The following is a 144,179-nucleotide window of genomic DNA, read 5'->3' on the forward strand; positions in this document are numbered from 1 at the left end:
CCTATTGGTTGTACCAAGAGGGTGACTTGGCAGTATGGGTTGAGAGGGCTTTAGTTTCCCAAAAATTTCCATCAGAACCCACTGGACCCACCCCCAAAGGATGCAGTCCAAGTTTGCCATGTGACTACAGCTTTCACTACCTAACAGCCCTTCCAATGAGATTGTCACTCTGAGCTCCCTGGAATGTAGGGATTCCAGAGCCATGGAATAGTCCTGCAACTGGATTTGCCTGGCATCATCAGTGCCTGATTTGACCTACTCTGCTTGCTGGATCCAGCTTTGCTACTTGTTTTCCCTCCCCACTGCTTTAGTCTCAGCCTGGGAGGGTGTCTTCATGGCAGTTTGACAGTGAGAGCTGGTGGAGTTGAGGATCCAAGAGATGGGTACTCACAAGGAACTTTGTGTTCCAGGGGTCCTTAACATGGTACACTGTGGAACTGCCTACAAAGATGGTATATTGATTGATTTTTTTAAAAGTTTTTATTATGTAAACTTTCAAACATATATGAAAATAGAAAGGAAAACATAACGAACCCCCATGTACCCATCACTTGGCTTCAACTGTTATCAACTTATGGCCAATCTTGTTTCTTCTATACCTTACCCACTCCTTGCACCTGCTCCATTATTTTGAAGTAAATCCCAGACACAATAGCATTTCACCTATAAATATTTCATTTTGTATCTCTAAAAGATGAAGTCTCCACTTCTTAAACAAAACTACGATACTGTCAACCACACAAGGAGCTTTGGGAGAATTCCAAATGCCTGGACCCCAGACCAATTAAATCAAAATATCTGGGGGTGGGCCCCAGGCACTGGTAGTTTCACAAAGCTCCCAGGTGATTTAATGTTGTTATACTTGGTTTGGAGGCAGAAACTGAATAGTCGGGGCTAAGGTTCTTATGCAGGATGGTCATAAATAGGGAATGAGTGCAGCAGATGCCTCTTTTAGGGTGAGGTCACGTCTGGTGTTTCTCTGACCCTTCTCATCCTTAGCAAACCATGCCACTTTAGTACTCATCTCTCTGCAGGTAACTCCCAACATCAACATCGCCTACTCCTGACTCACCTTCTGAACTCGTTTCAGACATCTCCCTTGCTGTAGGCCATTTCCTTTAGTATGTCCTGTCATTGCCTAAACCTTAGTATGCTTTATACAGACTTTTCTGTCTGTCTCCCAAACCAGTCCCCTCACTAGATGGTTCCATTCTTGCTATCAGGATGGTTATCTTTTTGATTTTCCTTTGTCACTCATGTACCAACCAGAGCCTAAATCTGTCCATTTTTCACATCCATCCCATTCTTTTTGTTCACACGTTCACCACCTTCCTTTAGTCTTCTGTCCTTTCAGGCCATATTATTGCAATAACTTCCTAATAGTTCCTTCTTCTCTTTTCTCTTCTACTTCGGACCTACACCATATTCTGAAGTCATATGTATCTTCTCAAAACACAGTTGTAGATAAACCCTAAATGAATCTCTATTACTTATAGGGCATTTACAATTTACCAGCATTTCAAATTCCCATATTTCATGATCTCTTACAAGACCCTCCACTTTAGCCATATTGTACACTAGTCTTAAATCTGCCACATACATTGCCATCTCCTCACCTCTCCCCATACCGTTCTCTCTTCTCACCCTGCTCTATCTTGTCCTGTTCTATCCTAACAGATCTCAAGTTTTCCTTCTTTCAGAAATGCCCTCACAACCCACAATAACATCTTTTCTCTTGATTTCCTCTAGCACTTATCATAGTTTTTATTGTTCATTGTCATTTCATATATATGAATATATACACACATAACTATGTATTTTACACAATTTCTGCCCTATAAGAGCAGAGATCTTGTTTTATGTTGCTATGTTTCCATCACATGAGCCCACATCATATTGTGTATATCATAAAATAGGTGATCAATACATATTGGTTGATTGATTTTGAATTTACCCTCTAGAGTATAGCACTATGTCTTCAGAGACTCATCATTGGCAGGGAAAGGGTCTTTTAGACTAATATGTAAGAATATATATCACATGGCACTTCAACAGTAGCCTGATTTTCTTTTCATTGTTCTCAGCTGATGGTGATCATTCCAAATTTGATAATTATTTTGTAATCTACTATAAACACCACAGGGCAGAGTTGAAGACTGATCTCAAATAAGTGAAATACAAAGTGCTTCCTTCTCTCAAATGCAGCAATAGTGGCAGAGGCTAAAATTCCATCTCAGTTCTGCAAGCAGGACCTTAGGCAAGACAGTTGCATGGCTTTGGTGTCTTCCTCTATGAAGCCAAGAAGTTAAGACCAGACCACATGGTCTCAAATATTTTTCCAGCTAGAAAAGAGTTATTAAGAGTTGATGTCACTTTCTGCTCCTTGGTGCACTGTGGTCAATCACAACTTGAGTTTGGATAGAGAATAACAGAGGCACCACTCATGGAGGATTTAAGCAGTAAGTAAGGATTGTGTATGGTCAAAATTGCTCCCCAAAATTCTCTTAGTTAGGATTTTCCTTTGCTTGTACATCAGGTGAAGAACTGAGATTGGCTCACATTTAGGAGGCAGGAAAAATAACTTTAAGCACCTGAAATCCATTCGGAATGAGGAGATATTCACACAGTGAGAAGCTCTCAAGACCTGGGAACAGCTGAGGGAATAGCACATCCAGTTTCCCCATCTGTCCTCCCTTGGGTCCCAGTGCATTGAATGAGATGACAGTTGGAATGGCCTTCAGTATTGAATGTTCTCTCTCTTTCTGGTGTGTGCCTGAATTTCCTCAACTTAAGTGACCATGTGTATAAAATCAGGGGCAGAGCTACCACTCACAGACCAGACCAGGCTTCTGAAAGAATGAGGGGAGGAGCTTAAAAAGCCATAGAGAAAAGACACATTGTCTTAAAAATTCTTTGCTAAGGGAGCATCCACCACCCCCCCTCCTGCTCCTAGGTCTCTTTTGGAAAGCAGCCAGTCCTCTCTCTGATCCCTTCCCAAGGCCAAAGAAATGCCAATTCAGCATTGAGAGTCATCAGGAAGTGATTGAGAAGCTGGCAAAATCCCAGATCTCATATTTAGGGGAGAATAGTGTGAGGGAGGTCTCTTTATTTCTCACAGAGAGTTGTCAAGACATTGTATCCCTCAAATAGCAAACATTGAAAAGGAATGGGCATATGGATTTGGATATAGCTCCTGGACTAATTTAATTTGGTTATCACTGCTTACTTTTTGATATAGGAGACTCATTCCTGAGCATCTCCTCTGAATTTCTTAGACAAGAGAATCCCAACAATTTCCAGCTTCACCACAACTGTTCTCATATTTTGAACTAATATATTTAAGTATGAGAAGAGGGTATAATTGTGAAGAAAAAAATTAAAAGCTTTTCAACTAATTAAGATGTTTCTTTTTTTTTAATAAAAGAGTGAAGATAATTAAGTATGTGCTCAGACTCTCTGTTTTATTTGGGATTTACTGGAGTCCATGAAAGCCCAGATAAAATTGGAAGGTAAAATTACTTATGTTATGGAGCATGTTTAGAAATAGGAATCATGGACAATCTAGGATACTGGGGTGTGCCCTATAGTCAACACTTCCCCCTTGAGGAAACTTCTAGAATCCAAAATTGTATTCTAGAACTTGGCCCACATAGAGTGGTCATTAAGTGAGTATTGGGAAGAGGGTAGTACATATTAGTGCAAATATTACAGATGTGGAGTTTGATGTTTGGTGTACTTCATCATTTCCTTCCTACTTCTGCCATTATTCTATGCATCTATTCCCCTATCCCTCATTCCCTTCTAGTTATTACCTCCTGGCTAACTAATCTCTTCAATGCATTAACCAAGCATTGATTAATATATTTTCTCTCCCATTCAATAATTCAAACTTCAAAAAATTGATTTTCAAATACAGAATTTTTAGGTGTTAAGGGAGATCGTTGGAGACTGGGAACCTCGACCAGCTATTTTATTCCTCACATAAAGGCTACTGTTGGGCACCTCACTCCCCTTGCTATTGCTCATACATAACTGTATCAAAGTGCTTCCTTGCTAGAATAATAAACTTCTTGAGGGCAAGGACAGTGCTCCCCATTATGTTCCCAAGACACAGCCTAAAATGTGCTCACGGAGGGAAATTGAAGAAGGTTTCAGAGTCAAAGAAAAGTGGAGCTAGGAGATCATTTAGAGCTCATCTAAGACTCCTTCATACTATAGGCGAGAAGACTGAAGACTAGAAGGGGAAATGACACATCTTGGCACCCCCATGTGCACTATTCCAGGCACATAGTTCTTATATCATTTCATACCCCTAATCTGCTTTTATAGTTAAAATTTTTATTCTCAGTACAGATCAGGAGACCAAGCCTCATGGAGTATAAATAACTTACCCAATCTCACCCACCTGTCTCTTGGGGAAAATGCTTAGGGTAAGTAACTGTTCAGGCCCAAGATTGCAGAGCTCATTGGAAGCAGAGTGAACACCAGCATTAAGTCTGACATCTCTTGACTCCAATCCAGTTTGGGGACACTGATTAGCTGTAAATGAAATAATGTTTTAGGATTCCATACTTGTCTCCACTGTACTAGAGCATTTCAAACACTGGTCTAAACAGTAACAGCACATCAGTACAATAGTTACCAAAGGAGGCCTATTCCATAGCCCTTCTCTTCTGCTGCCATGAACATGGGCCCACATTTCTGATCACCTGAGGTTTTCTTCTGTTTAGGGGCTTTTTCCATCGACTCATCTTCACTCATTCTTTGGCTTCTTCTGCTGAGTTGGCAACTATTCTGAAAGAATGACTTTGTTGTTGAAAAGCCTTTACAAAATCCTTGACATAATTTAGAATGGTTTCCAAAAGATGATAGTCCTTTTGGTGGTGTTTTTTGTAAGTGTTGCATATAAATCTGGCCTGACTTCTTGAGGGATTGGCAATTTGATCACATTACCATTCAGCGTAGTGTTCACTGTTGGTTACTGTCATTGCGGACAGAATAAAGCCCAAGGCCTTAACAGGATACACTTCTTGCACAGGTCCTCCCCTGCTTCCCTGCCTTTATTCCCCTCTGCTTTTTGCCATTGATCCCTTACTTCGTCCATAAGAATTTTCCCAACTTTCATGCCCTTCCATGACTTATATATACGGCATTACCCCTTCTCTGATGGGTAATTTCCAGCCTGTATTTTATTTTTACTTATTTATTTATTTTTTTAAAGATTTTATTTATTTGACAGAGAGAGACACAGTGAGAGAGGGAACACAAGCAGGGGGAGTGGGAGAGGGAGAAGCGGGCTTCCCGCGGAGCAGGGAGCCCGATGCGGGGCTCGATCCCAGGACCCTGGGATCATGACCTGAGCCGAAGGCAGACACCTAACGACTGAGCCACCCAGGCGCCCCAACCAGTCTGTATTTTAAAACCTAGCTCAAAGTCATCATTTGGTGATGCCTTTCTTAAATCCTGAAGGACAGCACTCATGACCTCTAGACTTTTTATAGAGTACTTTGCACAATCTCTCTGACAAGGGAAGGCAGGAGGGTACCGGGCTTAGGAGTATCTATTTTGCATTTAAATTCTGGCTCTGACTGGGTGTTATACGAAAACAATGGATCGTGGATCACCACATCAAAAACTAATGATGTATTGTATGATGACTAACATAACATAATAAAAAAAAAAGTTAAATCCTGGCTCTGCCTTTTTAAAGTTACGCAAACTTGACAAGTTACTTAACTTCTTAAGCTTCAATTTCATTATTTAAAAAACAGGGATAATAATGGTACTGCCTCATGGAATCATTGTGAGAGTTATATTGATGATACACCAAGACGTTCAGTAGAATGCCCGGCACACACAATAGGTGCTCAGTGAACCACACTTACACTGTGATGTGGCTTTTTTTTTTTTTTTTGAACCTGCTTGTGTCCACGGCTAGACAATGAGTTCTGAGAGGCCAGGAAGTTGAGTCTTATTGTTCTTTGGGTCTTCTCCTCGTACATTACAGGAAGGCTGGCTACATGGGTGAGTGAGCAGTGCAACTGAATAGGACCCCTTGCTCAGAAAGGTCCTCTGCTTGGGGTTTAATGTTCTACAACCACTGTCTTGAAATTCTTAATTATTTTATCTTTGAATTTGTGTTGAGGTTTATATAAAGTAAAGTATGATGGGACAATGGAGTGTGTGTCAGAGGACTTGGAGCCTGGACTCACGTCACCTCCCCACCTCTCTAAGTTTAGTTCTCAACTGCCTGCTCTCTGTCCCTTGGAGTCTTGCCTCACCTAGTCTCCCTTTCCCTGCCTGCCCCAAGCCTGCTGCTGCCTTCCACTGGGGGTGATGACCAACTCACATTGCCGAAGCAAGAGGATGCTCACATTGCATTGTCACTGTGAGTTGCCAGCAGGGACCTGGGTGTGGGAGTGGGGTGGGTTCGAGTTGGGTGTGTGCCCCATAGCATCTCAGTGGGGCAAGGTAGCTACCATCCTTACCCCAGGCTGGCAGCTCCATGATGCACTGGGCTGGTGTCTCAGTAGTGGCCTCTCTATCTAGATCTCACTATGAGTCCATTTATTAGTGCATCATCCAGAGCAAAGGTTGCAATCCTTGGAGGGTGGTACCAGTCTGCTGTGGATTGGGGTGGCTGGGCCATGGGGAGATTGACTTCATAGTCCTGGGTGGAGCCCCACCTTTTTATTTTACATTGGACCCTCAAATTATGTAACCAGTCCTGTGTGTAAATACTTAACAGAAAAATACTTATTGAAGGACCGCAGACCAGCTAGGGTAAGAGTGAAGATGGAAGAAGACAGTGTTTATGAAGACCAGACTCTTCACCAAAAAATCACAAGCCTGGAAAGACAGATGGCAGACTGTCAGACAGCTGGGAGCTGGAAAGGGGGCATGCCATTTCTTAGAATGATATGTGATTTTCCATGTTCGAATACATAGTTAACTCTCTCCTTCTTAATTCAGTTTTACTTACTTTTTCCCTCCACTCAGACCCCGAAGATATCTTCTGTTTTTCTTTTGCCAGGATAAAATAAGGATCTACATTTGGGAGATGGTGAAATAGTGATAAAATCTCATTAGAAGGAGTTCCTTATCGTGAATATAATAACTAGGCTCAGACATGTGAAGAGCTTTCTCTTTAGCAGTCACTGTTCATAATGAAAAAGCAACGGGTGATAAACTCTCAGCAGCTTTCAACACAGTCTTTGCAGAGATCTCCTCACAATGAGAGAAGAGAGGTGCTCTGGCTGTGTCTTCCGCTACTTTACCCTGCTTCCAGCCGCTCCCTCAGTGGTCTTGTCCTCCACCTGCCCCAAACACCCATAAACATCCCGATCCCCAATTACCATGCCAGGAAAGTTCACTTTAGCTGTTGCAATTCCTTCCCCTATGTTACAGGACTTGAAAAAAAAAAGAGGATTGAAGTAAACTTGGCCATATAGTATCAACAAATAGTTTTTTTGAGACCCAATGCACTGCAGACTTCTCTTCATTTGCGAATTCAGTTCTGGAAAGAGAGAGGGGAGGGTGTGTGTGGGGGGTGTGGGGAGTGGGTAGGGAGAGAGACCAGACGTCAATTTGATACCATCTCCAGTGTATACAGACTAAGAATATGATTTATAGCAAAACACTAATTAAAATGAAATCATTGAAAAATATTTGGGAGCCCAGTGGAATTCTTTATAACAGAGTGTGATCTATAGCAGACAATTAGAAGCATACATCAAGTCAGCCAACTTGCATGTTAGGGAAAGGCAGGGGGAAAAAAGGCCAAAATGAGAGAGAAACAGACCTCAGTGGAGGCTGTTTCACAAGATCCAGCCTGAAGTTTCATATCCAACAGCCCTTGAGAGCGCTGAGTAAGACTGCAGTTCCATCTCAAAGATTTTCCAGCTGATAGGTTTAGGTTTTAACCTTCTTCCCCAGGTCTCTGCCAGCCCCAGGGCCACAGACTCTCAGTCAGCCCCCCATCCTCCTAGCTTCCTTTCCCCTCCTCTCTTCCCCCTTCCTCTTCCTTCCCACTTCCTCTTTTAAAACCAGGGACAACGTATGAAATGCTAAATGGGCTGGGTACCTCCAGGCATCACGGCATTTCAGGGGCTGCCTGTTTTTACACTAATTTATCAAACACCAACGATAAAACTGCAATGCTAATCTAAAGTATATATTCTGTCAGTAAAAAAAAAAAAAAAAGAAAGAAAAAGAAAGAAAGAAAAGAGAAGAAAAAAAGGCACCTAGTGAAAATACACAAAACAAACCCAGTCCGTTCAAACTGCTTTGAAAATAAAGTGGGATTTGTTTGCAAGGATTTAAATTGGTAAATGATTTGAATTTCTCCACCCCTAGGTGAATGATTTAGATGGCCTTGACCCCAGTCTGACTGCAGGGATTAATGTGGGATAATGATTGCTGAGGCTATCATTGCAGCCGGCATCATTAATTATCCTTATTGATTGTAGCTTTCAAAGATAAAGCATTATGCTGACTGGAAACTACCCTCTTCCTGCAAGGTCAAGGCTAAAATAGGGAAGCTAAATAATTGCATTAACAAACAAAGAAATAAAAATAACCTCTCAGAGCATTGTGTAATTAAGATCCAATTACAACGTTTGTTCTTGTTTACAAAATGACAGAGTTCTTCTTGTCAAGTCATTTTCCTGAAAATTGCTTCAGTACATGATAATTGCATTATAGCAGGTAACCAGAATGGAGCATTAAAAGGGGGATCAGTTTCCTTGGATAGCTGCCACGGCTCTTGCTGTCTGACTTACCTACAAAGTGTGAGAGCCCCCAGAGAGTTGTCTAAAAATACTAATGATATGTTAAATGAAGAGGGTTAGATGGAGGAAGTAATAATTGGGCTTCAAATCCTATTGCATTTCTTCTGGATAATGTAATGGAGCTTAGAGATATCCCAAGGATGTTATCGCCAACGTCTTTCTTTACCTCCTTTCCCTGGCCACATCATTTTCGTTGCTGTGAAAATCTTGGCTCTAAGGCCCTATTTGGTTGAAAATTTCTCCAGTGAAAAGGATTGGTATTAGAGTTTCCCTGCTATAGATCAGATTTTGGGATCCTAAAAAAAGAGGTTTTTAAGTGTAAAACACAAAGCTACACGTGATTTTCTGTGTGAAAATATTTCAAACAAATGCTTAGCTTTTTCTTTTGCTAAAGGTCTTCTGCTACATGTTCTGATGCTGAACGTATTAAGGCCTGATTAGAAAAGGGGTAGGCTTGAGCCAGTGGGTCCGGTGGGGGAGTTGGGTGTCCACTCTTCAGTGCCCAGGTTTATGACCTGCACCAGGCATTTGGTCTTTGGGGGACTTAGTTCCTTCACCTGAGAAAGTGGGGATCATTACAATCCTACCTTAGCCAGGGTGAATTGAAAACTAAGGACATAACAATTGTATTGTAAATTGTTTCTCTTGGAGTGGGATTCTTAAATAGAAGATACTGTCAGAATAGAATAGAGGGTGATGCTTTATACTTCCCCAATTTTATTGAGAGAGAGAGAGAGAGAAAGAGGGAGAGAGTGAGTCACCATTCATTACCCTCATACAATGGGTTGGGCACAGTGCTGAACATTTTAATTATTTTATTAAATCCTCACAACCACTCTGTGAAAGATTCTATAACTATATTTTATAAACAGATGGGGAAACGGAAGCACAGGGAGGCGAAATCATTTTCCCAGTAACACACAACTGGGAAGTGATGGAGTAAAGATTTGAACTCAGGTGCTGACTACCAAGTCCGTGCTCCTTTGTTTTTGATCCATATAGTTACAGAAGACTGTGTTTCGGGCTTGTAACTCTACTACTTGAATCTAGTCTTCCGTTTTTAGCTTCAGCTACCAGCCTACATTTCTTAATGTAGAAGTGAAAGATGGATATATTCTTGTTGTAAAAGCTCATACAATACATAAGTTCATAGAATAAAATAGGAAAGCCCCTGGTCTTGCAAGCCCCAACTCTTAGATCCCTACATGTAGCAACCGTTAAGTTTGGTATGTTTTTTTTTTTATACCTTTCTTTTTGCATACATGGAGGCATACATATTATTTTTTATTTTACATATAATGGAATTATGAATTTTATTCTGCAACTTGTCTCTTTTCCTTAAGAGTGTATGTAAGAGAGATTTCGAGCAATGTATATAAAGCCATTTATTTTTTTATAATGACTTTGTAGACTTCCAGTATAGGAATATGTCATAATTTATTTAACCTGCCTCTTTGGGCATTTAAGTTGTTTTCAATTGTACCGTTACAGCCAATGCTGCATGAACATCCATGTACATCTATCTTTGCGGACATATGCGAACATTTTTCTAGATCGTATTTCTAGAAGTCAAATTTCTGGGGTAGAGGATATGCACTTTGTAAATTTTGATAGGTAATGAAAAATTCCCCAACAAAAAGACTACCAACCTACACTAGTATAGAATGTACCTGTTTTCTTCCATATTCACAAACACAGGGTGTTATTAGTCTTCTAGTTTTTCTGTCAGTTTTTTGATGAGAAATTATTTATTATGCTTATAAGTTGCATTTTTTTATACAATTATCCTTTCTTTTCTTTTTCTTTTTCTTTTTTTAAAGATTTTATTTATTTATTTGACAGAGACACAGCGAGAGAGGGAACACAAGCAAGGGGGGGAGCGGGAGAGGGAGAAGCAGGCTTCCCGCGGAGCAGGGGGCCCGATGCGGGGCTCGATCCCAGGACCCTGGGATCATGACCTGAGCGAAGGCAGACACTTAACGACTGAGCCACTCAGGTGCCCCTATAAGTTGCATTTTTATAGTGAGGTAAAATAGTTTTTATATGTTAATTTGCCACTTGTTTATGCTTTTGTAAATATCTATACACTGTGATCACTTTTCTATTTGGTTATTTAGTGGACAGTGAGCTTTTTTTGTCATTGAAACATCTAAGCACCCTGTCCTGGCCAATTGATTGCTCTTGTCTAAGGCACCTGAACCTTGAGGAAATAAGGCACAACCACAGGGATGGTTGATTAGTTATCCCTGGCAGCTCTGGTAGCACCCGTGGTCTTTTCCTCACCAGATTGTTTTTGTGGTGGGATCTTGTCCTATTTCCTTCTGTCTAACTTCGCTTTGTTCCTGCTCAATCCCAAACTTTCTACTGACATGCTGATATACCTGACGACCTTCCCAGAAATTCTTTTTGCTTAAGTTAGTCAGAGATGACTTCTATTGTTGGCAACAAAAGGTTCCAAAAGTTAGAGTAATCCAGAAGAGAGTGGATCACACTCAAAAGAACTTCAAGGAGAGGAGAAGGATCTGGAATTGGTTATGTAGCATAAACGGGGCTGAAGACAATGAAAATAATATTGGTATTCAAAGATTCGAATTTGGCAGAAGGTGGTGAAACAATTATTATGTAAAATTATTTAAATTATTGCTTGTGGTGACCCAGAGTCAAGTGTCTATTGAGAATAAACAGTGCTTATTGAGGGGCTCTTGGCCTCTCTGTAAATATCACTATTAAGATCCAGTTGTATATAATGGACAGCTGACTGAACAGCATAATTACCACAATATAGGTAGGATAGTGTTGTGACTACAGTTATGTTTTTTTGTTGTTTTGTCTCAAATTTGTACTTCTTGTATGAAATAGGAAGGACTAAATTTTTAAAAGCATTTGTTTAAATTTTTATTCCAGTATAGTTAACATACAGTGTTATATTAGTTTCAGGTGTATAATATAGTGACTCAACAATTCCATGCATCACCCAGTGCTCATCACAACAGGTGCACTCCTTAATCCCCAACATCTATTTCACCCATCCCCCACCCACCTCCCCTCTGGTAACCAGCAGTTTGTTTTCTACAGTTAAGAGTCTGCTTCTTGGTTTGTTTCTCTCTCTTTTTTTCCTTTGCTTGTTCGTTTTGTTTCTTAAATTCCACATATGAATGAAATCATATGGTATTTGTCTTTTTTGACTTATTTTACTTAGCATTATACTCTCTAGCCCCATCCATGTTGTTGCAAATAGCAAGATTTCATTCTTTTTATGGCCAAATAATATTTCATTTTATATACCACTTCTTCTTTATCCATTCATCTATCAGTGGACACTTGGGGTTTCCATAATTTAGCTATTGTAAATAATGCTGCTATAAACATTGGGGTGCATGTAGCCTTTGAATTAGTGTTTTTGTGTTTTTTGAGCAAAGACCTGGTAATGCGATTACTGTATCATAAGGTAGTTCTACTTATAATTTTTGAGCAACCTCCATACTGTTTCCCATAGTGACTGCACCAGTTTTTCCCACCAACAGTGCAAGAAGCTTCCCTTTTCTCCATGTCCTTGCCAACACTTGTTTCTTGTGTTTTTGATTTTAGCCATTTTGACAGGTGTGAGGTGATATCTCATTGTGGTTTTTGATTTGCATTTCCCTGATGATGAGTGATGTTCAGCACCTTTTCATGTGTCTGTTGGCCATCTGGATGTCTTCTTTGGAGAAATGTCTGTTCATGTCTTCTGGTCATTTTTTAATTGGCTTATTTGTTTTTTTTGGGTGTTGAGTTGTAGAAATTCTTCATATATTTTGGATACTAACCCCTTATTGGACAAGTCATTTCCAAGTATCTTCTCCCATTCAGTAGATTGCCTTTAATTTTGTTGATTATTTCCTTTGCTGTGCAGGTTTTATTCTGATGTAGTCCCATTAGTTTATATTTGCTTTTATTTCCCTTGCCTCAGGAGACATATCTAGCAAAAAATGTCGCTATAGCTGCTGCCAGAGAAACTGCTGCCTGCTCTCTCTTCTAGTATTTTATAGTTTCAGGTCTCACATTTAGGTCTTTAATCCATTTTTAATTTGTTTTTGTTTATGGTGTGAGAAAGTGGGGAATGACTAATTTTTTGACAAAAAATATTGGATTGAAATCAGAGGACTGACTGGAATTAGGCTAAAAGACTCTTTTATCTCTTAAGACCCCAGGACTGTTATAGCTCAACATTAAAGCAAAGTTTAATCCTGTGAGCTGCCCAAATTGCACTATTCATTGAATTTATAGTTTTCTTGGGTCTTTTATGTAAAAATTAAGTAATTGACAAAGAAAAAGTAAAAGAGAACTGGAATAGGGATATACAGTAGGTTTCAGGAAACTTGGACTATGCTGAGCCCCCAACTCCCGCTAGAGCTCCCTTGCTCTCCAGATTAAATGGCCCCTCCTTCATGGTCAGTTGATATTATTATAACATGTTCACCCGAAGAAGGTAATTTGTAAAAGGATGCCAGTATTCATCATACCCTTCTCCATCCATTGTCTCTGTACATATAATTAGGTTACATGCCATAGTGTTGCTTGGGGCCAATCACAAAGTCAAACATAGGAGTAGAGGAACTTAAATACACACACACACACACACACACACATTCACACACACACACACATTCTCACTGCTGTATGGTTTATGGTGAATTGCATTTTCATTGAAAACACACCAGGGAGAGTGTATATGTTTGTAGAGTGAATATATGTTTGATATTAGTAAATAACAGTTTGCCAAAGAGATGTACCAATCTTGAATTCACACCAGGAGTGTATGATAGTTTCATCTGTTTGACATCCTTACTGACACTTAGTATTGTCAGTCCTTTTCATTTCACCCCTTCCAGTGGATATGTAGTGATCTCAATGTGGTTTTAGTTTGAATTTCTCTGATGACTAATGAGATTGAACATTATCTCTTGTGTTTTTTGACCATTTAGATATTCTCTCATGAAATATTTCATGTGAGGTACATGGTCTAAATTTCTTGACCATTTTTTCCAATTGATTATCTGCTTTTAAAATATTGATCTGTAGGAATTATTTACATAATCTGGATATGAGTTCTTTGTGACATGTATGTGCTGCAAATATCTTCTTCCACTTGTGGCTTGCCTTTTTACTCACTTGAGTAAATGTTGCTTATTTTTCAACTTTGTTTATAACATCTTTCCTTATAAAAATACTTAAAATTTTTGGATACTCAAAACTAATATTTTCAGTTTGTAATTATGTATCTAGTATAGAAAAGCCTTTACTTCCTCAAGATATAAAAGCTCTTCTTTCAAACTTTTAATTCTTAAATAGCAATAATTAAATAGTACTTTTGTCTCCATATTCCCTTTTGCACTTTAATGCTCTGTATTTAATCAATAAATTCTTATGTATCCCTGGTTCTGTTTGAAGATTCTAGTCTATTCCATTGAACTATGTTTATTTCTGCATCAGTACAGTACTCTTTGAATTACTATAGCCCCCCCAATATATTTTGATATCTGGTAGGCATGTGCCACCGTATTGTTTTTTTCAAACATTCTTTATATTTTCTCTTTTATATTAATTTAGAATCAGGTTGTCAAGTTCCATACAATATAAATATTGGGATTTTGATTGGGGTTGCATTAAATGTATAGATTAATTTGAGGAAAGAATTATAGTTTTAAAATATTGGGTCATTCTATTTGGAAACTGGTATACTTCTCCAATTAATTAAATATTCTTTATGTCCTTTAATAAAGGTTGTACATTTTCTCCATATTGTACTTTAGTTTTTGGATATTTTATGCCAAAGTACTTTATGGCATACAACTAGTTGCTATTATTAATGGTATCCTGTCTTCCATTTTTACTTTTGAAAGTGTATTTAACCATTGTGTAGGAATTATTTCTATATGTTAATCTTGTGTCTGGCCACCTTAATTACTTTACTAATACTAACAACTTACTGTTGATTTTCTTTGATTTATTATATATTGTTTGAATTTGTTGTAGCGTCAACCAATTTTCATATTTTTTATTATGTGTAATATGTGAATATTTGACTTAATAGATTTGAATTAAGAACAACTATTGCTGTCTGAGCTGCTGGCTTGCCAAAGAGCAGTGCTACATTTGTAGTTGATGTTGAATACAAACTTCGTGAATTTTTGACTGGATGTGGTGCACCTTCACACATCACCACTTATCTGCAGCCCACATTTGGGGACTACCAGTTAAGAAGGGACTCTGGAAGATACACAGCTTGTACCTATTTTGCAATAATACTTTGTTCTGGAAAATTTTTTTTTGCATTATTTATTGCTGTTCTTCTTTTCCTAAATTAGCACAGGTTACTGGGGTTACCTGTATTTTCTATAGATTCCTAAACTCCCACTTATTCAGCTACTGTGTATGAAGCTTGTATTGTGTGTCAGGAACTGAGGATATAGAATTAAATAATACTCTGTCTCTTTCTTCAGGAGCTTATTGTCTACTTAGGAAGTCCCACAAGTAATGAATGATTGTAATTCAGAGTTCCTCAGTGTGAACCATGATTAAACAGCACTATTGTACTGGTGATGGGAAATTAAAATCAGAGCTTGAATTTGAGATATAATGCTGTTGAGAGTCTGAAATATATCCAGAAAATGTTTGATATTCTTCATTGCTTCAGACTTGTGAATATTGGTTGGATCACAGAATTTTAAATTTGAAAAGGTTATTAGAGATAACCTAGTTCATTCTACAGATGAAGAAAGACAGGCCCAGAGAGGCCATGTGCCTTTGCCAAGTCAATAATCTGTATAAATGCTGCAGTGTGAAATTTCAACTCTCCAGATTCTTCATCTAGAGCATCTTTCATTATAACACATATAATTTACTCTTCCTCAAGTGATGTTCAAACCAGTGATACATTTTTTTCTGGATCAGTAATTTTTTTTTTGGTTTCAGTTTATAAAATGTTGGGTTTTCAAGAATTACCTATTATCTATCTATCTCTCTATCTCTCTATCTATCATTTATCTATCTATTTATCATCTATCTATCTTCTAGGCAGAAGGGTGTTATGAGATAAAATTAGAGTGAAAGGTTAATCTTTGTTGAATACAGACTGAACCATATCTGCTGTACACTGCAAATAGTTGTAGTTGATGACATGGGTCTTATAAAGGTTAAAATCTTTGGCTTTGGATTCCACTGGTGCTGGGCTTTCAACTCAGCTATTCCATTTACAAATCCTGTGACTTTGGGCAAGTCATTTATCCTCTCTAAGCCTTGGTCTTTCTTCATTGATAAAATGGGATAATCATACCTACATTACAGGATTATTGTGAAGATTAAGTGAGATAATATGTAAAAAGGGATTAGCACAGAACCTGGAATACAATAAATTCCCTATAATTTATTAGATATAGACCATTGCCATTGGCTTGCACTAGTTCCATTTTTTTTGATATAAATTGCCTATATCTTTAGGTGTTTTTATGTGTCTGCACTTCTCAAATGCAGTGAAGTCACCTGTTAGTATCACCATATCATATTATGGTGTGACTGAAGTAGTACTCTTTTTCATCTGTTTCTTACTTCATCATATTGAAATATGACACTAAAGGTTTACAGTGCTGAGGTAGATATAAGACAATCACTAAAGCATCTAGGCATATTTAAAAGACTTAAGACTAGTAGCTATTTTATTTTAAAGCTGATGCCTAATATTTCTTTGTTATCAATAGTCTAATGTGAGCAATGGATGGTCCCTGCCTTTAAGGAGTTTAAAGGGTAGTTAAGATAAAAGTTATAACCACGTGAAAAGGACAACACATTCTGAACTCTACAGAAGTATGGCAAAATACATTATTATAATAGAAAAAAAAAGGGCAATGAGTATAAAGGAGGGGAGAACTTTTTGACTGGCAAAGCCTGATCTGGGAAAGGCTCTTGGGTGAGGATAGATGAGAGCTGGTTATTGGATAGGGAAGATTTGGGGATAGAATGGAGGGAAGGCAGAGGGTGGGTGGCAAATTGTGTCTAGGGGACCTTAGTTGATCAGTTGGCCTAGAAGACGGAGTTCATGAAAATGTAAGTTAAGACCAGATTTAAAAATTTTTGACTACTGTAAGTATACAACATTAAGGACTTTAAACTTTGTTCTTTTAAAAGTGAGAAGCCAGTGAAGTTTTCAAGTAGGGGAGTTAAATCATCAAGATAGTATTTCACAAAGATTCATCTGTTGGCCAAATATAGCTGGAATCAGGGGAAAAGCTAGAGAGAAACAAATCATTTAGTAGGCACAATTATGAGGTGGCGAAGGTTGAGTGGTGGAAATGAAAAAGATGGGGGAAATGCAAATTGCCAAAAAATTGGTTCCTGACTGGAAATGTGACAAAGTAGTTTCAAGTTCAGTACCAGTTACAGAAATGGTGAAGTCAGCAACAGGGAGTGAATTTTGGTTAAATTTTCTTCAAACTGAGTTTGAAATGGTGGAGAGATAGCCAAATGGGATTGTCTAATAACTAACTCAAGATCGAGGCTAAAAATGTTGATTTGATCATTAGCACCAAGAAGTTAGGGAGACTGTTGGTGATAGGGAGTGACTGGTTAGTGAGTTGAAGCTTTAGAAATTCAGAAGTGGAAAGAAGGAATGATGCAGGAAGAGAGCTAGAAGGAGGAGGCAACTGGGTCAATTGTTTCTTCTCTTTCTCTTTTTCCAAAAGATAGGGAAGCCTTGTAGAAGTTTGAAGTTAGAGATGATGCTGAGGAACAGAAGCTGTGTAAGAGTGAAATATAGAGGGTCTTAACGTGAATTATGAAATCAACAAAAGGAGGAAATGGGCCCCATGATGTGATGACTGTTTACCTCTCAATGTCCTGGGTACTTCCTATCAAGCTTTGCATGGCATTTATAAGATGTCTTTCTCAGGATAACTAAGTTTGGATGAAACAGGAAGAATCTTGTGTATGTTTTCTAACTTTTCCTTGGGTAAGACTATCCAAATCTGACAGAGCAGCAAACTGGTACTGTTCTTTTTGCAAAAACAATACAACCTCAAATTTGAATTCTATGTGGTATTGTGTTTATAGGTAAGATATTTGCTTCTTAGGTTATGCAGGCAAAATAAAGAAAAATACAAGTATTTCCTGACAGAAAATTAGGAAAATGAACTTGTCAACTGCTGAAGTATTGTTAGAGTGCTAAGGTTTGGATTCGCAGTGTTTGATGTCACAATTAATTTATCATTGTCAAAGTCTGACTTCCTGCTTTTGACCCCACACCAAAAAGGCGTAAAAGAGTTTGTGAAGAAAAGCTTCTTGGAAGTTAAATGGCTCATCCAAAACAGCATTTTAATGATTTAAGTAAAAATGAATCAGAAACATGTGGATTTAATTTCCCTTAAAATTCACATGGGTTTGAGACTTAAAGGAAAATAGGACTTGGCACAATGTGTTTAGGATTTGGTTAAACTCAAAACATTTGAAAAACTTTGGAACACTGGATGACTTCGAAATACATCTGGGTTTGCCCATCCATGTGGGCATGGTTACAAAACCCTTATCCTTCGTGGCACTATTCAAACATTCTATCAACATGCTTCAGCTTTCAAAAGGTTTAATTAGGATAAAATCAACAAATTTTATTGCCTACTATGTGCAATCAATAAAGTAAAGAGCCACAATTTTCCCCATTTCACAGTTAGGAAGTCTTTGCTGGCGTGTGGTCAAGAGAAATCCCCACATAGACAAAGTCAGAGTGGGCCATTGGCATGGTCCTTTGGGAATTAGAATTCAATTCCATCAGCCATTCCTATTCATATCCTCTGCTATTGTAGAATTCCATTAATTTCAGGAGCATGAAAAAGAGAAAAGTTATGTTATATGGTACTGAGTTGGTAATCAAGCATTGCTTTGGGTTTTTAAACCACTATTTTAAAAGGTCATTTTGGCATGTGTTGAAAACACATACATGTTTAAAATGTTACATTGGGGACATTAATTAAAATATGTAAAGAAGACCATGAAAATGAGGGAAACCAGTGGTTGGCAAAATAACCTCTCTGCAGTTGCAACCCCAACTAACCCACATGGCAATCCCAATTGTTAGCAACTCAGTGGCGAGGGGGTTGTAATGAAACCCGCAGAGGTTCTGCCTGAAAGGTACTCTTATTATTTATAGCCAATTATATTAATCCCAAAGCTGAGTGACACCTAGGGAGATAATTGAATTTCTTAGATTCCTCTCTTTACACTTACTGCCATGATCAGAAAAACACAATTTTGAATGCTCCTCTCTCTTAGGGTAAGACCATGCTGTCCGTGTAATTGGATAAGTCTCCAGGGAAAACTGGCTTCTCCATGGCATTTTATAAAAAGCTTTATGGAAAGTTGGCCTCAATTTTTTGGGCAACTTTTTCAAGAGAGAAGAAGGATACAAGTTGAAATGATCTCTTCTCATTTTTACCCAAGCAAGTTTATGAACCTTAATCATACAAAAAGCACTGCTTAAGGAAGTTGCCTCATAAGGTCTAGGTTACATGAAAAAATAGTCTTTAGAAAAGGACAACATTAGTAGTTTGACTAAACAGTAAAATGCAACTCAAAGAGAAATCTCTCTCCTCCCCTACCCCTAAAATCCTAAATGATCCTAAATGATTGTAGTTGGTAAACAAAGCTTGGAAGACGCTGTCATATACAATGCCCCAAGTAATTTTGATCAACTTAGATAACCAGTCCACAGGCTATAAAAAGACAAAAATGACATGTTGGCATGTGTGAGATACTAGGAAATATCTGTCTTCGTTCATAGAAAAGCTTACGTAGCCCTTCTAATCTCCTTTCATATTTGTGCTCCTCGATGACCATCTGATATTCTCGGCAAACTTAGGAGGAAATCAACTGTAGATATAATATCCATCACTTTAATTCAGCAAATTTGAGATCCTGAGATCTGAGACTATTGGAGGAAGCAAAGCAGTATGTCTTTCATTAAAGGAGGCAGAGAGGTTAATGGAGACTTCTGCGTTACTCAGAGCCAGGTCTCTTATGATCCCGTAGCTGAAGCTATATTATTCTCATCTGCCCTGCTGGGGAGAGATGAAAATATCCCTCACAAACTTGGGTAAATAAAAGGGTGTTAAGAAGGGAAGATCTTCCCTGGTGTTGCTAAAATCCTCATGGAATCTCTTTGCTTATTTCCCTGTGGTTGCAGCTGTGGAATTGCAGAGGGAGGTACCACTGGTCTTTTCTTCACGGAGGACTAAAGAACTAACTGATGAATACATCACAGGCAATATGCCTACATAACAGTCAAGGGAAACAGTTCATTTCTTCAATTAATTACATAATGAGGCGTGTTGTTCATGGCACTGATTAGGCCCATGAAAAGCTTTTCTTTTTTTTTTTTAGATGTTAGAATAAATAGAGGGTATATATATACATATATTCTTTTGGTATGAGTTAAAGCCTCCTTTCTCCCTCCTCTCTTATTTCCACATAAATTAATTCTACAATTTAATAAAATAACAGGTGGTTCCACTTCAGGCTGAGCAGATGTTAGACTGAATGAATGGAGACCCCTCTTGTGTTCAATATATCCCTGAGCTCTTTCTTTCTTTATCTCTTCACCTCTCCCTTTTCTCCTCACCTCCCCACCCCCAATTTCTGCCAGATTTATGAGCAGCTACAGTATGAGCTGTTTTGTTTGAGCAATATGAATATTGATGACTGACACGTGCTGATTTTAGATGTATTAGTGACATTCATAATCCTGAATATGTAGACATTTTTCACCAGATAATGAGGTACCAGATTGCCATACCAGGAAATTCCCTTCTTTTGGTTCCTATAAGTAGATAATCTCTATTACTTTACAGATGGAACTCGAAATTGGAAGCTTATTCCAGAAGAAGTTAAGGGAAAATATAAAATTAGATTCACAATTCAGAAAATCCCTATGTTGCTCAGAAGTCTCATGTATTACTTTAGTGACATTTTTGACTCCCCTCTTGGTTATTTCTGAGAAATAACCCCCCCCAGTTTAAAAACAAGAGCTTTCTGTGTCTTCTCTCTCATCAAGTCTAACATAAAATTGATTCCATGTTCTTTCTCAGTTTCACAGACTTTATAAACAATGGGACACAAGAAGTCAATCAAGAGAGTTGTTTTTTCCAATGAATCCTCTTACAGTTGTTCACCCAGGAAATGCCCTTCTGACAATATTCAAAATAGTGGCCTTCAGGTGAAAACTATTTTTCATTTTTCATATTAAAATCATATATTTATGCTTCTGACATTATTTCAGATTGTATTTAATAAAAACATTTTCTGATCCTAATTCTGACTTCTTCCTAAAAGTATACCTGGAAGCTTATGGCATGTTCCTGGCTCTCCCAAAGCTTTGATGAAAGTCATTTTCTCCCCTTGGGACCAGCCAGATATGGGGGAGACATTGCTGATGAGAGGAAAAAGTCAGTGCTTGCTTCGGCAGCACATATACTAAAATTGGAAAGGAAAAAGTCACGGTCAGCCATTGATTATCAGGATTGGGATGAGATTGGTATTATCCATCCCATTCTTGATTATTCCCCATTTTTCCTTTCTTTCCTTTCCTTCCTTCCTTTCCTTCCTTCCTTCCTTTCTACTTTCCTTCCTTCCTTCCTTCTCTCTCTCTTTCTGTCTTTTTTTTCTTTCTTTCTTTCAAGGCTTACCCTGCAATAAGAAAGGAAAATATAAAGTAAAACCATAGAGATGTGATTTCTCTTAGTGTTGGGATAGTTTCTTCAGTCATCTTGGATTTTTCTTGGAAAAGCACTTAAGTATATAAATTCCATTTCCATCACTGATTATAAGTAGCATCTCTGGGAAATTACCAACATTATCGACATACACAAATCAGTTTCTTCCACTATAAAATGGAATTGTCAGGATCTGTGGGGATGCAGAGGGTTCTGAGAATATGGGGTTAGTGTGTGAACCAACTGTGGATATAAAGGCACTCAGTTCCTCTACTGTCTCTGGTCTTATTCTGCCTCTTGGATTCCATTGGTACTAGCAGCTTCCTTTATCGTCCACATTCTGATTTCTGTTGTTTCTGACCTTGACTTTACTTATTAAACTTATAATATACCTGATGTTGATTTGACAACATGATTGTAATTTCTTAGATTCCTTACTTGACTTCCTGTTTGCTGCTTCAGTTGCTCCCTAAATCTTGACCTCTTGAGTTCTTGACTTCAGGCTGATAACCCGACTTCAGTTCTGGAAATTATTCCTAACAACCTCAGGATCAAGTTGCTGAGGCCTGCCTCTGGTAGGGGTTGGTGTCCTCTGAATCTCCTTTTCTTAGATAATGTGGAAATAAAATGTTGCTGAGGACACTATCAAGTACCTTTAACATTTTAGACTTTGTGATAGGATTTTTTTTAAAGATTTTATTTATTTACTTGTCAGAGAGAGAGAAAGAGAGAGCATTAGCAAAGGAAGAGGAAGAAGTAGGCTCCACTCAGCAGGGAACCCGATGAGGGACTCAATCCCAGGACCCTGGGATCATGACCTGAGCTGAAGCCAGATGCTTAACCGACTGAGCCACCCAGGTACCCCTGTGATAGGAATTTTATATATCTAAATCTACTGTCATGTGATGTCTCTAACCTAATAAGGCAATATAATGCAATGGTAAGAGTGTTAACTCTGGTGTTTAGACCCTTGGCTTTGAATTCTGGTTCATATTTATTAACTGTGTGACACATTGGACATGTAACTTGTAAATCTGTAAAATGAGGGTAATAATAGTGCCCATTATATAGAGTTTTTGTGATGATTATAAAATTTAAAACAAAGAATGTGCTTATGATAGTTCCTGGCACAGAGAAAAGCTTAATAAAAATGTTAGCTATTATTACTATTTTGGGTCAGTGTACTTTGGAAGTATAAGTACATTAAAATATTCTTTATTTGTTAAAGTGACTTTGTCTAGATTTGTTTTCAATTACGTATTTAATTAAAGAAATTGTGGATTCCATTTTCTTTGGAATAGTTATGTACAATTATTTTGGTTTTTGTTTGCAATGAAAAGTGAAGCCATGGAAATATCTGGATGTTGCTGCTATATTTCTCATAGACTTCTTTGGCCAAACAAAAATTGTTTTTGTTCTAGTTAGAAACAATTAGAAAATAGAAGCAAACCCGAAAGAGCCCATATTACCTAAACCTACAGCAAATTCAATCCTCTGGAAGGATGTAATTAGGCAAGAACCAAGAACCCGTTCAGGGTTTTCACGTATCTTGCTTCTGTTCTACTGTTATTTCTACTTCTAAAGTATCAGAATTTGATCTTGACTAAATATCACCTAAGTTGGTGAGTTAGGAAATCTATAAATGATTCATTTGTCAAGTGTTTATTGAGCACCTCCTCTATCCTAGGCACTGCCCAGCTCTGGGGGTTCAGCCATAAATGAGATAGGTGAAGTTGGCCTCTTCTTGACGGTTACATTCTAAAGAGGGAAAATGGGGCAGTGAAGAATGGAAAAGATGGTGGGGTGGTTAAGCATTCCTTTAGTTAGGGCCATGGAGGAGATGATAAAAAGGAACCAGTCACATGAAGATTTGGGGGCCACAGGGTCCAAGCAGAGAGCACACCACATTCAAGCTAATGCCCTGAAGTGGGAATGAGCATGGTCTATTGGAGGAAACAAAAGATGCCAGTGTGGCTGGAGGGACATGAGAGGTTGGCCATGAGCTTAGGTTTTAATAAAATAGGAAGTCACTGGAAGATTTTAAGCAGAAGAGTCATATTCAATGTTTACTTTCTACCAAGTTCACTTAGCTGTGAGGAGAATGGGTGGAAGCGGGACAGGTGTATGACCAAAATGATCAAAGAGAGGTCTCCATGACAGTGGTCCCGGGAGAGGCACTGGGGGCTGGGACTAGAGCTGGTGCAGGGGAGACACGAGGAGTGGAGACTCAGAATATGTGTTGGAGATAGGACTTGGCAATGGACTGCAGTTTGGGAAATGAGGGAAAAGGACCCAGAAATAATTCCTAAATGTTTGGTTTCATTGGCTGGGTGGGTAATGGTACCATTCTTTAGACGGGGGAAGACTAAGGAGGAACAAGTTTGGGAGTAAAATCAAATGCTTTGTTGTGATCTAGTTATTTTTGGGATGCTGTGGGCCAAATATACCAGTGGGTAAAAACAATACTTTTGCCAAATCTATCTGCAATAGAAGGCAAGTATATAAATTACCAAATAACTTAGGTATAAAAAAACTCCATTTTAAGACATAATATAGACTTGTTCAATAAAACATGCAATTAAAAATCCCTCTGATTCTTTTGTGGGTATAAGGAGATCTTAAAGTCAAAATCAAACTACCATGTTACCACTAGTAGTTCTTTTAAAGATAATGTCTTTTATTTTCTTAAGATTTTATTTATTTATTTGTCAGAGAGAGAGAGAGTGCATAAACAGGAGGAGGGGCAGGCAGAGAGAGAAGCAGACTCCCTGCTGAGCAGGGAGCCCGACGTGGGGCTCGATCCCAGGACCCTGAAATCATGACCAGACACTTAACCAACTGAGCCACCCAGGCATCTCAAGACAGTATGTCTTCTTTTAGAAGTGTGGCCATTGATCCTTTCAGTGTTTTTCCTGCCTACTTTCACATACCTATTGTGCTTTGAGATTTTGTTGTTGTCAGATTTTATTAACAAATTTAATCCTGCATACTTTTATCTTATTTTGAGTTGATGTAGAGTCTTCATGATTAGATAACAAATGGCTACCAGTAGTGTTAGGATGTAGTTGCTAATTGACAGGTGAAAATTGTATAATAGTTCTATCTTTATTAGTCTTCAGGGTGAGTATTATCATTGGGTACCATTATAAGGAATAAACTCAGAAAGATTTGAGCCCAACTCATACGTTATGTATATCTATGAACTAACCTGGCAGTGATCACTTCATCTGTAATTCAGCTGCCTTTGATTTTATTATGTATGTTTTATAAATAGACTCTTGAATACTGTATTATCTTGCATTAACTTTAGACACTAACAACTACTTTTGGTGTATTAAAACATATAGAAACAATGAGCTCCTATCATTTAGACATAATGAAATACTAAACTTTTCTTATTTAGCTAAGGATTAAATTACAAGCTTAATTTACCGATTAAAAAAAATTCCCATCTAGTAGACTGTAATGCACGCAAGGATATGTGCTGTTTATATAAATAGCATGGAAGTTAATTCAGACCATTTCATGGGAATGGTTTATGTATTGTAATCATGAGTCAATACACAGTTCTCTCTAAATTTAAAACAATGTAAATTAGCCAAGCCAATTTAATTCTTGCCAAGAAAGAATATTCCTTAAAGCCATGTTTTTAAGTTTATTAGGTTAAATGCAACTATATTCTGTAACTAATAAGTGAGAGGATTTATTGAATTTTGAAACTCACTGATTGTAAATTATGTTTTTAAAGTTACTTAAACAAGTTAAATATGTTTATAATAATTTCATTTCCTTTATGACATCTAACTAATAAGAAAAAAATAAGGCTAGGAGAGAACCAGAGTTGGTTTAATTTTTTTCATGACCAAAGCCAAGTTTAAATCCTGTCCAAATGCCACTTCTCAATCACAGCTTTAAAGGATTAAAAGAGATTATAGTGGTATTTCTTTACTTTTCTGATACACAAGTTTGTGTCAAAGCTATCTTGAAGCCTGCCATTGAGTTTCACCCTTGAGGTGAGAAAGTAGCCTGCTGAGTGCATACTTATTTCTAGGAAGAAGATACATTTGCTTAATATAAATTGGGTAGGAGTTACAGCTATTGTATCTGAGCTTCTTTATGTGGAAATCATGTGAATACTGGACTATAAGAAGAGAATTTATAGCGGTGTTTTCTCTTTCAGATTCTACTTTGCAGATTTGAGTAGGTTTTTCTGTGCTCAAGAAACTTTTGGATAATAAGTCTGGCTTTCTGCTTGTTTCTTATTTCGGAGAAAAATCTAATTTAGTTACAATGATTTTAAAACTGATCGGACCAAATCATATAATATGCAATAATTTCTTTCTTTACATTTTGGTAACATGTGGGCTCTGAGATGGAAAAATACTTGGTTTAGGATTTTCCTTTCTTGTTTGGTTCAGAGTACAGTCTAATTTGAATATGGTTTCTCTACTACGATCCTTTCTCATTTTTCTTTTTTCTTGGGAGTGTACTGTAAAGAGAATCTTCTTGCCAAGGACAACTGTAGTTTTATTTGTTTCTAAACTCTCTATATCATGTTGCCCATATTTCCTGATTAAAATCTTTGGTTTGATTATCTCCCAATGTACATTTCTATTTACATAATAGGTATTTTGAGTTTGGATTTGGAATATATGGGCATTGTCTTCTAAGCTTGCTTTCCCCATCTCAGTGTGGTCATGGCAGAGCCTTGGCCAGTTTTCTCTGTGCTTTGTGCCTCATTTCCCAACCTGTTCAGGGGGCTCCTGATGCCTCACATGGCTGTGCTGCGGTGGGTTGGGGGGAGCTTCCCTTGCCCTCATGTAAACCACTGATGTCCTCTCTGGGCAGGACCACCATGAGTTCCAGACTCTTGTCTGTAGCTATGGCTGCGGCAGCGTTCATTTGAAGAACAGGGTGTTACTGGAAGTGCTGAGTCAGCCAGCCGCATCTGGTATTTAAAGGAGACTTTAGAGAAGTTAGCTGCTGGGAAACTGTTTCTTCAAGAATTTTTTGAGCTTGCTCTGGTGATAAACCTGCCACCTGATAAGTACTAAGTAGTAACTGTACATTTTCAAGATAATGCCGCAACCAAAAGGTGGTCATTATATGCCACCAAAGGAAATGCATTTGCCTTGGGGTTTTAGATATGATGTTCATCCTTTAGGGGTGTTAGAGGGCATTCCCCAGTTAGCCTGTTCCTACCAGAAAAGTTTCCCGTCTTAGCGTGAGGGGTACTTGGAGTCAATGCCAGACATATATGGCAGATTCTCCTGAATTTGTTAAATAGCTGTTAATTAAACATTTACCATATGCCATTTACCATGCTCGGTATAGGGGATATAATGCAAAATCAGTCACAGCCTCTGCTCACAAGGATTTCCACACAAGAAGGGAAAGAAATGTAAGGAAATAAGTACAATAAAAATGACCAGATATTGGGTTAGAAGAGCGCATGTGGAAGTAACAGTATAATGAAGAGGGCTCAGTCTACTTATATGGAGCAAGAAGGGAACTGGGAAAAATCTGGGGAGGTGTCGGACTTGAGCTGAGCCTTGACAAATGCATAGCGTTGGCACACAGAGGGAGAACATGTGGGAAGGGCTGCACCTGGGCCAGTGGCTCATAGGCTGCTGAGGCCTGGGGTCTTTTTAAGGAGAATCTGGTGGGAGATAAATCTGGAGACAGAGGCGGGAGCAAGATTATAGAGGACATGGTAAGCCACGGTAAAAATTGGTACTTCGTCTAGCGGGTGATAGATTTTAAGCAAGGGAGTCATACTTCATATTTGCATTTTTTTTTTCTTTAAGAGCAAGAAATCTGACAGCAACATGAAGGATCATTAGGAGGGATTTGACTAGATGACACTTAGGAAATCAGTTAGAAGACCAATTCAGCAGCCCAGGAGAGAGACCATGAGAGCTGAGACTTACGCAGATACAGAGTATGAGGAGAAGGGGAGGAAGGAGGTAGGTTGGAGAGATGTCATTGGAATAGAATGGATAGGTCTTTTCTTGGTGACCGACTAACTGCAGGAGGAGATTCCAAGTCCCAGATTTCTGGTCTGGGTGTTTGGGTAGCTAATGGGGCCATTTCCCAAGACAGAGACACAGTGGGGCAGGCTTAGCCATGTTGAAACTACTGGCTAAACTCTTATCAAGGGTATTAAGGAATTCAGTATAGGATTAACAGTGCATTCGGTTTTCTTTAAGAATATCTAACAACTTGATAATTCAAGTCCTCTCAGCATTTCCTTGCCTCTTCCTCTGCCAAGATGTGCCAAGATAGTTGAAAATGGGTGTGTGTTGATCTTGAATTTTTTGGTGGATTTCTTCAGTTCTCCACATACAAATGCATGTGGTACAGCACAAATATTAGCTCTGAAAATATTGCTGTCTGTATTCACAGTGACTTTTTCTAGCAACTTCAGGCAACTGTCAAAGCCCAAGTGAAGTATACAAATATAAGCTGGAGAATTTATGAGGGGATGAGAACGTTTGGGTGAGTCACAGTGCCATTTTTTTAAAGTCTCAGATTTTATAAATAAATATAACAGAATTATAGTTATTTTAAATGTATTATATGTGTATGTGTCTCTTTAAACTTTAAAAAATACATGAAAGGATGTGAATTGTCCCCTAGGATCCCAACAATAGAAAGCAATAGTAATTAAGCAAAAAATAAAAAAAAAACTGACATGGATGTATTAGAGCTAATATAAATCCTGTGCAATTGGCATAAAGGAATTTGTTATTTTCAAAACAGAACTAAATCTCTTTTCCATTATAGATTTAATTTAAGTAACATGATAAATAGTGGTAAATTGAACTTTATTATGTATTCATGAAATGCAGTTTAATACAATTGTTATTTCTGGCATTTGTGGTTTAAAGATATTCCCTTATGGGTAGATGTTATTTTTAATGTGCAAATTCAGAAATAATGACCTCCAGTTCCACTGGTGAATTAAGGCTGATATATACACATGGACAGTAAGGGAAAAATAGTCTCTGAATTCCGGGCTTTATGAAAATTTCTAGTGTAATCTCTGATCCTTTAAAAACTGACATTAAACAAATTATTTTAAGGTTACAATTTTATTGCTAAAGAAAAAAGTAATAAAGTAAACATTTTCCTAAGGTTTTTAAAAGAATGGTATTTGACAAGGACATACCTGAAAGGGGAAAACTCACTTACCAAGAACAGGTTATTGAAAAATCTCTGCACAATTTAAAAAAAAAAACAGATTAAAAATTCACATGACATGATGCCTTCCTGGCATGTCCAGAATATAAAATTGGAAACTCAAAGGGAATGGCTAAACAAATAAACAACATATGCCAAATAATTTCTACGAGACTCTCTTCCAGATCATCGGTAGGAACTTGTTCAAGAGGGAGAAACAAAGAATAGCTCTTTGTCATAACTTTGTATTTAGCTGAATTCTTTTCCATGCCGGGAAGTTTGTCGGATAAGTAAACCAATAGGAAAACCAGTGTAATTAAAAGGCAGGACTTCAGGAGACCCTTAGTTCATAACTAATGGTGTGTGGTGTGACTTCCCATCAACTTTTCCTCATTGGACCAAGAAGGACTTTAGTGCTGAAGCTGTGTTCTAATGACTACTTAAGCTACCTCTTTAAAAAAACCTTTTCAGGGGATGTTGGATGGTTGAGTTTGACTTTCACCTGATCAGTCATTACAATTTATAAAGTTTAGGTCAGGCTTGTGTGTAGACGGAGATCTCTACCAGGAGCGTGTAGCTAGAGATTGGAAGAACAGAGATGGTTTGGGGTTATCTGCTTGTGACAAATGTTTGTGGAATGTGAGGCCTATTTTGGGCACTGGGCCCCGGCTTTTTCAGCATAGCTGTGGTCATCTCTGGAGGCAGGCGGATGTCTGAATGTAATGCTTAAGTCCTGATCCACTCTGAAGATTCTCAAAGTTTTCCTTAGATCACAGTTGTTATATGCGGGTTAGGTGACCTCTGAGATGGTCCAGCTGGTGGGAAGGCTGGTCAAGAGAAGGAAAACTTCAGCTACTGGAATCATCTCAATGTTATTCTCAAAGTTGTCCCTTGAGCAATGATCTCAGATTCATTGACCAGAGTGCTGTTTCTTACGTGGAAGGGATAATTCAGCACACGTTGAACCCACATTCACAATTTGGACACCCCAGAACTCTGGAAAGTGGAAGTCATTTCCATAACTTATTTGTTGGCAAAACCTGACCCCATCTGAACTTATTTGATAGAAAAAGCTGACCTGACGTTATGTAAGACTATGTCTATCCTTTACCTTATTTAGTGCAAATATTCGTGCATTTTGATTACTGGGTGCAGGCTTAGACTCTGCTCAGGGTGTAATATGATATATGATATGCACACCTTATTAACTTCCTAAAATGTGAAAAATTCCAAGTTCTGAAACCCATCTGTATCCAAGGGTTTTAGATAAGGAAAGAAACTGCGGAGCTGTAACCACAAATGAGTCTTAATTTTCCTTTTTCTGCATGCAAATACCTACTAATAATGTCCTTAGGGATAATTTGGGGAAGTTAAGTACTCTTTCTAAAATTTGATTTAAACTATTAATTTGCTTAGCAAAATCATATATTGCACATTGGCAAATTCAGCTCTGTTGTGGTAAAATTATCACAAATTATAAATTAGTTGCCTCTGAATTAATGAGGTTTTATTATAAACACAAAGCAGCATTACTTCCATTGCCTAATTTTCATTAGTACAAAAAAGAGACCAAATAAAGCCAAAGGGGAAAAGAAAAAGAAAAGAATTGCCTCTGCTATCTATGTACCCTGTAAGCATTTGAAACGTGGCTGAATTTTTTTTTTTTTGTAAGGGGCTGAAAAGATGTTTATATTGCCTGCCCGAATTTGATTTAGATTAAGGCTGCCATAAAATCCTTTTAGTTCCAGTGGCCTGTGTATGATTCCTGGATTCCAAATCTCTTATTTTTAATGTACTAAGGCTAGAGTTTTCTCAAGAAAACAAAGAAGAGACGTGATTTTTTTTTTTTTTTTTTTTTTTTAGACGAGAGGACAGGTGGGGCGCCTGGTGTACCAAGGGCATTTTGCGAAAGCACCAAAGCAGATAAAGCTCAACATGTTAAGGGTGGAACAGCAGGGGTGAAGGGGGTGGCGATCAGGGCAGCAGGACGGGGTTGGTGCTGGGGGTCCTGCGCTCAGTGGCACAGGTGGGCCGCAGGGCTGAGGGCTGGGATGCCAGCCCTGAAATCCACTCTGCTTCATTAAAATCAGTCCCACTCCTTTCTGTTTGTTTGCAAAGAGGAACTGTGTGTTCAGTTCCTGCTGAGCAGAAGGAGGCTTCCTGTCTTTTAACCATAAACCCACGCATAAATACTACATAATAATCCTTTTATTAGACAAAAATGGTTTTTTATCTTGAAGCCTATAGGGTTACTTCCAGAGCTGTGGCTCTTTTAAAATCTTGGCCAGCTCACCTTTCTCTTTTTTCTTGCTGTTCTGGACTCTTTTCTCTCTGGTTTCTCTTTCAGGGGGCTGTTGTCGCTGTTCTTTCCAAAGCACACGCGCAGACAGAACCGCAGGCGGGGGTTGCAGCCTCCTGGCGGGAAGGAAGAGAGGAAGGCGTTGATGTAAGACGATTGGCTGCTGCTAGCAAATACGCTGGAGTAGGGGCCCCAGTAACAACGACCTCCCAAACACTGAGGAGCCCCGAAGGATGGCAGGAGACCAGCTCACCCACGGAGATGCTGTTTGGGCTGGAATCACTTCTGTGGCAGAGCTGTCTTCAGTTCCGTGGGAAACGTGCGGGCCCAGAGCCGCGGCGCGCCCGGGGTGTCCGTGTTGGGCCAGGTAGCTGTAATGGAGCCAGTGGAAACGCGCCTGCTTCCAGTCTGCTGTGCTGATGGATACGGTGGAGCCTTCACAAGGCTTTGTCCTATGAAGGATGAGAAAACCCCTGCCAGCAAAGAGGCTGCGTCCCGGTCACGTTCCTTGGTTAGAATCTTCATTATACGAGGTGGAAAGAATATAGGAGGCTGAGCCATCCATTCCAGGAGCTCAGAGGGAGGCTATGACATGAAAACTCACTATACTGCAACCCAAATAATAGCAAGTTCACCAGAAAATGTAAAATATTCTTGGGGGGGGGGGTGGATTAAAGGGAGAGCCAGGTTTAAAGCACAGGGGGCAGGGGGAGGTGTTGGGAGTGTTTGGCCCAGATCCAGGCAGCCTTCAGTTCACTTCCCACACTGCTGTTGGTTATCATTTGGAAAAAAGTAAAGCAGGCTAACTTGGTTATGTCTTATTTACAGAAATTGGCAAATTCCCTGTAGCCTCCAGGATAAAGTCCTGGCAAATAAGGCTTTTTATATGCTGATTTCAACTGAAATCTCTGCTATCTCTCCCCCATCCTCCCTCTCCTTGCCTTTGCCCCTACCATGGTGGTAAGTCACCAGACCTTTGCAGGCCTTGGACATATATCCTGTTTCTTACTCTCATGTTCTCCTCTTGGCAGGTTCCTCCTCATCCTTCAAGGCCTTGGTTCGAATGCTACCTCCGCTATAGAGTTTTTTCTCTCATTCACTCACTCATTCATACAACAGATAGTGACTGGGCAGTGTCAGGCACGGTGCTGGGCTCCAGGGTAGAGGACGATGAAGAACAAATGGTCCAGTTCTTGTCCCTCAGGAGCATCAGTCTTATTAGGTGTCTTGCCAATCAGGGAAGGAGTCCTGGAGGGAATTACTATCAAGATGACAGCTGAAGGCTCAGGAGGCCTCAGCCAAGTAAAAGTTGGCTGGCCTGCACCACAAAAAAACAGTATCACAACAAACTGTTGATTGCCAACTAGGATCCAGACATTCCTCTGTCATGTTGTATTGTAGCGATCTCTTTGCTGTCCCTGGTTTCATTCCCAGTCTGCGTGCTCCTTAGTAGCGAGACCCATGGCTTAACCTCTTCTGTGCCCCCAGAGTCTAATTCACTGTCTGGTACTGAAGACTGTGGCTCAGCTGGGTTAGTAGGAACTGGGGCAGTGCGGCAGGATTGAAGACTACTGCTGTCATATCTTGAGACCAGACAGATCACAGTGGTAGCGACTTCACCTATATTAAATGGCAAGCCCATTTATTTTTGCCATATTCCTTTAGCTTGGGAAGTAATTTTTAAAAAGTTTTCATTGTTTGGAGGTGTGAGAAGCACCTCTTGCGTCCTCATCACTTCATCCCCAAAGCTGGCATTTACTAGCACGCATGATAATCATTGCATGTCCTGAAGGAGTTTTTAGTCCCCTGATGGGCCACCAGGAAGTCTGACAGCAGGGGCTGGTATAAGAATGGTAACCACTGGCCAGATCAGGAAGGGAGCTATGAGACTTACCATGTACAAGCTAGGGATGCCTCAAAATGCTGTGGGTGCCCTGAAGGGACAGGAAAGGAGAGAGGACCGAAGACCAACAGGTGTCCATGTGGCTGGCCATAGCACTGGAGAGTCCTGAATAGATGGTGCCAGCAAAGCATAGTGCTGTGTGCTCTGAGAAGTTGATAAGGAAAGTGTCTTTATCTAGGGATGGACAGTAGGTGTTCGATTAGGTGGTTGTATGGATGTCTGAAAGATCAAGCTACTTCACGTGTCAATAAGATGACCACGATCTCTCTAAGAATCACTTTCTCATAATGTGGATCTGCCTGGATCTCCTTTGGACTCAGCTTGTGTCCTGGGCTCCAGGAAAGCCAGCCCCTTTGAAGCTTTGCAGAGAAGATGGTGTAAATTTCATCTTATTCTGGGAGCCCTTCCTACCATTTAACAAAAGAGTTGGACACACCTTCTCTGAGGGACACTGTCTTTTCATTCATGTTGACGAAGTCATTCCCATTTTTCCTAATGTACTCTCAGGCAGGAATAAGCAAACCTTTTGTTCTTTTAGGGACAAGTGCTGGACCACAGGTAAAAGCTCTACTTCACAACTCTTAAGCCTGTGTGCCCTAAGAACCAATCTTTAGTTCCCTTGGATATAAGGGTACAACAGGCAGGTCAGACTTGGGATTTTGAAATCCAGTTGAAGCTAAGCATGAGCCCCAAAGAATTAAATTTACCAGAACAGCAATCGTAACACACAAATTAAGAGGAATTTTGTAAATGAATGAAGCCATGCAATTCTTGAAAAGCAGAGAGGAGAGGACTGGTTTTCTGTTTTGGTATAGATGCCAAGGGTCCTTTCCAACCTGAAGGTGCTTGTGTGGCTCTGAAATTTGAGAATCATTCAATTTCTCTAACAAGTGAAGGTTAGTGATGTATTCTCTAGTAATGTTTTTATGAGATAATGGTTAATAATTTGCTATTGTTTCTAAGAGAGAAACCAGGACCAGAATTATTATCTGACTAAAGTCTTAATGGATATTCTAATCAGCAAATGTTTTTCAAGCTGCTCTTTGAAGGAATCAGTGGCCAAGGGCTACAGAGGGGCCGCAGAGCTGTGGAAAGTCTGATCCATATTTAGCTGGGGTGAGGAAATATGTGATAAACTTTCTGGAGTTTAATTGTTGAATAAAGAAATGAAGGAATGTAAACAGATCCTAGGTTCAGAGGGTTCCCCTCCACCAAGGATGCAACTTTGTGTTATCAACACAGAGAGGTAGAATTTGGTCACTGGAGAGAAATGCATTTCAGGGATATCAGAGTCCTGATGTGCCATGATAGCATACCTTTCTTATTAATGGGTTAAGATAGTAAATGTGTCTGTGTCTGTGTATGCTTGTCTCCCTTGAGTTTTACAAGAAATCTTAGGTTCCTGGAAACTTCAGGCATATTCTCTCTATTCAATAGAATGGAGAACATTTTCCCTGTCTGTAAATTGAATTACAATTTATTTTTAAGGGGAAAAAAGTATTTTAATGGTGCTTTTGTTGTAGAAAGTTTTGATAGGAATGAAGAGCTAAAGCAATGGTAGGATTAAAAGTTTTACTGGCCCCAAATATCTCCCAAGGTCTCAGCCTAGAATACCTTGATTCTGTCTCATCTGTAGGCATGGCTGGGCTGTCCGATGCACTATGATATGCTTTGTGGGAATCATCTGCTCCATCATGCAGATCGCATTGACAGAAAGACCTCAAAGCACACATATCGCAATGGTTTCCTTTGGTATTTTGTTTTCTTCAGAAATAATGATGTCTGTAGTACAACTTGGGTTTCCATGGAAAAGAAAATATATCACTTGGGATTCAACCTTCGAAACCAGGGGTCAGCAAATTATAGCTGGTGGACTAAATCTGGTTAGCACCTGTTCTTGTGCTGCATTCAAGCTTAGAATGTTTTTTTTACATTTTGAAATGGGTAGCTTTTAAATTGTTGGACAATTTGCTTATGTAATATCCTTAATTTTGCCTTTTGGCCTACAGACGCTAAAATATTTACTATCCGGACCTGTACAGGAGAAGTTGACCAACCCCTGCTCTAAAACCCCTGACTTTCATGGTTGTTATCAGAAACAGGAATTAATAATAATGGCACCCAAAGTAAATCTGTAATGGGCATAAATCCAGTTACTTCTCATTTTCGATCAGAGCTCACAAGGCAGAAGCCACAGCTGTTGTGTTGACTTTGTCCCGAGAAAGGGCAGTGTGTTTAGGCAAAGGAAACCCTTCAAGGTAACCATGTGACACCGGGAAGCCGTGGTGAGAGCTCAGGCTTGGGAAGAAGATATAATTTTGGGGGTGTCCTCCTAGGATAAACTTGATTAAATTTGAAGGGAGAGATAATATCACAACAATATGCTACTTCATATGGTTTTTCATCATTTCTTAGAGCAGCTTCTGGGTTCAGGTTCCTGCCCCCTCTCAGGCTCATAGATTATGGATGAGGTACAGCTGTGACCAATAAAGATCCTTCTTTCAGAGTAAAAACAGGTCCCCTTGGTGTGGCTCAAAGGCCTGGGCAAGACAGACAAGGGGTGGACCCATTCTGGCGTATCTCTCTGGTGGGCCTTCCAAAAATGGGCTTCTTTTTATTTGGTTCTTTCTTTGCCTTTCCTCCCATTCTGTTAGTCCCTAAATCCACCCCCTATCCCCCTCCAGTCCTTAATACTGACACATTCAAAAGCAACATGAAAAAATATAGAACATTATCAATGTTTATACCATGTAAAAAAAATAGTCAGGAAGCACTGAGATACCCATCTAGCAGCAGAATTTATCCTGAATTCTGCATTTTTGAAGTCGATGTACAAATGGAATGCTCTGAGGGTAGCTGCCTGGCATGACTTCAGGCACCATTTGCGTTGTGGGCAATGACGTTGTGTAATGCAGCTGGCTCTTCACCCTGTATGGTTCCAGTTGCTGTAGTTTTGATCATTTGAGAGAGAAAATTAAGAGATTTTTTACTCAATAAATATCGAGCTCCTACTATGAGATGCTACAAGGGATGAGTCAGGTAGTTCCTGACTCCGGGATGTTTCAGGCTGAGAAAGGGAGAAAATATACAGCAGAGTGTATGGAAGCATATGCCTAGTGTTGTACAGAGGCACAAATGAAGTATTTTGGGAGCTAAGAGTCTTAAGGTATTGTTTTTGGCAAGGGAGGCATGGAGATTTCATGAAGAAGGTGGCATTTGAACTAAGCCTTGGGAGGTCGTAGGGTTTCACCAGGTAGGGAAGGGAGTTGGGGGAAGGGCAGGAGGGAAACCATGGTGGGCAGGGGTGGGGAGGGGGAAATGCAGAGTGTTGGGGTGAGTGGCTCAATTTGTTTGAAGTGAGGTTTCCTATCGGAAAAGTGCACACTATTGAGTTGGGGGAACTGCTCGAGGCACTACGTTTGACCTCACCTGCATGGCCTTTAGCTCCAGAGTTACACTTTCTCTCTGACCATCAGGAATAAGGGAAAGGAGGCCTGGATGCTTGTCCCTGACACTTCATTTCAGAATAAAGGGTTGCAATCATTCAGGGAGCTGTCTCAGAAGTGATAGATTTTCCATTCCTATTTGAATACCACTAGTATCTCATTTCTGGATACAAAATGATCATGCTTATCCAACAGTCTTCTTTGCCATATTCCCATCCTAGCAGAAAAAAATACACCCACACCCCATCATCCATCTAGAAATATTCATGTGCTTAGTATTCTTTCAGTGCAGGGCTATCACCTGTCTGATTGCCACTTCGCTTGAGATAGCCCAGAAATTTCTTTTACTTTCAGTAAGCAAAGACCTGATCAATTTAATCTGGCCAACATCAACCTGAAAACCATATGCTGCTTTATAGGAAAAACACATGTGTATGAAACCGCCTGATCCCTCACCTTCTTCATCATCCGCCGTTCTCTTCCTGTAGGTGAGGCAGAGATTTTGCATGCCTCAGAAAGAAGCTGAATATGTTATTCGACCCAGGGAAATTACTGCTCATCCAGAAAAAGGACCTATTTATACTGAACAGGGGAAAAGCAAACACTGAGGCCATTTATTTGCTAACTGCAAACCCCTTGGGCAGAATGAACTTGAAGATTTAAAATTCTGTGTGGACTGCCTTGTCAAGTTTCAACTTCACAAGATCAATTTCTGCATTGATCTCTTATCTCTGGTTCATAGTTTGCTTGAATGTTCTACATCGAAAGCCATAGACCTACTCAGTGCTCCCGAGCAGATTTTGGGGTGTCGTCAAATTGTTATCATGTTGCGTTAGTCCGCTCAAGTTGCCTTAACAAAATACCATCGACTGGGTAGCTTACCTACCAGAGGTTTGTTTCTCATGGTTTGCGCTGCTGGTAAATCCAAGATCAACATGCCAGCCAATCCAGTTCCAGGTGAGATATTTCTTCCTGGCTTGTAGAGAGTGGACTTCTTCCTACTTGTACACATAGCCTTTCCTCTGTGCTGGTGTGTATGGGGAGAGAAAGGTCTCTCCTCGTTTGATAAGGCCACTACTCCCATCATGAGGGCCCCACCCTCATGACCAGATCTAACCTAATTACCTTCAAAGTCTCCAAATCCCATTACTTTGGGAGTTAGGGCTTCCACATGTGAATTTTGATGGGACCCTTAAACGTTCAGTCCCTAACACATGCCATAGAGCCCGTGGCTTCTTAATAGGTGTTGTGGGGAGACTAGAACAGGCACAAGTCCTGGCATGGCTTATTATGTCCTGTCATGGATGGGCACTAGTGTGTCATGAATTGAAAAAAAAAATGAGGAAATCATGTGAAAATACAATATCACAATGGTGTGTTGACATTTGCACACAAAATGATGATGACTAATTGTAAAGCTCATACACACTGAGCACGGATTGTGCCAAGTACCCTGCTAAGCTCTTTCATATAAATCATTTTGATCCTTACAGGAAGATGTGAAGGCAACTTTTATGTCTTCCAACTTACAGAAGAAGGAGCTGAGGCTCTGTGAGGTTATGAAAATCGCCCAAGGTCACATATCTAGGAAGATCTGTTTGACATTAAATCTCATGTTCTTTTTTCTATAACACTTAGCCTAAGAGGGAAAATAACATCCTCTCTGAAATTTACTTGTGAAATTTAATTGGAAGAATTAAAAATGGCTTTTTTTTTAAAATTGGGTGAAAAATGGATAGTTTGAGATCAATAAAACCATGCAGAATTTCCTGCTCATAACAAGGGAAGTAAAAAAGTTAAATGCCAGGGAGGACTGTGGAAGTGGATTAAGAACAGTGGGAAATGTTTGCCAGACTAAAGTAGCATGAGTGTGATCCAGTGGACGAAATGCAGCACTGAGACAGGTCTATCAGATACAGCTGGGCTGGTGGCACACTGCCCAAAGCTGAGGGCTGCCATCGAATGCTGCATTCTACACAAAGGGTACACTCTGGAGTTGAGCTGTCCCCAATCTGTGGGGACATGTAAAGTGGTCCTGGCAGAGTCCTGAACTTTATCTAGTTCTGAACTCTAACACTATCGCAGAATTGAGCTGGGTCACTCATTTCCCTCTCAGTTTTAATGGTTCCATTGTAAAATCATTGCGAGTGATTTCAATTTGATTTCAACTTCTGTTTTTAAACTTGTACTTGACAAGAATTTTTTGAGAGAAAATGGGAAAAAAACATGGTTAGGTATTAGTTTTGTGAGTTTATAACAATAAATAGAAGACTAGATATTGCTTTTGAATCATTTTTTGGATTTTTCCTTTATAATTGTAAAATTATCTTTTATGTCCTATTAACATCTTTTTAAGCATTATCTACCTACAATCACCAAATGATTTTTTTCATGTTTAGTTGTTAGTACCTGATTTTTATTTTAAGTAAGTGAAAGAACTGAAATGATTTCCTACATTATGTAAGGAGTTGTTCTTGAGCTGAGTTAGCAGTAGTAGGGAAGTGGGAGATGTGTACCTTAGTCCTTGTTGTTGTACTTGGAAACACACATTTATTTTTAAAGGAACGAACTAATGATGGGAGAAAAAAAAAAGTATGTTAATAACTAGCATAGAAATGTGATCCAGAAGCAAGATTACTTTTTTTTTCCCTAAAGTGATGAGACTAATTTAAGCCCTTTTCTTCTGGATTATATATTTAGATACTATAAATAAGATGTAGTAATGAGATTTAAAAACAGATCTTAAAATGTCCTTAAAGGTGGAAATAAACTACTCAGGCTATAAATTAAATAATCAATAATGACCATGAGGTAGGTTGCAAGAAATATTCCTTCTGTTTTCATAAATTATTTCTCTATCAGTAGAGAAGCTTTCATGAAAAATAAAAAGGCCCAGAGCAAAATTAATTATATTTATATCTTAGCTTTGAAATTGACTTGATAGTTACTATTTTATTGTTTTTGTCCAGCCCTTTTAAAAGGGGAAGAGATTTAATAATAATATACTTTGTAGCATTATTTATGATCATTAATTAAATCTGGCACATTTGAGGTAGCTTCATTTTATAAAGTTCATTTTCGGAAGACAGGTTTTCATGGTTTTTCTGTAAATATTCCATTATTCTGAATCTTTTGCCTTGGGAATTTTTGTCCTTGAAATTCTGGGTTATTAATTTAATTGATGTAGTCCTTGGGGATCCATTTATCTTATCTTTGTAATCAAATAACTGGGATTTAAGCAGATGCTAAACAGAAATCCAAGAGCGGGGGTCTAGCGCAGGAGGAGAACCCTTTGTCCTTGGTGACCATCCTCACATGCCTTCCTGTCCCCACTAGCTGCTCTGGGGCAAGGCATGACAGCACCCTGTGCTAGAAGTGAGCACCATAAACTCTTAAATTTTGATCCAAGCTTGGTTTCTATGTTTTTTTCTGTGTCCTTTGAAGTGCTAATTAACTGTAACAATCTAAGATGTCAGTGGTAGCTATGTATGGGCAAAGGCAGAAAATGATTTATATTCTGATTCAATTGACATCTTTGTGCCAAAACACAACCCACAAGTTGATGATGTAACTAAACAAAAGTGAAGAACACAATGCCACAGTCTCCTGAGAACTATTGAAGAAGAGACCTCTATGGGGGCTTTTTTCTATTTCCTGACCTTTTCATACTGTGAACCATCAGGACATCTAACCTTGTCAGGTTTTAAAGAGGGCTGTTCAATTAATCTCTACATAAGTAAGCTGCAGTTGAGGGCAGCAAACACTGAAAGTCTAAAGCTGCTGAAATGATGGGTAAACCTTCAGTACACTTTGAACAAATTGAAAAATGCATTTTCTGGAGATTCTTGACAAAAGAAGTATCCAGTGGTAAATTTTGTTTTTCCAAGACAAGCACAGGTAAAGTTCAGCAATTATTAGTGATTTGGAGCCACGTTAGCAGTTGGCTATCCTTCGTGATGGTTGGAGAACACTTAAAAAGACTAGTTCCAGTCTTCACCACAATGTCTTATGTGTCTACAGTCTTCAGAAAAACAATATTTTTCATGAATAGTTATAATTCAGCAGTAATCAGATGCTCAACATATAAAGAGAATGAAATGCAAACACATAAACCTCCACCGCCATTGTTAGCGGCAGTTGAAGCCACACACCGACTTGCCCTATCATCCATGTGCCAACACTGCCCCTTTAGGAGGAACCATTTTCTCAGTCAGTGTATTTTGTCCCATGGGGAAAAACTCAAAAATGATAACCATTTTAGGAATATCTTTGTCAAGGCCAAAGAAAACAAAGGAGCATATTGGGACAATAATGCAAACCATATTTTAAAAAACCAGAAAGTAGATGGCAAATGTGACTGTGGCAAATGCAGCCTGTAACAAAGCCGTGACAGGAGAAGCAGCTGCATCATGATATGGAGCAAGGTGTTCTTCCCCTCAGCTCTGTGGCTTGACCTTGTTCTCTCCTCTTCTCATTACCATTTCTGTACTTATGGGAATCTCTTTGGTGAGGGACCTAAAGCCATGAGAAAACGCAAACATGATCTAATGATAACCAATAAAAGAACCTTGGCTGATTCCATCAAAAGGCAAGAGCTTTGATTCATTATAGAACATTAGGTGGAGAGAGGCCTGAGAGGTTATCCATGCCAACTCCTTAATTTTATAGATGAGGAAACTGAGGTTAATTCGTTAATTAATTAATTCATCCATTCATCTATCCATGCATTTGACAAATAGATATTGCCCTGATCTAGGCTCTGGGGAACAAGAGAGATAATGCCCTTGACCTACTGATTCCCATACTTTAGTCGGGTGACAGGCAATACAACACGTGAATAATTAATCACTGGGTTTAGGCTGTGGTGTGTGCTGGAAGAAAATATGTCAGGATGAGAATGACTGAGGGCTAACTTTAAGTTGGATAGTCAGGGAAGGCTTTCCTGAAGTGGTGGCAGTTGTGCTGAGACCTGACTGATGAGAGGCATCCAGCCATGGAGGATTCCAGCCAGAGGAAGCAGCGGACACAAAGCTGCAAGGCAGGAATGAGCTCAGCAAACTTGAGTGACATAAAAAAGCCCCGGTGGTTGGAGCTAGGTGGAGAAGAAGGAGACGGAGAGGATGCAGTCAGAGAAGTTGGCCAGGACAGGATCACAAAAGCCTTGTTGGCTGTGGTCATGAGTTTTGATGAAGGGAATCTAATCAGCAGAGCAGAGTGTGATGACTTCCCTAAACAGAATCACATGGTGTAGAACATTTATTCAAGGATTATTTATTAAGTGTCTTTTCTATGCACAATGCAGTTCTACATGCTATGTGCTGAGGAGTTAGTGAAAAAAAATCTTGGACACCGCCCCCCCCACCCTTTTAGAAGCTCACAATTTGGCAAGAATATAAAACTCACAAATGAAACAATTGATGTTGCACTTATGGAACAAATCAAAACACAAGACGTGATACGGCCCAATGGGCAGGAGTACTGGGCTGAGAATTAGAAGACTTGACTTAATCTGCTTCTCAGAGTCTTGGCTTTGTCTTCCAGAAAAAAGAGGAATAATAATGCCTGTCTTGCCAATCTGATCAGGGTGTTGTCATAGACCAAAGGAGACAATGTTTGTAAAAATGGTTTGGGAAGACACTTTCAGAACCATCAACTGTCCCATAAATCCAGCAAGATGGCACAGTATAGGTTGCTGGGGTTGGATAAAGGATTAGATTATGGAGACTCTTAAATCCAGGTTAAGGATTTACTTTATTTTGAGGGCAGAAGAGAGCTCCTTAGAGGTTTTAGAAGAAGGAAAAACCATGATGAATAGTAGTTTCTTTCACTCATTCATGAAGGCATGGAATACTGAGTAGGGAGGAAGGAGAAAAGGAAAAGATTATTCTCAAGGTTTTGAATTTTAATGCCTGTGAGAAGGATGGTGCTATTGCTTGAAATCTTGTGGCTGTGAAGGGGCCACTGTTCATGGGGAGATAATGAGCCAGGGTCTGAAAACACTGATAACCAGGAGATGGTGCACCCTTCCTGTGGGGCTATGATGTGGGGACTTGGGGATCCTGGGCAGGAAGCTCAGATTTGACCATCATTTTGCACTGCAGATAGTTAAACCCTGACGTAGACCCTGTGAATGAACAGAAGTCGGCGGAGAAAGCACTGAGAATGAGGATTGAGCTTCAGTTTTTACCCAGAATCAAAACAGAAAAGAAGTAAGCAGAATGACAGGCAAGGAAGCAGGACTAGGAAAGCATGGATTTTTCCCCCCCCCGGGAATGCTCTGCCTGCTTTTCCTTCCTTGTGAACTCAACCTTGATCTCTGGACCCAGCTCACATTCTCCAGGACATTTTCTTTGGTTTGGTTTGTTGGTGAGAGGATCCCAGCAACGTGCCTCTGACACCCAGTGCATCTTCCAATAACATGCCATGCCTGTTTGTAACTACTGAATTCTTTTCTGCCTTCCTTATTGGATTACAAATTTCTTGAAGGCAGGGATGGTGCTAACCCCCATGCCTAGCACAGGCTTGGGGCCACCAATAGGTGTTTGACAAATGATGGCATCCAGAACTTAGAGAGAAGTGGCTCTTAGAAGAAAGGATGGTGGACAGAAATAATCCATAGTGTAGTACAAAATATTAAGCATTGATGGGAACATTTGGTTCAAGGTTTGGAGTCATTAGAGAACTTTAGGGCAGAATCAGTAGAATAGGATTGGAGTGGCCTGACAGAGATGTCACTGTGTGGGGTGGGGAGGGGTTGGAGAAGGGAATGGTGATAATCAATTGGAGGTGGAGGGGTCATTTGCTCCCAAAGTTTGGCAGGGAAATAAAGGAGATACGGAGGAGAGGAGAAGCAGAGTTTCTGTCCATTTTTAAATTCTTGTTTTTGAGATGAGGAAAACCAGGGATCATGGATAAGTCCCCTCAAAATGTAGTTAAATATTATGCCTACATAAGGCCAGACATTCAGACATTTTTTGACATTGTGCTATCCACCTTTACCTGGAAAATCCCCCTCAGGCACAAATTAGAACTGAATGTGGTAGAACCATATTCCCTCATGAGCTATGACTAAATGCTCTGCCAATAGTCAGTCTAAGGATTATTTTAACCTAGATGGTAACTGCAAGTTTTAATTTATTATTTATGAACCTTTACAGCTGTATTTCCACAAGAATGAATTGCTGGTTCATTTATCAGGTGTGAAGGAGGGGATGTTAACAGGTAGGCCTGAAAACTTGGGAGAAGGGATAACCTATTTAAATCATTGCTGGTGAAGGTGTGGAGAGGTTCCTGACAGGACAGTGAGGTAAGGCGGAGGGAAAGCCAAAAGTTGATTGATGTTCCTCCTTTGGGTCAGAAAGTATAAATTTCTCCCACAGAGATTTTGAAGTTGACAGCATTTGCCCCTCCAAAACTTTATTGGCATGTATGTGAAAATAACTTTCCATTTTGTTCCAGTCAAAATCTTCCAATGCCTCAGGTATACCTGTGCTCAGATTTTCAGACTGATAGACTCCTATCTACCTTCCAGGACCTAGTTGTGGGGCCATGTCCTTTCCCTAATTCTCCCAGGAGAGTCAGTTGCTTCCTTCTCTGTATTTCGTCAGTACTCATGTTGTGTGTACTCTGTGGGATCATAATTTATTTTGGACACAATATCTATTCTGCTAGACTGAGCTCTTCTAGGTCAGGGGTCATGTTTTATCCTTAGCATCCAGCACAATCCAGCCAGAGCAGGCTTTTAATAAAGAGTCTGTTAAATGAATGAAAGAAATGGCAGGGACTCAGCCTGATACAAACTTGGATTATTTTTAAACACACAAATAGTTGATCAATTTTGTTTTTAAGACCACCTGTGTTGAAACACAAGAGGCAATTGTGGAGTGAAGATTAAGGGGGGGAGGAGATAAAGAAGGCAAGCAATGATGCTGCTGGGGAGTTTCAGAAGAAGGAGGCACCAGAAGGCTTGTGGAGTGGGGTGATGGAGACAGAAGACTGGCCAGTGTTTGTTGGAACCCTAGATGGTGTGCCAGGGAGGAATTTGCATGGAGCAGGGATGGGGAAGGCTCTTTCCTGAAGCTGAGTCAGGCACATGCCCACAATACTACCTCTGATGTAAGAAAATGAGCTGTGTGGGAAAATAGACAAGAAAAAACTTGTCTCATTCAGAACAAAACTCTGATTTTCAGAAGACCACCAAAAGATGCATAAGAAGCTTCTGAAAAGCAGATATTTCTTGTAGAAACTTCTGGATAGTAGAAGCTGATCAGATATACTTGCATGTGACAACAACCTCATTCAAAAAATGTTTTTCTTTCTTTTGTTTTCCCTGAGCTCTTTGGTTAAAACTATGGTCTCTCTTCTGTCCTATACTGGAGGACTCTGCCCAGAAAATATAATAACCTTCTGTGTTACTGGAATATAATATTTCATTTGTTCTTAAGAGTTTGCCTGCTTCTCAAAAATTCAAAATTATGAAAACCAGCTAAATTGTTTAAAGGTTGGCAATATAATATTTCCTTTATATGAAAATATAATACACTTAAATGTAAATTCAATTAACCCATCGAATTGTTTATTTGAACAACAACGAAACCTAATGATTTTGTGAGCAAATCAAATTACAATTGATATATTTCATGTTTCATAAACTAATGAGTACTTTTACATTCCTAAAGGCTTAAAAAAGTCTTTTAAACCTTAAATATAAGGTTTACATATATTTTCTCTCTCCAGTTCATTAAATTTCACCATTTCTTGAAATTTTCAGGAGATTTGTCATCACTAATGGGTGTGAATTGAGAAAGGCTGACACATAATTTAGGTGTGGGTTAGTGAAAGAAAGCAGTAAGAATTTCCTGGCCTTGCTAAGGTATTTGCATTGGACAATGAGATCAGGAATTTGCGGACCTGTGACCTAGGAAATCTTTCTACAATGGCTTCTCTGAAGACCTAGGTGTATTTCTGTGTTTAGATGATATGTGGTAAGTGACTATCCCAGCTTCTTGTGGCTGTTCAGAGGCTCCAGGGCAGAAAAAGCACTGGACTTGAGTCCTAGCTTTGTCACCTAGACCCTGGATGACACTAAACAGATGATTTAACCTTTTCATGCCTCAATTTTCTCATCTCCAACACGGGGCAGCTAATGCTTGCCCTACTCACTTCACAAGTATGAAGTCATAAATGTTACCAAATGCTATAACTGAAAGTAAACATATCCTTCAAACAAACTCTTCACTTTCTGGGTCAGGAGTCAAGTGACTTTGGACTAAAGAAAGCAAAATGAGACTTCTCAGCACTCATACTGATCAAAGGTGCATGGCTTCTTGCCAAGGAGGGATCTAGGTACAGTATTTCCTGGACTTTGAGTCTCTTTCTCTGTGGAGCATCTTCTGGGTCTAGTGTTTCAGGTAATATGCTTTGGGAAATGTAAGGGAACTCCTAAAAATAATGGAGGACACTTTGAGAGAAACTAATTTCTGAAAAACAGGCTAGTGACTTATTTGATACTCACAAATGGATGAGGACTGGGTTGTCTGCATTATAAGATAAGAATATTTTTAGTATTAAAAAAAGATTTTAAAAAAGAAGCATTTAGCCATATCTGATGACAACCATCTCCTCTGAATTTTGTGGGAACACAATGGAAAGTATCAGAAGAGCCTACTGTACCATTTAGGCTTTTAAACTGCTGAGTAGCATTTTAATGTTTGAAAAATGCCATTTTTATGGTTTAATGCCATACTCATGGTTACTCTTTCCCTCTTTTTATATGATGATGTCTCCTACCTCAGAGGGACATCTCCGCTCCTTGAACAGTTCTTTTACCTGTCACCATGTGGTGACTAAGCTTGTGAATGGTGGTGATCATGTCTATAAACACTGGATGGAGTCCCCACTCAAAACTCACTGCTCCCAAGGGTGCGGAAGAATAATTCAGTCTTCTATAAGAAATCCATTTAAGATAAAGTTGTTGGCAGTTTGTGTCTTTATATCTAAGACATTTGGAAACTAGGACTCTAGAGAAATGTTGAATTTCAAAAATTGACTTTATCTTTCATTGTTTCAGTTAGAAGGTTGGGTGGTGGTAGTTGAAGAATCCACCTTTGGAACAGGGAAGGGGCTCTTTAATTTTATTCTAGAGCCCATTTATTCTAGAGCACCATTTATTCTAGAGCACCGTTTCCTAACTTGTATTTTTAAAGATGTATCCCTTTTTGATTCTCTTGGAAGCCATGCACCTTCTCCATAGAAAAAATGCATAGAATTAGTAGAATCTGGTAACTCATAAAAGCCCTGTTTGTGTTTCCTTTTTGTTGAAAGCTGGAGCCCTTTGCATTTAGAAATGTTCTTTGTGTTTCAAAACTCACCTGACTTGTGTTTTATTTTTCCAAAGAGAACTTTAGAGTTTGGCATTAGGAAAATAGTTTGTGGGAATACTGGGGTCCTTCCCAAGTTACTTCTGTTAACTGTATATTGGGACTAACTACTTCATACATGTTCTGGTTTGGACTGGATGCTTGTTTTTGGGTAAAGATAACTTCTTTCCTTTTCATGAGAAAAGAAAGTTTCCCATTGAAAGAAATACCTCTGAGAAAACTTTGGTTGAGGGTTCATTTGATTTTGTTTATTTTATTTTATTATGTTATGTTAATCACCATACATTACATCCTTAGTTTTTGATGTAGTGTTCCATGATTCATTGTTTGCGTATAACACCCAGTGCTCCATTCAGTACGTGCTCTCTTTAATACCCATCACCAGGCTAACCCATCCCCCCACCCCCCTCCCCTCTAGAACCCTCAGTTTGTTTCTCAGAGTCCATAGTCTCTCATGGTTCGTCTCCCCCACCGATTCCCCCCTTCATTTCTCCCTTCCTACTATCTTCTTCCTTTTTTTTTTTTTTAACATATAATGTATTATTTGTTTCAGAGGTACAGGTCTGTGATAGACATTGGGGAGGGTATGTGCTATGGTGAGCGCTGTGAATTGTGTAAGACTGTTGAATCACAGACCTGTACCTCATTTGATTTTGTATTTGCAGGAATAACCTAATATATTCCAAAAGAGAAGATTTGGATTCATCTGTCAGAACAAGGCTGAAATGCTAAATAGTGACTATGTAGGTTTGAAATCATACCATTCAGTTGTTTCTGAAAAGATATATATTAACCATTCCTTTCAAAGAGTCTGCCAACAAATGGCAGGAGGAGCTATAATTTACAGGACCAGAAAATGTTTTAGAAGTAATCAAAGCATCACAGTCAAGGAGAAGAATTTTTGAGATGTCCTTGAGCCAGCATAAACTTTTCTTTCCTCGGCAAGTTAGGATCTCAAGACCACAGGATCATGTTAAACCTCATAGTTCCTGGCATACACCTGGTGTATGTACATTCTAAAAATGAGATCTACTTATGATGTAAAATGGAAAATTTAAGATAAATGTCCGATGTATGGTAATGGACATGGTTGTTTCAGGTGCCACATGTAACTAAGGAAGCATCAGTATTTTACAATATGTTAATACCTACCCAAACTTGGCAAATTTTAGATATAAGAGCATATCATAGCACAATGTGGGAAAGCAGTGTAAGAACTCGGTGTGCTAGGTATGAACTGAGCAACATTACATTAGTGTTGGAGAGACTGAAGAACCCAAGACACATAAAAATGAACTTGGGAACTTGAAGTTAAGTCTAGTTTCAGATACAGCACGCTATAGACACAGAACTAAGATGCAGACCAAGACATTTCCTAAAGTTTTGCTTAATTCTGGGAAAAGTGAAATGTAGAGGCCATTGAGAATTCTTTTTAGGCTTCTCAGTGAACAAACTCCTTTTCTGTGTGAAGAATTCCCCACCTTATGAATCTTAGTGGGAAGTAGAGAACATGTTCCACTATGGGCATAGAAGATGCCAGATGAAGGCTCTGCCAGCGTCCTCGAGAGCCAGCGGTGGACACATGACCATTGTTTGCTGATTTAGATTCAGTGAGTGGTGACACAGAAGCAGGGACTGCTAGAACTCCATTCTGGTGTGGATGATGGACAGGCTCCTTTCAGTAGGACTCCATTCAATGGAACTAGGATTCCATTCTGGCACGAGTGGGGAGTTTAGCTATATATCCCCTGCATCCTGCACTGGGGATGCCAAAAAGTGTAAGGAGCTGGTGCATGGCCAGGCCTGTGCCCCAAAGCAGCAGGGCTCTCACAAGACAGTCATGAAGTATGTTGGGCCGCTGTTCCTAGTTTGTAACCTCAAGTCTGGTTTTTGACTTTCTAGAGAGTAGCCTTTTGAGAATTCCTTTTCTGCCTAAATTAGTCAGAGTTGTTTCTGTTGTTACTAAGGACTCAGGCAAACACAACTCATATTTGATTATGTCATATTTTAAGTTCCCTGCCGAGAAGCCATAAAGCCAGGCTTTTTCAATGCCCAGTACTTAGCATAATTGTCTATCACACAGAGAAGACATTGGAAAACATTGAAAACTTGATTGTAGTGCTTAAGATAACATATCTCTGACTTATAATTTTGACATTATCTCATGTTTGTGTGCCAACATTTCTATTTTGAAGAATATTAGGCAAGAACAAAAAGTTATACTCACTTCCAAGAAAAAGATACACACTTACCAATCAGCAAAAACCAGGACCAATTAATGGCAAAAAAAAAAAAAAAAAAATTGCCCCAAGGTCTTTCCAAACCAGAGTCTTCAACACTGGATGGCCAGTAGAAACCTCTGAGACAGCTTTAAAAAATCCTCATGGCCAGACCCCAGCCCACATCAGTTAAACTGGAATTCCTGGTGTGGGGGCCTAGGCATCGGTATTTTAAAGTTCTTCACATGATCATGGATCATGATCACAGCTAGGACTGTGATCCACTCTACACAGAACCTTTTCCCTAACCCTAGGCTCTGGATGTGGTGTCAATATCATGTGTACAGAGAGGAACTATCGACTTCTCTGTAACATATATTCCCTGAAATAGCACTGACCCTTTTGACTTCCATATCATATTGCCCTGATATCAGATTCAGTGAAATTGGGCACTATCCCTGATATGTCTCCTTTTACCTTGGCTGCTTTCTAGGTTTCTAGGTATGCTGAATCACTTGCTATGGATGCTTATCTGCATATAATAAAATTCAATTCATTTTTTAAACTATATTCCATGGGGTCATTTTCCATATACATTTGTCTGCCTTACCATTTCAAATTTTTCTCTTTGAGCAGTTTAGATAATTGTGTGTGTTTTTTTAAAGGCACAAGAGAATATATTACTGTGTTTAATTTTAGATATCTATTCATTCTGTGTGCTAATAGGGTAGTCTTTTAAAATGTGTCAATCTATCTTTTACAATGATTGGCTTTAGTTGGTTTTCCACTTCAGAGTTTATGTTTGGATTAAAAATTAAATATGCTTTAATTCTTCTCATTATACCCCTTTGCATACATCCAATTAAATTTTACTAATTAGCTTTCTACCATCATTAATGTTTAAATGTTGTGTGTTTAGGCAAAGTCACTATTAACTTCCAACTATTCATATTGCCAATTATCTACAATCAGATTTAATTTCACTAGGTGTTCTTTATATATATATACACATATATATATATATACACACACATATATATGTGTCTGTGTGTGTATAATTAGATTGGATATTGGGTTGTCTCGACTGTAACTGGAGTGTAACTTGATGTTGAAGCTACATATATAAGATTTATCATTCAATTAGAAATTTTAGAGGGATAAAGATAATGTATCTTAATCTTTGAATGATGAAAAATAAAAATCTCTTTATAGTTACCATTTAACAAAATCAGAAATTTTGACTCAAATGACTCATTTTCTCTATATACATGTACAACACTAGAAGCTCAAGAGAAATTTTATTTTTCACTCATATTTAGAGTTTCACAAAATCTATGTAAAATTTATCTTCTTCTAGATACATAAAACCCAAGGAGTCAAATTCTCTTTCCAACATGGGATACTTTTATGTGGGATGGCTTTTCTCATGCCTGCTTAAATGTTTCAATAAAGCAACAGATTTTACTGATGGTAGGAGCTCTTCAGTAATAATTGAGTGCCAGAAATGAAAATATTTATATTTTTCAGAAAAAAATGAGACGTAAGAGAATGCTCAGTTGGTATTGTGGTGTGTCTTTTTTTCATAGAAAAAGAAAAGCTTTTTAAGTGCAGGTTTAGTTTTAGTCTTAATATACATATGTGTGATAAATGCATCTCGTTCTTTGAGTAATTGATGGGCAGTCAATTCATATTACAATGCCATGTGATCATTGAAGTTGCAACGAGATGATAAGCTTCTTGAGGATTCAGACTATGTCTTCTCTTTTGCATTTCTTCATCTGTAAAATAACCTCTTATGGTCAAGATGATGGCTAACATCTTGCCCATCTTCACAATTTGAGTTCTTGACCTTGCCCTCCAAAACCTAGCACCAAATTGAACTGTCAATAAATACAAACATAGTGATGTGAATGATGTTACTGTATTTCACTGATTCAAAGATGGACTTTTTGTTTCACATTTATCATCTCTGAAATCAGGATGCATCTTATAATCGATGATGTGTCAAAGTTCAATTGGCAGTGGGTTTCTTGTTTGTTTATTGCCCCCTGTTAGTGGCATAGACACTAATGATGCATCTTACAATAAAGGGAGACAGACTGAATGAGATAGGGCATTTATTCCCACCTTCATAAGGAATGAAATAGGGCATTTATTCCCACTTCTGTCCAAAAATTTGAAGCAGCTTTTCAAAATACATAAAATAAGGTAAAATGAATAGATGTAATATGAAAAAATGTAAAAAGCTGAGATAAGGTAGATTGAAAAAATAAAAAAAAAATTTAAAAATCTTGTAAATTTTTAGCTGTGAGCCCCAAATTTAGTTCTGTTTTTTTTTTTTTTTTTTTTTTTTTTTGGTATCCAAAGCAAAATGAGAAATAAGAATGATACTTTCTTCCTAGCACAAGCTTAAAGTAGTGGTCTGTATAATAATCTTTAAAACACAATAAATATGCTCTATGGAATCCAATTTCCTGTATCAAGATTTTTTAGAATTTCAGAAACATTCCTTCCCTCTTTTCCCATGCCCTGGCAACATTTTTCTTCCCTTTATAAATTTCTTATCCTGACTACACTATGTCTCATTTGTCACTTCTTATTAATTTCAGCTTATCAAAAACCCAATATTTAGTGTTTTGGAGTAACAAAGCAGTAATTGGAATCGCATGTGCTAGAAGAGCAAACACGTCCCTGACTTTATGGTCTTTTTCTCAACCTCAAATTGATAAGATTAGGATGATGCTATTTTAGGCCTAGAACTCAAACAAATGGTTAATGTTTAGAAATACCTTGACATGTTGCATTTGTTGTAGAGATTATCACAGCAGTAAGTCTATTTAAAATTTGTGGTTATTTTCGTTTCTTTTCCCCCTCCCATCACAGAGTATATTGATATATGTGCCTAGGTTTTGGTGTTTATCATCACCTTGACAATGTCTATTAACAGGCTGCGGAGAAAAATATCCATCTGGATAAAAGTGACAGTGTCACGGGCTCGATCGTGTGGCTCAGTTTTATGATGGAGCAACTGGATTGTTGTAGTGTCGCTTCGGTGAAGCAATCTTTTACTTGCTTAGTTAAAAAAAGAAATTTTCCGTTTTCCATGTTAACTGTAATGGAATGGTGGGCTAAATTTATTATTTTGCTCATAGGATTTTATTTGCATTGACATATTTTAAACACCACAAGTAATTTTAAATATTTCTATACAACTTTTGTCGCATCTTTATTTAGAACGTTGATTAGATTTGTCTTTATTATAATTAGATTTAACATGTGACATATTTAAATGCACTCATGTTTTTGTAATTATAACTAATTATATTTCATGTGTACTTTAAAACTTCTTGTGAAGTTTTATGGGAATGCATGGGAAGTTGGTGATGCTGAATGGTACTTAATAAAACTCAACACAAGATAATTGCAACATTTAAGTCATTTTCTTCTATTTCCACAAGGCTTTTTCTGTAGTCAGGATACAATCTGACTGTGGACAACTGTTTCATTCATCTTGATAATAAAGAAATTGAAGCTGCTTTCCTATAGAACAGTTAGTTCTTGTAACAGAAGTATGTGTCAGTTGAAGTACATGGGTGACACAAATCCCGCTTCTGCTGAACATAAGGTTATCTCTGAGTTGTTTTAGCTGAACATGAAATGGGATGTCCATGACAATTCAAGGCCAGCGGTCCATGTGATTCTATAATTACTTTTGCCACTTTGCTTTTGTGGAGTCATTCATTATGAGGGTGGGCTTATCTTGTCTTACCTCCATGTCATTAGGAATGTTTTAGTGTATTAGTGATCAAATGCAGGTTTAACAGTTAGTGATTAGAGTGGGCCAGCTGCCAGCAGAATGAGTGGGCTCTGAAACTTGGTGATTGTTTAGTGAACTTCTATTACTAAAACAATAGTATTGGAATGGTGATAAATGAACTTGTTTTCTTATGAGTAAGTTACATGGAAAGGAACGTGTCCATATAAAAAAATAAAGCCAATAGGATGGTTAACAAATTATAAATTGTTGATATTTTCCAAGTTAAAATAAACTGATGATTTAACATTACCCTGACTTCTCATTGTAAAAATTACCGATCTGCCTAGTTTCAGCTTTCAAAGGGGAAGAGAAAGAAAAAGGAGCCTGAACAAAAACTCAGTGCTAAGATATGATGATTTGATGTGAAATAGCCTCCGTTTAGAGCTCAAGTGTTTTGGATCAGTGGTTCATTTGTGTGAGCTTAGTGTTTTATCCAGTTAATGTTCCTTAGTTTCTCATCCCCCATCCCCTATCTCCATCCCTGCCTTCCCCCGCTCCCCACCAGCCCAACACTTATTTCTCAGTCTGGTCTAACTTTCCCTGGTGAAGGTCAAAGTCATGGTGACATGTTGGGGACAAGGTTGAATTTGAATGATATTTTCTGTTACAAAAATAAGGGAAGTTTCATTTTCTTTTTAAACACAGTTTGTCTTTTTCTGTATAGCAATTGCATTTTCCATCAAATACAAATGATATTATTTGGTCAGGGCTTAAAAAACCCTTAAGTTAGGATATCTCCTCAACTGAATTAAGCATCTTTAGATTCATTTGTTTTTAATGCGATGGATTGTTTTTACTTATGGGTTGGACCGTAAAATATGTAATTAGGTAATTTCATGGTAGCATATTTACAACTCCTTAAAAGATTTATGAAATGTTAGGCCTTTGGTTTCACAATAAGTTATAGGAGAAATAATCAAAATTTTAAATTTAATCATAGGTCAAGAAAATAAACTTAAGCATTCTATGACATTAATAAGGTGTTTAAATTGCATGAATATAAAATTTGGAGTGTTAGACATGGAAATGTGAACTTTACTAACCAGCTTAAACAAGATGAACATGTTGCCATTGCAAGGAAAATCAATTCTTCGGTATTTGGGGCTTTTTGTCTCCATTGGCATCTATGAAATCAGATGTTTTCAGGTCACTGGTAAAAAATGGAAGCATTAAATTGGGGGGAAAGAATTGAGTTAGTTCAAATTGAGTCTTAATTAACTTGAAAAGATATGTTAACCCTTTTAATCCATCCCCAACTAAGGATTGCATGTTTTACAGCGTGACTGTAGATTTGAAAGCATTTTAAATTGATGAAGTCATTCTGTTCCATTTAGGAGTATATATCTAACCACAAAAAGTTGATTTAGAATTATATTTTATAAGCTCTTTTTTTGGTAGGAGAAATAAAACACTTAAATCTTACATGAAAGAGGTAGAATCAAATAAGAAACAGTATTTAAAATTTTTGGCTAGAAAAAATGGTTAGCTTTTGCCTTTCTTTGTCATGTCCCACAAATAACCATGAGGTTCACATAAGAGTTTTGACCCTTATGTAATCTAAAATGGAAAAGAATTGACTCAAACTAGTGTCCTGCTGAAAGCAAGTTGCCCTAAATAAAGGCTAAAATCTTGGGGATTTTTATGCATGTAAAATCTCTTAAAGTAAAATCATGTGTTGCATTAAATTAAATGGATGTTGTTTTGACCATTTTTTACATTGGTGAATTTACTGAAAGTTTTATCGTTAAGTATAATAAATGCAATAAATGTTACATCATTTTTCATAGAAGACATTTCAGAGAAAGTTGAGTCCAAATAGTGTAATAATAAATCAAAATGAACAAAAAACACCAAATAAATCTTACATATATAATCTAGATCCAGACTGATGTGTAAAAAGAAAATTATAGAGACAGTGCAATGGGACCATGTAAATCATTTTTAAAGAATCAAGTTCACAGCTGGCTGTCTGGACTTGGGCCATACTTTATTATCTGAGAATGTTCTCTTCTTCTTTCACCAAATTTTGCAAATATATTGCATTTTATTTGTCATTCCTAATCCTGAAAGGCCATCTAAGCCTTGAAATCACCCACATTCTGTCTTACAAATACTATAGTGTGAGTGGGCAAAAGTCTCTGCCAGCAGGTCCCAAACCATGTGTAAATAAGAAAGCAGCTCATTAATAAATAGTGCTTAATTCAAAGGGAGGGTCATGTGTATTAAGGGAAAGTAGTTTATATAGGAGACCCAGCTCTATGGGTTTTGGTGGTACTTTTAAATATGCACACCTGAGTTTAAACAGTAAATAAAACATCTAGAATTACTTAGCTAGAAGTCTATTTTTATTATTCAAAAATGTGCAGGACTTCCTTTCCTTCGTTTCCAAAATTTATCTATGGGGCTGCAGACATAGTTACGGATTGAACAGAAGGCAGAAAAAAAAAAAAAAAAAGCAAACGAATAGCAACTTGTACTGAGTTAAAGTGACTGAAAATGTAAAATAATAATAAGGGTAACCGGTTTTTTAGCTAGTAATATCAAGTGCAATATTGAGAAAATTAAGTAGAGAAGTTTTTTTTTCCTTATTTAAAAACATTTGTGAAACATACATGTGTTACTAAGAAAATGGAACAGTTACTAAGAAAAAGAAAACTAAGAACAAACAGGTATTCAATTTTATTTATTTATTGTACCAAATTGTATTGGAAATTCTAACTCACGAATTAAGATTATATTTAAAAACGTATCATGAACAATCTTGAATTTATAACCAAACAAATTCATTCCTGAATTATAGCCAAATGTTTGTGTTTAACTTTGAGTAGTTTTTCCAAACCAAACCAAATTTAACAAGGATGATTATCCCTATTATTGTTCTAACATTGTAATGTCCACAAGGGAGGAGAGTTTACTTCATTATAGGGAAATTATATAGAGGAAGTGAATGCACCTGTTAGGGGAGACTGTAAATCTTACTTATCTCTTCGTTTTAGAAGACAGGTACAATGTATACTAACAATTCTCAAACTCAAGAATGTATCAGAATCACTGGGAGGGCTTGTTAATATACAAGACCCATCTTTGGAGTTCTGATTCAGAAGGTCTAGGATTGGGCTGAGAATATGCATTTTTAACAAGCCCCCTGTGATGCTAATTCTGCCGGTCTGGGGAGCACTGATTTATTCTAACTCCTTCACTCTGCACCCTCCTCCCCCCCAAAACAGCGTATTTTTTGGTTATTTATTTATTTATTTAAGTCAAATGATTATTGTTTGAATCTGTCTCTTATGAACCCAGGTCAAGGGTTGGGACTCAATTTAGAACTTCAATTGGCATAATGATATATTGATGTAATCAGGCTTTGCCTGTGGAAAGGGTTCCACAGAATATGAATAACTGTATGGTAATTGTATGTGGCTTTCCTAATTCCTGGGAAGATAATTTCCTATGGGAGATTGCCCATTAAAATATTTTTAGCATGAAATATTTTGTAATAATTCAGTGGATATTTATTGTGCTTACGCTATGTCTCTTAAGTATTTTCTAAGTGTTGCTCAACAAAGCTTCACAATTGTAGATGAAGTAAGTAGTGCACCTCATAGAGGTGAAGTAACTTGTGGTTAGTACATGGCGGGGCTGGGGCTTCTAACCATTTTCTAATAATGTCTCCATCTCCTTCTGTCTTGAGAAATTAGGTAGATGTGTCTTGGGAAATTACTTAAAATCAATCAAGGAGACCTTGTATTAAAGGGAGTGTATATGCTTCTAGGCTGACTTCTAACCCTCTTTACTAGAGCAGTAGTATTCAAATTTGGGGCCAGCACTAGGTGAGTCACATGAGGCATTGGGAGGTAGAAAAGATATATTAACATTTATATTAATTTATATAAAGAAATTAAATCAAACCACCAGTTATCTAAGATATGGACTTCCCCACCCCACAGCTGGTGATCACGTGACTCCCAAGCGATGGACCAGAAGAGGGCGTTACAATGTTTCCCCCGGGGTGGATGGAGGGGCATGTGGGGAACCCTGACACCTATGTTGGTCTTTAGATGCACTGCTTTTTATGTGTCATATGTATTTATGAATGCTATCTTGTTTTGTTTAAGCCCTCACTTAATAAGTAGTTTAACCAGATTTCTGTAAAGGAATTAGTTTTAATCTAGTACTAAAAATGCACAAGTAACTCACAAGAAAACTGAAGAGCTGACCTCTTCCTTCCTGCCAGATGGACTCTTCTTCAGTTACTTCACACAGTAAAATTGATGTTGAACAAATCATACTCTGACAAGAGGTTTAGCCAAAAATATTCAAAATGATCAGGAAAGCTTGTCATATGATTTACATCTAGTATTTTAAAACCATGAACCTTGCCCTAAGCTGATATTATGTCTTGAAATATTAGCTATTGACAGCAATATATATCATATATTACATAATTTATAATAAATAAATATGTATATATTGTGGGTGTGTGCACAAGAATTTTTCTTTTTTTGTGACTAAAAAAAAAACCTGGGGACCATTGATTGCAATAATGAATTTTGCAGCTAGCGAGCAAAAATTTTCAAGCGTCTGATGTTTCTGGAACTCTATTGATTTTGCTATCTGATAGCAACTATACAGTTTTTTGGCGTGACTGAAGTTACACTAAAGTTGGTTCTGTATGGAAGTCTCCTCCTCCGTAAAATGGGAATCTGCATAGGGCTGTTGCTAAGATTGAATACACTAATGCATGGAACAGGCTTAGCACAATGCTAGCCACATGGTAAAGATGCAATAAATTTTAGTTCCCCTATATCCTCTGTTATATCATTAGAAGAAGAACAAGTTGTATAATTTGAGTAGGAACCTAATAGACAGGTTAGTGGTTTCCATGCTCCAATATTCTTGGGACACCCAGATAGGCTCTGGGAACAAGCCCTTTAATGACTGAGAGTGCTCTGGGTTACCTTGATCAGAGAATTTGTTTGCACTCTCTAATTCTCTGTTTTTACTTATAAAAAGAAACTCCTGAGATGCCCAACATATCCTAACATAGTAATATGTAAGAGAAAAATAGAATATGGAGAACTCATTTAAAGTTATACTATACTTTAAAAGAAATTGTTTCTAGGGGCTTAGAAAGATCTAAAGGGTTATTATTAAATTTCAAAATGGCTAGTACATTTCCATTATGGAAAGGCCTTTTGACACAAGTCTAATAGCTGTCTTTCTTTCCATCAGTTTTAGATTCGCATAATCTGAAAAAGATCAGGTTCTTGCAGAGTAGGAGAGTCCAACACATTGCTATCATATTTGCAACAACCTTGGTGCGAGACATCTTTGCTGATATCAGCCAGACTTAGCTCCATCTGCCGACTTTCTTTTTTTCCTCCCCAGCTTTATTGATAACATTGTACAAATTAAAGGTGTATGGGGCGCCTGGGTGGCTCAGATGGTTGGGTGTCTGCCTTCGGCTCGGGTCATGGTCCCGGGGTCCTGGGATCGAGTCCCGCATCGGGCTCCCTGCTCCTTGGGAGCCTGCTTCTCCCTCTGCTTCTCTCTCTCTCTCTTCCTCTGTCTCTCATGAATAAGTAAATAAAATCTTTAAAAAAAAAAAAAAGGTGTATGGTGTAATGGTTTGATGCATGTATATATTGTGACATGCTTAACACAGTTCAAACATCCTTCATCTCACATTATTAACTTTTTTTGTTATTGTTATTATGGTGAGAACATTTAAGATCTACTTTCCTAGCAGCTTTCAAGTATACAATGTATATAATACAGTATTGTTAACTGTGATCACCATGTTGTCCATTAGATCTTTGGAATTTATTCATCTTATAGCTGAGAGTTTGTACCCTTTGACCAACATCTTCCCATTTCCCCCACCCCTGGTAACCATTAATCTACACTCTGTTTCTATGACTTTGACATTTATAAATTCTACATGTAAGTGAGATCATACAGTATTTGTGTTTCTCTGTCTGAATTTTTTCACATAGTTTAATGCCCTCAAGTTCCATCCATGTTGTCACAAATGGGAGGATTTCCTTTTTTAATGGCTGAATAATATTTCACTGTGTGTGTGTGTGTGTGTGTGTGTGTGTGTGTGTGTGTGTGTGGTATCACATTTTCTTTATCCATTCATCTGTCAATGGATACTTATACTTAGGTTGTTTCCATGTCTTGGCTATTGTGAATAATGTTGAATGACCATGGGAGTATAGACATTTCTTTAAGACAGTGATTTTATTTCCTTTGGGTATATATCCTAAGTTAGGATGGCTGGATCATATGGTAGTTCTACTTTAAAATTTTTAAGGAGCCTCCATACTGTTTCCATAGCGGCTGCACCAAGAGCTTACTTCTTGAGTGGTTTTGACACCTCTCTCAACACTGTGCCATATTTTGTCATAGCTTTTGGAATTTTTATGTGTCACAGCTTGATTGCTTTTATTTCTCATTTGAACTTTAAAAAAAATAGGAAGGCTGTACTTTATTTGCTGTTTAATCTAATACATGTATCTTTCCCTGTCTTTTATATTTGCCTCCAAACAACCCAAAATATTTTGCATCCAAAGAACCTTAAATATTTACAAATATAAGAACTATTGAGAAAATAACTTCGTCACTGTTTGCCTTAAGTGAGCCCTTCCTTTCTGTAATGGATCAAATGCAGGCAATTGTTAACATTTAACACTGGATTGCACTTCAGTGAGTTTACAGCTAAACAGCATAAACCATCTTGTGCCCTACTTAATAGTGTACTGCTGCTTTCTAACAATTTCTCAAATAGTCATATTTTCTTCTATAGCCATGCATACAACTTCTATGCTGGGGTTGATTTTTTTTTTTTTTACTTCATTGTAAATAGCAAGATAAGAAACCTGTGGACTAAATTCCATGTAAGTGTGCCTACTTAAAGTAGGGTTAAAGAACTCCTTAATGTTGATATTTCTTTAGCTTGGCAGTAAAACAAAATCAATGCTAATTTAATAGGAGCTCACAAACCAAGTTTTGCTTTCATTGCCCTTTTAAAAAGAGTAAAGGGCTGTAGTTATAAACAGAATTAGTAATTGCTTGATTGTTATGCCTGTTGAATAGCAGATGATTTTTATTCAATCTATTCCTTTTAAAATCCATTACCTTAATTTTAGATAGATTATTTGATAACAGGACCGTTGATCAAAATGGTTGCATTAAACCTGTTTATAATTTTGCAAAATGATTTTTAATTTTCCCTAAACACCCTTCCTCCTGGCAGAGGAAAAAAATTGCTTGTGGGTTGTTCAAAATTGGCTCTGTTTTTCTTAGATGATCTTTAATTACACTTTAAAGTGGGATTTCTTTATGGGGAATTGAAATTCTGCTTGTTAGAAAATTACAGAGGGTATTTGGGGATCTGCTATTAGCTGCAGGAACAAATAGAGAGATTAGTAAGACAAATGATCAGTAGCCTAAAAAAATTACCTATGGGAGACAATTATTAGCCCAGGGAAGATCTGGCTGTGGTCATGAAGGTTGCCTAAATGATGAGTTTATCAAACGTGTTTTAGAAGCTGCTGAGAAGAGAACAGGAGGTTTATATTAGCCACTAGGAATCAGTGGAGGGGTCATCTTGGAGATTAATACATTTACTGTGGTGTGTTTTCAGACCTCGGTCTATACCATCAATGATCGAGGCTGGAGTTAGAGGTAAAGGAAGAGGAAGTAGAAGCCGATGAGCCCAGGCCCATGGAGGAGAAAAGGAGAGAGGTTTTGTGGTGATATTTTGGAACAAGAAGGTAGGATGGAAGGTACACAGAGAGGGTAAAACAAATGGAATGCTCTGTCTCTTTTAAGGAATCCACCCGTGATCAGAATTTGGGGTAACCATTTTGTCACTAGTAATCTTACTGAGAGTCTCCCATGTCACAGTGGCTTAGGACTGAGAGACGAGAGAAATCAGAGCTCATATGCCAAACATGTTGGCTAGCAATTTTATTGAGACAAAATGAACATTTCATAAACTGATTCTTTAGCTTTCTTTACAGATGTAGTATTTCTAACATGAAATGTGAATAATCTCTGGGCATATACATAGAGCTAGAGAAAAAGGAACTGCATGTGAGTTAAGGTGATAAAGCCATTGAAAAAAAGACAAGGAATCCTAGAGTAAGTACACAGCCCTGTTTTGTACCTGACATTTTGACCTTCTGTAAGGTTTCACTCCTGTGCAGCAAGCACAAAGATCACTCAGAGACAGGTTTTATGTCAGACAACCTATCCATCCCTCTGTATGACCATTTGAAAACTTGACACCTTAGTAAAAGATCAGCACATAGTAGGTGTTCAATAAAAATGTGTCAATTCAATGAATGAATCAGTATGTTTATAGATCATTTTGTCAGATGATAGGTATTATTTATAAATTATTTATAAATGGGTTGATTTTGAGAAGTTATGTGTTGAATTTATGTATGTATGTATTTATTATTGTGTTGAATTTTTTGTCCACAGTTTTTTTTTGTCTTAAACTACAAATGGGTAAACCTCTTATTACACAAGAGCTTTCCTCCTAAAATTTGCAACTTTTTTAGTTCTTGTTTAGGTATTTTGGAAAACTCTGAATAGATCCAAGTCAATTTAACTGCTTGTTAAGCAATTCCTCTGGGTAAGGCACCTCATTAGTCATGGAAGGATGTAGAGAAAATAACACTGTTCTGTGTTCTTAAAAAATACACTAGTAATATTTGTATTCCACTTTTTAATTGGAATCATAGCAACTGATAACAGATAAGGCTATGGTGAAAGGTATGGTGAAAGAGATAGACATCGTTCCAGCTATGATCAGGTCAAAAGAATCAATAGTCTTTTTTTTTTAATATATTTTTTTAAATTTTATTTATTTATTTATTTGAGAGAGAGATTGAGAGAGAGAGAAAGGTCAGAGGGAGAAGCAGACTCCCTGCTGAGCAGGGAGCCCAATGTGGGACTCGATCCCGGGACTCCAGGATCATGACCTGAGCTGAAGGCAGTCACTTAACCAACTGAGCCACCCAGGCGCCCAAAAGAATCAATAGTCTTGATCAAAATAATGGTTGATAATGCTTGAGGTCACACACACACACACACACACATAATCACACCAATACATAGAAGAGACAGAGCAAGTAATGGGGGTGGTGATGGTGATGGTAGAAAGCTGTTCAAGTTTTTTTGGGACACTTCTTGTATCTGAAAAATTGCAGTGTCCATGTTTGACCAAGGCCATAATGGTACCCTAGTCCCTAATTGCCAGGTTTATCATTTTATTTTTGAATGGACTTAACTTCTGAATTGGTCAACTGGATAAGCCATTCCTGAATAGGAATAGTCTTACAACCATAACAAGCAACTTGAGCCTCAGGAATTTCAGTCTGAATAGCTATGGGACATTTTCTTTTATGTTACTGTGCAGGAGAACAACAAAATTTTAGTTTAAGCTGTAGCTGGGATTGTTCTTTAAAAATATGACAGCTATGTGCCTACAAATACCTTATTTTAAAGAACCTTGAGACTTAGTTCCATCATTGTTCACTTATTCTGTGCTATAAAAAATTGGACAAATCTAGGGGTAGCAAAATATTATGCTGACAGAAGGCCCGAGACATGGAGTTTCTGGCACTATGTGGTTATGTTATGATACCCACAAACTCTAGTCAAAGGTTCACACTTGAATAACATTCTATTCAAAGTAACCGGAAACAGTCTTAGTTTGGCAATTTAATGACCCTCCAGCAGAGCACCTTCAGATTGACCATGTACATTTCCAAAGTTTGGCAGGAGCTAGAGCTTTGAAGAATCATCTAAAAATATTGAGTCTATCTCCCTGTGAGACCACTATGCATTCATTGTTTCCATTTTTTTTTAAATATCCCAATAGAAACATACCATCTCCAGAAGGCTTTGAGAGTCTTCCTAGCTTAAATGGTAGTGGCAGAAGGGAAAACAAGATACCATGTTTACCATTGGTGATTTCCAAATTGTTGTGTCTTCCAGATGGTTTAGAGGAATTAAATTACTACAGTGAATACCATTTTGAAAATGTTTCTTTTGGTATACAAAGGCATCAAATTAAAATCTTCATTTTGTGGAATTTTAACATAACCCACATTTTGGTGCTGCAGGCTGTGGGGAGGGCATCACAAAGGGTTTTCACTTACTGTTATCTCCAAACTGCAATGGTAACTGGCTGCCTGTGCTGTTGTCTTGGGGAAGATAATGTTTCCCAGCTGTCTCGTTACCACTTCTTCCTTGTTTCTCTTATTTGGGACACCACTTGCTTTCAGTTTAACTAAGCAGTTAAATCCGCGTTGACTATATCACTAGATGAAAAAGAGTAGACTGAGTTTATAGTATGTAGCATCTCTATCAATTAGAAATCAACTCTGAGCTTCAAGGTGACTGTCATCAAGGCCTAGAGGAAGAGAACGGCCACTAAGCCAGCTGCAGAGAGGCATAAGTCTTTTCCTGAAATGTAAAACTCTCATATATTAGTTTTAACCTGGCTAATTAATTATTTATTATTAATGTAGAAATGGAATTATAGCAAAGGCAGATGAGTGCATAGATTCTGATACTGGCCTCCTTTACTCAATGTAGAGTCAGGAAAAGGGACAAGTGCCCGTCAGATCCCCATACTACAAAGGAGCTTTCACATGCACCCGTAAGGGCAGCCCTCCCAATCCTCATATTGGCTTTTAAAATATGTCTTCTTAAGGTTCTCACAGGTTTAATAAAACCTCCATCAAATTTTGGTGTTGCAGGAGCCCCAGTCAAATTTTAAGGACTTGCGAGGTCTCACCTGGATTTGCACATCCCCAGAGCCAGACGGAGTTTTTATTAAATCTGATCTCACACTGTTGGAGATGCTTGTGGAGTCAAGTGAATGAGCAAGTGGAATCATTCCACAGTGGGGCAGATCCAATCGGCAACCCTCCTTGCAGGCATCCCTTCAGCATTGCTTTCCTGTTGTATGTTGCAGTGTTTAGAGTTTTCACAGAAGGATTCATTTAGGATTAACCTAATTGAATAAACACAAAGCTGCATAATTTATGGACCAAAATAGTTTTTCCTGGTTGGGTTGCTGACTAGCATTTCCTTTCTGCCTAATGGAATATTGCAAAGCCCCCATATTGTTATAATCAGAACTTCATCTTTGAGTCAATCCAGTTCATTTGCATGATATGATTTTATTATAAGCCAGATGTATAAATAATTGCTCATGAAGAGAGCCTTTTCTTCAAGCGAAGTAATGGATATATATACATGTATATATATATCTCCATACATATCCATATATATATATATGTTCTTTCTTTCCCCCAACAGATATGGCTAAGTCCAGTAGCAGAACCTATCATTATGAGAATTACACTGAATTCTTGTTACTGTTTCCAAATAAAGATAACTTAAGAAAATAATAAATATTGTGGCTTAGCTTTGCTAATGAGATAGGATAGAGATAAATAAAAGGGTACATACTGGGAAGATGTGGTAATTTATTTAAGATCCTAGAAAATTAGCCATCATAGTACTTCCCCATTTAAAAATGCACAAGGATTCCCCATTGCCTGTTAGATCAAGTTTGGGCTTCTTATGTTTCAAGAGCTTGCATAATCTGGCTCCATCCTAACTTCCCAGCCGGATGACCTTGCTCATTACTACATGCCCTCCATCAGGGATTGATGAGCAGTGATAATCACTCCCCATGGGCCCCACATATGGCCTCATGCCTCATTTGCTGAAAACACATGATGGCCTTTGCATCTGCTGGTCCCTCCACATTGAATGCCCACCTTCTTGTGCCTGCCAGTTTAAAGCTTAGCCATCTTTACAGGTGCTTCTCAAGACCCATCATCTCAGCAATAAGAAGCAAATGCTGACTATTCTTCCCACGGTAAACTTTTGCTTTTGTGGGTAGGCTGAAAAATGGCCTTTCAAAGATACGCCTGCGTTCTAATCTCCAGAACCTGTAAATGTAATCTTATTTGAAAAAAGGTCTTTGCAGATGCAATTAAATGAGGGATTTTTAGATGAGGAGATTATCCGGAATTATATAGGTGTGACAAGGCCATAGCCGGTGTCCTTACAAGAGGAAGGGAGAGGGAGATTTTGATATACACAGAGGAGAGTGAGGCAGTGTGATCATGGAGGCAGAGATTGGACTGATGTAGCCACAAGTCGAGGAATGCAGACCACCAGAAACTGGAAGAGGCAAAAAACAAATTCTCCCTAAAGCCTCCATAGGGAATGTTGCCTGTTGACACTTTGACTTCGGACTCCTGGCCTTCAGACCAGTGAGAGAACACATTTCTGTTGTTTTAAGCCATCAATTTTGTGGTAATTTGTCAGAGTAACCACAGGAAACTAATACACCTTCTTTAGAGAGTACCATGCATATACTCTGCTTGGTAGAGGTAAGTGCCAAATGGTACCCTAATGCTTCCCATGTGGCGGCTCTCTTCCCAAATAGATTAAAAATTCTTGGTAGGCTCTTAGAGGTAACCGGCACAGATTTGGTCATAAAATGTCACTGACTTCTTTGGAATAATTTATTGGTTATTTTTAATGTACTGGGAGAGACAAAATGCTGGTCGTATCCCTGTGATCTATTGGTGATTGATGTTCTTGCTTCAGGTATATAGTTCACTTCTATAAGGACACTGTGGGTCCAATAAAATGTTTTCTCTTAAGCTGGCTGTTGCAAAAGAGTGTAATAAATGTAGGTCTTTGATATGCCTTTGTTATCTAGTTCAATCTTCTCCTCATCTGCAAGTCTTCTCTAAGGTGACTTTCTGGTTCCAGGATAACTGACCCAGCTGTTGTCCATTCTCATCTGTTGCAGAATGTCAGCATTATGGCTTACTCCTTAGATTTCTCCTGTTCCCAGAGGAGAGGGACCAAGAGGCTTATGAGGTTGGCAAGGTCGTATCTCGGTTTAGAATGCTGGGCTTATGCAACTCAAATAGGGTTAGTGAAATTAGGTATAGGAAACATGCAATGCCACACTACATGAGGTGGTACTTGCATTTTCTCTGATGTCCAGGGCTCTCTGGAGCAGTGCTCACAGTGACTCCACATTCTTTCATGGAACATGTGTGGATGGGGAATAAAGCTCAACATCCTACACTGATAGTCTTCTGACAACCTTTCAAAATGATTCACTTACAAGAAAACTGAATTTTCAAGAATTAATTCCTTAAAGTTCAAGGTTTTGGGCCCCATTTTTATTTGGCCACTCACTGTAACTTTTATTTTGTCACAAATGTAACTCTAAGGGTAGAAAGTATGGGCTGGTTCTATCATTTCGAACTTGAGAACCTTCTCTGAGGTGCATAAACATTTAGGAATCTGAATCGCAGAGGGAAAGTTCATCTAAAGATTTATCTACAGAACATCTAAACTAGAAAGATTGGTTCACCACAAGACTAATCTCTTGAGACAGAGATGAAAACATTTGATCAAATTAATCGACAACTGCAATTTAAGGATGTTAAATAGTAACCCACACGGTTAGTCTACAGGGAACTTTAATAATGTCTCCAATCAAAAGACTACTAGTATTAAAATAATAGTGACTTCCCATCTGTAGGACAGTTTCGTTACTGTAAAAAAAATAATCACATCCCCTTACTTTGCTATTTATACTGCCCCCTAGTGGGTCCTCTTGGTAAGCCAGTGTGTCGGTTCTGGGATGTTCCTAGCATGGCTTCCATGAGAGTAATCAGGTAAACAAAATCCCCTTGATAATGAGACAGTTTTTCCTGATTTACTGATGCCACAAATTTACATATTTAGAACTAGGTAAACCTACTTATGTAACACTTGTTAATTTCCCTTACAATGAAGAAAATCATTGTAGAGGGAGGTCTTTAGCTGTAAAATGATTTTAATCCCTTTCTGAGTTGATGGCCCAACTCGATTAACTTTTCAAGTGTAGTTAAGGTAGAATGGACACAAAGAGTCAACTTAACTTACAAAGAGCAATAATTTATGGCAACCAGAGTTATCCAACTGTCTTCTGAGTGTGTCCTCAAATCTCTAAATTAACTTCCTTCTCAACAAACTACAGGTCTGTTGTTCTATAGGAGGAAGAGGTAGGCTATAGGCATAATAATTTTTGCCACTAATCAGGACCATATTCAGTATAACTCAATTGAAAAAATTAAAAATAATTTTAGACACTTTGTAGCATTTATTGGCTTATCAATGGCCTTTGATTCATATACAGGGACTGTCATTTAGGCATGCCATCTGATCTTGATCTAGCCTTAAGTTTTTTTATAGCATTTGTCAACACACCACATCAAAAATCACAGTGGGCAAAACAAATTCCATTCTTAAGTAGTACAGGGAAGGGCTTCCTGTGTGTATAGTCATTTCTAATGATTTTCTGTGGTTCTAAGATGAATTGGATGCCCACTACTAAATGCAATATATACTTTACTTTGTGCTGATTCCAGAATGTCACCTAGATTTAACATTGCCTTAGGACTCAGGGATGACTTCATAGAGGAGGTGATACTTGAAGAGTGGCTTTGCCAGACAGATGAAGGGTCAGAGAGAACTCTGGTAGAAGAAACAGCATATATATATATATATATATGGAGAGAGCCTAGAACCTTGGGACACTTTAAGTGGTTCCTTATAGCTACAGCCCATTGTAGTCCTGAACTGTAGTCCCAAGCTTAGCTTTGGAAGATCTTAGCCTGCAGCTTTAGCTTTTTAAATAAGTGTTACAGTCACTTGCTTTTTTTTTTTTTTTTGCCTTTCTTCAAAATTTATTATTATTTTTATATATATATATTTTATTATGTTATGTTAATCACCATACATTACATCATTAGTTTTTGATGTAGTGTTCCATGATTCATTGCATATAACCCCCAGTGCTCTGTTCAGTACATGCCCCTCTTTAATACCCATCACCAGGCTAACCCATCCCCCCACCCCCCCCAGAACCCTCAGTTTTTTTTCTCAGAATCCATAGTCTCTCATGGTTCATCTCCCCCTCCGATTTCCCCCCTTCATTTTTCCCTTCCTGCTATCTTCTTCTTCTTCTTCTTTTTTTTTTAACATATAATGTATTATTTGTTTCAGAGGTACAGGTCTATGATTCAACAGTCTTACACAATTCACAGTGCTCACCATAGCACACACCCTCCCCAATGTCTATCACCCAACCACCCCATCCCTCCCACCCCCAACCCCTTGCTTTTTAGTTCAGAGAATTGCTTTGGTCTCTGTTGCTCATTTTATGTCCTAAACCTGACTTCACTTTATTTATTTATTTATTTTTGAGATGGGGAGGGGCAGAGGAAGAGGGAGAGAGAGAATCTCAAGCAGCCTCCATGCCCAGTGCAGAGCCTGACATGGGACTCGATCTCATGACCTTGAGATCATGACCTGAGCCCAGATTAAGAATCAGAAACTTAAGTGACTGAGCCATGCAGGCACCCCAACCTGACTTCACTTTTATGTGGGTTCCCTGAATTTTGTTCTTTTGCCTTCAGACAAGCTCATTTCTCCTGCCAGCCTTAGGGACACAGCTAGCATGGAGGTCTGCCAGGATTTTGATCTAGACTTTCCTTCAAATAATCTCTGGTTTTATTGAGTTCCTGTGGGGGCTGTCTGTAGGTAAGTGACATCAGCCTTGTAGGCTCTGGCCAGGACCTCACCGCTGGTGTGACTGGGATAGAGATCCAGTACCCAGGAAGTAAAATTGATGGAAAAGTCAGATTACTGAGATCCTTTCTTGCTAGGTTAAGGTATTTGGAGTCTATCCATAGTGATGGTGAGCAACTGGGTGAATCTAAGCAACATAGTGAGGAGCTCAATATCCATTTTAGAAAGATGACATTGGTGGTTTGGTAGGTAGTGGATGGCGGGGGAGAATAGTTAGGAAGTCGTGTCAATACTCAAGTGTGTGTCAATGCTGAAATGAGAATGGAGAAACAAAGGTAATGGCAGAGAGAATGGGAAAAAAGAAATTAAAGAGATCTTAAAATAAAACGTCAATGAGAATTGCTGATTTGGATGTTAAAGTGAGAAAATGGGAAAGGGAGCAAGGCTAAGGGAACTTGGAGGGTAATGGCACCATACTGTAGCTGGGAACCTAGGAGGATAATCAAGTTTAAGAGGACCTAATGGACTTAGTCATATACATTTTGAGTTGAAGATTCCTATAAAGAACCATGTACAGCAGCCCAGGAGACAGCTGACCGTTTGAGGAGAGAAGAGTAAAGGTATAAGTCTATGAGTTGTCATTGGCAACCATATATTTTGGTGGAATGTTTTTCAGTCCTTAATTTATAAAGGCTAAGTAGCAACATTAGAACACGAAAACAGTAGCATATAAAATTGTTTCTATTTTGTGATTTCAACTATGTAAAATTATGTTTGTAAATGGATAAAAGTAAGAAGGGGAAATGGAAAAATTAAACATAGATTTGTTAAGATGGTGGGTTCTTTTAAAATTTAATTATTTATATCCAGCCTCTTTCCAAAAAGAATTTGTGATGTCATCAAACTGTTAATTTTATTTAAAAAATTGCTTCTGTTGTTATAACATTGTTTGTATAATACATTAAAAATTAATATGAGATATGAGAAAGAATTTTGTAAACTTCCATGTGAATTATTATCATAATATAAATACCACTTATTTTTGCTTAATTTTAAAGGAGTGATATTTTCATAATTAACTTCTAGTATTTTCTTCTAAATATTTGTGTTAGTATATGGATTCTCTATATCATTTTGAAGATCACAAGTCAGGGAATTTCCTGAAAACTCAGAATATGAATAAAGCTCAAGTTAAAAAAAAGTGTTGGATGAAATTTGTTCAGATTATAAGATCCATTTATTGAACAGTCTCTATATGCCAGGCATTATGCTGATGATACATAAAAAGAATAAAATATACTCCCTATCTTCATGCATCCTAAAGTTTATTGCAGGAGATGAAGAGTGAACAAGCAATTATTCTATAGTTAATGAATGAGACTGTAAGACCTTACTCATAATTCTAAGGGAACATATCATAGGGATACTTGAGGGCTCTCCCAGGAGAGATGGTGTCTGAATTGAGTCTTGAGCAAATAGAGAAATTGAGTAAAGGGGCAGGGGGAAGTAGTTTCCAAAAAGGGGAGAGCATCACGTGCAAACACTTGAAAGTAAGAAAGTATGACAAGTTAAAGGAATTTGTAGAAGTTCATTCTGATGGAGAGGGGAAGTGAGGCTAAAGGCAGAGAGTAGGTCCTGAATGATCTTATTTGCTAGGCTCAGGATTTTGGACTTGGTCCTGTAAGAAGCAGAGAGTCTCTGGAAGACTTTAGCGAAGGGAGTAACATGGTTAGAAAGATGATTCTGGATGCAGTGTGGCGAATGGATTGGGAGGGATTAGGAGGGGGATCACAAGACCTGCAGCCATTGCCATGATGCAGAAAGAGAAATTAGATCCTGATTAGTAAAGCAGGACTGGAGACAAGGGGGTGGGGAGGAGAGATATTTATTAAGAGGAATCAGCACTATCTGGTGACTGAATGTAGAAGGTGAGGGAAAGAGAAAAGTTAAGGATGACCTCTGGGTTTCTGGCTTGGGAAGGGGGGTTTCCCTCTCCCCTGAGATGGGAAGAACAGGGGGAGAAGCAGACATTGGTGGGAAGATGGTAAATTTAGTTTTGGTAACTTGTGCTGAGGGAGTCTGTGGCATGGCCATGTGATGGAAGTGTCTCATGGGTGATGATATATACCAATCTGAACTTGATGAGAAATATGGGCAAAGATTTCTCAAATGCAGGGGGCAAAATTGGAATTGGAAGTTGAAGGACAAATCAGTGGTGCTCTGTGTCTGGTACACATAAGATGCAGATATAAATTTAGATGTATCAGCGAGTGAATTAAGGAATGGAGTCATGAATTCTTTGGAACTGGAGAGAACTTCAGGGACCATGTAGTCTATAAGATTACAGATGGGTAGGTGAGGATACTGAAATTACAGAGAGAGGTTTACCCAGTTATACAAGTTGAATTCAGAAACCTAGGCTTTATGAATGTATGTCCAGTTCTCTTTCTACCCTCTTTTGCTACTGGGTGTGGATCAAAAAGAGAACTGAATGAGAAAAATACATGAAGGAGGAAACTGGCTTAGCTAGAACAAGAAGCAAGAGTTTGCCACCATGCAATGGCAAACGAGGCCACCATCCCTGACCCTCATACCCCATTCCTTTCCTAAAAGGCAGTCGTTCAAATTTTCATGGCTTGGGCACCATCTCGGAGCCCATATTTCTCCCCCTTTCCCTAAGTTAGGGGTCATTTTGCCTCTACCTGAAAATTATGAAGGTTTGCTTTGTTCTGGGAGAAATTTTTATCACCTGTGCAAGTCAAAAGCCATGACTTTCATTGCTCTGTGACCCAGGAAACCTTCGGATTTTCAAACAGAAAGTTGCAGTTGTGTAATAGCTTTTTCACTGCTGGGATGTTTCGGGGCAAACTCACTGTAATGTCATTTCCATGCTTCTGAATTGTTTTTATCGTAGATGAAATGAAATGAAGCTGTTAATGACAAGCCAAATGGGAAATGCATCTGGCAGCTCTGTGTGATACACATTGGGCTGCCCTTTACTTCGTGAGAGCGACACCTTGCTTTTATTTTGCCCAGCTCTTCAAAGGGAAATGGTCAATAGCATTAGCAGATCAGGTCGGGAGGACTTAAGTCGGCTTTGTAGTGCAACTTGGTGTTTCTTTGCTGTTGGATTTGGCATTTGTGTGAAGTGCCTCGATCTGTTCAAATATCAGAGGAGGAAAGTTTGGATTTGGATAGTACTGACTCTCCCAGGTTGGTGGGCAGTTTGAAGGATAGGTCATTGTATTAAAGAAAAGCGGCCTTTTCTTAAGGTTGGTCTTGCTGAGAGGCCTGGGTAAAAGTTAGGAAGACAGATCTCATTAGGATGGAAGGTGTTTTATATTATCAGAGCAAGACTTTCCCTACAAAGTTTGTCCTTTGCCCGGGGGGAAGATGAGTTTTCTAAATGACTTAACTAACTTCTTTTTTGGCATACTTTTGCAATTGGTTCATTTCCAGGTACCAGAAAGAATGTAAATATGGAATGAATCAACTTTTTCCACATTTTTCTCTAGCAGTTCTTTTATGAAGAACAGATTTTCCATAGAGGAAATTAAAAAATACATAAAACTGAGAAACTGTGGTGTTGTTGAGAACGGCCTCATTTTCCCCGTCACTTTGTAACTGGCAGTGTATTCAAATGGCATTAATATAAAGTACGGAGTTTGTTTCAATTAGCTTCATTTTTCCTTGAGATGAGGAATTATCATAAATCCCTGAAATAAGAGTTGACTCACAGAGATGCTTGTGTCATTGCATTGGGAAATTTTATGGCTTTTTTTCCTCACTACATCTAGTTATAAAAATGATTAAACTCTGGTTTAATGCATTTGATACGGGCCTTTTGCCTAAATTGGGAATAGGGAGAGAAGGGCAATGGTATAACTCATTTCTCAAAGACAGACAAATTATTCTTTTTGCAGTAAATTTGGGTAGAATGATTTTTTCCATTTTAGAGCATTTTTCTACATGAAACACAAGAATTTTCATTAGCATTTGGTTCACATTTTTTCTTGGATGCCATTCTTTTGAATGATTTGAAAATATTCTTCTGGTGCATCTGTAAACATCTGAAAATTAGATATTTGGTAAAAGACAATTGATCTGGACAGCTCAAAAAGCCAGAACTTTATGCAAAGCGGTATCTGGATTGCCATCTAAATGAAAACCGCATGTCAAACAGATGTCATAAATATAAATTCAGACAAATGCCCATTGATAGTTTTTCCGTGGTGCGTCTTAGATGGTTCAGCGAGTTACAGATCTGGCAAAGTGCAGCCTGTTTGGTATGCTGAAGGCAAGTTAAAGTTCTTTTCCTTTCTATTGTGACACTACAAGTCTAACCTTTATTGTCAGGGTCTCAGCTGAATTTTCTAACAGCAGATGAGTGGGAATTCATGGAAATAGCATGTGTTTCACCAGTTTCCTTTATTTCTCCCTCAGGACAAGCAGCTGTCAGGTCAGCCCCCCATCGCAGAGCTTGAAGCCATCAAGAGCAGGGATATATTTGCCTTGTTCTGAGGGCAGCCTTTCTGCCGACTCGGGAGATCACATAAATACCTTCAGGCCAGCATATCTGAGTCATCAGTGAGTGACCTCCCTGACAGGCTGAAACCACAAAATGCGACTTATGGAGCCGTCGGAGCAGGCTGCCCAGCTCTGGGTTCAGCTGAAGCAATAAACAGGAAGGGATGAATTCATTCATGTTCACACTCCCATTTTTCTACATGGTAGGAAACTAATTCCAGAGACTAATAGTAGCATAAAAATGCAGCCACATAACTTTTATAACCTCGTTTCCTCGAGTGCTTTACAATGAAATCCAGAGTCTTTGATAGAACTTGCTCTATATCCTAAGTTCTTAATGATTACAGCTAGGCATGGTTTCGGAGCGGAAACCTGACTTTTTAAAATATGAATTTGATGTCTTTTAATTAGCAGACCTCACGTGGGCAAGGCAAGGAGGGCCAATTTTGCTAGTAACCTACCTCCCTTCTCTGGGTCCTGGGAGGTAGACTTCCTGGGATGAGGAGGGAGGAAAATGCTAATCTTTGGTTTCAGGTATATGTCATTCTTATGTGGGGACAGAGAATTTATTTCCTTTGTGTCTTTTAAGAGTGTTGGTCCTTCCGTTTTTCTTCTCAATTTCTAACATTTATTCATTGCTAATAATTCACCTAGATCATCGCACTGACATCTTCAATCAACCTTATCAGATTGATATTAATATCAGTGGACTTGGGGTGAAACCAAAGCCAATGGGATAAAGCCAGAAGTTCTGCTAATAAGGAGTAAATGACCAATTTGAATCCTGACCATCTGACTGCAGAACCTACGTTTTTATTCATTCCTTTACCAAGGCATGAAAAAATGTGTGAGCCAGCAGAGGGATATACTAATTCTCCTTCATAGCACAGGGTTATTAAATACCTGTATTTGTTATGTATATTTATTTAGTACGTTATCATTTAAGTTTTTGGTGCTTTATTAATTTATCCAACAAGTATTTATTAAAAACCTTCTATGTGTCAACATTCCATGAGGTGCTGGGGATATAGCTATGAATAAAACAAATCTAGTCCCTCTTTTTGGGAATTCACAGGTCAGTGGGAGACAAGTGCCATCTGCACTGCCAAAGAGGAGCCCCGAGGATGGGGTCCCAAACCTGGACTGGGGAGTCAGAGTTGGGCCTTTCAGGATGTTTAAGAGTCTGCTATGTGTTCAGGGTGGCAAAGAGCATTTTAAATGAGAGAGGACTCATTTGGAAACTATGAGGAGTTTGGGTAGGGATGAAGTGTAAGGGCTCCCAGAAGCTACCTACTTTTGCCCCTTAGTTTGGAATCTCCCTGTGCCATCCTCCCACAACACACATACTTTGCCCCCACTGCCCACTTACCTGGTGGATCCTTCCATAGCCTTCATGTCTTGGTATAGATGTTACTTCACCTGAGAAAACTTCCCTACTTCTCCCAATACTAACCAGATGTTCACCCATAACAATCAATGCTTCTCACTATTCTAACACTGATGACACTATTATTTTAATTGCTTCTTTACCTAGCTGTCTGCTGCTTTAAACTGTAGACCTTTTGGAGCCTAGCACATAGAACGTCCTAAATAAATATTAGTTGATGAATGTGTATGGGAAGGAGATACAGATAAGGCATAAGCAGGAACAGATCATGAAGGACAGAGCAGAGCAAACAGGTGCTCTTCCTGTGTACACCCATGGCTAACCAACAGACATTCCCAACCCCTTTTCTTTTGCCACCTCTATTCAGAGGCTACAAAAGTGAAATATTCACTTTCCCTGCTTCCCTTGTGGCAAGGGATAGCTATATGACATGGTTCTGGTTAAGTCCTAAGCAAAAGCCTGCTGGAAGGGCTCGCAGAAAGTGTTTGCCTTCCTGATAAAAAGAGAGTATTATATTTAGCATGGTCCTTCACTGCTTTGAGTGAAAAAGTAAGAGTTGGGGTAGATGTAGCAGCTACCTTGTAGCTATGGAGGAAAGGCCAAGAGAATCACAAAGACTTTGGCTTTGATATCACTGAGCTGCTGAGCCAGTGCCAGAAACCTTCTGGACTTCTCCTTGTGTGAGAAAAATAATCCTCTGCTTCAGTTGTTTGTAACTTACAGCCAAACGCATTCCTAATTGCAATACTATAAAATGATAATAGTAGCTATATTTATTGAACACTTACTGATTATATCACAGTTTCAAATGCTTTCCCTATGCTTATCTCAACTAATCCTCACAACAAGTCTACATGGAAGGTACTATTACTATCATCAACTCCATTTTGCAGATGAGAAATAGATATATTCACCCATTCAAAGCTCACTAGCCAACAAAAATCAGAGCCAAAATTTGAACCCAGGACATCCCACCTTACATTTGTGCCCTTGACCACGGTACATAATGCCAGATCAAGGAGCTTGAACTCTATTCTGAGGTTGGTGAGGTGGTCTGGTAGGAGGAATACTGACTTCCCCCAGATGTCCATGTCCTAATTCTCAGAAACTGTGCCATATGTGGCACAGGGGAATTAATGCTTCAGATGGAATTAAGATTGCTAATCAGCTGCCCTTAAGATGGGGAGATTATCCTGGGTCATCCAGGTGAGCCTAATGTAATCATAAAGGTTTTAGAGGGGGAAGAAGGAAGCAGTAGAGGGGGAAGAAGGAAGCAGTAGAGGAGGTCAGAGTGTGTCAGAGAACTCAATCTACTGTAGCTGAAGATGAAGGAAGGGGCTCTGAGCCAAGGAAGGCAGATGACTTCTAGAAGGTGGAAAATGCAGGGAAATGAATTCATCCTGGAGCCTTCATAAAGGAATAAAACTGCCAATTTCTTGATTTTAGCCCCGTGGGACCTGTGTCAGACTACTAACCTACAGAAATGAAAGATAGTAAGTTTATATTGTTTGAGGTCACTAAATTTCTGGTAATTTGTACTCATACAGGTAGCACCAAAGGATTTTCCACAATCAGATCTGCTGTCTTTGTGATATCCCTGTGTTAACTATGTAGAGTCTGGATCATTGGGGGCAGAGAGCTGAATTAGGAGGCATTGCAAAGGCAAAAGCAGCAGAGGGCCCAAGTCTACCTGAAGGCAGTGGATGAGGTTCTGTTTGCTTGTTTTTCAAAGTGTTTGTGGAGTAAATGTTGTAAAGTTGAAGAGAAGTCAGAGATGAATACACTTTTAAAATTTAAGGTAAAGAATAGATACTTGTTGGAACTCGGTGTTGGAACAAGTAGGAGAAGGGATGGATGTTGGCCTTTGGGATGGGAGCGATGTGTTGATAGGGAGAGTGTCACACAGTTTCTGGTGGTATCTGGGAACAAAAGTGGTTGTGGTGTGATGGTGGAGAGGACAACTTTGTGGAGATGGTAGCTTTGGGCACAGGTAGAAGGAAAGGCAAGCAGCCTGGCTTAACAGCTTCCATTTTTCTTTGTCGACAAGGAAGAGAATCCATCAGTGGAAGTCGGGTGAGGTAAGGTTCAAAAGAGTCCCTCTGCAGAATGGAGGGAGGGGCAGTCCAGATGGGATTAAAACTTTACCCGTTTATGGTACCATGTTTTAAGGTTGTGTTATATTTGGAGTTGGAGCCTTGGAGTCGGAACAGAGATGGGCATATTAAGGAGTGGGGATTTGGAAGAGGAAAAAGGAAAAGGAAAAGGAAAAACCATCTCATTTTGTCTGAAGCTGATTTCATGAATCCCCAGTAAGCACATCCCTCCTACCATTCTCTACAAAACCTCCCTCATTCAGTTCAATAATACCTCCTCCTAGTATTGCGGCTAGATCTTTCCTTCAAATCGAGGTCATTGTGTCCTGTTAAGGCAGATGTCTCAAAAAGAGGGGCATAGCAAGTCGTGCCAGCCTTTGTACAAATGAGTCAGCTCCTTTCCCGGGAAAAATGTAACTGGAGTAGGAATGAGGGGGAGGACCACAGTGAGTTGGGTGGAAGGAGGGCTTCCATGAGGGGGTAGGGAGGAGTGAATGGCTGGAGGTCTGAAGGTAAATGCTTTCTCAGCCACTTATGTCCAGCTTCCTGGTTTCCAAAGGGAGTGCCTGGGCCTAGATGGGTATAAGGGGATGGCAAGACCCTTTTTTCCATGGGATACATGGATAGTCTGTGCTCTGTCAAGGTTTGCTTACACTTCGAAGAGTGTCTGCAAGCGATCTTTTGGCTTTTGGGAGGCAAAGGTGAGAAACAACAGGACAGGTACAGGGAAGGCACACACACTCCCTCTGGGTCTGGAAGCAGATGTCCCTCACACCTTCTGGCAATGGAGAGAAGGGATGAGCAGAACTAGTGCCATCTTATATCAGGCGAAGTCAGGGGGATGAGAAGATACAGCGTTCAATCCAAAAGGTTCCTTGAGGGCTGGTAAACCTCTTTGAGAGGAATATCCTACAAAGAATGCACAGCTTGCTAGGTTTAGAGTTCTGTTTATTATCAAAGGAAACCTTTCTCATCTTTGAAAAAATTTTTAAAAAGAGAGCCTGTAATCCCCAGGGCCTCAGATTTATGTTTTCCAAATGTGGACCTCTATTTCTCCATGTGCTCAATATCTTTTTAATGGACTACAAATATTTGAAATGTGTAAATACACCGTGGGAGGATGAGTATTTTAAGCGTGTAGGGATGTGGCTGGATTAGGAGAACTAGAATGTCATTATGAAAAAGGGAAGCAGGAGATGAGATGTCCCAGCAGTCTGAATTGGTGGACTGGAGCATGCTTTTAGGGCAGGCAAACTGGAAACATTCTTGCACTTGAACTTTTAGACCAGTCACCTGGACAAAAACATGCAGCATCTTTCTTCTTGGAGGTATACTGTCTTTGGACTTTATCCTTTATCTGGGGGGAGAGGGCTTGTATCGCCCTTCCTTCCGTACTGGCCTACCCTGTGGAAGTGGGGTCAAGTGTGTCTTGGAAATGCTCCCCTGGTAATGCTGATATACTCTTCTCTGCTTCCCCCCACCGCCCCAGTCCTTCCCAATGGGAATTAACAGGTTCACAGCCAAATACTGACATGATCAGAAAAGATCGCTCGTTCTAAATAGAGTGATGTGTTTCCAGGCGGAATAATCTCTGGAGTCTTCTCTGTGGTTTTCCTTAATGGACTCTATTTTCCAGACATACCTCCACCGGAGATCTTCTGTTTCCCCAGGTGCAGAATGGGATGAGGATATCCTGCATGATGTTTTGGTGAAGATTAAATGAGATATTAATGTAGGTGAATCACTTGCAAATGGAGAACCCTCAATAAATGTCAGTTCCCTTCCTCATCATATCATCAGTTGATAATGAATTATTTTCTACTTCTCCTAATGCTTATTAATGTTTCCACGCATTTACATACATATTAGAGAATTTAGAACTGGAATGGAGGCCCATCGGTCTCAGCTGTCAGCGTTTTGTTTGCTGACTTTTGGTCATCGAGTACTTGTTGGTAAGTGGCAGGATGGCATATGGTGAGAATATGGCCCCTAGAATCAGATTGACGGGATTTGGATCCAAGTTCTACCCTTTTAACTGCACCATCCCAGGCAAGTCTCTTAACTTCTTTGTGCCTCAGTTTCCTTATTACAGTGTGGGGGGGGATGATAATAATACTACTTGCCTCATAGGGTTGTTCGGAGGATTAAATGAGCTAATATATGTTAAGGATGTGAATCAGGGCCTGACATCAAGTAAGACCTGTAAATTGTGATTGCTGTTACTGGTTTTTGGTGACTACATATAAGGCATTTATGATAGTGTTCAATACATGTTAGTTATTGTTTTTATTATTATATGGTCAATAAACATGGTCAGAGATCTGCAATCCAAGAAACTAAATTCCAGCTTGTTTTCTTTTCTTTTTAATTTTTTATTGTTATGTTAATCACCATACATTACATCATTAGTTTTTCATGTAGTGTTCCATGATTCATTGTTTGTGCGTAACACCCAGTGCCCCACGCAGAATGTGCCCTCTTTAATACCCATCACCAGGCTAACCCATGCCCCCACCCCCCTCCCCTCTAGAACCCTCAGTTTGTTTTTCAGAGTCCATCGTCTCTCATGGTTTCTCTCCCCCTCTGACTTACTCCCCTTCATTCTTCCCCTCCTGCTATCTTCTTTTTTTTCTTAACGTATATTGCATTATTTGTTTCAGAAGTACAGATCTGTGATTCAACAGTCTTGCACAATTCACAGCGCTCACCATAGCACATACCTTCCCCAATGTCTATCACCCAGCCACCCCGTCCCTCCCACCCCCGACCACTCCAGCAACCCTCAGTTTGTTTCCTGAGATTAAGAATTCCTCATATCAGTGAGGTCATATGATACATGTCTTTTTCTGATTGACTTATTTCACTCAGCATAACACCCTCCAGTTCCATCCACGTCGTTGCAAATGGCAAGATCTCATTCCTTTTGATGGCTGCATAATATTCCATTGTGTATATATACCACTTCTTCTTTATCCATTCATCTGTCGATCCATTCATCTTGGCTCTTTCTACACTTTGGCTATTGTGGACATTGCTGCTATAAACATTGGGGTGCACGTACCCCTTCGGATCCCTACATTTGTATCTTTGTGGTAAATACCCAGTAGTGCAATTGCTGGATCATATGGTAGCTCTATTTTCAACTGTTTGAGGAACCTCCATACTGTTTTCCAGAGTGGTTGCACCAGCTTGCATTCCCACCAACGGTGTAGGAGGGTTCCCCTTTCTCCGCATCCCCGCCGACATCTGTCATTTCCTGACTTGTTAATTTTAGCCATTCTGATTGGTGTAAGGTGGTATCTCATTGAGATTTTGATTTGGATTTCCCGGATGCTGAGTGATGTTTAGCACTTTTTCATCTGTCTGTTGGCCATTTGGATGTCTTCTTTGGAAAAGTGTCTGTTTATGTCTTCTGCCCATTTCCTGATTGGATTATTTGTTCTTTGGGTGTTGAGTTTGTTAAGTTCTTTATAGATTTTGGATACTAGCCCTGTATCTGATATGTCATTTGCAAATATTTTCTCCCATTCTGTCGGTTGTCTTTTGGTTTTGTGGACTGTTTCTTTTCCTGTGCAAAAGCTTTTTATCTTGATGAAATCCCAATAGTTCATTTTTGCCCTTGCTTCCCTTGCCTTTGGCGATGTTTCTAGGAAGAAGTTGCTGCGGCTGAGGTCGAAGAGGTTGCTGCCTGTGTTCTCCTTTAGGATTTTGATGGACTCCTGTCTCACATTTAGGTCTTTCAACCATTTGGAGTCTATTTTTGTGTGTGGTGTAAGGAAATGGTCCAGTTTCATTCTTCTGCATGTGGCTGTCCAATTTTCCCAACACCATTTGTTGAAGAGACTGTCTTTTTGCCATTGGACATTCTTTCCTGCTTTGTCAAAGCTGAGTTGACCATAGAGTTGAGGGTCCATTTCTGGGCTCTCGATTCTGTTCCATTGATCTACGTGTCTGTTTCTGTGCCAGTACCATACTGCCTTGATGATGACAGCTTTGTCATAGAGCTGGAAGTCCGGAATTGTGATGCCGCCAGCTTTGCTTTTCTTTTTCAATATTCCTCTGGCTATTCGGGGTCTCTTCTGGTTCCATACAAACTTTAGGATTATTTGTTCCATTTCTTTGAAAAAAGTGGATGGTATTTTGATGGGGATTGCACTGAATGTGTAGATTGCTCTAGGTAGCATTGACATCTTCACAATGTTTGTTCTTCCAATCCATGAGCATGGAAAGTTTTTCCATTTCTTTGTGTCTTCTTCAATTTCTTTCATGAGTATTTTATAGTTTACTGAGTACAGATCCTTTGCCTCTTTGGTTAAATTTATTCCTAGGTATCTTATGGTTTTGGGTGCAATTATAAATGGGATCGACTCCTTGATTTGTCTCTCTTCTGTCTTGTTGTTGGTGTATAGGAATGCCACTGATTTCTGTGCATTGATTTTATATCCTGCTACTTTATTGAATTCCTGTATGAGTTCTAGCAGTTTTGGGGTGGAGTCTTTTGGGTTTTCCACATACAGTATCATATCATCTGCAAAGAGTGAGAGTTTGACTTCCTCTTTGCCGATTTGGTTGCCTTTGATTTCTTTTTGTTGTCTGGTTGCTGTGGCTAGGACTTCTAATACTATGTTGAATAGCAGTGGTGATAGTGGACATCCCTGCCGCATTTCTGACCTTAGGGGGAAAGCTCTCAGTTTTTCCCTGTTGAGAATGATATTCGCTGTAGGTTTTTCATAGATGGCTTTTATGATATTGAGGTATGTACCCTCTATCCCTACACTCTGAAGAGTTTTGATCAAGAAAGGATGCTGTACTTTGTCAAATGCTTTTTCTGCATCTATTGAGAGGATCATATGATTCTTGTTCTTTCTTTTGTTAATGTATTGTATCACGTTGATTGATTTGCGGATGTTGAACCAACCTTGCAGCCCAGGGATAAATCCCACTTGGTCGTGGTGAATAATCCTTTTAATGTACTGTTGGATCCTAGTGGCTAGTATTTGGGTGAGAATTTTTGCATCCATGTTCATCAAGGATATTGGTCTATAATTCTCTTTTTTGATGGGGTCTTTGTCTGGTTTGGGGATCAAGGTAATGGTGGCCTCCTAAAATGAGTTTGGAAGTTTTCCTTCCATTTCTATTTTTTGGAGCAGTTTCAGGAGACTAAGTATTAATTCTTCTTTAAATGTGTGGTAGAATTCCCCTGGGAAGCCATCTGGCCCTGGGCTTTTGTTTGTTGGGAGATTTTTGATGACTGCTTCAATTTCCTTAGTGGTCATAGGTCTGTTCAGGTTTTCTATTTCTTCCTGGTTCAATTTTGGTAGTTGATACATCTCTAGGAATGCACCCATTTCTTCCAGGTTATCTCATTTGCTGGCATAGAGTTGCTCATGATATGTTCTTATAATTGTTTGTATTTCTTTGGTGTTGGTTGTGATCTCTCCTCTTTCGTTCATGATTTTGTTGATTTGGGTCATTTCTCTTTTCTTTTTGATAAGTCTGGCCAGGGGTTTATCAATCTTGTTAATTCTTTCAAAGAAGCAACTCCTAGTTTCCTGATCTGTTCTACTGTTCTTTTGGTTCCTATTTCATTGATTTCTGCTCTGATCTTTATTATTTCTTCTCCTGCTGGGTTTAGGCTTTATTTGCTGTTTTTTCTCTAGCTCCTTTAGGTGTAGGGTTAGGTTGTGTATTTGAGACCTTTCTTGTTTCTTGAGAAAGGCTTTTATTGCTATATACTTTCCTCTCAGGACTGCCTTTGCTGTATCCCAAAGATTTTGAACAGTTGTGTTTTCATTTTCATTGGTTTCCATGAATTTTTTTAATTCTTTTTTAATTTCCTGGTTGACCCATTCATTCTTCAGTAGGATGCTCTTTAGCCTCCATGTATTTGAGTTCTTTCCGACTTTCCTCTTGTGATTGAGTTCTAGTTTCAAAGCATTGTGGTATGAAAATATGCAGGGAATGATCCCAGTCTTTTGGTACCGCTTGAGACCTGATTTGTGACCTAGGATGTGATCAATTCTGGAGAATGTTCCATAGACACTAGAGAAGAATGTGTATTCCGTTGCTTTGGGATGGAATGTTCTGAATATGTCTCTGAAGTCCATTTGGTCCAGTGTGTCATTTAAAGTCTTCATTTCCTTGTTGATCTTTTGCTTAGATGATCTGTCCATTTCAGTCAGGGGGGTGTTAAAGTCCCCCCCTATTATTGTATTGTTGTCAATGTGTTTCTTTGCTTTTGTTATTAATTGCCTTATATAATTGGCTCCTCCCATGTTAGGGGCATAGATATTTACAATTGTTAGATCTTCTTGTTGGATAGACCCTTTAAGTAGGATATAGTGTCCTTCTTCATCTCTTATTACAGTCTTTGTTTTAAAATCTAATTTGTCTGATATAAGGATCGCCACCCCAGCTTTCTTTTGGTGTCCATTAGCATGGTAAATGGTTTTCCACCCCCTCTCTTTCAATCTGGGGCTGTCTTTGGGTCTAAAATGAGTCTCTTGCAGACAGTATATTGATGGGTCTTGTTTTTTAATCCAATTTGATAGCCTGTGTCTTTTGATTAGGGCATTTAGCCCATTTACATTCAGGGTAACTATTGAAAGGTATGAATTTAGTGCCATTGTATTGCCTGTAAGGTGGCTGTTACTGTATATTGTCTGTGTTCCTTTCTGATCTATGCTGCCTTTAGGCTCTCTCTTTGCTTAGAGGACCCCTTTCAATATTTCTTGTAGGGTTGGTTTTGTGTTTGCAAATTCCTTTAGCTTTTGTTTGTCCTGGAAGCTTTTTATCTCTCCTTCTATTTTCTTTTTTTTTTTAAGATTTTATTTATTTATTTGAGAGAGAGAGAATGAGAGATAGAGAGCACGAGAGGGAAGAGGGTCAGAGGGAGAAGCAGACTCCCTGCTGAGCAGGGAGCCCGACATGGAACTCGATCCCGGGACTCCAGGATCATGACCTGAGCCGAAGGCAGTCGCTTAACCAACTGAGCCACCCAGGCGCCGCTCCTTCTATTTTCAATGACAGCATAGCTGGATATAGTAGTCTTGGCTGCATATTTTTCTCGTTTAGTGCTCTGAAGATATTATGCCAGTCCTTTCTGGCCTGCCAGGTCTCTGTGGATAGGTCTGTTGCCAATCTAATGTTTCTACCATTGTAGGTTACATATCTCTTCTCCTGAGCTGCTTTCAGGATTTTCTCTTTGTCTCTGAGACTCGTAAGTTTTACTATTAGATGTCAGGATGTTGACCTATTTTTATTGATTTTGAGAGGGATTCTCTGTGCCTCCTGGATTTTGATGCCTGTTTCCTTCCCCACATTAGAGAAGTTCTCTGCTGTAATTTGCTCCAATATACCTTCTGCCCCTCTCTCTCTTTCTTCTTCTGGGCTCCCAATTATTCTAATGTTGTTTTGGCTTATTGTATCGCTTATCTCTCGAATTCTGCCCTCGTGATCCTGTAGTTATTTATCTCTCTTTTTCTCAGCCTCCTTATTTTCCATCATTTGGTCTTCTATATCACTGATTCTCTCTTCTGCCTCATTTATCCTAGCAGTTAGTGCCCCCATTTTTTATTGCACCTCATTAATAGCCTTTTTGATTTCGACTTGGTTAGATTTTAGTTCTTTTATTTCTCCAGAAAGGGTTTCTCTAATAACTTCCACGCTTTTTTCAAGCCCAGCTAGTATCTTTAAAGTCATGATTCTGAACTCTAGGTCCGACATCGTACTAATGTCCGTACTGAGTAGGTCCCTGGCAGACGGTACTACCTCTTGTTCTTTTTGCTGAGGTGATTTCTTTCATCTTGTCATTTTGTCCAGAGGAGAATAGATGAATGAGAGAACAAAATGCTAACAGGTTAACAACATCCCCAGCAAATATGCTGTATACAAATCAGAAGAGACCTGACATCCGGGGAAAAGAAAGGGAAAGAAAAAAAAAAGAAAGAGAAAAAAAAAAAAAAGAAAGAAAAAGATAAAAACAAACAAAAACAGAACAAAATAGAAAAAAGAGAATACAATCAAATATGATCAGGCTAGTGCATAGATCAGTGCCACACACTAGATTTGGGGCATATTTTGGTCTGTTAGAAGGAAGTGCCTCCTAAAATTTTAAAGGAAGAAAGACTTATATAAATACAAAATAAGGGTTGATAGAATGAAGGGATGGAAGATGATTGTAGAGATGAAAATTATAAAAGATTTTATAAAAAGAATTGATAAGATAAGAAGTTGTTTGAAAAAAGAAAGATTTAAAAAAAAAGAAAAAAAAAGGGAGAGAATGTGTTCAGGCAGGAGACTAGAATAAAGCCATATACTAGTGATTTAGGGTATATTTTGATCTGTTAGAAGAAACTGTATCTCAAAATTTTAAAGAGAGAACAACTTATATATATATATGCCAAAAATAAGGGTAACTACTATGAAGGGATAAAATATGACTCTAAAAATGAAAAATAAAAAAAAGTTTTTTAAAAAGGGATTGATAAGATGTTGGTTGAAAAAGGGAAAAAGAAAAATTCAAAAAAAGAAAAAAACAGTTAAAAAATTAACTTTGAAAAACTAATGATTCATGGTAAAAAAGCCATGAATTCTATGTGCAGTATTCCCCTAGCGCTGGAGTTCTCCTGTTCTCCTTGATTGGTAAACCTGGTCTTGGCTTGCTGGCTGTTCCTGCTGATCTTCTGGGGGAGGGTCCTGTTGCCGTGGTTCCCAAATGTCTTTGCCAGAGCAGGAATTGCCCCACCCTTGTCGGTCTGGGCTAAGCAAGCTGCTCGGGTTTGCTCTCGGGAGCTTTTGTTCCCTGCAAGCTCTCGGTACAGCTTTGGAGGACGAGAGCGAAAATGGCAGCCTCCCAATCTCTGCCCCGGAGGAGCTGAGAACTCGGGGCCCCGCTCCTCAGTGCGCCCCCAGAGAAAAGCAGTCAATCACTCCCATCTCCCCGGTCTCCGGCCGCACTCCGTGCTCACCCGGCCTGTGACCGAGCGTTTCTATCTCTGGCACCCGACCGCGTGTGGAGTCTCCAAACCCAGCAGATCCCTGCGGTGCGCTCCCGCACCGCTCCTCCCTGGGGAGGAAGGGGAGTCTCCCCGGCTCTACCGCTTGTTGGGTCCCTGCTGGAGGAGCAGTGGCCCGACTGGGCCGCGGATCACACTTTATGGCAACCCCAAGCTGAGAGCCCGCACCTCGGCTCCGTCTCTGCAGCCGGCTTCCCCGCTCCGATACCTGGGAGATCTGCTGCCCTCAGGCACCCCCAGTCTTTCTGTGACCCCGAGGGTCCTGAGACCACACTGTCCCGTGAGGGTTCCACCCCCCGCTGAGCCTCTGGAGCGACGTCCCTCAGCGGAGCTGACTTCTAAAAGTTCCGATTTTGTGCTCCGTGGCTCTATCACTTGCCAGAAGCGGCTGACAGAGGCCCCTCCCCCGCCGTCTATCCTCCTGAATATCACCTCGGATTCACTTCTCTGCACGTCCTACCTTCCAGTAAGTGGTCGCTTTTCTGTTCAGAGTTGTTGCTATTCTTTTCTTTGATCTCCTATTGAGTTCGTAGGTGTTCAGAATGGTTTGATCCCTATTCAGCTGAATTCCTGAGACCAGACGAAATCCAGGTCTCCTACTCCTCCGCCATCTTGCTCTACCCCTAAATTCCAGCTTCTTGAAAATAATGAGACTCAGAATGATTTCTAGGACCAGAACTGGGAATTATTAGTAGTAGTTAAGGTAGCAACAAAATACAGTCTGTAGAGGGGGATGGCCTGGCTGGCAGGGACTTCAAGGCCTTATCCAGAGCTCCCTGTGAACAGCAGAGGATTATTTGTTTCTGAAATACCATAAACTGCACTTGCAATCTTATGATCAATGGACACAACTGTACCCATAGACACAAACCAAATAAATTAGTTGCCACTATTGAAAATTTGGGTGAGGGGCACCTGGGTGGCTCAGATGGTTAAGCGTTTGCCTTCGGCTCAGGTCATGATCCCAGGGTCCTGGGATCAAGTCCCGCATCAGGCTTCTTGCTCCTTGGGAGTCTGCTTCTCCCTCTGCTTCTCTCTCTATCTCCCTCTGTCTCTCATGAATAAATAAAAAAAAAAAAAATCTTTAAAAAAAAAAAAGAAAATTTGGGTGATTTCACATAAAACTCTGGGCTTCCTGCCTTTCAAATAATTAGAGGGTCTACAACTCTGGTCTTGCTCTCCTAAATGATGACATCTGCTTCATATGTGTAGAACTGCCCATTTTAGATTGCTCATTCACTTTTCATTTTTCCGCAAAACCTACTATTCCATATTGTATTACATCTGGCCCATTTCACTCATCAATGATATTGAGTAATCTCAGTAGGTCTCTAAATTTGCAACTCCTACTGTAAACTGATAAGAAAGAAGTGTTCCTGAGATTCAGGGCAGGTGGTACATTTCTACCATAATGTGGAAAGAGATACTGTTCATCTTGATTTATGACATGTTCTCTCAGCCCACAAATGGGCCACTTTATATAAACTATTACCAGTGCCTCTAAATGGAGTCAGTTCTTACATCTCAGGTGTGCTAAGTGTGCTTATTGATGTCCATCAGTGGCAGTTACTACCAGAAAATGTTCATCATAGATAGAAAAAAATCAAGAAGTGGTACCAAAGAGAGTAGCCTGGGTTAGCATCATATTTCCACAGTTACACAAAATACGTTTGAAGACAAATATTCTTTTTTTTATTATGTTGTGTTAAACACCATACATTACATCATTAGTTTTTGATGTAGTGTTCCATGATTCATTGTTTGCGTATAACACCCAGTGCTCCATGCAGTGCATGCCCTCTTTAATACCCATCACCAGGCTAACCCACCCCCCCACCCCCTCCTCTCTAGAACCCTCAGTTTGTTTCTCAAAGTCCATAGTCTCTCATGGTTTGTCTCCCCCTCCGATTTCCACCCCCCTTCATTTTCCCCTTCCTGCTTTCTTCTTCTTCTTCTTTTTTTTTTTGAAAACATATAATGTATTATTTGTTTCAGAGGTACAGGTCTGTGATTCAACAGTCTTACACACAAATATTCTTGGTAATTATGGTTTTGTTACATAATTCTTCTGGAAACAATGGTTTTCTTGAATACCAGAAAATGAAACAAAGATATTTGAAATCCAACTGTGGAGACATCTTTAGAAGTTGGATATTTGAAAACTTGGGTACCAAGTTCCCATTTCTGGAATTAGAAGCAGGAAGACTAAAGAAGTAGTATGGTTATTTCTTTGGTATATCTAGGAGGATGGGGGATATATTTTAAATCTTACGTGTAATTGTGTTTACTACCACCAAACCATCACTCTGGTCCTGGCACCTCCTTTTGAAACAAGCCATTGAATAGAAGTGTATCTTCAAATTACAGTTGTACTGAAAGAAATATTCTATCATTTAGATTAGTCAGAAACCCACAGGTATGTGTCAAGTGTGCCTAGGTAAAAGATGTATTTTTCAGAAGTAGGTGATGTTCAATCATCAGATTGAAATTGTTTCTCCTTCACTTGCCAACAGGGAGAGGGTTCAGAAACTGTTGCCTCAAGGCTTTCTGGACCAAGTAGAAGACCATCACTGTCAGAGTACATAGTCATGTTGCATCATGCAATGCAAATTGCAAGACATGCTTCTTTATCAGCAGAGCTTTATGTTAATGTAACTGTCACATTAAATATTTGCTGCCGTGACTCAGTTAATGACTGTCATAAAAGTGCGGCAGTATCTGGCATTTTAAGTGTTTGTGGTGCCCAATGTACAGCTTACTATTGTAAATAGGTCACACATTCAGAACTAATTACATGCAAGCTATGGTAGCAGGTTTATATTTCACAACTATCTGAGCTGTGATCAGCACTTACAATCACAAAGCAAGGAAAAAATAGGCAGTGACAGCAATACCTTCATGTTGAAAGCAAATTCTTGTTCTGAAGTGTTATGAAGTATTAAGTATTTTTCAGTAGAAAGTGAATACGATTAGTCAGAAGCAAATATAATTATAAAATAACCTGGGTCTGGTTTATATACTATGTTTACATCCATACACATTTTTTCTTTAAAGATTTAGCCAGTCCAGTAAATAACCCAAATTGTATCATTCTTAAGGCAATATATATATGTTTTGTTTTTTTTCTAACTTCCAAGCATCAAGGAAAGGAAAGTTGCTGTCTGAGTCTCCATGATGTGTTGTTTTCTGTTTTCTGTGTGATTTTTAGCTGAAGCAGAGCTACAAACTGGGTAAAACATAAAGGAGGCTGATAAACTTTGGTTCCTCCTGGCTTAGTAATGCCTCGTATTTGGGCTGCAGTCCTGAGCATTTTCCAGTGCTATCCTCCATGTCTGAAATAAGAAATCAGAGGTTTCTAGAAAGTAGTTACAGACCAGGGAGTCTTAATATGGAATCAGTGGACTCTCTGGGGTCCATGGATGGGGTAGGGGGCTAGAGAAAAGCCATAACACCCAAAATGCATACAAAATTTTACAGGTATGTCCCCCCCCCCCCCGGAGAGATTTTCCAGAGCTTTCTTCAGAGCCTGAGAAGGAATATTAAGTATCACCAATTTTTACAATTTGCTTAGACCACATGATGTAATGAAGAAATGGTTCTTGAGAGACCACCTGGTGTTTGCAGTCTTGAGGATGTTAAGACAAAGCAGCTTGTGATGATTGAGCAGGACTCTCCGAGTAACTGCCACCAATTTTTAGAAAGCCCCAGAAAAACCTGACTGCTGGGGTCCTCCTGAGAATGTTGGAATGGGTCCCATTTTCCTCTTCTCAAGCACAGTGCTGGGACCCCAGCAGGGGTATGAGAGAGGAGGTGGAGAGGAGGGAGGCAGCCATGACAGTGAGGTAACAGCCCCTATAGCAGTGGCTCACCAATCCGCCTTTGGTCCAGTGTCCAGCCTGGGAAACCAGTGCTTCCCTGGCTCTGTGGGAAATCTCTATGCAATCCAGTGGGGATTGTATAACTGACTATGCTGGGCCGCTTCTGGGTCTCAGGCAGATGGAGACTGGGGCTTGGGACTGAGGGGAAAGATTGTGGTCCAGGAATCAGGCCGGAGCTCTGAGGCAGGCTGCTGCCTGGCCGACAGGGATGGTGACAAAGGCCAGGTAACCCGCAGAGGATTGAATGGAGACCCCAAATCTCTTACATTTCCTAGAATCTACATTCCTTTCTTTTCCTATGTCTTCTCCTTTCCCCTTGCTGCTTCCTGTGCAGACACCTGAGCTCAATGCAAATGCTCCTCCCTGTTAATTCCCTGCTCTCCCTTTTCTGCTCTCCGTTTCCTATTTCTTTTAAAACATGTTCCCTCTGTCTTTCTCTCCTTTCACTCTCTTTCCTATTTTTGTTATATCTTACTAATATCCAGACCTTTTGGTTCTCCTTATCTTTTTGTCACCAAATGCAGTTTTTTTTTTTTTTTTTTTTTCTGGTGCATTCTCTCTCCCTCTATCCCTCCCATGCTTCCTCCCTTCTTCTCTCTTTTTGTGTTTTTCATTCAGGGGAAGGAGCAGATGGCACAGATGACCTTGGGGGTCTTTGCTCTTTTAAAATGATCTGAAAATTTTGAGCACAGAGCATCCTTATTTTATTAGCATAAAGTCTAAAATATCCCAAGGATGATGAGATGAGAATGGTTTTTTTGGTCTATGGGGATCCCTCCTGGATAGAGCAGACAGCCCACCTTGTGAAACAGAGTCCATCTACCCTCTGCCCTGGCTCAGCAATAGCCACGGCTCTGGCTCAGGGTGATTTGGGGTGGCACATGGATTCCCTGGAACCATCACTGGGAACCCAATGGTAGACTTTATTGCTTGGTTGTCTTTATGCAAGTCAAAGAGTGACATTCTTTGTGAGCCTGAAATCTTCCACCTGCATTTCTACTGAAAACTAAGTTGTATCTTGGAAAGATTTGTGGGGACTTAAAGCTCTCTGGCTCAGTCTTGTTCCTAATTAGATTTCTAGCTACATTCAAGCCCATCTTCCCATCTAACTTCCTCTATCTTTGACTTTGTTCCTTGAAGCGGTCTCACAATTTCATCTTTTGTGCCTCTGCTGCTGGTCTTCTCCTCCATCCACTTTATTGAAACCCTTCTCCCTCTTCACCACCACCTGCTCCATGAGGCCTTCTTAAGTCCTCAGCCAGGATGAATGTCTCCCTTAGGCTCTATGCTCTCATAGACCCTTACCTGTGTTTCTGTACGTATTTATCACGGTTTCTTGAATTATAACCAGGTATGTACCTCAGGAAACAGAAAAATATGAGGGGGGGGACAACATCTTTTTTATCTTCACCGTGCCAAGGACCATACTTCGGTAAATCGTCATTGAACTGACTTGCAGTGTGGCCAGTGAGGACATTTATCAATACTCCTCTGCTTATCTTTCATGCATGTCTAATAGAGATTCTCTATAATAAGATTAGTGATGTTCACCACAATCATTAGTATATCTGTGATATCTTATGGGTTTCGATCCTCCCATTAACCCTTTGAGGGAGTGGATGGTCTCCACTGCACAGAGGAGGCTGGATGCTCATCATGAAGCCAGCATTCTCATGCTTGTCACTGCTCTCCGAAGTCCCTGCCCTTTCTACCTTATTCTGAGGTTTCTCTTGGGAAGGGAAAGCCCAGGAGGCATATTTGGATGGTCTCCACTTTCCTGTAGCCATTGTGCTGTCTGTGCTTCTCAGCCATGCTGCCTTCCCCTAGGACGACATCATAGCTGGGTTGGGGCACCTTGCTTGGTTTCTTTTCTGCGGGAGCAGACACCAGTCCCTCTGTACAAGGCTCTGGACTGGGTGTCTGGTGTTCTCTCTGGCTGAGACAGCAGCATGACCGTGCACATGGAAAGATCACAGTGCTTGTTTGCATACAGCTCCCGCTCTCAGGCTGCTCTGGGGCAGAAGCCTGCTTTGATCCCTGTAGAGGCCTGGGAGGTTATGGCCCTAATTAATTCATGCATAACAATCTGAATTTCTTTTTCATTTGGCAAATAAGTGTAATCATTTCAAAACTTTCATAATGCTGGAATTCTTAAAACTCTGATTGAATCTTGTTTTTGTAAATCTGGTCAGGGTGATCTACGGAGAACACTGAAACAAAAAAGATAATGGAAAAGTGTTTCCCTTAAATTACTGAAAACTATTTCTGTTAGAAGAGAAGTTCTTGTCATCAGGCAAGATTTCAGAAAAAAAAAAACTTATAATAAGCAGTGGAATGTCAACAAACTCTTCATCAGAATCCGGTTTTGTTACGTGAATGCACCAGCTTACTAATCCACTCTGTTCAAGGGAAATGTCATATAAATTGAAGGAAAATAAAGAGTATGAGGGAGGCCATGGATATGAAAGCACTTCGTAAACAGCAATGTGCTTTATAAATGTGACATATTATTATAGCTCCACTTCTGCAGTTCCCTTCCCCATGGTTAGAAAATATTAGAGGTCCCCTGACTCCTGTCAGATGCCTTTTTAATGATCTTTAAACCTTATTCCTGAAGGCAGGACAGTGATAATAGCAGGAAAAGTGCTTAATAATTTGTTTATGGTAAAATGCTATCCTAATTAGTAGATCTCATTAATTTCAACAAGGCATCACCCAGCATTTTCTCTCACCCCCTGCAGTCAATCAGCCAGGAAGTCTTCCTGCCTTTGCTGAGATCCCCCTCTTACCTGTTTGCTTTGTCCCCATGGCCACCACTCGAGTTTGTGACCTCTCATGTCACACCTGGGCAGCAGCAATAACTCCTACACCCTCCTATATTCCACCCTCCCCGGAGTCCGAGGGATCCTTTAGAAACAAGTCGTGATGGTCACCCTCTAGCTTCAAACTCTGCTATGGGTTCCTTTACAGGGTCCACCCCTGGGTGCTCTCAACCTCTTCCTGTACCGCCTTCGTCCTCCCCACTGGTCTTATTTTTCCATCCCTCAAATACTCAATGCTTCTTTCTGCCCCAGGCTTGGCCTCTGCTATTCCTTCTGCCTGGAATGCCATTCTCCCAGATCTTGGTGCGGGCCGGCTCTTCACCTGTCAGTTCTCAGCTCCGCCGTTCCTTCCTCAGGGAGTCCCTGACCTTCCATCCCGCAGTGCCTGCCTGCTGCCACTAGCCTCCCTCACCTGATTCTGTCACCTCGAACTTTCCAACCTTGTCTTATTTATGTAATTGTTTATTTATTAGTCATCTCTTTCTGCTCAAATATATGTTTCACAAGGGCAGGAACTGTCTCTCTTGTTCTCTGCTATTTCTCCAGAGCCTAGAATAGGGCCTGGCACAGAAGGCCCTCCCGTTTATTTATTGGACAAATGAGTGCTAACTAAAGGCAGAAACTATTGAGTGAGGGGGGGGGAAAGGAATGTTCCAATAAGGTGATATGGTTTATGTTGACAGTATGTTAAAACAACTAGTGAAATTCAATTCCATGAAGAAAAATAGTCAAAATGACTGTTCTCACTAATTATTGATTAATTCAATTATAGAAGTAACTCATTGTTGATAAAATACAGCAGGTATTATAGAATTTGACAGCTATCCATATCTTTTGGTTAAACTAACCATAACTGCTTATGATGCATATGATTCTTGGGATGCTTCTCATTCAAATTTTAAAAATGAAAAAACTATAGGACTCAGATCATCTATTTTTCCAGAAAATAATTATTTCTGGGAAAAGTCCTAATGCCCAATCTGAAAGGTTTGAAATGATGATTTTATTCTTTTCATATGTCTTATTCATTTATTCTAGGGTGTATCACCTCATGATAGAGTGTGTTCACTCTACAAATAATTTTTGTGACCTTCCTGTGTGCCAGGCTCCTACCTCGGCAGTGGAGAGCTCGTTTGGAGCCAGACACATAATAATGTCCCTGCTCTGGTAAAGGTTGGCTAATGAGTTCCCCTCTGTAGGAATTTAGGATGAATACATACTGCCACATGCTGCCACTTCCATGGAGTTTCAAGGAAGACAGACAGTGATAGTAGGATGGTCTAGAGGTTCCAGGAAAAGTCCATGTCCTTACGAAGACCCAGTGGGAGAGTATCTGTGAAAGAGAAAGAAAGACTAGGTCAAATGTTCTTAAAATGAACTTTATAGTTAGGTCATGACAACAGTCATGCTCCCAGTAGAAGCCTGCCAAGTAGTCTGAGTTAAGAGAGAAATTTGGGGCAAATGTAGAGTCTTTTCAAACTCCCTGGGCTTCATGTCTAAAACCACATTTGGGCCTTTTCAATGTTGGTATCTAGTCACCGCTAAAGGAATGCCTAGTTGAAAGATAAATGAGTTTATAGAGTTTGGGTTAGATGGAAAATAACTGGAACTAAACTGTATTCTGTTGAATTTCAAAATGACTCAGGAACAATTGGACCATATTTTCCTCAAAATTAACATCAGTAAAACAGATTAAGCAAAATAAAACCCTCCTGGGGAAAAAAAAATTGTAAACTGAGATTTGCTCAAACCAAACTTCTTCCAGTTCTTCCATCCTTGGTTGACAAAGACATAAACTTGGGAGTGTGGGCAGATTTCTAAGCCTTTAAGATTATTATGAAATCAGAGTTCCAAGTTTTGGAAATGTTTAAAGAAGAGGTTTTTTTCTTGACATTTCTAATTTCTGCTAAGTATTGAAATATACCACCCATATAATAATTACAGGTCATTGGATTTCAGAGCTAGAAGGAACCCTGGAGACAATTTAGACTAGTCTATGTATTTCTGCGGAGGTGAGGACAGACTCAGGGAGGCAAATGGACTTGCTCAAGGGTACACATGAGCCTGTGACAGAGCTGGGACCCAAGTTCCTTTCATCTTATGGAAATGCCCATATAGGACAGATCCAGCCTCATCCTCCTATTTAGGAAGCTCTGTACAACCCCTGGAATTTTGGTGTGCTAAAAATGTGAGATTTTGATGGTCCGATAACTTATGGGTCAATCTTACGATAGCCTTGCTTTTTCCTCTGAGATGTGGCTGTTCAGAGGTAATGGGCACTGAAGATGCTCGTTAGAAATGGAATGTAAAGACGTAGGGAGGTGGAATGGGACAGAATCAGGGTGTGGCATGAACAAATTGTGGTGGGAACCCATTCCTTCACTCTGCAGTTCCTTCACACTGTGATGCATGCTCTAGTCATGGTTAAGTTTTGAAGCCCACATTTTCCCCACTGCCTAGTGGGAAGCAGTCCACAGCCTAAAAGCAGAGGTGGCCTAACGAGTGAAACATCTTTGTGAACTTCTCTTTTTGTTAGAAGGGTGTGTGCAATTAGGATCCCTTAGTTTCTGATTTCATTGCATGCTCCTGACAGCAAAGAGCTATTTTTACACTAAACTGTAAGAATGGAAAGCAGGGAGAGAGTGCTTTTGGTTGCAATGGGACTGCCCCAAGCCTCTGTGATGGGGGTGAGGTGTTAATCATCAGCTTTCTTTGAATGCCAAAGTCATGTCACACTAATAAAAGAAGGATCCTATATGCCTTTAATACAGAATGACACTTCTTTCTCTTTCATCTTTTTTTTTTTTAATATAGGAAGGCTCAGCTATAGATTCCCGTAACCTGTGCCCCTCACAACCCCCTTATATGACAGCTGTGTCCAGACAGAGATGGGTATGGATGTAAATGAGAATTTAAAAGGTACCAAGTGAGGAGGAACTTCAGCAGGGAAGGATGGGAAAGGGTTGTCTGAGTGGTGATGGTCTGACTTGGCCCTTTGAAAATACTTAGGAGTCACCTAGTTGCAACCAAAGTTTTGTTTTTTTAAACTGTTTTAACTGTTTGAGGAAAACAGCTATCTTGCTTGAAACACCCTCAGCACACACATAGCTTACAACTGTATTTCCTGAGGTTGTGAACTCCTCAGTTTTTACAAGCCAAGAAGAAATTTAGCTAGTTGGTAGTTGGAAGGCAGATCTGTATGGAGTAAGTAGCAGGAGTAATGAGTGGGCCATATCCTTTTCCAAGATGTTTCCAGCTACTTTTGGACCTAGGCCTGGGAAAAAAATATTATGTGAATTTCCCTTGGAGACACTGTTAAAATGTATTTTATTAATTAGTGTCCACTTAAATTTGAGTCAATACCCAGGGAAATCAGTATTGTTCTTAAATCATACCAATACATAATGATGATAATAAAACAATACTTTAATATGTATAATGTTTATTGCCAAAAGTGCTTACTTACCTCTATTGGCTTATATATTGCCTTATATATACCTTCCAGAAGACTTCATTAGTCGATTTTTTTGATGATAACGTGAAATTCACCATTTTTCTAATATTCAGATGTACTTATTAAGTACCAATTACTTATAATACCAACAATACCAAGCTCATTTGACTTAAGTGAAGAACCACAAAAGAAGCTTCTATTTCGATGAAGTTTATCTTTCTGACATTTTCCACTTTGTGTTTAAAAAAAGAATGGGCAAAACCATTTGGGTATCAGAGTTTAGCTGGATGATACACATTCCACTTGTGGAATTGGTCAAGATCAGAGAATGTCTTCATTTCTTGTCGCTTAGAAACTAACTTGTTAATATAGTTATTCTCTCTGGCATTTAGATCATGAATTTTTCACAGACCCACATCAAGGAGAAAAGAGGCCTTTTCTATGTTACATTTGCAGAATGACTTCAGATGTTTTGAATGGATAGCTGCAGAACAGAATGGAAACAGTGCAAGTCGTGTTGCCTTCCAGAATCCACCGGGCTCTGTTATTGTCAGTTATCTATTAGAGTATCACGCTATGGTCCTTAGCCAGTGTGGTTTGGCTTTATTATTCCTCTTAAGATCTTGTTAATGTTTAGTTGACCTGTTTTATATTTCAGCAGAGCCAGTAAGATCTCCTATCAGTATCTCCTATCTCAAGTAGGAAGAAAAAGGTGGTAGGAGTGATCTTTTTTAAATTGGGACTTGTTTCATGTAAACATTCTACATGGAAATACATGTACATAACCATCCTCACTTTCTGTGGAGAGCATCAGAATTATCTTAGGAAGCTTGCCTTATGGGATCATCATGGCACCTACACATCCTTTTGATGAGCAGTGCTATAGCCTCTGAAAAACTGAGAAGCTGAGCAACTGTCCGCTCTCTCTTTATTCAAAAACTGTGGACAGAGAACCCGGTGGGTTGTGTGGAGAGGATATAGGGTCGGATAAAAGATGACTTCTGCTCCTCACTGATTTCCTTTATCTCTTAACTGCATAGAAGTCTTGTCCTTGAGGAAACCAGCATTGTGTCGTATCCCAGGTTTTTCCAGAGAATCTGTTCTCTGAGGTTAATTTTGGCTGCGTCCAGAGATATATTTGAAAGTCAATATTACTTAAATTTTCCGTATTGAGTGAAGACAGCTGGGGAGGTGGTGAGTAGGGTACAATGTGCCTGTATCAGCCAACATCAGTGCCTTGCAGAGCCACAAAGAGACCTGCTCCAGATTTTCTACTTTTACTTGAAATTCACAGTTTATTCACCCAGGCTGTGTGTATGAGCAGGGCCCTCAGATGGCTCCTCTTTTCCCACCTCATCCCACCTGAAGAGAACCAGCACCAAAGAATTGGCCATGATGGCCAGGCATTCCCTTAAAGCTACCTTGCTTCTTTGTACACACTCAGAAAACGGGCAGTGCCGAAATAGTATGTCTCTTCCTTCATCTCATGGGTGTTTTTTTGGGTGAAATAATCTTCCTACTGTTCCTTATCAGTGCCATTTGTATGAATATTATTAGAGTGTAGTCACACGTGGTTGTCTTATTTGGCCTGAAGGTAAGGCCTCATTCTCTGAGTAGGGAGCAGCAACATGTTCTCGGACAGAGATGGTCAGCTCAGGTTTTAGTCCCAGGGAAGAGGCCTAACCTGAGACTGGACACCAGAGCTCTGGACAATACTCTTCCTTCAGTTTTTTATCTTGGGTTTCTTCTCTCAGGAACTGAGATGTTTTGGAATGTACTCTGGGACGGTGGGTACAAAGATGGTGTCCAACACAAGAAGCCAGATCCAGGGCTGGGGTGGGATGGGTCTTGAACCCAGGAGATCTGGTTACATGTTTGAAGACAATAGTCTGTATTTAGCCTCTAGAGAGAAAGTGAACCCATAGCTCTACATGATCATCATAAATAGGGATATTTTTTTCTTAAAGACAAAAATTAAGAAAACATGTATTATATTGTTTGGAGACAAGGCAGATCATAGATATCTATCAAATGTCATCTGAAATGATGAAGTTGTAGGTCAAAAGAATAGATAATGGAGCTTTTTCTCAGCATCTATAAATATGACCTCAATCATAAGACCACTCCTGTCCAACCCAGCAGTATGTGGAAAGTTATCCATGATGGCTAATGTTTAGGCTGACCAAAATGATTCACTAACATGCCTCTAGGTCTGTGGTTTGAACTGAACCCAACACTTAAGTCACCCTAAAGTAATTCAGCTGCACAGCACCACCTGTAGGAAAACTATGTGTGGGTGTTGCACAACACCCCGACATAGGGTAGATTTCACTTCTAGAAACCTGATCATTTATTTTCTTTACTTTTTGAATTGAATGAGTATAGCATGTTCAAAACTTTTTTTTTTTTGAGAACTTAATGATAATAATGCTTTCTAGGCATAGCACTGTGACTCAGAGTTTTGGGGCTGAATATGTCTCAAGTACTCTTCTTAACTGACCAGCAAAAAACAAAACAAAGCATATTACTAACACAGGTACTTACATTAACTGGCTTCTTTCGCTTTTTAAATTAAATTGTTTTTTTCTAGAGTCATTTCCTACAGCTTCAGTGAGGCATTAGATTTGGCATTTTTACGAGACCAGAAACTCTACAGAGATAGGACCAGATTTCTGCATTGTTCACCGATGTAGGTCTTGCACTGGGCACAGTGCTTTGCACATAGCAAGTCCTCAGCAGATATCTGTTGAATGAATGGATATACATTGTCTCTTCACCTGCCCCTATTTTAGGGTATGCCGATCATGGTTTCAGTTCCAATGCCCCTTCTTTGTAGAGCCTGACTTCCTAATACAGAATAACCAAGTACTGGTTATTTCTTTCATAGAAACCAGATTTCCCACCCCCCAAAGTACTTTTTACATTGATTTATTTGTTGTTCATTTATTTTATGAATGTCCCATCCATTTGACAGGAAGCTCAAAGAGAATGAAGCCCAGGCTGTTTTGTTCTTCATTCTAGCACAGTGCCTGACACAGAGTGGTGCTTAATAAATAGTAGATGACTGGATGTATGAGTGAATGTTGTCTAGCCACCTGCACATCTGCAGTGACAGTCGTATGATGGCCCTCTTTTACCCTTGAGTAATAAAGAACAATTAAGAACACCACAGAGAATGCCCGTAAACACATCTTATCTCAGCAAATTGTTAGAGATTGAGTAGCTAAAAAGGGTAAATTTTATCCTATAGTCAGATTAGCTGCAGGGTTATCTGGTTTGGGACAGAGAATGTGTCTGTTTCAATGTATCATAATATGGCCTTAGATAGGCCCTAGATGCAATTCTGTCTCTAAGAACAAACTGTGTGGTCTTGGGCAAATTACACAACCTTTCTGAACCTCTTTTCCTAATATGTCCACATGGAACACAAAAAGTCCTGACACCCTGTGGTTATTTAGAGAATTAAACAAGATAAGATACGTTGAGGATGTAGTTTAGTGCCTGGCACAGAACAGGGAATAAGTACTGAATAAAAGTTATTATTAAATTAATAATTCCATTTGAAGTCCATCAGTGAGCTAGCAGTGTCCCAGGACTCAATTTTATTGTAATTAAATGTATTAAACAGTATCTTAGGCTCAACTTCAGTGAAAGGAATTATTGCTTTGCTTTTAATGGCTATAAAATTCTACTTAGCTAAATAATGGAATCAGATGAATTCTCTACAGTGAAGGCTAGATTTAGTAAGATCTGGAAGGTTATGGCACAAGGCACACAGTCACTACAGATTAAACCATCTCTGCACCCCAACTATTACGTTATTTAATAGCATGTTGGATGGTCTCTTAAAATTTCTCTGACAACAAGAAAATTCAACCCCATAAGATAAGAGTTTAAAAGAAATCTACTTCCATAACCTCACCAAAGTGTGATATAAGCAATATCCTGTGGTAAAAATAATTATGTGAATATCCTTTTAAAAACATTTTGTCCAAGTATTACCAATGTATTAGAGTTTTTTAGAAAATAAATATAGTCTTTGAATATAAATGTTGAAAAATATTTAGTCTTATTGACATGACATAATTTTTTGTATATATGTATGTATATATAACAATTTAGATTATTTGCATTGACAGGTAAGGCCTAAATTACAGGAACCAGAAACCTAATTATTTCAAATTGAATAATCTTGCTAACCAGAGTCACTCATTTCAAGGGAACAAAGGCAATGGCTTTTTAAAATTTCTTACTTATCTTAATAGTTCTGTTATAATTTCCTATTAAATTATATCAGAGTTCTTATACATCACAAAGGCTGCAGAAGCTGGGCATTTATTTTTTTTTATCAAATGCAAGAAAATGCATCCATTCTGCCTAGTCCCTTTGTGTATATGTGGGGATCAGTGGAGGCTCTTATTCTACAACAGTCAGCCTACAATCTTCTCATCACTCTTCAATTCGGACCAAAAAAAAAAAAAATACTATTCAGAAAAAAAAAACTCTCACATTTCAGAAGTTATGGTAGATGTGGGTGGTATATTGTAGAATAGTTTTTCTCCTGGTTACTCATGCCCTCGAGTTTTTGACAGGATAAAGACTTTAGTAAGCCACTAATCTCTTGTGTTTGTCATCTCTTTCTTTTTAAGGGGTTGACAGGGTGTGTGTTTAAGAGGAGAGGGTTTAGGCTCTGGAATTCTAGCTCACAGCTTCTGAGGCATGTTGGAGAAACCACCTCACCATGCTCTTCCTTTATGTCTCTGGAACATCAAATAAGCAGGCTGTCTTCAGGGATGGCAGAGGGTAGTGATACCAACAGCTGTCTTTATTATTACCAGATTTGCTGCTACCCACACCCTGTGAAAAGGGCTATGAACTTAAGACATGGGTGAGAGTGATAGTGAAATAATTGCTTTTTTTAGATTGGGAAGATCTCCTTGACTGAACTTGTATTTTAATTCTATTCAGGGTAATGCCAGGCAGATTCTACCCTTAAAGATTATATATTAATGTGCTTTCTAAAACAGTTTAATATTAGGTAGGTTTATGCTTGCACATGTCTCATGCATAATCAACCTCTCTCTTCTTCTCTTTCTCTCTGTCTCTTTGACTCTCTCTCTCTCACACACACACACACTGACACACAATTTTCCATTGGCATACCCATCTAAAAAACAAAACAAAGAACGAAATAAGAACATAATGTTCATCAGATTCTTCTCCATTCTCTTCTCATCCTAGCAAAACTCATGGAAAGAATTGTCTATATTTTGTGTCTCCACTTTCTCACCACTCTATCCCTTCCAAACCCACATCATCCTAGTTTTCATCCCTATCACTCCATTAAATTGGCCCTTATCAAGGTCACCTGTATCTGACTGAAGCCACTGGCCAATTTCCCCTTCTCATCTCACCCTTTCAATAGTAGTTGACCTTTCTGACACACTCTTCTTTCTAAACACACCCTTCTCTTCTCCGTCTTCTGTGGCATCATTCTCTTGGTTTTTCCTAGGTCAGGGGGTAGCCCTATCTCATCGCTATTCCTGGTTGCTCCTTTTCTACTAGACATCTAGGAGGGCCTGGAGCCCCGATGACAGCAAGCTCCTCTAGCTGCACCTTCTCTGGTTCCATGATATTAATACCTCCATACACTGACACATCTCAAATGTGTATCTCCAATCTAGCTCTAGACTATTTATCCAACTGCCTACTAAACATCTCCATCTAGATGTCTAAGGGGCACAAAGAGGAAGGGGAGATAAGGACCAAATTGCAGTCCTCTCTCTATAGATAAGAGAGAGTTAACCTTATTTCTTGAAACCAAGAGAAGAGTGAACTTGAGTGAATTCTTGAGATGCAGCCAATTGAACTATATTCTCAATTTCGGACACATTCCAGGGCAAAGAACAATTTATAGTTGCAAATATAGGTGACTCCTGAGAAAAGTGGGGGTTAGGGGTGCTGGCCCCCTGCCTAGTCAAAAATCCACTTTTGAGTCCCCCAAACCTTAACCTACTGTCATCTAGAAGCCTTACTGACAACATAAACAGTCTGTTAACACATATTTTCTATGTTATATGTATTACATACTGTATTCTTACAATAAAGTAAGCTAGAGAAAAGAAAATGCTATTAATGAAATCATAAGGAAGAGAAGATACAGTTACTGAACTGTACTGTGTTTATCGAAAAAAAATCTGTGTATAGGTGAAGCTGCGCAGTCGAAACCTGTGTTGTTCAAGGGTCAACTGTATATACTTAAACTGAAACACCACTTAGCTCCTAGATAATCTCGCATGCCCTGGACACCTCGGAATGCCTTGTCCTAAAACTGACCACTTACTCTTGGACTCACAGTCTTCCCTGGTCTCACCTCCACCCTCAGTGCCTAAACTTTCACATACTTCTAACCAGACTAACATTTGATAGTTCAGCTCTTCAAATTCTCTCTGTGTGCCTGTAGTAGCCATTAACCCCACTCCTCCAATGGTCCTGGCTTCACACCACTCAACATAATTTCCCCTCACTCTTATTCATGAGACAAAAATAGTGAATATTGATATCATCCTAAAGGGCTCCTCTCAAATGATCCATTTTTCTACCAGTCAGGAATTTTAAACACATGTGAGAATCAAATGCTAAACTTATAGAGAAAGATCTAATTCTTTATTCCTTTTCTTATATCCAGTGATTGTTTCTGTCATCACAATTATTTTAAAAGCATCTGGGAGTTAGTGCTTTAAAGGAATTCACTCTGCCAGCTTCAGACATAGTATTCCAAATGGTACTGATTCACAGTTTTCCACATTCTCCGCTCCATCTCATGACCACCCAAAAAGAATATTTCAGTCTGTAAAGTGGTAGGGAGGGTCCTTTCTACCTCTCCTCATATTTCAGCCTTGTTCATGGAAGAAACTTCCACTTCTCCCATCCCAACCATCCATAACTCACTCTCCCTCAGTGGAACAGCAATGCCTTATCTGACTGGTAAGAGTCTAACATTCACTGGGCCACCACCAGTGGGTGGTGTCATTATGCTCTCAATGGCTACACGTCCCTCCTGCCCTTGGCAGTAGGAGCTTCTTGGTGGCAGCATGCTTAGGCAGGGCCATGGTCATGTTTTTTAGCCCTTTGTCCCCAGTTTCTGAAGAGCTGTAGGCCCATTCTCAATCAGGAAAGGAAGACATAGGATGTTCCAAGTTGGCCTCAAGTCTAAGCTCTATTCTTGGATATGAGCTTCTCAGGAAGCCCCTGCTTCTCCAGGGTTAGCAGTACTTGCCCAGATTAATAAAATAGCACTTCCTGTTTCATGTGGCTATCAACCCTTGGGCAGCTCCTCTGCCAGAAATGACCCCTGAGGAGGAAAACAAGAGAAGAGCCCTAAACTCCTAACATAATGATTGAAACAATTTAGAAATTAAAAGCAGAATCTCAGTTGAATCAGTTTTCTATTACCATTAGACCAAATTACCACAAGTTTAGCAGGTTTGAACAATACCAGCTTACTGTCTCTTGGTTCTGTAGGTTGCAAGTCTGGGCACAGCGCGGTTCAGCTACTTCTCTGCTTATAATCTTGCAAGGCTGAAGTCAAAGTGTCAGCAGAACTGTTTTAGTTTGTGGAGGCTCTGCTTCCTAGTTCATTCATGTTGTTGGCAGAATTCAGCACCATAAAGTTGTAGGACTGAGATCCCTGTTGCCTTGCTGGTTGTCATCCAGTGGTTGTTCTCAGCTTCTGGAGCCTGCCCGCATTCTTCTCTCATGGTCCCCTGTCTCAATCTTCAAAGCCAGCCCCAGCAGGTAGAATCCTTCTCAGCCTCATATTTCCTCTGCTGCATCTGTCTGCCTTCCTCTTCTCTTAAAGGTGATTAGATTGGGCCCATTGGAATGACCTGGGAAACGCCCTATTTTAGGCTCAGCTGATTAGTATCCTTAATTCCATATGCAATGCCTTTTCACAGCCATGGCCTAAGTGAGCGTTTGGTTGAACAATCGGGGGATGGAAGCAAATCTCAGCTCCTCTCACACTCTCAATTCTGACTAAATTTTCATGTTTGCCCCAAATGTCTAGGCATCAAATTTTACTCACTGAAACCCTTCTGTCCCAGGGGCAGCCACTCTCCAGCACTGTCTGTGTATCATCGGACAAGTCCCTAAACCTCTCTGAGCCTCACTTTCTTCAAAGATAATAGAGATTTCCTATACTACAGTATTGTTCCAAGTTTTAAAGGAAAATTTATGAAGTGAGTAGATTTCAAAAACTATAAAATGAAATGTGAATGTCTGTTGTATCACTTTATGTTCTAAAAAACATATTTTAAAAAATATTTTTAAAAAACACAATGGAAAGTTTTTTAAAAGCAACCAAAGAAAGTTTTTTAAAAGAAACCAAAGAATAATAACTGGACCAGCACATATATTTTGATATGATGATTTGTAAACCTAATTGGAACTGACATCAGAAAACATGGGCTAGAGCCCACTCATGAGCTGGGTGACCTTGGCCATGTCATTTAGTTTCTCTAGGTTTTTTTTTTTTTTTCTCGTCTGTGAAATTAATGTGTTTAACAAGAGAACCTCCCCATTCAGTTCTGAAATTCTATGCTTCTATTTTATGCTCTCTCTTCCAGATGCACTAAGAATCAGAGTTGCAAGAAGCAATCTATTTATAGTGAGCTCTTCACAAGATGACTGTAAAATGCCAGAGACAAGCTCATAACACCTGGACTAGAAATCTCTTCTAGGATAACCTGAAATATGTCTGTAAATCCCCGCAGGTTTTCAGTGCTTTATCATTATAATCAAGCATGTCTTCAGCATCCAATGCCAAAATATTTCAGCTGAGGAACAGTTTCAGTTCAGAAATTCATATTGTTTAATTGACTAGATCCTATTGTTGTTTCAGAAAAATATGAACTATAAAGCACTAATGAAAAGAATTTTGTTTCTATAGGAAAAATCAAGCATTACAATAACATCTAATTCAACATTTGTGAAATTCTGGATTTCTCCAATTTTTCAAAAACTGCACATTAATTTTATAACTTAAATTGTAAAATCTGCCTTTTTTTCTCCATAAGAATTCTGCTTTTTATTTCAAACTAAACTGTGAAGATTGAGCTGTGTGTCATCAGTGATGGTCTCGAGAGTCGCGAATGAATGCATTCGGTTTGCTGAGTGCTAGTCTATTCTACATCCCGGATCTGGAATAAAGACTATTTTTTTTTTTTAATGAATTTTAGTTTTGAACTTTAAAAAGGAACCATTTTCTTCAAACTACCTTTGGGTGGGTTTTCATTTCTATCAGGGTATTGGTGCAGCTCTGTCCCTGGACTCAAAGGAGGGGGCTGAAAGAGTCCCAGAACGAGGCTGTGAATTTTCAAGCCCCTTTTCATCTGATAGGAAACTTGGAGAGCCCCGCTCCCTGCGGGGGCCGGGCTGGAAGCAGGAAAATGACAGGATCGGCCGAGTGTGAGCACACGTCCTTGTCACATTTGAGTTAGTGCTTCTTAAGGGGGAAAAAATGAGTTATTTTGACCACACTGTGGTGGTCAACCAGCCTTCACTTAAAGAAAATAATTTTCTTTGCCATGGTAATCTCCTAGGTTGTTGTAGCTGGCTGGAGCTGAAGTTCCACAAGATGAATGTGGTGTGCAGTGTGTATAACTCTAATCAGTTGCACGTGTGTGATGGCTTCGGCCCCCATGGCTCTGCCTCTGCCGCGGGTGTGAGCAGAGACGTCTGCCGGACCGCTGCGCCGAGCCACGTGGGAGCTTGGGTGGGTTCGCACACTGTCCTTGCAGTCTCTTAGCCAGAAGCTGGCAGACTTCACCTGGGGGTTTAGAAACAGCACAGAGAAAGAAAAGACAAGAGAGAAGTTGGGACTGTAAAAAGAGAGAGAGAGAGAGAGGGAAGGATGGAAAGGTAGCAAAATAGTAGCTGACTTTGAATTTGTTCTTGGAGTTGCAAGAAAAGAAGAGAGGAAAAAAGAGATGCATAGGATAGAGCACTTGTTGATTCGTTTATTATTCATTGTTGGTGACCCAACAATGAACAAAACAGACACTGTCCCTGCCCTTGAGGAGCATATGGTCTGTTGGAAAGGCCAGTATCAAAAGTGTATTCAAGTCCTACTTACATGCCTAGCTTTGCTCAGAAGGAGAACTCAGCTGACCAGGTACATCCTTCAAATCCTCCCAGAACCTATTCCTGTAAGCAGTGAGTGCTCCTCCCTGAGCCTAAGGTACTCCTGTTAGACCCACCTCACTCAGTTCCTCAACTGCAGAAGCTATGTGTTCGAGGAAGCACTTTCCAATTTTCAGTTTGGAAGACTGTTGGTAAGTCACAGTTTGTGGAGTTTTCTAGTAGACAGATTTGTTTGTGTTGGGGAAGAACAATTATGGAGTGACATATGTATTGTCCTTGAGTGGGGTTGGAATACTTCTGCAGCATAGTCAAAGTACTTAGTACCTGGCGTAAGAATGGGTGAGAACAAAGCTGGACAAAATTGGGAAACAAGCTTTAGTGACTTTCTTTTTGCCCCTCTCTGGTCCTCTTCAAACTCCTACCCTATTGAGGGCCACATGGCGCTGCCCTCCGGGATCAAAAATCCTTTCCACAAGTCCAGCTTTATTTGTCCTGTATCTCAGTTCTGGATCTTGCTTGGCAACAGGAAGCATCAAATAAACTTATTCATCCTGAACTGTCTCTAGCAGATACCGGGCCAGGAGTAACTTGTCCCTCTACTAGCCAACCGTTAATGCCCGCGTGGCTCAGATGAGTTAGTGACAGGAGATTTCAGACACTCTGCCAGGGCCAGGGTAAGGGCAGGGCCTTTGGACTCTACTCAATTCTTTGCTTATCCTGAAAATGCATAAATCTACTGGGGAAGGTTCTGATGTCTCTGTGACCGATGGGGAAGAAGGTAGAAGCATCTGGGGGCAGTTCTGGCAAAGCTGCTCATTCTTCACACATGAAAAATCACTACTCAGATCTTTCCAGTAGAAATTCTAACAGCTTAGAACCAAATTCTGACTTGAATTAAAACATGTCTTTCATTCTAAGACTGGGTAAGTACACCTCATATGTAATCGCTTTTGTCAGATCTTCCCGCATCAAAAAGTGTGGCTTTTTAGGCCAATCCCTGGATGAAAATTGCTTTGAGTTTGAGACCCATCCCCCACCCCTTTCACCACTTTGCTGTTAGCTGCCATGAGAGCCACTGAATGGGGCAAAACATCTGCAGCTCTGTCCCTGGACTCAAAGGAGGGGCTGAAAGAGTCCCAGGTTTATTCTTCTAATCACACATTGTTTAAGCAATAAAGTTTTGCTTACTTATTGTGTATTTTTTAGTCTTTTTTTCAATGAAAAGATAAGAAATTGAAATTTGAAAAACTGTGTGGCAGTTGTGTTTATAAATCTATTTATCTACATGCCTATCCTAAATTTAATACGTTTAAATATTATTTTAACTGCCACTTATGGGGTATTTTACCATTCCCAAGGTCTTTCATAGACATTTTCCCATTTCTCAAAGTAGCTCTATGGAGCCCGTTACTGCCTTTCCCTTATCTCCCAGGAGGAAGGAAGAAAAGGTCCACGTACCTTCTCCCTGGATTGCACTAGTCACTTTTATAAATATCCAATTCATATGTATATTCATACCGTTCTTACTGTGAAGTAGGTATTGTTTATGTTTATGTCTTTGCAAGTGAGACTCACCCCGCTTTTAAACAGAGAAACCAGGTTTGTTGGGCCTCGAAAGCCCTGTGCTCTTTCTCTTCCTCCCCCAAGCTCCCCCACCGAGGGCTGGCATCGTTTATTCTGGCCCTGGTGGCTATTTCCTCTCCAAGCACCACTAACCTCTGTCTGCAGAAACAGCTGGCTTTGATCCCAGTCATGGTAGAGGCTCGGCCTGCTTGGGAGGGACACAGGCCAGTATGGCAGGTCCTGGGTGGATGCTTCTCCTATAGCACCCCCATCCTCTGAAATTCCGTGGTGGGGACAAGAAAAGGTGCTGTTCGATGCCTCACTTACCAAAGGCAGACATTGCTGATTTTACCCATATGCAATCAATTATTGCTTATTGCCCACCCATCACCTCCATCCCATTTCTCTAAAGTCACTTCACTCTGACCCAGCACCTGGGAACCACAGGCCTGGAAGCTGTGGATTTCCGAGTTACTCTTTTATGTCATTCTGTCTGCTTCATCCCACTTAGTAAAATGTAGATTTTGTGCTCCCCACCACACTCACGCATCTTGTTTGCTTCAACTCTTTTCTAAAACCTAGAAATGTTGGCTCCAGTCAGGATAGAAGGCAGGGGATATAAAGGGAAATAAAAAAAAAATTAATGCCAGCCTCTGGCTATCATTTAAACAAAATAGAATCAACTTCTGTGGTCTATGGCCATACCACCCTGAACGCGCCCGATCTTGTCTGATCTTGGAAGCTAAGCAGGGTTGGGCCTGGTTAGTACTTGGACGGGAGAATCAACTTCTGTGGACATCTGCTATTCTTATGCTAAATTATGGTGTTAAAAGACTTGAAATTGAAGAACGTAAATGACAAAATCTGTTTTATAAGTGATACTTCTGTGATTCCAATATTTAAAAAATACATTCAATCCCTTCTTTCTTTTCCCATTCTATAAAACTAGGAATAGCCTAGACCTGCTAAAAAACTCATAAAAAATATACCTGGATTCAAATGCAATAACCCATTTCAAAGCCCATGCAAGTAAAGGCATTTTGCCATAATTTTGGCTATTTCAAAACAAACTCTTGCAAATGTCAACTTCAGTCTTCACTGAACATTTCAACATGGCGCCCGGAAGGAGCTTTCCAACCTGACAACCATTTCCTATTTGTCAAGAATAAGAAGGAAAGGTTTTAAAGAAAACAAGGTCTCCTCCTTTCCGATGCAGAAATAATAATAAAAATGACTCTATATTCTAAAGAGTTGGCTGGGAGACACATCCAAGCAGAGGCAGTGTCAGGACCTAATAGGTCATGACAGCTCAGATATAGAAGTTATCTACCCGCGGTAGGGGTGGCCTCATTACCCACTTCTGGTTTAGTTTTGCTGCAGCAGAGATGAGTGATGAGGCCACCTTATCTCACAGAGATGAAGCCCATATTCTCCATTACCATGACATGTTCTTTCTGTGTAACTACTTATGGCACAGATTTCATTTCCCAACTACACATGTGCATCTCTCTCTCTCTCTCTCTTTCTCTGACACACACACACACAACCGAAGAAAGAACTGCCTGTCTTTAAGTGATGTTGAAAGATGAATGTGACACTACGGACATTTTGAACAAGAACTCCCCCTTCCCCAAAACTGTAGGCACTTGAATGACTTTCAAAAAAACCCAACTCCCCTTTCTCCAATAACATGGTTTTCATACCAGTTCAGCTCCCTATGCCAAAACATTTTAGAAATGGCAGCAACACATATTAAAAGCCAAAAAGTGACACCACCTGTCTGTGCAGTAGAAAGCAAGCAGACTCCTTGTCGCTAAAGTCCCAGTGTATTGGATCATCCCTGTCCCATGAGTCATTGGTGTCATGAGGCTGACAAAATGTACATACTCAGGTCACTTCTTTTCTAGAGCGGGGCTCCTGGTGGGAGGCCTGGGGACATGAAGAGTAAGGCTTTGCCCTGCTTAAATCAACTGATCGTTCTATATTGTGCTTTCTCTTTTTTGTTTTAAATTATTTATTAAAAGACACAATGCCTGTTAGTGCAACCTCATCAGGATGGGGAACATGGATTCAGTGACTTGTGCATAAAATCTGCAGCTCAAGTGAAAACTGTGGGGAAACTTCAAACAGTGACAGAGAGAAGCAACTCGAAAGTAAGGTGCTCCCCTTTCTGATTTCAGGTCAGAAAAAGAGATGGCTTGTAAATATTTTGGTTTTATTCTCCACACGTCTTTCCCCCGCCTTTTAAGGGTAAAATGCTTTTAGAAACTCCCAACTTGGCTTTTCCTCGTAAAAACGCAGGGAACCCTGCTTGGCATTAGTTTTGTCCCTCCTTCAGGAGGAGGTGCATGAGGGTTGGTTGGGAGGTGAAGAAGGGCTCGCTGCTCTCTTTTTCTTTGCTTTGATGGATTCCTCCCCTCATAAACCATTGCCCAGCTCATAATTATAATGCAAAACAGCATCCCCACAGCTTGCTTGGTGCATTTCAAATCTGAAGTTCCTTGAAGTTCTAAGGATTTTTAAATATTGATACTCATTAATCGCATGGCTTTTTGTGACATAAGTGCACATTACATACTTTCATGTGCTGGAAACAGCTAAAAATGCCATGTCACAAATGTTTACATGGCTGTTATGGAAAAACGGTACCATGCTAATATATGTCTGCTTCTTAAATTCTGTTAGCAGTTGTAAGACAGTCAGATACCACCCGTGGGATCTTGTGCCCTCATGAAACACAATTACAATGAGAATATCTCATTATCTCATTGGCTTTAGCTTACTGCTCTGTTACCATGGTTTCAAATACACAGAGGAGTCTGAAACTAAGAGTGCTGCTAACAAAGAACATATCCTTGTACAATGACATCAGATCATGTTAGACAGAATAGACTTAATTAAATACCCCCTGATGGAGGCCAAAATACAGAAGTTGGGTCTACTTTTTAAAAAAGGAAGCCAGCCATTTCAAAACATTCCGCTTAATTTACTTGGGAATTTTACATTCACTTCTAAGAGCAACTGCAGTAATAAAAACAAACTCAGATCCCTTCTGAGTTTCACCATTCACTGCTGGTGATGAGAAGTTAAGGAAACGGTGAAGAAAAAGACAACTGTCAGAAGGGAATGATGTCAAATGCGTGTCTGGCTCCTGAGCCCGCCAAACCTCAGACTGAGCAATTGGACCAGTTCTTGAAGGTGCAAACTCTTGGCCTCGCCGCTGCTCATGTTGGCGGAATTCAAAGCACAAATTCTGGCCTTCCTAAACGAGAGATCTGGAACTCATGCCTGGGTTCTGCCAGAGCCGCCTATGGCATTTCACCCTCTCTTCTGACACACCAGGTGTCTAACTCTGCAGAACTGGAATTTTACTATTTTTCTTGATGGGAAACAAGTTGACTTTATGAGGAGACAGCAACTTCGGACTCTGGGATTTCCAGCTGCTGAGTAGCGTGTTATGCCTGGATAGATTTCCAGCCTGGGGCTTACTCTGCATTGAGGAAAGTGCCTCATGACTCTAACCAATGTGGCTTTTGTTGAAGCAAATCTTTAAAATACACTTTAGGACAAGAAATCATTTAGGCCTCCGAGTTAGGCTAGTGTATGACCATTTTTTACCCAAAGACCAGAAACAGGGGCTTGCAGATTTCTCTGTTGTGAAATTAATTTCCTTATAATAGAAATCTCCCTTGTCAGTGTGAAGCTTATCCCCCCTCTGTCCAACGCACACACGCACGCGTGCATGCACACACACACACATACACATCATAGCAGTAAGAAAAAATTTAAATCACTTATAGGCCCTGGAGACTATCGGGTGACATAATGTGACAATAATGACATCCCTAGTGGTGTTAATTGATTTTGTCCTGGTGGAGGGTAATTTGGCCTCTGCAGTGACTGCCGGATCATGGACTTACTGATTGGTCTGTCTAGGTAGTATTACCATTAATGAACAGAAAACACACTTTCCTTCTTAAAAGATACTGGTAATTATGGGGAAGGGAAGATGGAAAGCTGTAGGTTCTTAATCATTTAAGGAGACTTAATTCTGAGCTGTTTACATTAAAGGGGATATATGGTAAAAGACTGTGAATTAGCAATTCAGAGTCTTACTCCATAAAATCCAGCCGCTTTTATGCTACCTTAGGAGGATCTGTGAAAAAGTCAAATGATTTGTAAAGTGCGCTTTCCCAGAAAAAAATAGCAATTGGCAGCCGCATGTGCTGTGTGATTAAAAGTGATACATCATCTGTCAAACTGGCTTACTTTATTGGTCTACATTCCTTTCTTTATGGCTTCTAATTGGTGTGATTTTAAAAATATTTTAAAAATGAAAAACACATCTCATTCTAAATTGTGTGTGCAGAATAAGATACTGAGATAATTCTGTGATTTTCAGAAGAGTTGGAGAGATTTGGGAACCACTCATGCTAAAATCAAATCAAATGATCGATTCTGTAATAGAAATGATGTTACCCATATCAGTTAAAGGCACCGTTATTCTCCATGTCACTAAGCTTGGAAACTTTGGAGGGAGGCATGTCAATTAATTTCTTACCCAGTGGGTTTGGCCGGTTATCAAGTTCTAGCCATTCTCCCATGCCTGTTATTACTCTGCCTGTAGGCACTAGTCTGCTATAGCAGTGGCGTATGGCTGGTCTCCATTCTGATGGGTCAACATCTGTGCATACTAGCTGTTAAATATTTTGTATAGCATCCCTGCATCCTACCATTTACATGTCTTTGGAATCTGCCCCATTTTCTCTGCTGCTGTCCTAGGTCAGATTTTAGTTTGCTCTAACCTGACTCCAATAACAGACTTTATTGATTATGAGTTAGTATTTTTTTTTCCTCTAGGAATAGCCTTTCAATTGGTCCTTTTTTTACTCCAATCTCCCCCTACTGTAATCCATGGTCCACACTCCAGCCACAGTTTCTTTTTATATTTATATAAACTATTTTTTAAAAGAGAAATATGGAGTGCCTATAGAAAAGCACACAGATTGTCTACAGCTGTATTGTTTTAGAACAGGGTCCCTAGAAGCAGAGCGTGAGATAGGGATTTTTACGCATGTGATTTATTGAGGGAGTGCTCTCAACTGAAGCCTAAAAGAGAACAAGTGAAGCAGGAGAGGTGGGAGAAGATGTTGTAAAGAAATGTGAAGAATCTGAGATTAGACTCTGCTTGCAAGCTAACAAATTAGCCGGCCAGTTTCATGGATGCTGCATCAGATATAAAGGGCTTTATTCCTGACAGCAATAGCACCAGCAAGAATATCAGCAATTGTACTGGTTTCTGGAGCCATAATTCCCACAAAGAGATACAAGAGGGCCAGGTAATGTTGCACAAGTAGTGGATTATGTTACACAAGAGGACTCTGACCTCCAAATTTTTTATAATGGCCAGTAACCTGTCTGAACTCTGCCCTGGAAGGAGGCATTTTCTTTTTTATACTGGACAGTAAACAAACCGACCTTCTGCTCGAGGGAGATGGTATTTTTATCTTTCAAGGCTATTCACTATATAGACATCCTTGTAAGGATCATGCAGAACAAAGGCATTCAGTGCCTCTATTTTACAAGATGTGCAGAAATGTGGAAGACCCATAGGGAATTGTCTCCCAACAGAAGAATACAGGTTCAGCTCAGGTCGAGCTTTGTCGTGATTCCATCGGGAGCTCCTCGGGAAAGGGGCTGAACTTTTGCACTTCCATATCATTGGACTGTGGATCACCCTGATAGTAAAGCATGACCTAGAGAATATTTCCGAGGGAAACCACTCCCTTTGGCCTAGGTTAATTCTCAGAACAAGGGTGCAGCTCTGAAGTGCTAGTAGCCGCCACTTAACAGATGAGGAAAGCATAGATTAAGTAAAGGGGATCTGGGTGAGGCATCAACAGGGTATACCACATTAATTATCACAAAACAAATATACTCATGTAATTACAATCCAAGATAAGAAATGGAGCATCACCAACTCTCAGAAGTCCCCTTTTGTATCTCCTTTTGGTTATTATCTACCCACTCCTCCTTAAATATAACCACTATCTTCACTTCCAGCACCATGGATTGGTGCCGGTTGTTGAACTTTTACACACAAAGTCATGCAATATGTACTCCTTTATGTGTGGTGTTTCTCACTCAATGTTATTTTTGTGAGAGTCATATTGATGTGCCTAGCATTAGCTCGTTCATCTTCATTGCTGTATACTATTCCATTTTGTGAACATACGACAATTTATTTATTCTTTCTTCTCTTAATGGGTATTCTTCTCTTAATAATTCATTCTAGGTTTTGTCTATTGTGAATAAAGCTCTACAGTATTCTTGTACATGACTTTTATGTTCACCTTTCTGTAGAATATATACTTTAGAATGGTCTTGTTAATTCATAGGCTATTCACATGTTCAGCTTCCATACCTGCTGCCAACCACTTTCCCAACATGGTTGGCCTAATTTATACCCCTACCAGTAGAGTAGTAAAGTTTCACTTACCCCACAGCATTACCAACCCTTCAGCTTTGTCAGTCGTTTATATTTTAGTCATTTGGGTGGGTATGTAGTTATTTTTATTGTAGTTTTTACTTTGTATTTCTCTGATGACTCACAAGGCTGAGCATTTTTTCACCCTTTGGGTATCTTTTCCTTAAGTGCTTATTTCAAATGTTTTGCTCATTTTTCTATATTGTCTTTAGCTTACTGCTTTGTAGGAATTTATTATATGTTTTAGATGTAAGTTCTTTATCAGATATAGGTATGCAAATAGACAAATAAATGTCTACTCTCACTCTGTAGGGGCTTTTTCACATTTTAAGCAATGTCATTTGTTGAATAAAAGTTCTTAATTTTAATGTTATCCAACTTGTTAATCATTTTAAAATGGTCAGTGCTTTTAGTGTCCCATTTAAGAAGTCTTATCTACCCCAGATCATAAAGGAATTGTGTTCTTATCTCTGAAAGCATTATTGTTTTACATTTCACATTTAGATGTACAATTCATCTGGAATTGTTTTTTTAGTATGACATGATGCAGAACTCTGTTCATTTATTTCCCCATATGTGTATCAATTAACCCAGTACTGTTTTTGAAAAGACCATCCTTTCCCCACTTACACTTGTTGTCACCTTTATTGTAAGTCCAGTGACCATAAATGTATGATCAGTTTCTGGGCACTATATTCTGTTCCATGGATCTGTTTATCTTGCCTATACGTATCTGGCCAATTTCACATACTCAATTATTGTAGCTTTGTACTGACTTGATATTTAGTAATGTAAGGATTCTAATATTTTTCTTCTTTGTCAAGGTTATTTTGACTATTCTTTGCCCTTTGTATTGGCAAATAAAATTTAAAATTAGCTTGTCAATTTTTAATAACAAAACTGCTAAAGACAAAACTCACAAACACAACCAGAAATAATGTCTAATCTGACCAGCCTGTGGTCTAGTCAAGCTGATACATAAAATTAACCAATCATACATGGTATAGAGTTTTAATTTTTCTATCATTCTTTATTCTTTTGTTTAACATCTGTCATTTGTAATTCACATATAGTTACATTTTTATTCAGTCTGAAAAATTTGTCTTTTAATTGGAATATTGAGTACATTTACATTTGATGTAACTACTGATACAGCTGTATTTAAATTTGCCATCCTCCCTTTATCTATGTGTCATCTAGTTCTGTTTCTTTTTATCTTTTTTTTTATCTTCTTTTTATTAATCCCATATTTTTGTTATTCTGTTTCTTTCTCATTGATTATTTGTTTTTACATTCTTTTACTATCCTTTGAATGATTATCTTAAAATTAAAACATGTATTCCCAGTTTATAAATTTTAATACAAATTAGTATTTTTACATTTCCTGAAAAATGAAAGGATTTTAGAACATGTTAATTCCATCAACCCATGCCATCTTCAATCTGTGGTTTCATATTATTTTTTTCTCTGAAGAACTCTTCTTTTTTTCCTCTGACTGACTTATTTCACTTAGCATTATACTCTCTAGATCCATCCATGTTGTTGCAAATGGCAAGATTTCATCCTTTTAATGGCTGAGCAATATTCCATTGCATATATATATATGAATATATATGAATATACATATATATATATCATATCTTCTTTATCCATTCATGGACACTTTGGCTGTTTCCATAATTTGGCTATTGTAAATAATGCTTCAATATACATAAGGGTGCATTTATCTTTTCAAATTAATGTTTTTGTATTCTTTGGATAAATACCCAGTAGTGGAATTACTGGATCATATGGTAATTATATTTTTAATTTTTTGAGGAATCCCAATGTTGTTTTTCACAGTGCTATACCAGTTTGCATTTCCACCAGCAATAACTGATGAGAGTTCCCATCATTCCACATCCTGGACAGCATTTGGTGTCAGTGTTTCAGATTTTGCCATTCTAAAAGGTGTGTAGTGGTATCTCATTGTTTTAATTTTAAATTTCCTAATGATGTATGACATTCAGCATCTTTTCATATGCTTATTTGCCATCTGAATATCCTCTTTGGTAAGGTGTCTCTGCAGATAATTTGTCCATTTTTAAATTCAATTGCTTATTTTCTTATTGTAGAGTTTTGAAAGTCCTTTATATATTTTGGATACAGTCCTTTACCAAATATATGCATTGCAAATATCTTCTCCCAATTCTCTGCTTGTCTTTTCACTCTCTTAATAGTATCTTTCACAGAGTAAAGTTTTTAATTTTAATGAAATCCAACTTTTTAATTTTTTTCTTTCATGAATCATGAATCATATTTTTGGTATTGTATCTAAAAACTCATCATGAAACCCAAGGTCAGCTAGGTATTTTTTGCCTTTTATCTTCTAGAAGTTTTATAGTTTTGTGTTTAAATTTAGATCAATGATTCTACTCAGCTTTTAAAATTATCTGACTACACAGCTTACAAATACCTCGACAACCTTGATAAGAAAGGATTTTAGACTATTGTTTTCACTTCTCTGCAATCCTCTTCTCTCCAGAATCTTGACCCCTCAAGTCTTGACTGCCTTGGTTTCCCTCAACTTCGGTTTTTGTCTCTTCAACCCTGTAAAAATGACTGAAAGCTGTGCTTAGTTTCTGTTTTTTAGCATCTGCTTTTTCCTCTTCACCCAAGATGTTTATGAACTGGAAGAACCTTGAGGGAAAGGGAAGTGTAGGCAATCATAGTCACCTCAATGAGTTTCTTTTCTCTTGACACCTTAGTTCTTCAAGTCCTCAGTGGTTTGGTAATTCCACAATGTGTTCAAAGTAAATTTAAAAAATACTAAATTTATCTTTTCAGCTGCTCTTGACAAAAGGGCTGATCTGCTATGAGTCAGTCTTCCAAAACTGAAAGCACGGTTAAAAACATAGTTCATACACAGTGTTCTTGTTTTTATTATTATGTTCAATTTGCCAGCATATAGTAGATCATTAGTTTTTGATGTAGTGTTCAACAATTCATCAGTTGCATCTAACACCCCATGCAGCTTTCTTGCCTAACAACCTCTGAAGTCTTCCCACTGCCCACAACCTGGCATACATGGGGTAGCATAACCTATTATCTTTATATTGTGGTTCATGCCTATGTTTCTGGGCCCAATCTCCTACCTGCTGTTGTCAAGCAATATCATAATTCACAGTGTTTTCCCATCCTTTGGGGCCTTTGCCTGTGTTCTTCTTTCTACCTATACCAACATTCTTCTGATGGTCCTCCAAATTGCCTAATTACTCAGCTATGTGCCCCAAATCAAATGTCACCTTTTCTGGGGACTATTCCCTGACTTCTCTTCCTAGGTAGAATGAACAGTTTTCTCCTCTGTATTCTCACTGACTAGTTTACAAACCCCAATCACGGTACTTTTCACATTTCATTTGATTAATTTTTTGTGTTTCTATTTCCTACTTTTTAGAGCTTTTCGATCATCAGTGCTTACTCCACAGTAAGACATGGCCTATAATAGGAGCTCAATAGCTAACTGTGGAGTGAATAAGTATTCAAACTATTAAATCTTCTGATTTATCTCACTACCATTTCTCACTTTCTTATGTTTTCTCCAAACATTTCTCAGCAATAAAGTTAGTTCACTCATTTAATTTTTTTCATTTACTCATTCAACAAACATTTGCCAATCACCAATCATGTATCAGGCACTTTCCCAGGAAGCACAGGAAACACAATAATGAATAAGATAGAATCAGTTATTGCCCACATGGAGCTTCTAATCTAGAGATGTTAAAGCATTTCTTTTGAAAACATGTTTCTCACATTGTTTGGTAAGAAGTAGTTTCAGCCAGAATGCTTCCTTCTTGGCTTTCTTTTTTTGTGTGTCCTAGATCTGTTAAGCTAAATGTCATTATTTGCAGTATTTCATACTCTTATCTATTACTGCACCCTATCTACCATGGAAAACAGAAGGGCTCACATGCTGAGACTTCCCATCTCAAAGAGCAATTAAAATATTTTAGGTAGATCCTGCCAGTCAAGTTACAGAGAGTGTTTCATTAAACAATATAATCATTTTATCTTCATTTTAAGTGACAAGAATGTCAAATCTTTGATGTTAATGATATTGCCAATTGAAAGGTTGTTAAAATCTTTCATTTGATGCCAAATAGCTATTTTGATGTTCGAACCTTTTTTTTTTCATTGAATTGATTCATTTTGTGGGGTGAAGGCTTGGAGGGTGTTGGATATCTGAACTCTGTAGTAAGTTCATGATATGTGGCAGCTGGAATAATATCTTGAACATATTATTTCAAATACATGATAGTTTTCTACTGGTGATATTGTAATTTTCTTTTTTCTATTTACTACATTTATCTTTATCCCTGGAAATGAAATAGTCCCTGGAAGTAAGGATTGTAGGCTATGAAAGAATTTTTTCTAAAAAGATTTTCCTAATGTTAAATTTAAAGCTCCTAAAATTTAAATTGTGATAAAAATTCTTACACTTAATAATTCTTATCCTGTTTTATTTAAATTGACCGACAAATTTAAAAATGATCATTGCTTTTGTTTTTTTCAGATCTCCATTTACCACATTTATAACACATGAAGCAAATAGAGCCTGGGAAATTTATAGTTTGGCTATACAAACTCGACATTGTCTAAGCTAAACTTCTCATTATTTAATAAAAATTATGCTTAGGATTTTCAACACTGTGAAAAAAATACTGAGAACTTTAAAAGATATGTTTAGTGTGAGTCAGCACACTAAAAGGGCACACAAAGGGCATCTTTTAACAGGTTGAGGAGAAGACAGTTGATCCTCGAGTTTGTAACATGTTTACTTACATTAAAATATTAAACAGCTGTCTAGGGGAGAAATAAAAAAGTGGATCAAAATATTTGAGGAACAGGGGGTGCCTGGGTGGCTCAGTCGTTAAGTGTCTGCCTTTGGCTCAGGTCATGATCCTGGGGTCCTGGGATCGAGCCCCGCATCGGGCTCCCTGCTTCTCCCTCTCCCACTCCCCCTGCTTGTGTTCCCTCTCTCGCTGTCTCTCTCTCTGTCAAATATATAAATAAAATCTTTAAAAATATATTAAAAAATATTTGAGGAACAGAAAATAATGGGTGTTGAGAAAGGAAACAATTCTGGAAGGAGTAAGATGTCTCTAAAACGCATACGAATAACACCTTTCTTCAGATTTTATACTAATCATCCAGGGTAAGTTAACAATTTGACAGTACATTTCCCCATGACGACACTTCAAAGAGGGGCAAGGAATGGGACCCAGTTATTATAGTGGAGGAGATGGACCTAGAGTGAGAGCACGTGAGTGTGTGTGGGGGGGTACAATTCTGCATGCAGATGTATAAGAATGAGATCAGAGGGCAGGAAGAATACAACTTACACGGAGCACAGAGTAGTTCACTCCTCAGCTGCGAGACAGCAGCAAAGCCTGATTTGGCCACAGGGATACTCAGTACCAAAGAGCATGTGTAGGCCAGGGAAATCAACTGGCAAGCATTGTTTAGAAGCAGCAGAGAAGATAATAGACTGTGACTTCTGGAATATTTACAGTTCATCTTGGGCTTTCCGTAAAATATAAACTTTTCTCTGCTTGAACCTGGTGAGGGATATAAAGAAAGCACAAAATTCCAGTGGGATATTAGTTGAGAAGACTCATTCTCTCTAATTACTGGAGGGTAAAAAAGAAACCCCACAACTCAGGATCAGCTTTCTGGGAGGGAATAGGTATGTGGAAAAGTTTTAAAGTAGGGAGAGGATACTTTGCTGGGATAAAATTCAATACCCTTATTAACTTTCCTCCCAATTCAAACTAAGCTTTGTTCTGGGACATTAGGACCTGAGGCTCATGTTCTCACTCATGTCAATATTGCTCACATTTCCTGGCTTTTCCAGTTCTGGGGTTCCAGGCTACCTACCTCCTGATGGCCTTGCCCCTCCATGCCAAGCACCTCTGCTCCTGCCCCAAGGGTCTCCCTGTGAATTGACAAGCAGAATCTGTGCGCCTGTAGTCATGCTGCTCCTTCACCAAGCTGCTTTCTCCCCAACCCTCTGGAAAGCCACCCATTGTTCAATATGGACCTCACTGCCCTGTTTCATGACCTGCCACTTCCCTGTGTCTCTGAGTCTTTTGGGCTCCTATGGCTATGATCACATTCTGCTGTATTCACAGTCAGTTGTATGCACCTCTGACTCTCCTCTCAGATTGTAAGTTCCTTGAGGGTCTGGACCATGACTTGCACATATCTGATTCACTCATAGTATCCAGCAAACAACAACATTTATATGGCACTGTGTAATACATAGCACTCACATACCTATTCATTTGTGCTTTACAATGATCTTGTGAGGGCAGTAAGATAGACAGTGATTTCTGTAATTTGCAAATCTGAACTTGAGGTTCAAAAGATTAAGTAATTTATCTTCAGTCATGCAGTCAGGAACTGGAAGTTTCTAGACTTGAGTTCAAGTCTTTTGACTCTGCATTCTAATTTTTCCTTGCCCTATTCCACTTCAATAAATGACTGTGAAACTGAAGTAAAGGAACCACTGGCCTAAGCCCAACAAGAAGAAAAATAAGCTCCAAATAACTACTTATATGTATGGTCAAGGTGGTGAATGAGCTTGTGGAGAAGGGCCTTGCTTCATGGTTTGGGATTTGCAGCTGCCCCAAACCTATAACTGAATTTGACTTCGAATCAGTCAAAATGGTATTTTCAGCTTCATTTTGCTTGGGGTTTGTGTGATCGCTGATTAAACACAACCAATCTCTGCTTTTTTCTATTCATCTTGTCAAATCACAGGCTTTCCTTTTCTCCCTGAGAGGAACACTTGAATCTCATCAAAGTAAATGGCAGGGGTTTTACTTAACACACATGGCAAACCAAACAGAGAGGGCAGGAGATCTCCAGGAGTGAATCCAGAGAAGCTTCTAACAAAGAGAACAATTTGTGCCGGTAGGACTCGGGGAAAAATCTTCAGCAACACTGGCAGTATCAACTGAGAAAACACCTTGAAGGAGATAAGCTGTGGCCTCTTGGTACCTTGTAGCAGAATGTAGCCAACACAGAATTCAGGAAGAGGTGCCCACGATGCTCTTCCTGGGTGCAAGTGTGGCAAGACCCCTTCCTTCTCCGTGCTCCTTTGTATGGAGTTGGTAAAGCTAGAGGGCGCTAGAGGGCGCTCTTTTTAGGAACATATTTTGATCCCCTTTTATTGGAAACTGCCCTCAGACAAAAATAAGAACACATCCTCTTTTGATATTAAACATCTGACTTCTCCAGGATGTAGGTTCTAAGTTAGAATGTTATGTCTTTTATTTGCCAATATGAGTTTCTGTTGGGCTGATACCACATCAGTGAAGGCACAGTTGATGAAAAATTTTCAGCTAACAATTAGTAACAAAGCAATTTAGAATATTTGCTTCATGGCTCTTTGACCTTCGGCTTAGATCTGGTTTAGATACCACATAGAAACATTTTAGTAGTACCAGATACAAAGTTGCCAGGAAAGTTTTACCATGTCTGAATATCATCAATTAATTCTTTTTTTTTTTCTTTTGTGCCTATCATTTTTTCAGTCCTGGGTACTATCACAAAAACCCTGGGACCCCAGGCCACCCCAGCCTGGAGTTAAGAGGGTCATAGGAAGAATGACAATCTTGCCTCTCACCTGTTCATGCAGGACCATCAGCTGTCCACGAAGTCTGTTCAGTGATTTCCAGGAGGGCTCAGCTCTGTTCATGAATATTCAAAACCAGTATCACAGGGCATCTGCTGGGCCTTGCTGCCTCTTCAGGGCCTTATTTCATTGTGTACTGGTGTGTCTTGTTAGGTCTCCTGCTATATCTACCATGTAAATGACCATATCTTCTGGGCTCCACCATTTATGCCTCCACGAACCCCGGGCACCATGGCCCAAGTCACTGCCAGACATCTCTGCAGGCTTTCTGAGGTCCCACAGCCCTCTGCAGTCACCCCGTGGCTGGAGCACACAGTGGACAGGTCTCCGTGCCCTCCTGTGTTACACCCTGCTCGCAGGGCTCCGTAGCTATGCTTCTTTGCACCTGCTGCCTTCTGGTGATTTTCTTTATTGAAAACAGTTATTTCAATCATTACTTTATAACACCAAACAGCTCCTCCCCAGGGGCTAGACTGGGAACAAAAGCCAGGGACAAACACCACGTGTACTCTTCCTCACCTCTTCCCGCCTCCAGCCCATCTATAGTTCCATCACGAGGCTTACACGGAGCACAGAGCAGTTCTTGCCTGCCTCATTCCTATAACACAAGTTCCAAACGTATTTAGGGAGATGTTAAGGATCACTTTCTTTGGGTAATTTGTTTCCTATTGCCATTGTAACAGATTGCTCTAAGCTTAGTGGCTTAAAACAACAGAAATTTATTGACTTATTGCTCCAGAAGTCAGAAGTCTGAAATGGATCTAGTGGGTTGAAATCAGGGTGTTGGCAGGGTTGTGCTTTTCTGGAGGCTTTCGGGGATTTTCTTCTCTTTTCCCACATCCAGAGGCTGCCCTCATTCCTTGACTCATGGTCCCCTATCCATCTTCAAAGCCAGCAATGGATTTTCGAGTTTCTCATGACACTCTCTCTCTGGTTCTTTCTCTTCTGCCTCCCTTTTCTATTTTTAAGGACTCATGTGATTACAGTGGGCCCACCTGGATAATCCAAGATAAGCTCTCCATGTCAAGGTCAGCTGAATCCTTAATTCCATCTGCAAATTTAATTCCTCCTTATCGTATAACTGATTCACAGGTTCCAAGGATTATGGACATGACATCATTCATCATTCTATTTAACCCCAGGTAGATAGAAAAGCATAGTTTAGTAGTAGCTACTCATGAGGGCTATGTGCATGTGCAGTGGGCAGGATGTGCTGGATGAGTGAACATGGGTCAGTGTGACTTGGGGTTTCTCCGTAGATCTGCCTTTATCCCTGGAGCATATATCAACCACTACTACACTAACTAAGGTGGCCACATTTTGTTCTTGCAAAGACTCGTTGTTGGCACACATAACCTGCTCTTTCTTTCTTGGGATCTTCTATTCCCCCAAACCCTCTGATGCCATAAATCTAATTGGCTACTATCCTGATTGTGGTGGATCTTTGTCAAGACCTCCAGACCCAAACCGATACTCTCATCCACATATTAGATGCCAACAGGTAGGTCAGCATGTTTTAGGAACAATTATCGTGACCTGGAATTATCACATTAGTTACATCAAATGGTCCTTACCTTGACCTTGCACCGACCTTTCTCAGAAAGCAGGCATAGCACTACTGGGGTTTCCATGCTTTCTTTCCATTGATTTAAAGACCTACAAATTTCCAGGCCACTTACATGGACCTTCATCCACTCTCACCTCAACACGAGAGACCTTCATGGCAGAGGTTAACAAAGATGGTGCTTACGGAAACCATGACAGGTAGGTGGGGTCAGAGTTACAAGTCAGCGGGATTTCCCCCCCACAATCCCTGCCCCGAGCTGGAGATCTAGGTAGTTTACCTCAGTCCCAAGGACCATTCTTGAATCAGTGATATTTCATGAAATATTTATGTTGCTTACATGTACAGGCTCTCTACCTTTTGATGTACAGAAATACATTTTAGGTTTGGTTGATGAGGTACACTAACTGGCTTTCCCTTGCACCTTCCCTGAGATTTTTCATTTTGTTTCATTTCTGTATCTGTTTGGGTTTTGGTGTGCACACACACACAACACTAATACCAGGGTTAGTCCTTGGTAGCATATGTTAAAACAAGCTCCAACCAAACAAAATACCAGCAAGTTTCCCCTGATTCCGAGATGGGCAGCTCATTTTCTGTGAAAGCACATGATATTCAGAGTAAGCATCTCTTGAGAATACCAGAAATCTTGCAGAAATTCCTATCTTGGCATAATTTTGATCTAATTTATATGGAAAATATGAGAACTTTAACTTAAGATGGAAATGTAACCCATTTACAATATCTGTACACCCTCGATGAATAATAAGTTGTCACTCTCATGTGGTGCAAATGTGTCCCCCAAGTTTGAATTTTGAGCATTTCTCATTTTGCAAATCCCTTGAGTAGGAGCCTCTCAAGAGGGAAGTAAGAGACAGCAAGAGGCAGCAAGTGGTCCCTGCACCCTGCAGCTAATTGAGCATCAGTGATAGCCTAAGCAGCATCCTGCTGTCACCTGTAATGAAGAACATGCTTATCTCTAATTTGTAGCATTTCTCCCCTTCCTGATTATACAAGATGGGTTCATTCATTATTAATCTGGTTTGTCAGACAGCATGGCCCTCCAAGTGTCAGGCTTCCTTGTTTCCAGGCAGTGAGTTTGTGTAGGAGCAATGAAATTTCAGAATGCGCAGATCAGCAAGCTCTTGTCTGCACCTGATTAAAGTTAGATAGACCAGCTTAACAACCTTAAAATAATTCTACATGAAGCAGCAGGATACCTTTCTATATTTGTCCTTATTATTGGAAAGGAAATAGACTAAAAAAATCATTACTTTCCTTCCAAACTGCACATTATTTGAAAGGGAAGTAAGGGAAAGAAAATGATCCCTCTGTCTACACCAAGTAGCCTAGAAATAAAAAATAGCAAAGGAGACATAACTCCAACTTTGCTGTAAAGACAGTCAGTGTCATTTTAGCACGCGCGCGCACACACACACACACACACACGCACACATGCACACACGGACATTCACATACACACCATGGTCCTTGCTTTGTGGAGCTTATAACTATGTTAACCAGAACATGATGTCATGTTGTCAGTGAAAAGAGTGCTGGACTTGCCAGATGAAGATTTGGGTTGATATGATTCTCAGGGAAGGAGCCTGAACAAGCAATCTGGTCATGGGTCATATGACTGGGCTTCAGGGCACAGCTGGAGAGAAGGAAAAAGTAATGCATTATGGGAAACAGATACAGACACCATGCATTTTAAAACAGTAATTATAATGTAAAAGACTAAGAAGTGGATTCTAGCTGATTTCCAAGTCATTTGGATGAGCACTGGAATTATTTTTCTTTTGTAACCACCTAGCTTTAGAGGAAGTGGATAAATAAAATGGCAGGACAATAAAATCTTGAACTAAATACAATGAACACATTTCCATCTATGCCTGTTGAGAATTTTTTGATAAAGGTGTCTCTTGACCTTTTTTTTCTTTGTACTCATCAGAAATTCAGTACTTTTGTCAACCAAAAAATCTCTGGGCTGTTTTTTGCCCCTGGGATGGAGGTACCCACATATGTGGCAGGAAGACCATTCACAATTAGGACTTTTGGACTAGCAGCCCTTGCCTGGAGAGTGTTTGGGAAAAGAAGAACAACAGTGTGTGAGGGCTATGGGGGATTACTTGTATGGACTTGCCAGCCAGAAAAATTAAGTAGATACTAGGTAGAGCCTGAAGCTGGTACAGGGACAAAGAGGGCAGATTGCAAATGTTGGGGATATGCTGGAAGTCTCATTTGCCTAAAGAGTGTAACTGAGAAATCCACGACACAGGTTGCCAAAAATTTGATTCCCCAAATGTAGAGGAAATAACAAAAGTAGTTTCTACTTTATACCAGTGGTTCACAACGGGGAAAGGGGGAAATTTTGTCTTTCAGGGGACATTTAGCAATATCCGAAAACACTTTTGGTTGGCACAGCTGGGAAAAGGAGCCTTGCTCGAAGCAGAGAAGGAAAGAAAAAGGGGCTGGGGAAGCACTAGCTAGTCTTTGCCACAACCTCATTGAACATCAGTGCTCTCATCTTATAGTACTTATTTGGTTATTGTAAATATTAAATGAGATAATGTAAGTAAAGTACTTATCATGGTGCCTGACATAGTCATGCCTCAACAGATGATCACTATTATTATTAGCATTATTTTTTTAAGATTTTCTTTTTTATTTATTTGAGAGAGAGAGAGAGAGAGAGCGGGGGGAGGGGCAGAGGGAGAGGAAGAAGACTCCTCATTGAGCAGGGAGCCTGACGTGGGGCTCGATCCCAGGACCCCAGGATCATGAACTAAGCCAAAGGCAGATGCTTAACCAACTCAGCCACCCAGGTGCCCCTATTCTTAGCATTATTATGTATTTTTAGGAATAGAGTTTCATTATCAAACCAAGGGAAAATAACTTGAGAATTTGGGGGGATATTTAAAAAGAAATTTCTGACAAATCCCAAACAAAGGATGCCAGTAGAAAAGTAAGTGAGGAGGATTGGTGTGCAGAGCTCATTGTGGCAACAGGGGAAGCTCCTGACTGAATTCTATTTCGTAGAACGCACACGAAGCATAAAAGAACATATTACAATGAAGTGTTTTTTAAAGGAATGTAAAACCGAGAGAACAATTTTAATGACTAAAGCCTGAAGTAACACTGTCCAATAGAAATGTAATGGGAATTCCACTTGCGATTTTAAATTTTTAGTAACTAAATAACATATTTTATTTAACCCAACATATAAAAATATTATCATTTCAACATGTAATCAATATGAAAATTATTAATCAGTTTGCATTCTTTTCATCATGAAGTCCCCAGAATTGAGTGTATATTTTAGACTTACAGCACATCCCAATTTGGACTGGTCATGTTTCAAGAGCTTCATACCACATATGGCTAGTGGCTACCATATTGGACAGCAAATATATAGAAGATGGTTGTAAAAATGTTAGGAATGCCAAAAATAAGTCTTTAAAGCTATATCCAGAGTAAGGAGGGTAAGAAAGAAAATACAAACCTGCTGATATATGAAGATAATTTAATGTTAGCACCCCTCACTACTTTTTTTTAAAAAGATTTATTTGAGAGAGAGAGAGAGAGAGACAGAGAGCACACAGCAGGAAGTGTCAGAGGGAGAGAGAGTCTAAAGCAGATTCCACGCCAAGCCTGACTGAGATCATCATCTGAACTGGAACCAAGAGTCGGAAGCTCAACTGACTGTGCCACCCAGGCACCCCTCAACTACTTTTTCACTTCCATCCTCTCCTCCATGAAACTTAATTCCTGGTACAGTTAGACCTCACCTTAGTATAAGATATTTAAAGGCCAAAGTATGTGATAAAATATGAAGAGATCGTTTTGAGTGATAATAATAAATTAAAATATCTTTTACTGGACTAAGTATGTTTTAGGGAACTGAGAGATTCTTGAAAAGTTGGAGGAATTGTGAGTGGCAATAGGAGTGTGGAGAAACTAATGTTAAAAATAAGCAAGTAATGGGGTGCCTGAGTGGCACAGTCAGTTAAACACCGACCTGTGGTTTCAGCTCAGGTCCTAAGCTTAGGGTAGTGACATTAAGCCCAATGTTGGGTCCTGCCCTCAGCATGTAGTCTGCTTGGGATTCTCTCTCCCTCTGCCCCTCCCCTGCTTGCACTCTCTCTCTCTTTAAAATAAATAAATCTTAAAAAAAAAAAAAGCAAGCAGTGCTTTAAAAGGAGGAGGGCCTGTGGGCTCCTGGGAAAACTTGATATACCCTTTTGTGAAAGCCAACCTACTCCAAGTTTGAATCAAATGAATTCCATGGTGTCTTATGTTCTAACAGCCTATGAATCTGTAAGATTATCCAGAGTTGGCTTTTGAGCATTGAGGAAGAAAAGAGATGATCAGTTGGGTCCAGCAATACTTGATGAAAAACACCAGCCTAACTTCATTTCCTCTTCTAAAAGGGTGTCTGGTTTTGCACTGTCAGGTAAAGGCTAGGGTCATAGCGCATCCGGATTTTAGCAAGAAGTGTGGATCATATGTTTAATGAGCACCTATTATTCATATAACATTAATTCAACAGATATTTATTGAGCATATACTATGTTTTAGACACTAAGGCTATGACAGTAGATAAGATATTTCTTAAGAAGTTAATTATACAAGGGGGTGTCTGGGTGGCTCAGTCAGTTGAGTGTCTGACTCTTGATTTCAGCTCAGGGCATGATCTCAGTGTCGTGGGATCCAGCCCTGAGATGGGCTCCATGCTCAGTGGGGATCTGCTTCTCTCTTCCCCTCTCACGGCCCCTCCCCCTGCTCCCACCTGTGAATGTTCAATCTCTAAAATAAATAAATAAATCTAAAAAAAGAAACTAATTACACTAAAAAAAGAAACTACATCATGGGACAACATGGAAGATGCAAGGGACATTGATTGGAGGGGTCATTTAACTCAGCCATGAGAATTTACAGGAGGATTTCTCTAGAAAATGGCATCTATACAGACACATAAGGGTGTTAGTCAGAAAAAAAATTTGCAGTGTGAGATCAGGAAGAATATCTCAGGAAGAAGAAACAGTAGGTCTGGAGGCTCAAAAGTCAGGACAGAGCTAATGCATAGAAAAGCAGTGCTTCTCAAAGGTTAATGTGCACAGGAATCGTCTGAGGAATCTTGTTAAAATGCAGCTTCTTACTCCAAAAGTCTGGGGTGGGGTCTGAGATTCTTTTTATTTTTTTAAGATTTTATTTATTTATTTAATTGACAGAGAGAGAGAGAGAGAGAGAGAGAGAGAGAGAGAGACAGCAAGAGAGGGAACACAGGCAGGAGGAGTGGGAGAGGGAGAAGCAGGCTTCCTGCCGAGCAGGGAGCCCGATGCGAGGCTCGATCCCAGGACCCTGGGATCATGACCTGAGCCGAAGGCAGACACTTAACAACTGAGCCACCCAGGCGCCCCAAAGGGTCTGAGAGTCTAAATTTCTAACAAGCTCTGCTGATGTTGCCAGCCTGTGGACCTCACTTTGAGTAGCACCAGTGGAGAGTACACAAAGGGAGTAAGAGAGAGTACTAAAGAGGTGGGCATGGCTTGGACCATGAAGGACATTGTAGGTCATGTTGAGGGATTTGAACTAATATCTCAAGGGCATTCAGCAGAGACAAAACATGATGAGCTTTGTGCTTTTGAAGGATCACTCTGGCAGTAGTGAGGAGTTGAAATAAACAAATCTGGAAGCAGTTCTGTTGAGAGTTGAGAGGATCTTATGTGAACTCCTGGAGAGAAGATGGTGATATTTAGGAGTTGAGAAAGAATGATAGATTCAAGGAGGAATTTAGGAGGCAAGATCGACTGGACTTGACAAGGATAAACTTGGCATGGTAGCTGGAGGGACAGAAGGGATCAGGAACGAGATCCTGACAACCAGCAGGCTCAGCTTGGACAATGGGAAGGAGGTCAATTTACTGAATGGGAAAAACAGGAGAAGGAGAGGGTGTGAAGGGGACTGTGGGTAATCGTACTGAAATGGAAGTGTAACAGCACAACTACATGGAGATGTCCAGTAAGCAGATGAATATGCAGGCCTGGTACTCAGAAGAGAATATGAGTTAAAGATATCATTAAGAATCATTAGCATAAAATGAGTAATAAAAGACATAAAGAGAGAATGAGATTCCCCAGAGGAAGGGAGAATTTAGAGGCTGTCCTCAAATGCTGAAAGTGCTGTCATGTGTTTAAGAGTTATTCTGTGTGTTTCCAGATGAAAGAGTCTGGGTTAAAATGAGGATATTTACAAGGAGACTTTGATTCTTTATAGGGGCAGAAATTTCTCATGGTATTTGCTGTCCCATTAAGGCATAGGTGATCTTATGAGGTAGTGAGTTCCTCATTTATGGAGGTATTCAAATAGAGGATAAAAGTCCACTTCCTAGGAGTGTTGGAAAGAACATTCACATGTCTGCTAAGGGGTTGGACCAATGAAAAAGATATATGCACTCCCATGTTCATTGCAGTACTATCAACAATAGGCAAGATATGCGAACAACCTAAGTGTCTATAGATGGATGAATGAATAGTTTGTGCGATATGCATTCAGAAAGAATGAAATCTTGTCATTTGTGACAACACAGATGTACCTTGAGGGCATTATGCTAAGTGGAACAAATTAGAGCAAGACAAACGCTGTATGATCTCTCTTATAGTGGAGTCTAAAAAAGACAAAAATAAAAACAAAAACAAACCAAGCTCATAGACACAGAGAACAGATGATTGGTGGTTGCCAGAGGGAGGAGATGGAAGATGGGAGAAATGGGTAAAGGGGGTTTAAAAGTGTTTTAAAAAATCTCTCTAGATGATTCTATGTGCACCTGGGTTCTTAAACTTAGACTACATTGCCTCTCAAATCTGAATTTTTGAAGTAATCTTTTTAAAAAAATATCATACTCAGGATCCTAATGTGTACATTTGTGAAGAGTCAGCGCCCTCCCCCCAGTGTCATGATGAGACATTTCCTAGTTTTCCAGCTTCCACTTTGGGGCCTGGCTTTCTTTTGCAGATGCCCCCTAATGGGTAGCCAACTGTCTCATGTTTTCTCTATGCATATGAGTTGATGTGATGGGTCTTACCAGGAGGGCTTGTTAAATGGGAAAGCCATGCTATTAACAAGCACAAGACTCAGTGGCACAAAGGTCACCAGCTTTTCCTTAATTGAAGAAAAAGCAAACATGCATGTTTCTTATATAAACACTGATATTTAACATTTAACTCAACCCTCATGATTCATTAAGAAAAGGAAATTCAATAAAGTTGGGCAGATATGACTACAGAAAAAAAAAACTATCCCGCTGTTTCTAGAACTTTGAGTAAAAGAGAAATCAATTTTTGAAATAAATGCTAATACAGACAGTGACTATCATTATAAACATTATTTTTTGTTTTTAGTCCTATAGTGACTATCTTTTATATCTTACACAACTGGGTTTCTTCATTCCCTTGGAATACTTATTAACGAATCTCATTGTATGCGAACTTTAAACTCTTAGGTCAGAAAGTGAATTGTGATAGCTAAGATCCTAGTTATTTCTGATTTCCAAAACCAAAAATTGATTTTTAGGAGACTCATTTTGTGGGTCAGAATTTGTGGGAAATGAAGTAGGCACAATAAATTGGCAGCAGAGAGGAGGCAGAAAATAATAGAAAACAGACATAAAGCCTGGAAAAGTATGGCCATCTGGGACCATTTAGTGAAGGGGTAGACAGTTCTACACACCTCAACAGTCCCTGGGGCATCCCTGGGGCAAAGGGCATAATCTATTTTATAAAGCTTTCCAACCAAATAAGTTTTAAAAGATGCCACTAAATAGTATTTGTGCCTAAAAAGCATAAAAGATGCCTTGTAGGGAGTGAACAAGGGGTGCTTGGGAGGAGAGAGACATTTGGGGCTTAAAAAACCCAGAAATTTTCAGATGGAGATGGAAACAAGAAATGGTCCATGATGTTATTTTCCAAAGTCACACAGTTCTGGGCACACTATTTTGAACAATCAGTTGTGGGAATATCATAAAGAACATTTAAAAAAGTGCGATCACACACTGAAAAGTGGTAAAGTTTCAGTCTAACTTTCTGCCTGAATGGGACCTAAGAAACGAGAGTGGCAGGTTTCACACTGGCTTTCTCCAGGTTTCCCTTTGGAATTATGGCAGCAGCCCCACCACTTCCTCTGCTTGGCCAAATAAATGCCACTGAGGTCATTTTCTTTTTCCTTCACTCTAATGCAGTTAGGGACAAGAGGGTGTGAGCTTGGAAGATGAAGGCCGACAGCTGAAGTCTGAAGGACTCTGTCAAGACAATGACAGTGATGCCGGTCTACCAAAAAGCAGGTCAGAGACTTAATACAGAAATAGAAGCAATCCGCCAACTGACGGTTAAGGAAGTGACAGTGAATGGGGACCATGGCAATCGTCCCATCTACAACGTGAACTCAAGGACCATTTAAAATAATGCTTATTGATTCCTCCATTATTAGATGGTTTTGTGCAAGTTGTGTCTTCCTAGCTAATGGAATAGGCAAATATTCTAAACAATGTGATTAGGATCATTATAGTTCATTGTAGTTAACTATTCTATTGTTTCCACCAGAGGCACATCATACTTAACAAAGTTCTTAGTTGCCCTAAGAAAATATATATGGTACTTTTGTTTAATTCTGGTTCAGAAGTTCAAAAACCATGGGGGCAAAATTGGAAGGGATCTTAGGACCACATGAACAGGAATATGGTTGAGTGCTTGATGTACCACATGCCCAGTGTTCCTGCTTTCTTTCTGCTTAATTTGCAGAGGGAACTGTTATAAACTGGTGTGTCAGGATTCTTTGTGACTCAGTTATGCAACAGTTAGAATATTTTAGTGAATTTGGGGATTCATTACTAGAGTAAAAAGAATGAAATCCTCTCTCTCATTCTCTCTGCCTCCTTCCCTCCTTCTATCCTTCCTGCCTTCTTCCCTTCTTCTCTTTTCTCCAATTTTTTTGCACTTTTGCTAAACAATATGCTCAATCTAGAAGCAAAAATCTAGGTCTCTAAGTCAAGATCCTGATATGATATGATCAGACTTGAGTTTCATGGGTTGTGGCCCTATAGGGGGTAAAGCTATAAGTTAAGCTGGGCTAAGATAGTCAGACCTTAATGCTATGCCAAGGAGTATGAACTCTCCCATCTAATGTCCAATAGGGAGTCATCCAAGATTTTTTATGCAATGCAAGTTATTATATTAGACTTAGATTTTATGACTTTTACTCTTGTAAGAAACTTAGAATCATATAATTGATGTTCAATTCATGCTTTGTTATATATGCTAACAAGAAATGCTATATACAAAGGAATAAAGCATTCTTTTTTGGTATAAGTTTTCCAAGGCATTTCACATTTCACCCATATATTGACATGCTCCATGAGGTTAACTATGGTAAAGTTAGAAAAATCTGCAGCAATTGGATTTTGTTATCAATGATTTACTAAAAAAATTGTTATGCATTTTCTCCAATGTTGAAAATAACTATTTCTCAGGGCATCATTAACTGGTTAGATATAGCTCTTTGGTTATAGAGAAGCAGCAAAATTTGGTGGGAAGGGCATGGGCTTTGGACTCAGCTAGACCAAGTTCTGAATTTTCTATTTGATCCTAAGTGAGTTACTTATATTATCTGAGACTTTTTTTTTTTTTTTAGCTATAAAGCTGGGATCAGAGAGTCATTCTGAGGATTATATAAATTTATTTATATAAAGCACTTAGCACAATGTTTGGCATATATACTAGTGATGATGATGGTGACAATGGTAATGATGGTGAGGATGGTGATAATGTTGATGGTGATGATGGTAGTGATGATGTTAGTGAGGATTATGATGAATCTTCTGGGAGGTAGTGTGGTATCAGTATTTAAGAGCACAGATTCAGGAGCCATATTTTTTAGGTTCAAATTTTGGCTCTGCCACTTACTAGCTATATAAGCTTGGGTAAGTGTGTTAGCTCTCTTTTGCTTCATAACAAGTTACCCTAAAGCAAAGTGCTTGAAACAACATATATTATCTCATGGTTGTAGGAGGTTAGGAATCAAGGAATGATTTAGTGGTGTCTGATCTGTTGTCTCTCAAAAGACTGCAATCAAGGCTTTGGCCCAAGGTCTGTGATCTCATGTGAAGCTTGAATGGGGAAGGATCTACTTCCAAGCTCAGTCATGTGGTTGTTGACAAGATTCCATTCCTTGAGAACTGTTGGATTGAGAGTCTAAATTCTTTGTTGGTTGTTGGCTGGAGGTTGTCCTCAGTTCCTTGCCCATGAGCATTTCCAACATACCAGATATCAAAGCCAGCAGAAAGAGTCTGCTGGTAAGACAGATATCCCAGACTTTTGTAATCTAGCCATGGAAGTGATGTCCGTATTTTTTTGTTTTTGTTTTTGTTTTTTGTATTCTGTTCATTTGAAGTGAGTCATTAGCTTCAGCCCACAACCAAAGGGAGGGAATTACACAGAGTGTGACTGCCATTTGGGGAGCATCTTAGAAGTCTGCCTCAATAGCAAGTTATTTAACCTCTCTGTACCTTAGTTATTCCATCTGTTGAATGGAATTAATAATCATAACTACTTAATTGGACTGTTGTAAAGATTAAACAAGTTAACAACTGTAAAGTACCTGTGTCTGTCACATAGTAAACAGTCAATAAATGACATTATTTTTCTAAAATATTAATTTACAGCTTTTTTTTTTTACCTGTTACCAAAGCATTGGCCAAACCTGTTTAATAGCCCTTGTCACTCTGTGTCAAAAGGTGGTTATTGCATCACCAGTTTATACAGGGAAATGACAACAAAGTTCGGGGCAAAGTGTGAGAACACCAAAGGAGCACTGTGGAATGAGGATCCAGTTCAAGTTCTGTTTTTCTTTTAACAAGATGGGTAGTGTGGGGGCACCCTGTGGGCTCAGTTGGTTGAGTGACCAACTCTTGGTTTGGCTCAGGTTGTGATCTCATGGATCATGGGATGGGGCCCACCTGGGGTTCTACGCTCTGCGGGGAGTACGCTTGAGATTCTCTCCCTCTGCCCCTCCCCTCACTCTTGCTTTCTCTCTCTCCCTCAAATAAATAAATAAATCTTTTAAAAAAAGAAAAGATGTGTGGTGTGGACAGGTCACTTTATCTCTGGGTCACTGTGTGTTTATCTGTGAAACGAGTGCTTCAGGCCCTAACAGCAGTGATATTCATGATATTTAGCAACTGCTTGGGGTCAGGCACTGGCCAATCAAAACAGGGGTCTTCACAAGTATGGTATGGTTTTGCTCATGTGGACTGTTTGCATGACAGCCTCAAAAAGCTACCTTTACTGTCCCTTCTAGCCCCAGACATCTATGATCCCATGACCTATTTCCAAATCTCTTAATGATTTTGTGGTCTACACAGCCCTTTAGTTTTGTTTCTCTAACTTTTATAACTTTTTTTGCCAAAGTGGCTTATAAGCCAGGATACTAAAACAATCTAAATAAAAGGCCATTTAATGTGATATGATTACCCTGTTCTGTGGGTTTAAACAGTGTGAGTAAATGTATCTAAATATAATCACAGTATTTTGTTCAGGAGCTAATCCCATTAAGTGTGTTTTTAAAGCTCAACAAATGTTATTTCAGACTCATTACCAGAATGAAAATTTTAGTCTGTTTGTTTCTGGCAGACCTTCTGGATCCTCCTCAAGAAGCTCACATATGCCTTCAAACAGAAGTGTCACCCAGTGAGGTAACAATGTCCTTGCTCCTGTCTGTAGTTTTCCTGACTCCCTGTGTGACCTGCCTCTTTCTTAATGCTTGCTAAGTACCTGATACTTTCCTATGCAGGAAGCTTATTTGAACTAATTAACATTTAATGAGAGGAAACCAGCTGATTAGAATGCTTTTCGTGGTACTTTAGCTAATAAATGTTGTATATAGTTTTGACTACATCTAGGCAGCCTGTGGCTTCCTCCTCCCAGCTGTACCCCTTCTTTTTCACAGCTCTGTCACACTCTAGGGCTTTTTGCAGTAACCTGGCTGAACAGTTTGCCTTAGCTAATTTGAGGAAAGTTTGGACCAAATTATTGAGGTAAATATTTTGATTAAGTTTTGCTTAGAGCAGTAAGTGAATGAAGCTTCTGAATCCAAATCAAGACCAAATCATTCCAACCATGGTTGATAGAGAACAGCAAGAGTTTGATGAAAAGCAAAATCTGCCCAGCAGAGTCCCAGGCAGCTGAAAATGATTTTGCTTGTGTTTACGAAGGCAATTAGGGCTGCACTAGTGCAGCTCGGGAGGCCCAAAGGGAGGGGTGGGGAGGGGTAACTTCAGAGGCTCAAGCATTTCCCATGGAATATCTGGATCTAGCTGTTCAGTATCTTCTAGTCATTTCCAAATTATGGGAAGTGCCCTGACTGGGCCAGATTAAGGTCTCCTATATCAGGGGTGTCCCATTTTTTTGGTCAGGTGTTATTATCAGCAAAAGGTTGTTGAGCAGCACTTCCAGTATATTTATAAATCATCTACATGTGGTTCAGTAATTAGTTAATATCTCAGAGAACAACATATACTTGGATTGAGGTACATCACTGATGACAGTGGATAAATCCACATTTTAGAGAGTCTTGATGATTTCTGTTATATTTAAATAAATCCTCATGTTTTTAATTCTTTATTTACTTTCAATTTAGTTAACATATACTGTATTATTGGTTTCAGGGGTAGAATTTAGTGATTTATCAGTTGCATATAACACCCAGTGTTCATTACATCAAGTGCCCTCCTTAAAGCCCATCACCCTGTTACCCCATCCTCCCACCCACCGCCCCTCCAGCAACCCTCAGTTTGTTTCCTTGAGTTCAGTGTCTCTTATGGTTTGTAATCCTCATGGTTTTCTCATGAGGTGGCTGGGATCAAAGCAAATGTAAAGGGTGCCATAAGTAGGACATGGGTCAGCTCTGTCATTTTCTTGTTTGCCTGTGTTTGCCTCATTAGTATTATCATCAGCATTCATATACTTTGGCAGGAATATTTTAAGCCATGTGACTACTTTACTTTTTTGAAGATTGGTTCTGTTAAAGCCAGGTAGCAACTGATTTTGTTAAAACCAGTGTGATAGTTAATTTTATGTGTCAATTTGACTGGGCTAAGGAATGCACACATAGCTGGTAAAACACTACTTGTGAGTGTGTCTGTGATAGTATTTCTGGAAAATATTAGCATTTGATTTAATAGACTGAGTAAAGAGATTCGCTCTCACCAGTTTGGGTGGGCATCATCCAATCTACTTAGGACCAGAATAGAACAAAAAGGCAGAAGAATAAATTTCCTCTCTCTTTTCTTGAGCCGGGACATCCATCTTATCCTGCCCTCAGATTTTGGAGCTCCTGATTCTCGGGCTTTAAGACTCTGGGACTTACACCAGCAGCCTCTGGTTCTTAAGCCTTTGACCTCAGACTGGGAGTTACAGCATTGGCTGCCCATGTTCTTGGGTTTTCAGACTCACACTGAATTACACCGCTAGCTTTCCTGGCTCTTGAGCTTGCAGATGGTATACTGTGGGACTTCCCAGCCTCCATATCCCCATGAGCTTATTCCTATGTTAAATCTCCTCTTATATGTGTCTCTCCATGTCCTATTGCTTCTGTTTCTCTGGAGAACCCTGACTAATGCAACCAGATAACATATAAATCCACTTAAACAGGGCATGTAAGTTGCAATGTGTTGCAAAAACAACCAAGTGAAAGAATAAGGGCTCTGCTCTCACACTGCTATGCCATGGAACTGCCATTTTCCCTCAAGACATGGCAGATGTGATATTTGTCCTGTGTGACATAAGGAAGGAATGAAAGTGCTGGTATGAGCCTATTTATTAGGTGTTAGAAAACCTTAATTTCTTATTTTAAAATAGAATTACTACATTAAGAGAAGTTCTCATATTTTCTTCTCATTCCCCAGTAGATTTTTATGAGCATCCCCCTCAAAGACCATTGGTTTAGATTTATGCCTGAAGGCATAATCTAGCCAGTTCTGTTTATGCTGGAATAAGTCTCTAATAGTCTCATTTATTCCTGTCAGCTCCCAGGTCCTTGACCAAATTTTACAGAGCTGTGCTGGGCATTCTACTTAGTTGAAAGTCTACTTATGCACCACATGCATAGCAAATGGTAGTTGTAGCCTCCACTGAGATGTTCAGTTTAGTTCTGATATCTCTTGTTTCCCAAAAACCACAAATGAACTTAAAGTTTAGCATGGCTCAGTACACAGTGGGACCTCTATGAATAGGTACCCTCTTATATGAGGTGATCTGAGAGCTCTCAACAAGTCTCTTTAGTGTATAGAAATCTAAACTTCTTGCAATTAGACATTTGGTCTTTTTTGCCATTGGTAAGGAGCATGATCCTGCAAAAAGGGTATGGATTTAGTCATCAGAAAAATGTGAGGTCCAGTCCTGGTTTTGGCATTCTAGCTGTGTGACCTGGTGCAAATCCCGACCTCTCTGAGCGTCAGTCTTTTTTATCTTTTAATGAGTATAATAATATCTACTTTCCTTGACTTTTGTGAGAATTAGGGATAATATATGTTTGATGGTAGGCATTTAGTCAATTCTAACTGTTGTTACTCATTATTATTATAATTATTTACATTTTTTCTTGAAAAGAGAATGTTTTTGCATATATTAAAATGTTTGCCAGAAATAAATTTTATTTGTTAGATATTACTTACATCCTAACGCTGCTATAGAACACAGATCATATACAGGTATCTATAGGAGATTTGTGGGGAAGGACTGGCTGTGGTGTAGGTCCCAGGGGCTTGGGGGGACTCAGTTACTGAAAGGCATTGATCCAAGTGTCTGAACATAATCGAATAGAAAGTCACCAAAGCACAGAAGCGCAGCTAGGCTGTAAGGAAAGCTGAGCCTCATAAATTGCTCTGTGGATATAGAACTTAGTGCTTTTGGGGTGCTGTGTTATAAAGGAGTTGGAATAAGGCCAGAGGCAGGAGAATGGATAACCTTACTTTGGAGTTCACTCTTTTATCTGCCCCATGTTAGTTAGAATAAGCAAAACTAAGTGATATAACAAACAAACTCCCAGTATTGGTGGTTTGATACAAATGGTTTGTTTTTCACCCCTCCACAGTTCAGTGTGGCTAGATGAGTGAGCAGCTTTCCACATAAATATCCAGGGCCTCAGACTTCACCTGTCTTGTAGATTAAATTACAGGTGAGGAAAAAGCAAGAATTATGTTTGGGAAGTTTTCATGGGAAAATTTGATAGTATGGATGGCACTTCTATTCACACTTCTTGGCCAAAATTCAGTCATATGGGTGCACCTAACCATAGAAAAGGCTTAAATGATCTAACCGTGTTAGGAGGAAAAAGGAGAAAATACAAATATTGATGAATACTTGTACTTTGCCTTAACTGGCTTTCAAATTTTTTGGATTACAATCCATAGAAAGCATATCAATACCCAACACACACACACACACACACACACCACTTGTCAGAAAATACTTGATCCTATTATATAGGACATCCTTTGATATTTTCTATTCTGTTGTATTTCACTTAAAAATACTGATTGTGCCACATTAAATCAATTTCACAATCTGGCAGAGTGAAAAATACTAATCTTATACTAATTTGGGAATGTAAGCCTTAATATAATAGCCCACTAGTTATCACCAGAGCTATCACCAGGCCCTGCCTACCATGATCAGGATGTAGGGTGCCTGAGAGCACTTTCTGGTGGGCCCTGTGAAAAAAATCTGATCAATGGGTCCAAAGACAGCAGAACTCTGAGATAACACCAATGTAGTACAGGGTTCAATCTGGGATGAGACACAGCATTCAAATGTTTCCCTTTCAATACAACAGCCTTGAAATACAGTTAAAAATAAAGGGAGGACAAAACTAAACATAGAGCCCTGATGCTTGGTGAATGTTTCTCCTTATCTCCCCCAACATGTGCAAGTTGTGAAACAGAATGCCTTTCTCATTAGCTGTACTTCATAACCCCATATCTTCCCACCCCATGCAAGTAAAGAATTAGTATCTCATACTTTAGATACCACTATTTTAAGAAAGTGACCCATGGGCAAGTGAAACTGGAAAATTCCTCCCCTAGGGTGAATAATGGATATATATTATTTGTACTTGGATATTTGCATTGCTATATAACTATGGACTCCTCCATATCTCCTTGCACAGGACTGGCTTGGTATTACCGTGGTACTGAATTTGCACATGGGAATTGAGGTAGAGAGCTTTATTGATAAGGGAAGACCAAGTCAGGCATACTGAAAGACTTCATACATACATTTTTTCTCTATGCAGAGAAATTCTAGGAGGTACCAAGTGCCATTCACATCTCCAAATCATATAGTGCATGTAAAGTGAGTTGTGCGTAGCATTTAATCTAGGAATATTCTTTCCTAACCCTTCTTGCTGTCCTGACTCCATCGATTATAGAACAAAGTTTGTTTTTCATAGTGTGGCTACAGTTTATTGTTTTGAATATTAAAGTAACCTGGTTTTATATATGGGTTGCTGGATTTTCTAATATTTAGAAACCTAATACAAAATGAACTAATAGGTTAAGGGCAACATAAAATTGGCTGTATATTAATGACAACAGTGTGTATAATGAGTATAAATTAGCTTTTATTCAACAAAATTTCACTTTCAGGTGTGTATTTAATGAGTAGATGCCTTATATCAATAGAAAGAATAAGAAGTGAAATTTCAAGTGACCAAGATAATCAACCCCCATGATCTGAGCAGAGTCCCCTGAGAATGCTGTGACACATCATTATAGGCTATGGGTTCCTGAAATGTATCACCAGGCAAATACTTGAGTTAGATAATTCTGATATCATTTTTATATTAGATTTAATGTCATTGCAAATTGGTACTAAATATTTTGGCCTTGGTAAACTCTGTCTCTCTGTAGGCTTACTTCGGTTGGACCAGGTTAAACTTCAATGCCTGGGACTTTGCTTTTATGATTAACAGCATTATATTCAGGGCTAAATTGGCCCAGGGAAAGCTTTCCCCAGTCCCTTCCCCCACTGAGAAGAAAAAAAACAACCACTGGACACTTGTTTTTATCGATGGCAACATAATTATAATGAGAACTGTGGAGTCTTCAGTTTAAGTGAAAACCACACAGACCTACATTCCCTTACTTTCAGAGTCTTCAAGGAAAAATAAAACAACTTGAAGGAGTAGCAGGTGATAATTAAAACTTCAGAGCTTTGATAAGTGAATGGTATTTTTTCCAAGTGATAAAAAGACGTTAATACATGCTTTATCAATGAGCCCTTCAACTGTCTGATTTAAGAAGTGAAAATGTATTAATATTGTTAAAGTTATATGTTGATATTTTATTATCCCTTTGTTTTCAACTATCTATTAATTTATTTGCTTATTTGACAAATACTTATAAAGCTTACAATGTGCTAGGCCCCACTCTGAGGGATATATCAGTGAACATATCAGACAAAGCCCTTGCCCTTCAGGACCTTATACTCCAGCAGGAAATAAATGAGCAAATAAAATGTGAAATGTGTGAGTGCTGAAAACTGAGGAGAATAATAAAGAACAGAAGAGGGAGAAAAAGTGGCAGGGTTGGGTTGCAATTTTAGACAGCATGTCCAGAGAAAGATTCACTGATAACATGACAATTAGGTAAAGGAGGTGAGAGAGCCAGCCATGTGATATCTGGGGGGACAGAGTTCTAGGCACAGGGAACAGCAGGTGCAAAAACCAAAATGGGAGGATGCCTACTGTGTAGAGGAACATCAGTGAGAAAGTGGTCAGGTAGGTAGAGTGGGGGGGTGAGTGGAATAGGTGAGTGTGGTAGCAGAGTGGTGACTGGGGCCAGACCACATGGGGCTATGTAGAATGGGGTAAGTGCCTTGGCTTTTACTGTGAGTGTGACAGGGAGCCAAGGGAGGGTTTTAAGCAGAGAAATAACAGAGATACTTAGTTTTTAAGAGTCACTCTGTCTACTTGTTGAGAATGGACCAGTTAGGATGTCTGTGCAGTAGTCTAGGAGAGATGATTATGGCTAGGACCTGGAAAGTGTGGATGTGAGTAGTAACTGGATTTTGGAGAAATTTGGAAGGTAGAGCTGCTCAGATTTGCTGATGAATATGGGCTGTGAGGGAACGAAAGGCCTTGAGCAAGAAGGGGGTTTTCTGGGTGGGGAGACTATGGGAGGAGCAGGTTTAGAGCAAGAGAAAAGCTCAGTTTGGGTCCTGTTAAAAATTGAGTGGAGATGTCAAGTAGGTGGCTGGCCATATATGAGTCTGCTGTTCAGGGGACATTAAGGTTTACCTCCAGGTTTTTCCAATGCTCCCATGTATTGGAAACAGAGCTTTCATAAATTAGGAGTGGGGCAGCTGCATCCGCAAAGAAAGATGGTCTAACCTCTGGTTAAAGGTCAGGTTTCCTTTTTATAAAGAATAATTATTATGTAGGGTACTTTTCTTAGGATTCATCTTCATAGCAACCCCCTGCCAGTTGCATAACCATAAGGTTCTCTTTTTCTGCAGTCTTTCTCATGATCAGTGGGGTTTGCTTCTGACCACAGCCAAATTAGCAATTACTACTTCAGTTATTGTTATAAAGATCTGTAACATACATTAAGCTCAGGGCATAGCCTCTTTGTCCATGATGTGATAATTATGCATTAGATCGTGACTTATCAGAACCTGTGAAGGGCTGTTCTTTTGGGTTTCTGCAGGGTTGTGGCCAACTGCTAATTGAAATATAGTTAGCACCCCACAACTTGTCAAGAAAAGTGTTCTGTTCTAAACTGAGCCAGTCAGGGCACCAAATGTGGGCATCCGAGGTGGCTGAGAATGCACACTCAGAAACATCAGAGAACCTGGGCTCAGCCTTGATGATAACACACAGCACCAAGCAAGCCTTGCTATCTTGGAGAGTGGATTTTTTTTCTTTTGTGTATGATAGGAGGTTGATGGATTGTGTCTGTTGCAGAGACACAAGGAGAAAAAGGTGACTCAAATCCCAAAATAGCCCTTTTGAATGCATTAAGAAAAAGCATCCCTGACACAGACAGGAAGAAAGGAAAGAGGGGGCAGCAATCGGTGACAAAATGTTCATAGTGCGTTGGTCACCAGCATTGATTCATATTAAGTTATTGTCCTCTGCTAAGAATGACACTGTCCTTTGCTTTTATGTTAAATTATAAAAACCCTCTAAAACTGTACAATTGTCTGAAGATTAAATTGATTGTCCATTATCTGTATTTTAACAATCTACTTGGTAAGTGTTTCCTATCATTTCTTCATCACTTCACACCCGGTTGGGGTTTGGAGTGGGTCTTATGCATGACTCTATTTGATAATGTGGTGGTTACATATCTGAATTCTCTATAAAAGTAAGAACATCAGTATTGAAGTGAGACAAGGGAAAAGTCTCATTTAAGTTTGCTTTAAATAGACAAATAATATCTGAAAGAAACTTTAGTGGAAGAAATTATCCCATTCATAACAGCAGCAAAAACCATTACGCATCTCAAATTAAACACAATAAGAAATGTGCAGAAATAATAGTAAGGGACATGAAAGGAGACTTAGTAAATAGGGAGAAAGACTCAGTGATGTAAAGTTGCAAGTAATTTCTAAATTGATCTGTAAATTTGATGCAGTCTCAATAAAAATCCCACTTGAGTTTATTTTCTTGTCTTTGTTCATTGCTTGCTTATTTTGGAACTTGTCAAAACTAGTGAGAAAAAGTAGGAAAAGAATATTGAGGGACACCAACTTTACCATATATTAAAATGTATTGTAAAACTATAATAATTAAAACTGTGCAGTGTCAGCACAGACTAGAATGATTATACCAATGAAACAAAATTGAGAAATAGACCTAACTTTATATAGAAATTTCATATATGAAAACCCATGATTTAATATCAGTAGGAAAAGTGGATTTTTCAATAAGTGGTTTTAAGAAAACTAAACCTCTGGGAAAAGAACAAAACTGGAATTACTTAATCTTCCTCCTAATAGAAAGATGAATTGAAGATTTAAACATTAAAAAATGAAACCATAGGAGTACTAGAAGGAAACATGAGGCTTGTATATAATTTTGAAGTGGCAAAAACCCTTTCTAAGGAAGAAAACAAACCCAGAAATCATAAAGTTAAAGGCTAGTAAATTTCACTATCTAAAAACTAAATGTTCTGCACAGCAAAAATACCATAAATACACTCAAAAGACAAATCACCAACCAGAGAAACATTTAGAATATATATTACTGACAAATGATTAATTTTTTCAATATATAAAGCGTTCTCTCAACTTGATAAGGAACAGGAACACAAATTCACATTTTAAAAAAAGGTTTATAAATACATGAAAAGATTCCCAATCTCACTAATAATAAAAGAGATTCACTTTAACAGTTAGATAATATTTTGCAATTTTCAAATTGAGAAAAAAAAACAAGGATCTAAGCATGTTCATTCACTGTAGATGGGAGTATAAATTGGTTTGCCCTTGCGATGGTCTGAATGTTAGCATCGCCCTCCCCACTACCCCCTGTCACTGCCCAAATTTGTATGTTGATAGCCTAATGCCCTATGTGATGGTATTAGGAGGTGGGGCCTTTGGGAGGTGATTAGGTCATGATGGCAGAGCCCTCACAAATAACATTAATACTCTTATAAAGCAAGCACCAGAGAGATCCTTTGCTTGCTTCTACCCTGTGAGTATATGAGAAGTCTAAAGTCTGAAAGGGGTTTCTCACCCAACCATGACCATGGTAGCACCTTGATCTTGGACTTACCAGCTTCCAGAATTGTAAGCAAGACATTTCTGTTGTAAGCTACATTACATATAAACATTCTGTTTATAAGCTACCCAGTCTAAGGTAGTTTGTTATAGCAGCCTGAATGAACTAAGACAGCCCTCATTCAGAGAAGGATTTGGTAATACCTACCAAATATAAGGTGCACACACCCTTTTAGTCCAGCGGCTAACACCTTGCGGAATTTGTCCCATGTTATATTCACACATGTGCAAGAAGTATGAGGGATATGTTTATTATAGCATTACTGGTCATAGAAAAAGATTGAAAAAATTGTCAACAAGTAGGCTATTTGTTTAAACAAATTAT

Source organism: Eumetopias jubatus, unplaced genomic scaffold (assembly GCF_037043125.1).
Source record: "Eumetopias jubatus isolate StellerSeaLion01/CBP00866 unplaced genomic scaffold, mEumJub1_p1.0 scaffold_1, whole genome shotgun sequence".
Taxonomy (NCBI): Eukaryota; Metazoa; Chordata; class Mammalia; order Carnivora; family Otariidae; genus Eumetopias; species Eumetopias jubatus.